Source organism: Callionymus lyra, chromosome 5 (genome assembly GCF_982586985.1).
Source record: "Callionymus lyra chromosome 5, fCalLyr1.hap1.1, whole genome shotgun sequence".
NCBI lineage: Eukaryota > Metazoa > Chordata > Actinopteri > Syngnathiformes > Callionymidae > Callionymus > Callionymus lyra.
In genome coordinates this window covers 30518015-30662193 of record NC_141822.1, presented here as the reverse complement: position 1 = coordinate 30662193, position 144179 = coordinate 30518015, and the positions used below count along the sequence as shown (strand labels likewise).

General features: G+C 40.3%; 5 protein-coding genes across 9 annotated transcripts in view; 1 reads left to right on the top strand and 4 right to left on the bottom strand.

The window, feature by feature from the left end:
* Positions 1-5680, bottom strand: part of otpa (orthopedia homeobox a) — a 5754-nt gene extending 74 nt beyond the window's left edge. Inside the window, exons 1-3 of one of the 2 annotated variants that reach the window (XM_087792642.1) lie at positions 5420-5680; positions 4760-5163; positions 1-1648 (exon numbers count right to left, since the gene is read on the bottom strand). The exon at positions 1-1648 is cut by the window's left edge and continues 74 nt beyond it. In XM_087792642.1, the coding sequence (XP_087648768.1) occupies positions 1133-1648; positions 4760-5163; positions 5420-5495 (996 nt within the window). In that variant the 5' untranslated portion in view covers positions 5496-5680 and the 3' untranslated portion in view covers positions 1-1132. The remainder of the gene's footprint in view (positions 1649-4759; positions 5164-5419) is intronic. The other variant, XM_087792643.1, reaches the window with a different exon arrangement.
* Positions 5681-11718: 6038 nt separating this feature from the next.
* tbca (tubulin cofactor a) lies at positions 11719-25822 on the bottom strand. The gene is made up of 5 exons (XM_087792640.1): positions 25483-25822; positions 22384-22567; positions 16643-16748; positions 13470-13556; positions 11719-12048 (listed from the first exon to the last, which is right to left on the bottom strand). The coding sequence occupies exons 2-5, from the start codon at positions 22434-22436 to the stop codon at positions 11968-11970; spliced, it is 327 nt and encodes a 108-aa protein (XP_087648766.1). The 5' UTR covers positions 22437-22567; positions 25483-25822; the 3' UTR covers positions 11719-11967.
* A 26356-nt stretch (positions 25823-52178) lies between these two features.
* ap3b1a (adaptor related protein complex 3 subunit beta 1a) lies at positions 52179-100888 on the bottom strand. Of its 2 annotated transcripts, none has more exons than XM_087791926.1 (27): positions 100633-100888; positions 92561-92636; positions 92421-92495; positions 89090-89185; positions 88411-88571; positions 87948-88014; positions 82587-82769; positions 82112-82267; positions 81240-81337; positions 81124-81178; positions 80260-80331; positions 80133-80195; positions 79942-80074; positions 79774-79883; positions 79338-79514; positions 78071-78257; positions 77325-77455; positions 76356-76509; positions 76113-76272; positions 73204-73327; positions 72410-72458; positions 71869-71972; positions 63806-64034; positions 61836-61920; positions 61427-61524; positions 59570-59705; positions 52179-52765 (listed from the first exon to the last, which is right to left on the bottom strand). In XM_087791926.1, exons 1-27 carry the CDS (start codon positions 100761-100763, stop codon positions 52612-52614), a joined length of 3264 nt encoding a protein of 1087 aa, XP_087648052.1. In that variant the 5' UTR covers positions 100764-100888; the 3' UTR covers positions 52179-52611. The 2 variants fall into 2 exon arrangements, with proteins under 2 accessions (XP_087648052.1, XP_087648053.1); XM_087791927.1 differs by lacking the exon at positions 100633-100888 and adding an exon at positions 96498-96699.
* A 2022-nt stretch (positions 100889-102910) lies between these two features.
* Positions 102911-113581, top strand: LOC148080293 (secretory carrier-associated membrane protein 1-like). Of its 2 annotated transcripts, none has more exons than XM_087791924.1 (9): positions 102911-103075; positions 106961-107038; positions 108038-108139; positions 108203-108314; positions 108497-108625; positions 110869-111028; positions 111093-111194; positions 111920-112037; positions 112108-113581. In XM_087791924.1, the coding sequence occupies exons 1-9, from the start codon at positions 103031-103033 to the stop codon at positions 112255-112257; spliced, it is 996 nt and encodes a 331-aa protein (XP_087648050.1). In that variant the 5' UTR covers positions 102911-103030; the 3' UTR covers positions 112258-113581. The 2 variants fall into 2 exon arrangements, with proteins under 2 accessions (XP_087648050.1, XP_087648051.1); XM_087791925.1 differs by lacking the exon at positions 102911-103075 and adding an exon at positions 105893-105989.
* Positions 113582-113830: 249 nt separating this feature from the next.
* Positions 113831-140976, bottom strand: lhfpl2a (LHFPL tetraspan subfamily member 2a). Of its 2 annotated transcripts, XM_087792638.1 has the most exons (4): positions 140824-140976; positions 128747-128801; positions 116993-117569; positions 113831-114434 (listed from the first exon to the last, which is right to left on the bottom strand). In XM_087792638.1, the coding sequence occupies exons 3-4, from the start codon at positions 117411-117413 to the stop codon at positions 114178-114180; spliced, it is 678 nt and encodes a 225-aa protein (XP_087648764.1). In that variant the 5' UTR covers positions 117414-117569; positions 128747-128801; positions 140824-140976; the 3' UTR covers positions 113831-114177. The 2 variants fall into 2 exon arrangements, with proteins under 2 accessions (XP_087648764.1, XP_087648765.1); XM_087792639.1 differs by lacking the exons at positions 128747-128801; positions 140824-140976 and adding an exon at positions 121400-121435.
* Between the last annotated feature and the right edge of the window lie 3203 nt (positions 140977-144179).

Here is a 144179-nt window from a genome sequence, read left to right as displayed (position 1 = left end):
TCAGGAAAGGACGAAAGGAAATTTAAGATTTTCGTTTTTTTTCACTATTCTTTGTCCTATCTGCAATTATAATTTGAGTGTATTTCCTGTCACTCAATTTCCATCAAACGTCTATTCATTTTATTGTCTTCAAATTTACAGAACAAACGCAACAACGATCGGAAAGTGTAACAACAATTGTGGTGCCACTCAAATCAAATTTAAGGTTTTTTACATCACGAAATAAATTGTCATGAAGTTCAAGAACAAGGGGAAAAGATTTATGAAAGAAGAAATGATGATGAGATATTGACTTATGAAGGCTGGAAAATATGTTTTGCGTCTATATCTCAGGTATTGTAGTACAGATGGTTTAACAATTCGAGACTTTGCTTTTATGTAATTAAGGTAAAACCTCACGTTATTAATGTCTGATGGATATAAAGGATACAGTTATGACAGGAGGAACCACGAAGACAGATTCATGAGAGCAATTTATGTCTTCATTTGTAGTCATGTGTGACATAACATTGGAAAATTTAAAATATTCTAACGACCTCTGGCTCATTAAAGTTCACATTTTAGCGTCACCAGAGATGTTCGTTCTCCCTGGAGATGATTATCTCAACCAAACCTCGCGAGCCCATCCTTGAGCTCCTTCGATTTAAAAAAGTCATTTTCTCGACAAAGTGTTTAAGACAAATGAAATAAATAAATGATAAAGAGAATGTGAGTTAGAGAATGTGAAAGTGCGTGGCGTCCATTTCCGTTTGAATTGAAAAGTATAATATAGTACAATATAAGAACAAAATTGTGAGAATGACGTCCAAACCGCTGGCTCAGTATAAATAAATACATTAGTGGACAATAAATAAATAGAAGAATAACATATAATTTTCATTAGAACTAAAATAGTAGATGAAAACGCAGGAGTGTAGGTTGACATATTGAAGGCATTCTAGCATCATTTCAGAACCGGTCCACTCTCAGCCAGCGGCGTGTTCCGAAAAAAATAAAAATAAATAATCAACAGACAGAATTACATGCGAACTCATGAATTACAATCGACTCAACGTGGCTCGATGAAAGTGTTAAATAGCGCCCCCTCTTGTCCGTGATTGAGTCTGTTTCGGGACTAGAATCCTGGTCCGGTTCAGGTGAAGCTCATGGACACTGTGTGCTCCAGAGCCTTGCGGCGCAGGGACGCGATGCTGGTCCCCCTCCACATGTCACTGTCCGGGGAGCTGCACAGCTGCGGGGAGCCGCTGACGCTGGTGGGCCCGGACAGGGACCCCATGCCCGGGAACGTAGGCTGGTACAGGTGCGACTGCAGACCCGAGCCGTTCGACGACATGTTGGACAGACCCATGGAGTTGGGCGGCGGTCCGGCACCGAGGCTGCACTGGGACAGGGACTGAGCCATGGCCTGCTGGCGGCCCAGAGACGGCGGCAGCTGCAGCTGCGACACGCCCGGCATGCCCGCCGTGGCCCAGCGGGTGTCGTTGGCGTGGAAGGAGCACAGGCTGTCACCCATGGCCGCCGCCGCCGCCGCCGCGGAGGGGAACTGCGAGAGGCCGTGGTGGGTGGGCAGCAGGGTCCCCGGAGACCGGAACACGTTGGTGGTCTTCTTGCGCTTCTTCCATTTAGCGCGTCTGTTCTGGAACCAAACCTGCGATAAAACATTAGTTTTTAGATCTTTACTCATGATGTGATGAACGAAAAAATATTATTTTCTTATATTAATTAAATGTTAATTGAAGCGCCATGGAATACATTTTTTTTAATTATAAATCTTTTTTGCCATTTTTTCATCAATATGGATAATTCATTAATCTCTATTTTTTAATTCTCGTCATTTGATGATTAAAATGATGCTCTTTTTCAAATTAAAACGTTTATAAAAGTTTTTTACCCATCCTGTAGTTTAAAAATACTCCCCGCACAACTTTCATATTTCATTCTGTTTTACAAAAACATTTTCTGTAGGTGTCTTCACTTAAACCCTTGCAGGAGACAAGGTCTCAGACAGAACAGTTCCCACACAGTTATAGGGTTGTTGTTGTTTTGGGAGTAAGATTGTAGTCAAATATGATAGTTAGAAAGTGTTAGAATAAAATGTGTTTTTAACTGTGATGTAAAATGTTTTAGTCATTTTTAAACTGAAGCTTAGTTCTTGGTTAACAGTGTAGCTGCAGTTAGTTGAAATGTGACAGTTGTGTACAGTGAAATAACAAAATATAACAAATTAAAATTTGACAGGAAAACATTGAATGTGGTGAAATACATTCATCAAATTGAGTCGATCTGTTAAGGTTTTAATGTACATTGAGATTAACACTAATAACACTAACTGTATTTTTTAATAACATTTATGAATTCTTGAAATGGGAAATATTTTTGCGGACTTACCCTTGTAATGTTTTCGTTCAAAGACGCTGTCTGAGCCGCATTACTTCAACAGCTTTAGCATAAATGCATTATTTTGTTTTGACTTATAATTGTAAGCAAAAGTCAGGTATAAAGACAACAAAACAAGTAAAACAAATAATTGTTCATTTTTATACAAAATGAATTACGACTCCTTATAGACTGTTGCTGCAGTTGCATCAATATTTAAGGCCTTAACACGTCAAAGCAACACAAACAAACTCAATTAAAATCATCATGTGTTGATGTCGCAGCGACATCACATGTTTGTTTAACTCAAGCAACGATGTCACGTTTTATCAACACAAAACTTCGCCTATACACACTCCATCAGGGCGTGAAATTATTTCTCGCGATTCTTTGTGATAAAAATATTACAAGTGATGAAACAGATTTCATTTTTTGAGCTATGAAAATATAAATCTGACAACTATTTTTGTATGTTTTTTTACAATTTACACAGAAACTAATTAGAAAATGTTGACAATTGAACTCTACATTTAAATTTAATAACAATGAAACAATAACAACAAAACATAACAATAAAAAAAATAACAAAGAAATAATAACAACGTTCAATTTACAAAAGTTTAGGTTGACTAAAAGGTTAAACATTTGTTTTTTAACCGATTTATCTCTAAGAAATATGAACTGTACGTGTTGAAATCCAGTGAAGCAAGATGTTAACTAGAATTATTCAATCTGGTAATTTCAGAGCAGATATCAAACTAATAAATCGGAAATAACGATGTGAAAATGATCAGCAGGATGTATTTGGATGATCTTTATTGATTCTTATAACTGAGACATAAACGTCCTTCTGTTGTTTCTCGTTGTGGTTCTTTTTATTGCCACATTCATCACCTGCGGCAGACGACGCTGCTGATGAAGACGATTCTCTGACCACCCGGTGATAAATGTAGGCCGGAGTGGACCAGAACCACCCGAGTGGAACCTCATGAATCATCGAGGACGTTTAGCTGTGCCGGATTCTGCGGCAGCAAAATTAATAAATCGTGATTCTATTTAAAATGTGAGAGTTTTCGTTTAGAAAAGGTTTTGTTCAGACTCGGATTTATTCAATAGATAGTTTTATTTTTAACGTCACGTAATGTAATTTAGCCGTGAAGCACGTATATATTTACTCAAATAAACACATTCGAGGAGTTTTCTATTTACGTTTTATTTACGTTTCACTTTTTATTTGCGACATGTTATTCAATTACGTCTGTAATGAGCTTGATGGAGATATTTTTATGTAACATTATAATTAATTATATGGTAAGAATGATATTTTAATTTTTATGTATTTATTGTATTTTATTCCTCGTAAAAATTGTAAAAAAAAACAAAACAACAACTATAATTTAGGTTAAACCTGTATCAACATTCTCAATTGAATTTATTGGGGGAGAAAATCGCTTTTAAATGTTTTATTTCCTATCGGTGAGTCTTTTACTGAATGTGAAAATGTAAATGTTCATACTAATGAGTTAATCAATTGATTAACTTATTTGCTATATATTAAGGTTTTACGTGTTATTTATTACTTGATTTCTTGTTATCAATAAATCGCTCGTTTTTGTTATTTAACGAATTTCCACGTCAAGGTTCAATATTTCCAGCCATCGTTTTCTAGTTGAGGCCATTAGAGGAAATGTTTCACATTATTTCAAATGAATCGTTAAAAAAGAAACGGTTTAATCGTTTATATAGTTGTTTTTTTTAAATTAAAATAAAGAAATAACCCTAGATTTTTGTAAAAAAAAAAAAGTCGAGTTTAGACAACAACAAATAGTTGATTAGTTTTGTCTTTTCTTGCTGTCAATGAATTTACGAAAAAAGATAAACATAATTACAATAATTGTACATTCTTACATTCAATATATTTATTATAAAGTTCAAATAATGTTAATCATTTCGATTTTATTTTTTTTATCTCTGTGAACTAAATCTCCGTTTTTCCTTAATCATTGTTTTAAAAAATAAAATCAGGTGACTTTATTTAAATCACCGGATTATCGAACACTAGATTATATCGACACATTTTACTTCACTATCAAGTTATATTTAAACATTAAAACTCTATATATCATCTATTAGCAAATGCCTAGTTGATTAAGTTTAATTTAGAACAATCAAAAAAGTATATGTATTTTTTTTCAGTTGACATCTGGTGAAATAATTTTCTTAATATGTTCTTAATGAAAAAAAAACTGTATTATTCTACGTTTTATTGTAAAAAAAAAAAAAAGTTTTGGTTTTTGATGTAATACTATATTTTCCTGGATGTAGTTTATTAATAAAATACACGTGTGTTTGGTTTGTCAGTGCGGCGGGTCCGGGCGGGTACCTGGACTCTGGACTCGGTGAGGCCGATCCTCAGCGCCAGCTCCTCGCGCATGAAGATGTCCGGGTAGTGGGTTTTGGCGAAGCTTCGCTCCAGCTCGTTGAGCTGCGCCGGAGTGAACCGAGTCCGGTGCCGCTTCTGTTTCTGGGAGCTTCCTCCTCCGGACTGGTTCTGGCTGCTGTTCTGCTGCTGTTTCTCCTGCTCCTTCACCTGGACCGGGTTCGAAGCCCCGCCGCCTCCCCCGGTTCCTCCCCCGGAGCTGATCTCCTCCCCGGGCAGCATGGTCGCTCCCTCCACTCCGTCCTGACCCGGTCCGAGCTCCGCGGAGTGACCCTGGTCCGGAGAACCGAGCCGACACTTGAGCGCCTCCCTGTGTCCGAGCAGCTCCGCGGCCGCGTCCTTCATCCCTGCGGAACCAGAACATCCGGTCACTTTTGCACCAAAATCACCTTTTTCAGGAGGAAACACTGTTAGATCCAGAACACAGTCACGTGACAGAATCTGCTCCTTCATCCTCTTAATTTGATATATTTTCAATCAAATTACGCGCTAATGTAATAACCTTAATAACGACTTCTCCACTTTGGAGCATTAAGAGAACACAGGAGCAGATCTGGGACATTTAAAAATTGAAAAGTGTAAGAAAAAGATCCTCCAGCTTACAGTAGAGTTGGAGACCGGAGTTTGGTGACGACAACTCACCGAGGCGAGCGTCCAGCAGGTCGGCGTGGGAGAGCATGGCGGCCCGCTCCCCCCGGCACCGACGGGCTACTGCGTTAACGAGTTTAGGAGCAAAATGACGCGCTAAATGAAAGCAAATTCGGTTTGTGCTTAAAAAGAGAAGCTGGTTCCATTATAATGTAGTTTAGAGGAACTGGGAGGCGCCAAGATGAACCCATGAGCTTCTGGATCCGAGGACCAATCACAGCCCAGACACCCCCTCCCTCCCTCACCCCTCACCCCTCACCCCCGCCCTCCACAAGTTCATCCCTGTAATTGTCTTTGATTTCTCCCCAAATTACAGCCAATAAAAATAAAACGCTGGGAGAGAAATTGCCGGATTACCACAATGTTTGTTTAATTGCGCACAGAGAAAGTGAATCAACTCATCAGTGACGCAATGAAAAGCCGATAATCTCCGTCCGAAGTGCGATAATAAGAGCTGAGCCACGAGGGATCAGGAGGATGAGGCAGAGGGAAGTGACAGGATGGCAGAGATTAAACGTCAAGTCAAGGAAAATATTCAACACAAAATGTAAAAGTGATGATGGATTGCGAAGAGGCGATACTAGAAACGACATGTTTATTTACATGTTTTATCTTTGTACACTGGATAATACAGTAAAATACAAGGTCAAACTAATCATCCTGTGTAAAAAGTATTATTTATTTTAACAAACAAAATGTGATTTTAAATCAAATTCAGTTATTTTATGATACAATAATAATACGACTGAGTCACAACACCATCAAATAACCAACTATATTATAAAACAATAAAAAAACTGCAACTATGGTGTATGAGGATAGAAACATACGAAAATTATTATTGATACTAAGATGGAGAAATCCGTGACATAAATGTATAACAAACACAAAATAAAGTTGAACTAACGCAAAACATACTAAGAAAAAACAAACGGTGATTCAATAATGCATTATAAAGAGAATATCATTTTTTTTAAATCATAATATTGAGAGTGTTTTATTATGAATAAATAAAATGTGTGAGATAATACAATTCATTTCAGGGTCAAATCATTAGGCGACCCCAGGTGTGGCGCTGCGCATATCATCCATTAAAAAAATCCCCCAAACAGTGTTGCACCCCCAAATTCTGCAAAGTTATCAATACAAGAAATACAAAATAAAAGTGATTCAGTCTTTAATCTTGTTGACTAATATCATTTCTCTTCATACAAGTAAATAAAAGGCGTATTATTGCCGCTGGATGATTTTAGTATTAGCTGAAACATTTCACTGCATGTACGTAACAAACGCAGAAGCGTGGACTATAGTTTGTGATCTGTTTGTTCATTTATTATTGAATTATTATTATGATGGTTATATTAAAAGCAGAGAGATGGTTAACAACACTCAAAGTAACGATGTATTAGATAACAGTATTAAACTGCCACCAATAATACTGAACGCGTTAAAAGTAGCAGTATTTTAAGTATATATGTTTTTGTCAATAATACAGGTGCAGTACGTGTTCATTTCTCTGGGTTTACTATTAGTTATTTAAAAAATAATTTTAGCAGTAAGATCACATTAATATTAATAATGTGATGTTGAATTGTATTACGCGATATAATTATAGTTCTAGTAATAAAAATGACGAAGAAAATAACCTTATTTAACAATAGTTATATGATTAAATTATTATTATTATCGAGTAATAACATTTTTTAATACATGGGTTGTTTAAAAAAAATGTGTTTTTTGATTTTGATACATTTTTAGAATAATGTTTGTTTCATAGCACCGCTTTGAATCGAAATAATGAATCTTCTCCCAGATGATATTTGTAAAAATGTAGTTGAGGATGAAATCATCGTTCGCGGCTGACATATGTGCCTCGTGCGGCTGCAACAATACAGTTCACGCGCGCAGGAGTGACGCGCGGATCCAACAATCACGAGCTCATTGAAATTAATTGACTGGATGTTCGGACCACGTGGAGGCGGACGAGGAGAGTCACTGTGACGGTCCAGTCCACGGAGATCAGGACCAGAACCGACCTGCGTCACGGACACGAGACAAGACTGGAGCGCCCTGAGCTCGAGCGGCTGCGACATTCGGAGACAAAGGATGAAACGCAGCTTCATATGTGTTTTGTTGTTAGTGTCTGACTGGAGATACTTTGGATCCCTCTCTGGACCAGATGATCTCAGGTCTTCCTTCTGAGATAATTGATCGTGTTTTGGTTTCGCGGTGATCGGTGTTTTTGTGTCCTCGCAGCTGAACGAGCCGCGGCTCATTTCCCGGTGATGGATCGTCTCCAGCTCCACGTCTTTGTCAACAGCTCACTGGTTTTATTGCACCAACACCAGAACCCAAACACCGCCGCCGTTTTTATGGTTCCACCCGCGGAGATAATGACAGGAGTCATGTCCAATAGAACCAGCCAACGTGACGCGAGGAAGGTGGCAGGAACGCAATTTATATTTAAGTGTAATAATTCATGTTTATTTTAATAAATTAAATATAATAAATCAATCAAATTGCCTTTTACGTTTTTTTTCCATTTAAATGTACTGGTATTATGCTCACAATGAATAGATTATGCACAAAATAAATAACAATTAAACGGTTGTATTTTGTTATTTCGTTGTAACAAATACAAGGATATATGAATCCAATTCGACTCATAAAAAAAGGTTAATTTCACTTAATCATGATAAAAACACAAACTTAAGTTGATTATATAATAATATTCTGGTCATTCTATCATGTAATGTAATATTTTATTGTATAATTATACATGCATTGGTATATGTATATATACAAATATATGCATTTGTATACATACATCCATTGTATGTGTGTGTGTGTGTGTGTGTGTGTGTATACATGTATATTTATATACAATTTTAGGATGTGTGTCAACAAACATGATTATAATTTTTGATAGAAAACAATAACTAGACGTGGAAAGCAGAGTAAGCAAATATATTGTGATGTAATATGTGAAGACATTAGTAATGATTGAAAAGCTGATTTAATCCAGCAGACTTTATATTTTCTTTCTTGCGCATTTACCTGCGTGTTCGTCACGTGCTGCTTCCCAGAGTGACGAGAAGCAGAAAGTCAATCAAATCTCTTGTTGGATCCAGTTCAGTGTGAGATGAAGTTCTGCTGACTCCAGCCTGTGATGACTGTACACACTCGGGCTGCACATCAATCTGCTGTGACAGAAACACAAACACACCAGCAACAAATCCACATCCAACAAGTTAACGCGGCGCATCTGAGCAGAAAGTCGACGCTTTCACAGCTAAGCAGAGAAACGTTGATGAAACTGCAGGGACGTCGAAATATTGAGACGCTTCTTGGAAGAACCTGAAGTCTGCTGGGACGTGGAGCTACAAACTCGCTGTTACAACGAAAACAGCATGTGATCTGGTGGATGAAGTCAAAATTTAGGGCTGCAAAAATCAAACGTTCGTTTTTTCATAAAAATAATCAATTACACATTTATTCAAATTGGACCACAACATTAAATAAAAGATGATCACATATACGTTTAATTGATCCTAGCAGGATGTCTGGTCACTCAGATTGTGAAAAAAAGTTGTACAATTTCAAAAACTTGAACAAAATTGCATTGAAATATTGACAAAATGGGTGAGACTCAAACTAATAACCAACACATCGTCCACGGTTAAATTAAGGTTCAGATAACCTGGTTATTGCCTCAGTCGTACTGAAGAATCTCTTAACATCTAGACTCAGATGAAGGGTTTGTTCACGTGTCCCGAAAACTTTTGAAACCAGGCTCTAGAGTTGTAACTTTGGCCGATAATACCAGTGTTGTTGTCAGGCATATGACAGGCATATACACCAACATCACCCATTTCTGTCCAAGACATGGTCTAACAAGGTTTAAATTCTTTCACGTCCAGTCATTTTGGTGTTGTGGTCATTTAAACCAGGCCTAATATCCGACTTTCATAATATGTGTTTTAAAAAATTCAACCTAGATAATCCCAGTAAACAGCAGATTAAAACCAGGATGTGACTGCTCTCTGAATGACAACAACAATAGCAACAATAAACAACAGGCACAACAATGAAACAGCGACAAAAACTTTGAACCAGGAAGAGACGAGAGAAATGGTGTGTCATCCTAAACTAGCAGTTAAAGCTTTTTCATTCTAGAAAAAGGTACATTTTGAGATGACCACAACCAGGCCAAAAAGCTAGAATTGAGCTGATGTTTGTTTACAATACAGAACAACATGTAATGGTGTTTCAGTCACAGGTTATACACGTACAGTTTTTACCAAAGAAAATCCAAAGTAGAGGTTATTCAAGCAAGCACTCATAAAATATGTCATAAAGGGGAACTCATGTGGCTCAAACACCACCTATAGTCGTCCTCTGAAAGACACATGAGGACTTCTTGTATGTCACAAGCAAATCTATTGTTTTCCAGTTGAAATAGTTTGAAAGTGTGTGTTGATATGAATAACATATTTTAAATAAAAAAAGGATTTCTGAAAAAATATTGGCTTTGTAATGACTTACTTACTTAGTTAATCATGAATAATTGAAAGTCAAGATTGTCATGTCACTACAGGTTGGTATTAAAGAAAATATCAGTTGTGGGATTAGACTTTAATTCATTACCCTCAATTCACAAGGTCTTGTAACCAACTTTCAACTGTAAGAATCTCTACGGCACAAGAGTCAAACTCAAGGCCAGGGGAGGATACACTATTATTTTCAGAGTGATTATAAATTAATAATAATTAATATTGCTTGCAATATTTACCCAGACTACTTACTGTTTGTGTAGCAGGTTATTGTTTAAACTTCTGCTAAAAACGAACTTAAAAATATAGAATCGTTTATTAAATTTCTCCTGTATCGGTGACACCAGGATGGACATTACAGACGAGCAGCGTGAGAGTAGTTGGTTAGTTTTAAGTGTCTTTTTGGAGGTGATTTTAAGCACCACACGATGCATTAAAATGAATTTACATGTTTACGTTATTACATGATTTCCACCTATTATGTTATTACATGATACCAAAGTATTACGTTCTTACATGATAGTAATATATGAAAGTAAAGTAATACTTTAGTATCATGTAATAACATAATAGTGAATTTTTGTTTTAGTATTTTTTTGAAATGTTTATTTGTTTTTAATTTATTTTACGTTGGCAGCTTCACGCTTCCGTAGGAAACAGAGACATTTACAGAATAAAAGCACATGATCTTAAAATGAGCAAAAAAATAATTCTTTTCAATGAGGATTTAATTGAAAAAACAAACGAGCCTCATGTTTGTCTCTGATATCATGAAGACTTAGATTCATCAGTAGATCTAAATGTGGCCTCACAAAGATAGTCTGGATCACATCTGTGCGAGGACAGTTCCATTCCCTCCAGAACCTCCTCGTCTCCTCCCCCTGCCCGCCGAGACGGTCCGGGTCCGCCGGTCACACGCGCGCAGGTGTCGCACCGGCAGCCGCATCTCATGCCTCTATTAGCGGCTCTGCCCTCGCCGTGGACTCCATTAGGGCCGTGATTTATCCGAAAAATATATAATTATACCTCAAATAAAATAATCAGCATTGAAAAGCGATTTCCTTAACGAGAGGGAGAGGCTAGGAGTCACGCGGCAGCAGCGCCTCATTAGGGCGCTAACGAGACTTCGGGGTGATCCCGATAATTATCAAATGTGTAAAATAAGGATCAAGTCAAATGTAACCTTAATTTGTCTGGCAATTGAATTCATTTATTATGACGATTTAGAAAGGAGTTCCCGAAGAAGCAGGTGGGAAGTGAAGCAGCTTCAGCTGAGACGATGGTTCTCCACGTTTTACCATCAGGAAATAATAATAATAATGTCTGATTTATTGAAACAACTCTTGAATTTAACTTTTTATGCTGATTTATCAGTTTATATACATCAAGTGAGCCTTGCAGAATTCAGATTTTTTTTTATCATCATTGTCATTATCCCTTTATTGTGAACCCAAATAAAATCACATCTTATTTCTGTGTTATAATTTATTTTTCTTTTGGCATGTGTGAATGTGAATGTTGACACTAGATCACGCAGGGAGTCAGAGTTCACTTAGTTTTGGAAAGACTTATAAAAACAAGAACATAAAAAAAAAAAATCACATTTCATGCATTTTCTTCTTTCTCAACAGGCGTTTGTATCCGGTATCTTGAACTCAAAACCTATTGCTTGTAAAGCAACAACCCAAATGACAACTTACACACAGTGACGATGTTTAATTTCTTTCAGTTCATAACAAGCAAATCATGAAATAATCAGTTTCTTCAGCGTGATTAATTTTTCAATAATGAACACCAGAAGAAACTTGATTCTGTATTTTCAGAGTTAAAGAAAAGTGTTGACTTGAACAAAATAGAAAAAACAAATGATGAAATGGACGACAGCTACAGCAGTGACAAGTGTTAGCCTTGATGATGGGAATGATCACAAGTGGATCTCACAGAGAAACTTCAAGCTTCCAGCTTCACAGAGTCCAACATTTTTCTTGCTTCTTTGTACTCCTCAGTTTCAGCCACATCCTCTTCCGACTCCTGTCAACACACAAACTCATTAGAAACATCTTGGGTCAGATCGTACGATCTTGGTCAGCATCCTGAAGAGAGAAATGACTAAACAAGCTAAAGTATATTTGTGAGTCCACAACAATCACTACTTGGCATCACCTGTTGCACTATTAGTACTTGATTGGTTGGTCTTAAGTCAGTGGAGAGTCAAAATATGTGGATCACAGTCAGAATTGTTCTGTGTGGGGTGTAAGGATGTAATGTGGAAGTATGAAAAGAAGGACTCAGACTCCTCTGGTCCATCAGATCCCTCACAGGATCCATTAGGTAGCTGGGTTTGATAGGTTTCATATGAACAGGTATGAATGAACGATTAGCTTAATGATGCTGATGCACCTAGAGCTGCTGCTAACCTTTTCACAGGCTTCACAGGCCTGAGCTCTTTTGTAAAACTCTACTCAAAACTGCCCAAAATGCCAAACAAACATCTGTTAACATGATCTGCGTAGTAATGATGCGATAGAAGACACTTAAGAGGTGCTTCAATAGAAGAAGCTATCATTTCACAGTGAGCTGCAGGTTGAGAGGAGATGTAGAAAAAGGACATTTCAATGAGATTTTAATGAGCTCAATGAAGTGTGTACATAAAAGAGGAGAAATACTGGAGTGAGAGAGTTAAATCATTCAGAATATCGTAACTAATATGAAGTGCATTATAATGACTGTGACTAATGACTGCTTGAGTGTGTGATGTAGAAAGGTGTGTGTGTGTGTGTAAGTTCATGTGCTGTGACAACACGGGGATAAGAGAAGTGAGAACGTGCTGCTGTGTGGATGAGTGATGACGCTAATTCTGGGTTAGCTTCCTCCACCATGAAGCTGTGGCGTGAGTCACCGTGGCAGCTGCCTGAATGTTGCCGCTCATTAATTGAGACGACCCCGACACACACATGCACCTGCATCTGTGAACATTACACACACGGGTCTGGTCGTCACAGGTGGAGTTAGAAAATAAAATCACACACAACTAGTGTTTCCACAGACATGTTTCTCTTGTGCTTGTGTTGAGCTACTAAATGAACACTAACTATAGCACCATTAACTGGAGAATCATGAAGTCATGAACATAATTCCTACAAAGATTCTTATTTTATGGTTTCTGAGAGAACACCACCGTGAGGAACACAAATGTCATTTATCAATTTTACCAAATTGCAACAAATGCAATACTAATACAAAATGCACCAAAACCCTAAACCCATTCAATGCATACATATAAACTAGTTATTGTAACTCAATGGGGAATTGGACTGTTTGCACTTCTAACGTTTTAAAGCAAAGTTGATGGTGAAAGTACAATTTAGAAAGTAAGTGCAGAGATAGATGCGTTAAAAACGCTTCACTCGGCTGTCATCATTCAAGTAAGCGACTGTAGGTTCTTTACTTACGAGCAACTGCTGCAGCTCTGCATGAGCATCAGTTAGACGCCTGCGGCAGTCTGGGATCATCATCTGGGACTCTCGCATAACCTCAATCTGTAAGAAATGGAAGAAAGGGTTATAAATAAAAATGAAGGATTTGTTACAACAATAACTATCCATTAAGAACCTTGGACTTTGTTAACCGGCTAACACTAGTGACTTTATTTTCACTTTATAAACGGCATGTTTTAAACTAAAAATGCATTACCAGAGAATATATGAGAGAATATAAAGATAGATAGAACTTTACAGAAATTACAAATGAAACAAGCTCACTTAGACCTTTTATTTTGTGCAAACACAGCAACGATGTTAAGTTTTGCTACATGCTAATGTAAACCGAGTTTCCATAAGACTTTTGAAATGCTCAAAATCTAAATTGGGTCATTAATGTAAATAAATGTCACAAATAATTGAAGAGTTTTTTTCTGATGTTTCCAGAGTAAAACATTGAGCAAAAGTGCAACTTTCCACAATGACATGTCGACACTTCGAGGGCAACTGTACAGGAATGTATCAACGTAACAGCCATGCTAGCAGAGAAGACAGCTTCCCTTGTTTTGGTGCGTTTGAAGCTTGTGGCATGACAAATGTTTTCATCGATCAGACAGAGAGCAGAAACCTGGAAGCACACGAGAGCCGAGGACGTGTGATCTGGCATAAAGATGTGCTACTGCATCTGAAGTAAAGTTTCACAGCTACGCATGAGGTGGTGTCGCCCCAGTGAGCCCCTGAAGAGCAGAGAAAGGTGGTTGGACACACTCGCTCCTGACAGATGCTCCTTCTGCAGAGCTGGCGAGTCAGAAACATGTTGACAGATCCACACCTGCCACCGAGAAAAGCAAGTCGTCTGAAGCTGATGGGTGACGAGGAGGAGAAAAGTCACGGTGCCCTCCCACTCTGTGGAATGATCCCATCAGTGCTGGATAAAGATGACACTTACAGGGTATTGATTCCATTAAAATAAAAACCTCTAATCCATCCCGGCTCAGACCTATCATCTCCAACCATAATCCATCTGGCCTCCCAATCTCCCTGTTTAACTCCAGCCAAGCCGCCGCTCAGCCCGGGTAGATGAACAAACACAACACACACTGAATTTTAATGTCGCCCGCAAACATGAGCTAAAATGATGACTCCACTTCCAAAAATGTGAATGATCTTGCAGTCGCTTCTCTGGTATGCTGCTCTCAGGTTAAGGATTTACTGTCATGATATAATATTGCTTCTTTATTTACTCAGCTTGGTCCTATTCAATTATAATATAATCATATTTAAACCCCAACAGTTGCATCATGTCACAGAAACAGGACATTGATGCTTGAACTTTGAAAAATGATCTCAATGGCCGGTCACTGGTGAGGTTCACAGCTCACGAAGAGGCCGAGATGAAAATAATCATCCCTTAAGACAGAGACCATAGTTCTTAGTTGGTACAAGGAAAGCCATTAGCCTGACAATGGTCACTTTTATTTATTGAGCACCTTTCAACGCAGCGCTTATGTAGTACTGGCAGCGAAGGACCTACCAGACCCACTGAAAGTCTGGATGAAGGGAAGCAAGAGTCAAGGAGGGAGATTGGAAGAGGAAACAGGCCAGTGAACTGTGGGCGACACTAAATCACCAGCATGTGTCAGTAATTATCGGACTGCTCTATAGTAACGTGATATAATTACATCAGCAACGGGCAAATTACGTAAATCATTAATGATTCTACTCTCAAAAGCTAATTCCTCATTATCAATGTGGACTGACCTCATTACATGAACGCGACGCGTCTGAAATCGTGGAGAAATAACCCACTTCTCGCTCCAGACCAGAGAGAAATTACATTGGCTGGTGACTCTGATCTCTAAGATCTTTAGGTTTGGTCGTTTGATTGTCAGACTGGACATGGTCAACTAAAGAGGACTGGAGGACAGAAGTCCCTAAATCATCGTGTCAATTATATTCTCCCACAAGCGTACAGGCCACGGTTTCAAAATGTTCTTTTCAAAAGAGCCAGATTGTTGAGGCAAATGTGTGGTAACCTCTGTCAGTATTGAAGACAGGCTGGATAAATTAGCAGGAAGGTAACACACATAATGTTCTTAAAGTTTAAAATTTAGTAGATCAACCGTTTTATTTGTTGTGAAAAGAAAAAAATAATTCTGTAGTTGACAGTGCTGGGCAGCACAAGTAAAAACTGGAACTGTTGCAGTAAACTATGGTGCTTATTTCTTGCACAACACTTGCCAACAGTCACCTGGATTAGCCAAAGCTAGCAGGTCAATGTGGAACTATAACACAGAAATTAAAATGGCAATAATTTACCATGTTATTTACCTGTGTATGTAAGTTGGAAATAAATCATGGCCAACAAATAAATCAAGACAAGAATACTCGTTCCATATTCAAGACCTCCTTAGAATGCCAGCTTAGCCTAGCTAGCTATTAAGCAAAAGCTATCAGGTGCAAAAACGAGCCAGCAATTTGCTTTTAGCTCTGCTTAGCAATAAATTGAAAAAACCTTATACAACATTGGAAAACCTGATGTTTTGACTTGTTAATGACCAACATATTAAAAAAAATAAACCTGCTGCTGCACTTGAAATGACTTAAAATACATTCTATTTTTTGTAGAATGTTTTATCTAAGTTGCTGGTTATTTTCATAAATGGCCACTCATCTGATGAATTACTTTTTAAGAAAGAAGTTCATTTCATATTTTATGGGCTACCTCGGTTTGTAGCTCACCATTTTAAAGTAAAACACTGTTTTATGCACAGACAGTTTTTAATAAATCAAAATGTAATCTGTAAAAGTGTATGCTGTCAATAATAATAATAAAAATAATTAAATAATAGGTAAAAATGGAGATATCAGAATGTCTTTTTTCTTTCTTTTTTTTTATTAATTCGCCAGAAAATAGCCCCTTTATACAATAGAACCATACATCTTTGTTATTCCCTAACAGTAATTTTTTTCAACCAAGAAAATATGAAATAAGAAAGTGATGAACGAAATAATTTTCTTTTCTCTTTTGCCGAAATGGCAAAGGAAATGGGCAACTACTACTTCAAGGAATACCTGGAGTCTTTACTCGAGTCAAATCTGGCTGAACACGAGTCATGAATATTTAAAGCAGTGGATCATCGTACCTGCTTTCTGATGACGTATTCGTCTTCTCCTTCTGCCTTGAGTCGCTCCACTCTCTCCTCCAGCTGCTTGGCTTCAGATATGTACATGGTCTCCTCCTTGGCTAGCCTGCGGGTGGACAAGAGGAGGAAGACGAGGCTCAGAGTGGAGGACTCGAGGCTGTGCCATCAAACATGTACTCCTCTCACAGACAGATAATATCGGCCCGAGTGAGAGAAAGGCGGGCTGCTGTGGTCATCGCTTACCGACGAGGCCATCAATCCTCATTCCTGTCAACATTTCACTGACTACAGGGGGACGCAGCGAGATCATCTCCCACGAGACCGAAAGATACACACCTCAAATACAAGTAGTTGGCACATCAGTCCTGCTTACTGCTGCAGGGCTGCTCTAAAACCCACAAGCAAGACCAACTCCCTCTATCCAAACTAATAAACAGAGGTTCGTGTTTAGCACAGGACTGTGAAGTCAATTCTTGATTTAAATAAGTGAAGATTCAGTCCCAACGTAACATTAGCATCCAAACCATGGTTTGAATGTGTCTGGACTGTCCATGAGATAGACAAAAGAAGGGCTGCCCAGAGTTAATCTTGACACAAATTATCCTTAAAAGAAGCTTCAGATACACCTGAAGACAAAATCTGACCTCAGTTTCACCGACACATTTCAATAGATACAGAAGGCAATTTGTCCAGTATATCATTTTTCAGAAGACCAAATTTTCAGAGTCAAATTCATGTGTTTCCTCTGTCTTCTTCTTCAATACACTGTGCTACAAACCACCACGTCATCCTTATCTGGTATTCTGCCATCATAGAATGGTAAACACTGTGAAAGATCAACTATTTCTTTAAAGAAGTGATGAACTATTGATTTCACCATGCTTCAAAAAGATTTATTTGTAAAGATTTGCTTGTAACCCCTAAATTTGACATATAATGGGCATATTATTGCCAATGATGTTGACACAAGATCATCTCCAAATCAACAGGGATCGAAATATTTTCAAAGTACTGTATGTGAACAATGATGGCAATTTATTCTTGAATTTACTTATGTCAGTATTTGGAAAAAACACCAAAGAAGAGAGAACCTTCTAGTTATTGGTTATTTTTGTCTTTAACTGCCTCACATACACGCAAAAGCACACACAAACACACACAAACACTCCCATTTAGAGATTAATTGATCATCAATTTAGAACCTAATTCGGACCAAGTCAGGTGGCAAATGGTCCTCTTTTCCTTGATTGTAAGTGAAAATGGGTCGGAGCAAGTAGATACATTTTGATTATTTATCAATTACGCCGTAAATGAAGGTAAATCTACTAAACAGATTCTTACTTGATTGGCATAATGGAGTTTGAAAATATGGCCATTGATGATGATTTCCGGCTAATAGTCTTTTTCCGCCGGCTCCAGCTCGTTGGCGTGACAACACAAATTTCATTTTTCATAAAATGGGCTGCGTGAGCGTAAGTGAGAGATCCTTCATTAATCAGAGCGGAGACCCGTCCCTCTGTGTTCGGGCGCTCCTCGTCGAGTCAACGACACTCCGTCATCTTTTACATCAATTACCGCTCATTCTTCTGAGGCGCTTTTAAGCAGCAGCATATGCAGACGCGCCGGCCGCCTCTCATTCTGGAGCCGAATGAGTGATGTCACCTGTTTTGGGTGGCAAAGAAGGAGGCTAAGACAGAGTAGAGGGAGCAGTAGTCATTTAAATAAAACTGAAGGACAGTCTAATAACAAAATGTCCATTCCTCCCCTTCCTGTCCCGATGTTAATTTCTTATTTCTCCCAGACTTGGAGCGCGGTGAATGAGGGGTGGGGTCGCGCCTGCTTTTAAATAGACCTGCCACCTCAGGCTTAATGGAAAAGGCAGCTCTCTGGAAAATAGAAAAAAAGGAATTAGAGCCAGTCGACACACACGCACATTCGGCCGCCTGCTTCGGCACTGTATTTTTGAGCCGCTGTGTAGTCTGCACCGAGCCCGGAATGACAAAGGCAAATTACTGTTGTCATTTTATTAAGGGCATCCGCCTCGCTAGGGCAGGAAGGCACTGACTGGAATGCGCGAAAGCTACTCAGAACAGGCCGAGCTAAGCATGGGCAGGATTCCTCAATACATTTAAAGATGGAGGGGGAGGAGCGGGGGAGGAGGAGGAGGGAGCGAGAGGGAAGGTGACATTATCAGGAGACACGATGTACGTTTAACCTCAAATATCTACTGCTTAAGCTGCAAAGACGAGCAGAGCAGATTAGCTATGATAACTTGAAGAAGCAGTTTAAGGAAACCTTTTCCTTTGAAAATTGGAAACTACATATAGCCGTTCAAATCAGAGTTCAAGGTGAACACTTGAATTAAGACCTTTTGTTACAAATTCATCCTGATTCAATCGATGAAAAGAATCATTAAAATTATATAACCTATATGCTTTACATCAAGACTGTCGAGAATTAGTTATAACAAAAACTGTATCCAACCATTGGAAGTAAGAAAAAAACTATACTGCACCATTGTTCTTATGAATACATAAATCAAAGTCTAACATTTATGTTTTAAACCTAGAGCAATACATTCAATAAAAAAATAATTTGTGGTCATAATTTTAGATTGTTAGGGACATTTTTTCACTATGTACGACCATTAAACAAGTCATGACCAGGTTAAAAACTGAGAAAATGGATCATAACACCGTATAATTTCACTGTTTCACGCTAGATATCAATAGTAGCATACCATTGGCTACACTTTGAAGTTATATGAATTTAGTATTGTCTTCTTCTAATAACGGACAAAGTCAATTATCGTTCACATCATCGAATGGACTACATTTTGATTATGGAGATGATAACGGTGATTATGATGATGAGAACCATCTGAATGAAAATAACTCATTTATATCAAAGATGTCATGCTTTTTTCGTCATACAGTTTTTCTTTACATACTTAAGAGTAATGGAAGATTTAATTTCGATGCCAGCATTTCCCCAGAAATCTAGTTTAAAACTACTGTACGTTTAAAGGCTTATGGCTTTGACACACACCATTTACATCAGACGTTTAACACAGACTCAGATCACCCTTTAGTCCTCTTCAAAGCAGCCGCTATTGTTTTTCTTCACATTGACATTCTCCTCTCTGGGAACTCCAGACTCCATCATTACCAGCTCGGGGGAGTCCGTTAGTAATCTGACCCACAGCGCAACACAATCGATAGTACATTACAGAAACAGCATTGACAGGCGGGAATTAGAGGTGCGGCTGATCGAACAGAGATACACAGATCATCGCACACTCTTCTGCGTGGATCTCATTATATCACCGCACCTAAATATGTCACACATTTTCTATTCCAGAGCAAACAAATATAGCTCTGGGTAAATGCCAACACTCCTGATAGAGAGGATGAGTTTGAGAAGTCAGAAAAAAAGGGCCACAAATCCAAAGTCAGTCTGGCTGTATAAAGCACATTTTATAACACTGTTTTAAAATTGCATGTTAAATCTCAACACCTGAGCCTGGCATTTATTTCTTGCTATAAAAGGTTTCCTCACTTAAATCATCTAACTCAGTCAAACGTTTTCTTTTCATGTACATGAATCTCACTTTTATCTCCAACGCCAACACTAATAAGGCCTTGTACCAAGACAGTCTTTTTATTTTCCTACCATTTCTCTCATTACCACTCTAATGTTGCAGTTGAAAACCCTATAATGAAAATAGTCAAACTCAAATTGTATTGTGGAACAGGGCTGCCACGGTTATTTATTGACGTCGACTATAAAAAGCATTGGCGAAAAAATTTCAGGTCGTTGTCAAGTTTTATTTTTCACTCAAAATTGCAGCTGAACATTCCACTTGTTCATCTTCCAGGTTGCACTTGATGCCCTTACACAGCCATCAGAGTCTGCCTGAATTACGTTTGTTGGTTATCACAACATAAAAGAGTACAATGGCGAGCAACAACCTACGGCGTGTGGAAGCATTTTATCAACATGAGGGAGAAGAGAGTGCAGTAGTGTTACAACTATGAAAGAAACCCACCCGAGTCCATTAAGCTTCTGATGAAATTTAAGCTATCGGTTAGTCGTTGAATTGAAAAAAATATAGATGATTAAATGTCAAAATAATCGCTACAATCTCTGTTAAGAGTTGCACATGCGCAATAGTGTCTCCACCAAGCGTTGCAGCAGCAACTCTCATAAAAAAATCCTAATGTTTGGGAAAATTCACCTTAGACGTATCAAATAAAATGATCAAGTAGAACTTGCATATCATGGCAGCATGTCTGTGATGCACAAACATTTAAAAAGAGAACATGTGGGACTACTGTTGAACGAGACTGTAAAAGACTAGCAGGTTGAGACACAAACAAAACGTTCCGACTTGAATGTACATTAAGTGTATTAAGGCTTTAAATAATGCTTTTATGTTAGGCCAGGCACAAGTGTCTTAAATTAAATGCAGTACGACGAAGAGATCCTGTTGAGGATTCAATTGCTGCAGACTGTCCAAGTACGTAAATAACATAAGCGCCGTTGACGGTTTTAAGTTAATTTGATATTGTGCGTGTCGTTGTCTACATCAGCTGTTGTTGTTATCCATGTATGTTTTGACGGCTGTAGAAACCACTTGAGTTCACTTCCACTGCAGTTACATAGATTACGTCTCTATACACGGTGATCAGTTAGGGTTGGAGTTGTTGGTGTAGTTTGATATGTTTAAGTGTAATTGATTATCAATAATGTTTATATAACCTGTTTATTTGTAATATTATCCTTATTTGATGACTAATGACAATTGCGACGTAAATACAAGGTAGATCTGATGTTGAGTCCTTATTTGATTCATTACAGAAACGTATAGATACTCTTACCTTTACTACACCATTATGTACTGCCTACAATACTGGATTAAACTTCTCAACTGAAAACAATGTTCTCTGAGCAGAACACTGAACATCCATAACAACCAGTCTAATCTGGTCTGTGTTATGACCGAAGAGTGGTTTATGATAAAGGTTTAGAGAAAAGTTAAGCATTTAGAATATGACGCATAATCACAACTGTTTTTAGTGACTTAATCCGTTCATTTTAGGATACATGTTGAGTTTCATATGTTCACAAATGTTTCCGTTTGTTGTTTAAAATGATAAGCCATGAGTTTTAGTCAATATTAATCTTTAGGACTTTAACACAGTTTCTGTTGACAGTTTTTTACTGCTTTTATTTAATAACTACATTCTTATTCCTCATGTATTTACATCAAGTGAGCTTGTAAAATATTAGAAAAACGAGGCACATAAGCTAGTGTTTGTTACTAAATTCACAGTAAAATAAAAAAGAAACATACTCATCATCAATCTGCTGATAACTGGAGTAAAGAAACGCGTCCACAGGATGACACTGCAGCAGCTAACTCAGGATGGGATACATGCTATCGAGGGAAAGTGCTAAACAATAAACAACACAAACTAAATTGTGTCGTCGGGTGCCATCGTAAATAGTCTAACACTCCATATACATGTTCTCAAGCCAGAAATTATGCGAAACCTCAACATGGTTGAGTTACTGCTCGTAGGCCTCAGCCACGCCTCGGAGTGAAGTCAATCTCATGCCTGGAGAGGAGCTCCCCTACGCAGCACAGCTGCTTTAGCTCGGCTAAGCTAACTAGCATGTCACTATAGCGTGTGTGGCTTATTTGTGTTCTCTTGGCCACGAAGAAAATGCGAACTCACCTTTTAACGACACCGGTTTTGATCTTAATTTGACGTATTCTTGGATCTGCCATCGTTGTTTTGGATGATTTAAAGTCTCTGACGCTGCCTAGTCGCCGGCTACTGTAGATGAGCGGGTGTTAGCAGGTGGACGGCAGGAGGAAGAGTCGATCCCAGAATCGTCGATTAGGAGCGTCGGCTCCGCCTGAACGATGGATTGAAACAGAACGAAATCATTTAAACCAGGGTAAAGTATGTCTTTATGATGAAAGTCCATTCTCAAATTATTTGCAATCCCGAGGTATAGTATAAAGCTCACCAGTGAACAATATAGTAAAATACAAAACGATTTATCCTTTTTAATACGTGAAGTCCTATTACAAAAGTACATAGGTAGATGTGTTTCTATATTATTCAATTAAAACTAACTTCAATCAAAAAACTGTTTTCAATAAAAAAATAAAAATATTTTAATAAAAAAAAAAAATAATAAAAAAAAATCAAAAACATTTTTTTGTTTGAAGTTGTGTGTTAAATATTGAATCCCCAAATAATCACTTTATTATATATTGAATAATAAGGAAACAATTCTAGCTCCATAAAATATCGACATTCTTCTACTTATAAAAACTTATTGTGGTGGAAAATACTACTTGAGCCAAAGTGAAAGTTATAGAATTATAACTTTAGTAATAGCAATGGAACAGAGGTCTGCAGTAAGTAATTAGTAGTAAATAATTTCTGTTGTACTGATTGTTACTGTCTAAAACTGTTTTGTATTAAGGAGATGAAAGATTTTATCTGAAGTAACACTAGTTGGTTTCTTTCATGTTTACTTTACCCTTGTGTTTTCTCACTGTCAGGTGACCCGGTGGACCAAAAACAATAGCAAAAGCAATAACCTCTACGAACAGTTCCAGTCAGGCTTCCATCCCCATCACGAAAACATCTCTGCTCAAACTCACTAACAACCTTTAGATGTCAGTGCACTCCAGACTCTTATCCAATCTTCTTCTTCTCAGCCGAACAGCAGCTGCAAACATTTAGCTTGCTGCCATCTCCCAGTTCCACCGGTGTTCCACTTGGTTCTTTCCTCAGTGTTACTCTCTTCACCATTTACCTCCTCCCCATTGGTCACATTTTCTTAGATCTAATATCAAATTCAATTGCTTTGCCAACGTCACCTTTCTCTGTGACCGCCTTTAAGAAATTAACTGCTGTTATTACTATTATTATATTTAAAATATGAACTCTATTTGGACAATAATGTTGATGAGAACTAGTCCTGGGGTCCCTCTGATTCCCGAATTTTGGTGGGATAAATATTTATCAGAATCAAAAACTTGTATTGCCAGTGTTGTGAACTCAACATAGGATTTTTTTTGCTGGTGACAGAACAGAATAAAATAATAAAATAAGATAACACACAAAATTAGCAATAGAAAAACCGAACCAAGCACCAAGGCAGCCATTCTGCAGCACCTATATGCACTTGAAGTTCATTTTCTTACTAGTAAGGCTATTTTTTTCTGCCACACCTTAAATGCTGTTCCTTAAAAGATTTAACTGGTCTGTGGGGCAAAAAAACAAGCCAATGCTGGGTTCTTTTTACCCAACGTTCTGGGTCAAAATTTTGACCCAGAAATTCACTCATTGGGTACAACAAAGAGTTATAACTACCCAGAAAGGTTATCAGTATATATTTGGTTTGAAAAAACAACAACTTTGGTTAAAAAAGTTTTTATTAATTCCTAAACAATGTCAACAGTTTGCAAACATTAATTTGTATCTGTAAGGATATAATTAATAGAACTGTGGAAATTTCCCTTTTTTAACAAAATCTATATATAGATAATATCTTAACCATTTAAACAGTCCTGCATCTTTAAAATAAGAACATTCAGAAAAATGAACATTCCATTCCTAAACAACAGACTGCATGAACTAACAAACCTAAGTGATGGCTGCTGTAAACCTGTCCCAGTTTTTAATCACAAAGTCTTGGGAATACTTGAGCTTCTCCTGTGTTTGTTTTATGTTGTCTTGGCCTTTTAAAGTATATATTTTAACAATGTTTTTGATTGTTAAAGGGCTTTGTGACCCTGGTCTGGAAAGGCACTTTACAAATAACCATTCTTACTTACTTACATGACAAAAAGTGTGCCAAAACAAAGATGCCATTTTACCTGATACTGAAACACATTTTCTGACCAAAGACATTATTATATTGATAATGCACACTGCACTGTTAGTCATCATGTAAACTTCACTCACTTTAATCTTTGACCCTTCGTCATATATTAGAGTCTTATTTGTTGTGGATCAATGCCTAAAACAACAGCTAACACTAGCTGTGTGTATTCCAATGCTAACTGTGTGTATGCTAATGATAGTTTTGTGTATGCTAACGCTAACTGTGTGTATGCTAATGCTAACTGTGTGTATGCTAATGATAGTTTTGTGTATGCTAACGCTAACTGTGTGTATGCTAATGCTAGCTGTGTTTATGCCAATGCTAACTGTATGTATGCTAATGATAGTTTTGTGTATGCTAACACTAGCTGCATGTATGCTAATGGTCAACCCTTACCAAACAGATTTCAAGTTGTTAATATTGTGACTTTTATAAGAATTATAATGTAAACTAACACACAAACGGTAAATTATAACACATGCTGTCATGTTTTAACTGTAATGACCATAGCTAACCACCAGCAAACAGAGGAAGAGCAAAATGGTGGAGTGACTGAGCCAGTGCAGAGCCTCTCCTTCCTCCTCCAGAAGTTTTCTGGTGTGTAATTTTAAATATTTTTGTTTACTGTTTGGGTTTTATCTAACTGTCTGTATTCTTGAATATTTTTATTTTTTAATGTTCAGTTGCAAAAATTGGCAACACACACCAGCACACAAGGCTACATCCCTCAACCCATTATGCTGGGTTAAATTAGTTGACCCAACCTTGGGTAGAAATAACCCAATCAGGTCAAAATCCACAGCAACCCAGCAAACGGGTTAGGGAAATAAACTAGCATCTTTAAGAGTGTATAAAAATTACTTGAATCTGTACAGTTTCTCTGTACAGCTCTGTCCACAAGCTCTATACAAATAAAAATTACTTACTTACTTACAACTGCCTCCAATGTGTTCCCGGGGCAACTAAGATACATTGTCAGTCTGCAATGGTTCAAGTTGGACATTTTAAATGAACATGAAAACATTCCTACAAAAAACGCTTAACCTCCTTAACATGCTTCTACTGGAGGAGCAAGGGTAAAAGTATCAATGGTTATTTAATATAAGGACATTGAATAACAATAATAAACAATAAAGATAATCTTAGGTGAGTATTCTCATCAAATTACATCACACCCAGTTATTCTTCAAACTTCATACATCTAATCTGCACAGTTGATGTTAAAGTGTGACTCCTAATCTGATTAAAATAACTGTAACTACTTCTACTAATGCAACAACTTTTAAGAAACAGGTGTGCAAAGTAATTTTCAAAGATGAACATTGTATAAAATAAAATGGTAACCAAGCAAAAAGTCAGAGGAAATAAAGAAAAGCATGTCATGACATTATAAAGACAAATTTGTGGTTGTTCTTTCAATTTATTCATTTCTTGTTCCTTTCTTCTTTATTTTGAGGTAAACACATACATGCCATATGACAACATGATTATTATTATATACTCTAACACAACTAATAATCCCAATACTTCTCTAAATAATTATTAATATTGCTATATAAAGTCAACAGAAATGTTGTTATACTGTTATTAATATGTGCAACTAAATATTCAAATCAATACAATGTATATTATATTTTAATCTTACCAAAAAAGAGATTTCGTAACAGCTTTTGCTGTGATTTAAACTCGCATTACTACAGACATCAGACTACATCAGAATACTCAACAAAGCACAACACTATGTTTACTATGGTACTTTTCACTGAATCACTCTGAGTCAATGCACGCGTCACCATAATGAGTGAATAAGCATCACAGCTACTGCAGAGGTTGATTTATTATTTTTAAAACCTTGTAAATGACTATGAAATAAGTTTCATATCACGGATCACGTAAATCAATATCTGATGTGAAAACAATCCCAACGATCTAAGTGTCTTCATGCACCTGCATGCGTCTGTTAAGAAGCTTAGATTTAAGAGAATTAAACACAGACGACGTGAGGGGCTTTTATGTTGTATTTTTAAATGTACTTTTTAAATGTTTCACGTGTTTAATTCAATTTTTACACTGATTACCTACAAATTAACTTTTTTTTTAAATAATGTTTTGTGAAACTTAATAATAATAATAATAATTATAATAATAATATAGCAATAACAATACCGTGATTTTAAGAATGACATATTTAATATTTGAAAATAAAAAACCTACATAATTAAGTATTGTTTCAAATATTGTAACATTTTCTCATAATGGGTAAAAACAATTCAATAAAACAATTTACATATTGCACTTTAAATATTCAGTAAATATAAATTGTGCTAATATATAACAAATCAAATTTTTTTCTTACGTAAAATGATGTATATTTTACAAAACAGTTTTAAAACAAAAGCGTAATAACATTTATATTATATAAATATTAGATGTATGAATATTTTAAATTATTCTTTGATTATAAATTAAATAAATGTGACAATGAAGCGTCGGACATACGAGCTTAAACACAATTGACGTGTGTGAGAACAGACGTGTAGAGAAATGTTCACGCGCACGTTTGTCAATGTGTTGAGAGGAATCCGCGCCTCGTCCGGAGGTCACGTGACCGAGCGTCGTGGGAAAACCCTCCTCTCAGCCGTTGATTATTGGTATTTTCCGAGTTTTCCAAACTAATAAGTGTAACTATCAGGCGCTGGAAGCTCCACGAGGCGCGCAGACGCTGCTCTTCTTAATTGATATTGAGCGCACGCGCGTCCGCGCCGACAGGGCCGCTGCTGCTAATTAGCAGTTTAATCAGCGTTTGTAATGAGAGCCGCTGATTAGCGCGGCTGGAAGTAAGAGAGAAGCTACAAGCAGCGTCTGTCAGAGTCCGCTGATAATTCCTGCTAATTGTAATGATTAGAGAAAACTGGATGACTTTGGAGTTTCCTGATCGCGGCGCGTGTCCCCGAGTGTGTGTGTTAAATACATTAAATCGTTGAAGCAGTAAAAAGGGAAGCTAATGGTCGCCCTCTTTCTTTTCATCTTTCATCGAACCGGGTTTGTCTGCACGGATGAAGGAGGTTGATCTTTTTTTACTCGTTTTAAAATCCCAAATTGTAATATTGAATTACTTTTTTTAAAAATCTTGATAAAACACACTGTATGTAACTTTTACAGCACGTGTAAACAGTAAGGCATTAAAAAACATCATTCTTTTAATTTGTGTTTGTCTGAATTTTGCAACAAAAATTATATATTGTTTCGAATTTTATAGAATAATGTTCAAAATACGGAGGTTTTCCTCATATCCAGTAAAACCGCGTTAACTCGTATCATAATCAAGAGGTGTAAATGTTTATGGGAGAAGAATCTCAAGAGCAATCCTCATTCCTCAAAATACTGCTGTACATCAAGTTGTATGCCTTCATGTTTTTCCTCTGTACGCCTGAAAAAAAATCTGATGATTGATTTTATTGTGAACATTTACTTTTCTTGCCGTCATATTTGCTGACATTTGTTTCATGGCTTGAAAATTCAAACACGGCAAGTGTAATAATTCATTCATTAAATCATATTTCTAAGAACTGCAGTGTCTGTGCACAGGATTATGTAGCATTTAAACAATAAAAAACAACATTTATTACCATTACGTATTGTTTTTTAGTAGAAGTAAAATGTATAAAATACCAAATATATACCACCATATATACAGTATATATATATATATATATATATGGAAGATGAATTATTGGATACAAAATGAAAAGAGACTTAACTGTGACCTAAACATTTGAATGGCCTGACACTGTCACATTTCCATGCCTGATTGTGGAGGACAGAAATATAGAAAAAAGGAATGAGAAGGAGGAAGAAAAAGTGGAGGAAGACAAAGAGGAGGAAAAAGATGAGGGCGACAGAGACAAAGAGGAGGAGGAGATAAGAGAAAACGATAAGGAGAAAGAGTAGGATGAGAAGGTGGAGGATGAACAGAAGGAAGAGATGGAAAAGGAGGTAGAGAAGGAAAAGGAGGAAGAGATGGAAGAGGTTGATGTTTTTCTCCTGACGTCCAGCAGCCTCAGCTGGAATAGAAAATGTGAAATTAGAAAGAAATGTGCGGATGAACGTCCTCCGTCAATTAGTGAGAGGAAGAGGAGGATGAGGAGGAAATCAGCTGCTGTTTTCTCTCTCTCACACACTCATGCAAACACACACACACACAAGATCAGATGTGATCGTCATGACGACACAGGCTGTTATATTCTATCGTCGAGGCCTTTATAGATTTCTGATCACCAATATTAGTGAATCCGGTCACATGACCAGAGCGGCGATCAATAACTCATTCAGAGCGATTGATGCACGTGAAGCTGATGAAAGGCTGGAGAAGATTCCAAGTTCATACGGTCGAACGTTTAGAGAAGTGGTGTTTATTGATGGAGTGATCTTTTATGACATTGACGATCAAAGTCATGATCTTTACGACTCGCTCGTCTTTGGTTCTATTCCTGGCAGCTTTAGATTGTCAGCAATCATAGAGATGACTCGGGTCAATAGATTATCTGTCCTGCAGTCAAGGTTTCCTTCCTCTCTGATGGGGAGGAAACATATTCAGACCAGACTGGATTTGTTCGTGGCGAGAACTTCTACTTCAACGTAAAGACGGAGATCAAAAATGATATATTCATCTCCAGAGGTTCCTGAAGGTGTCGCGTCACTTTAAGAGGCTCGGTTGGCTCAGGTGTGATAGGACTCTCTCTCTGCCTTTAACCTCTGAGGTCCTGACCTTTGCCCTCAGAACACATATTTATTTGATGATGCCTGCGAGAGATGACGGTGCTGTTGGACCAGTTCATGGAATCCCTTCTTGAGGCCCGGAGCAGAGCAGAGCTGATGAGGAGGAGATACAAGAGCTCAGGACCAGCAGGAGGTGACCTGTTCTTCAGTGGACCACTCTTGAATCCACCGTCCACCAGAAGGATCTAATAACCTGCGGCGGGTTTTACGGATGAGCGGCTCTGGCATCAGGTGTGATGTGCCACTGAAGTGACCTTCTCCGTCTGATCCCAGGACGAGGAGAGGAGAAGGAGCAGGACGGGACGATCGATTCTCCGGCGAGAGGTTATCTATATGTGGTATTTTAATGTCACGGAGTCAGCCTAAATTGATAGTGATAAATATTTGCCGGAAGATTAGGTGAGGGGAGTGTGTCGGGGCGCTCCATCTCAGACCCGGAGACCCCGGCAGAGCGGCTCCTCTCTGTGTCGGATTAGCCTCATCCATCCAGTGTCAATGGCTGTCGTGTCCGGAAAATCAGTGAGTAAACATGGCTGACAGCGAGGGAGGGAGGCGAGGGGGGAGACGCGCGGCTGATTACAAATAGACTCCTCTCCTCACCTCCTCTTCCATATTTACGCCCCCTGCTGTCTCCCAGGACCCGCCGCTCCTCCTGCCCTGCTGTTCCCACTTTGTCCCCCATCAATCACGACCCTATTGTGGCCCCGACTGCTGCAGAGAGACTTCATGTGTCGTCCGCTGTCACTCCGACTGAGGCACAACACGGGGCTCAGGGATGACGGCTCGGCGTCTGGCTCACGTGACGTCCGACCCAAACACTGTGAAGGTCGTCCCGGTGACCTTCGCAGGCCGCGGGACCTCAAGTCCTGTTAGTTGCCAAAATGTTTGGACTTAACCTTATGTTAAATCTTAAAAAAAATGATTCCAGGTGTTCAGGATGACTTCAGTGGAGTCAACCTCCTGAGTTGAATTCAGAAGCCAGAAAAATAAACAAGACTTATTTTAGGACAAAAGCAATCAACCAAAACAATTAATCTAAAACATATTTTAGATAATAAATCTATTTTTCTATTTCCTGAATGTTTCTATAATCTTGTTTAAAAAAAAAAAAAAGAATGTTTTCTTTACCAGAAATATTTATCTTTTAATAATTAAAATAATTAATTTTAATAATATGTATATATATATATATACCTATATATATATATATATATATATATATATATATATATATATATATATATATATATGAATCTGTATATTTTACACACTTTCTGTAAAGGTTCGTGAAATGTGCAAAAGTATAAATAAAACAATAATAATACTGAATAAAAAAACAACAATTAATATTATTTTAATCGGCTCTGAGTTCACTTTTTTGTTAATGTGAAATAAGTTGTGTATGTTCAAATGAATTATTTTTAATTATTGCAAATGCACAAAGTTACACAGACGTTGTGCGCACAACACTTATATTAAAGAACAGACGCATTTTGTTACTGTACATTTACACACCTTCCCACACACATTTACACAACTACACACATTATTATACAAAGGCAAACAATAACACAACACATACACACCCTGACGGCAGACATTTGAGCGTGAGCATTCAAGGACACACACTATCTTACTAATGGATGTTAGTAGCGCTGTTAATCACACACACATGAAAGCGATACACAAATATTGCTTAAAATCTTTAGATGTTTTAACCAACACACAATTACACAATAGTACACGAGTCCTTGAAGAAAATCTCAGAATTACACACATGCCTATTTAGATTCTGCAACACAAACGCACACAGATATTCTTACAATTCTTCTCCATTCATCTAAAGTGACGAACAAAAGTCTTACATAACTTAAACAAGACTCACAAACGAGACAAAAAAACTAATTTGTGAGAGAATTTGTTGTATCTGTCACAAATATTCACAATTAGCTTCAGTAATTATTTGATAGTTTCTGCAATTACGGCTTAAACGACTAAATTTGGAGCCGTGTGGAGCCTAATTGGCCTAAATGTGATATTTTGCATATTTGCATAATGAGCAAATTGCTAGAAAATTGTGTTCATTGGTTTGTGAAAGAGTCCGTGAATTCATGAATCCGAAAGGTCCTTTGACTTTGCCGCCGGCTCCCGAGGGCCCGCTGGAGAGAGCGGCAACAGTGGGGCCACGGGGAGGAGAAAAAAGTTTCTCTCTCGACACGACGGACGTGAATTGAATTTGGTTGTCATTACTGTGATGAGTTCTCACTGATGGCTTCACTTTTGTCTTGGAAGTGGCTGCAGATCTGGAACTGATGCTGACAATGCTCTCAAATTTACCCACGTCTCTCCTCCATTTACGCTCATATCACCAATTTAAGCTACTTTTTTTTACATATCCATTAGTCAAGTTTAACTAGGCAGAGTTGGACAAAAGGAAAAAAAGAATCAAGCTGAAGATGAATGAACAACTGCCATGATGTCATAATCCCACTAAAATAATGTGAAAAAAATACTACAGATATAGATAGATCTTTAACTCACACATTTGTAACTTATAGATTTGTAACTAACACATATATAACTGACACATTTGTAACTTATAGATCTGTAACTGACACATATATACAGTAACTCACACATTTGTAACTTATCGATTTGTAACTGACACATATATAACTCACACATTTGTAACTTATAGATTTGTAACTGACACATATATAACTCACACATTTGTAACTTATAGATTTGTAACTGACAGATATATAACTCACACATTTGTAACTTATAGATTTGTAACTGACACATATATAACTTACACATTCGTAACTTATAGATCTGTAACTGACACATTCGTAACTTATAGAACTGTAACTGACACATTCGTAAATTATAGATCTGTAACTGATACATATATAACTGACACATTTGTAACTTATAAACCTGTAACTGACACATATATAGCTGAAACATTTGTAACTTATAGCTCTGTAACTGACACATATATAACTGACACATGTGTAACTTATAGATCTGTAACTGACACATTTGTAACTTATAGCTCTGTAACTGACACATATATAACTGACACATTTGTAACTTATAGATCTGTAACTGACACATTTGTAACTTACACATTTGTTACTTATAGATCTGTAACTGACACATTTGTAACTTATAGCTCTGTAACTGACACATATATAACTGACACATTTGTAACCTATAGATCTGTAACTGACACATATATAACTGACAAATATGTAACTTATAGATCTGTAACTGACATATATATAACTGACACATTTGTAACTTATAGATCTGTGACTTTCACATTTGTAACTTATAGCTCTGTAACTGACACATATATAACTGACAAATATGTAACTTATAGATCTGTAACTGACACATATATAACTTACACATTTGTAACTTATAGATCTGTGACTTTCACATTTGTAACTTATAGATCTGTAACTGACACATATATAACTGACAAATATGTAACTTATAGATCTGTAACTGTTACATATATAACTGACACATTTGTAACTTATAGATCTGTAACTTTCACATTTGTAACTTATAGCTCTGTAACTGACACATATATAACTGACACATTTGTAACTTATACATCTGTAACTAACAATATGTTAACGATACAACTACAATTAACAACACAACTGTCATTTTAAACTGAAAATGTAGTAACACCAAACACCAACATTTTTATTCCATAACCAATGTCAAACTTGTTTTTGTCTCCAACTATGCTGCAAAGAGTGTATCAACATCTGAAAAATGATTTCAACAAAGAAAAAAAGAGCAATTACAATCTTCATTACTGCTCAACACACAGCACTGTTGTGTACCTCACGCAACACAGTAATGAGTTGTCAGTTCACTTCCTGCTAGTCCGGAAGAAGTCCATCTTAAATGAGAATCTGCTTGTTTTTATAGTGAGTTTTAGGATCAATTAGAATATGACAGATATAACTCTAGCCGCGAGGCCGCCACCGTCCACCAGGGGAGCCGCTTGAAAACAAACACAGGAAGTCAAAAGGTCAAAAGGTCACACCGTCGCCTCCGAAAGCCCCCCTTCGTCAAGCTCTGCGACGATAATGACGCCACCATCTTCAGTAATGATGCTGCCATTTCACGGGGTATTACACCGCGGTGATCATCCTCGCCAACATTTGCACATCCAGACATTAGCACGCCAGCCAGTGCCGCCATCTTTACCTGGTAATTTATGGAGCAGCTGGAATAACACAGTCACCACGGCCAACTGTGGAGATTAATCATCCAGCAGGAGACCCAGGAAGCAGAGACTCCACAGATCCCCTGTCAGACTGGAACCCCCTCCTCTCTGCTTCACCTGCGTCTCATCACCTTCAATCAGGACTCATCTGCCGCGGAAAACGCTGCTTCAGCTCTTCACTTTCCACCAGATCATCATTCTGCCCTCCAGGAGAAAACACTTTGCTGTTGTTGTTTAATAGTTCCGCCTGAAGCTCCTCGCCAGCGTCTGCTCGGCTCACAGGTTATGTTTCTGACCATCAGGATGTGGAGGTTCACACCAGATGAAACATTCTTTCAACGGTTTGAACTCTTGAATACTGCGTACATAACTCAAATAAAGTCAAATAAACAGAGGGAAATATTTTGTTACTTTTTTTAAAAATAAATCCTAAATAAAAGTGGAACTAAGCCATTCCTATATTTTACTAAGATTTGGAAAATAGAAGAAGTTAACCTTAGTTCAATAAGTGAATGGTAATGCTACAAATTGAGCTAAAATATATTTTTCATTTCAAGTATAAATGACAGTTAATAATAAATCGTATATGCACTTTGAGGAAGCAAAAGTACAAAACGCAGATGTAATAAAAGATTTAAAAAATATATAATAATGAAAAAACACCTATTTTAAATTAAAAAAAACATGTAAAAAGTAAAATGAAATGAAACTATATTTTAAAAAAAAGTATTGAAGTATGCACAAATAATAATAATGAAAAATGTAAATGAAATTGTGATATTTGAAAAAGAAAATTTTATGGAAATATTTAGATTTCTAAATTTCCGAAATAAATATTCAGTAAATAGTCTAAACCTAAAACAATGTCGAAATATAAACTAATGGACCAATAAATATATTTTTAAGATAATATTAACTTAACTTAAATATACAGATCTTGAGAATTGGGGCAAAAATTCAGCCGAAGAAAAACCTTAAATACAATAAAACAACAAAAATAATTTGCAGAATGAATCAAGTTTAGCTTGAAGTCACGATGATCGGGAGCCATCTTTGAACACACTTGAGAAGCGTGATGAAGACGTCACCGACTCTGGCGTTGACAGCGGGTGAAGGATGGCGGGGGGTGAGGCGGGTGAGGCCTGGGCGGGAGGAGGGTGTGGTCCCAGGACTTAATCTGTGCTGGAATCCTCGTGTTGACAAACACAGAGACGCAGTTTGAAGAAACAACAAGCCGACGGCGTCTTTTAGCGGCGGCGTTAATGGGAATAAAATACCTGGGTGGATGAGTGCAGATGTGTTTGATACAAATAGTCATTTTCCTATTTGCTGCCTCATTGAGCTTGATGAATGATGGGAGTCTGGGAGGCAGTGTGATGAATGGCAGCACCTTGGCTCCATTGCATGGCCTATTGATTCTCCTTCTTTATTACTCCTACGAGCCAGCTGGCTCCTGCTGCCCCTCGCCGAGGAGCGGGGGGGGGTCCTCTAGCCGCCAGAAGACATGCACTCACACCGACGTGTCCCGGGGTAACGTGTGTGTCGGACAGAAATATGACTTTTGTGATTGGGGAGTAAAAGGTCAGCACTTGTTAGTAAGAGCCGCTTCGTTTAGAGGAAAACTCTCCGGCGACACCCGGAGGAAGGAATCCAACTAATAGAGTCTTATGACCAATAATCCAACCCTGTCATGTCAAACCTCTGGAGCAGCAAACTTCTTTCTGAGGCTTGACGGCTGGTCGTGAAGCTTCTCACACTCTCACCGTGGTCGACAAGTCAGAGCTGTCACTTGTTGGTCGCTGACCTCAGCAACGTTAGCGATGTTAGCAACGTTAGCAACATTGACACGTCAACATAGGATTGCAAGGTTAAACAGCCATAAGTATATTAACAAATATACATTACAAAAATAAAAATAAATATTTCTAATAAAATAATATATAGAAAAAAATATAAAATAAAATAAAATGTAACTCCTTGGCTTCCAACACAAAGGATACCACAAACACATTTGTTTTCAGGCTACCTGGTTACCTTGACCCAGAGATAAGGTTGAAAGACACACACAAGTTCAAGACTAGAGAGAGACAAGAAAAGAAATCCAAGTCACAGAAATGAATAAAATAAATAAATTAAAGAAGAAAGAAAACAACCAAAAAAAACCCATAAATATCTATTCACAAAAATGTAAAAGAAAACTTAACAACAGTAACAAAGTATATATATATAAAAAAAATGGTTATTAATAATGTACTAAAAAAAAGCCTCCACAATAGAGAAAAGATATACCTGACATAAATACTTTACAAACCTATTATTCACAAAACTCAACAGAAAAGGGACGTGAGCAGTAAAAAAAAACAACCTGTTTATACCTTGTGTTGTCTCTGGGTGAAGGTGACTGACCTCCACCACTGCAGATGTATTTATGGAAGCCAGGGAGGTGGTTCACCTTCACCCAGAGACAACACAAGGGATACCACAAACATATTTTTTCATGCCTTTAGGTGACATTGACCCAATGAGATAACACAACGGTTAAATAGACAAACAAAACATGGGAAGTAGCTCCACGAATATTAGATCCCTGTTGATCCATCAGTAAATCTGTGCAACATGTTCACCTCAAACTGTGAGTGTCTCGTCTTTGTCTCTATGAGTGAGACCTTCAGAGACTTGAGAAACACTTGGTCCTCAGAGTCCACATCACATGGAGTCACGGACCCTCCTGAGCTGAAGTGTCACCGGTTTGATGCCATAGTTGGGCGTCAGTGTAGCGTAAAGTCAGTGAGACTGAAGAAGTGTTTCAGCTCAGAGGCCACTCAAGTCCAGAAACATAAAGTCCAGTGAAAGTAAAATAAAACTATATTTATATTATTTTCATTTAATATATTGTATTCATACTACAACGACCAATTTGTTTAACCTGAAAAGATGAAGAGAAATAATTCAAAGATCAAAAATCTGTTAGTAATAGGCATTTAAAAAATAATTTGCAGAATTGCATAGTGGAAAGAAAAGTACAGATTAACAGAAAACAAATATTTTGGGCCTTTAGGCAAAAGCAATAATAAAGTGGATTAAAAAGAGTATATTTATTAAATAAGGAAATAAAGAGTAAAAGAATATGGAATTTTTAAGATGTTTTTATAGTTTATATCAGTCAAAAAAGTCAAAAAAAAAAACATTTTAAAAACAGGACGATGTAACTGCTGATAAAACAAATAAACACTAACAAAACACACTCAAGCGTGAATGAAGCAGACCGGACCATAACTGAGCTCCAATCCTCACACTTGAGTTAAACAACATTTCTGAGCATCTCGGCCTCCTCTGGTTCCAGAAGTGAACCTCCAACCTCCAGGCGAGTCGGGACATAATGGAGCAGTGCAGCTCGCTGGGAGGAAATTACCCAGTTGCACTTGCGAGCTGAGAAGACGAATAGCCGAAGTCCAGGAGCACTGACCCCTCCTCGGAGCCCCCTCTGGGCTGGTTTTGGGGAGCTTGGAAGAGGTAATCATGGAGGGACAGTTTTGCTGGTTGATGAATGTGTGTGTGTCTCTGCGCTCACACACACACGCTCGTGTTTATGTGACCTGGAAGCAGCCGAGCGGCGCCGGAGATCTGGAGCGTACCGGGTCTTATTGAGTCGCCCTGGGTGGGGGCGAGGAGAGGTAAGAGTGGGCGACCCGGATCAACATTACCCTACAAACCAGTGCGCCATAACATTACGACCACCTATCTGATCACCTGTAGGTTTTCAGCCGCTCTGACCTCTGGGCGTCCATGAGGGGTCGCCACAGCAACTCCTTCATCTTCATCCGAACCTCATTCATCGTCTTCCTCACTCGGCTGCTACTCTAGCGTCACTTGCTGTACTCTCTTCTTCACCTCCTCCACTGTTTCAACCCCCCTCATCCTTTCTTTCATCACACACGTTCACTCTCTATTCCTGTCTTTTATTCTTCTCCTCTCCGCCTGTCAATCACTATATCATTTGCAAACAGCATGGTCCACGGAGACGCCTCTTTGGCTTTCTGCCATCATCGTGGTGAAGATATGCACAAAAAACAAAGGAAGAATGCAGCACCTGAAAACAAACAAACAAAAATCTGAGTCAGAATGTTTTAGTCTTATTTAAAAAAAAATCAACATTTAAAAAAAGGCAAGACAGAAAGATCACAACTTAAAAAAACAAAAAAAAACTCAAAATAATCAATGTTTATCACATAAAAGACAAAAATCAAAAAAATAATTCTTCACAAACAAGTGAATGAAATAATAAATTGAGACTAGGACAACATTTTAATTCAGAAAGAAGAAAAAGAAGGTCCAAACAATGGTCTTGGAAGAGAAAAATTGGGGCCTAAAAAAATTGTCACCCAAATAAAAGAATCAAAAAGTTAAAAAAAATCAAGGTCGAAAAACCTTTAAACAGTCAAATATAATCCAGATTGTATTTACCATGAAACATCTGTAAAAATAAATCAATCATGTCTTAGACTTGGAGGAGCTGATCCTCATCGCTGCTGCGTTTTGTCACACTAGTGAGCAGCAGCTTCACAAAACTCATCTGTGCTACGTTCAAGTGTGTGGAGCTCCCCAAAAAAAGGGGGAGGATGGGGAGCATCAGACAGTCGAGACAAGGAGCCGATCAATTCTCCCTCCCGACCATCAGTCACGTGTTCTGGATCTGTCCGTTTGTGCTGATGACACACTTTCTCCGAGTGTGTTTGTGTTCACACCTCTGGGAGGATCCTGTCCGACTTCCCTCGGCCCCTCAGGTGAGTCCGACTCCTCCAGGTGCCAGAGGAGGTGGCGACGTCCGAGCCGGCGGCATGAATAATGCAGAGGAGTTCTGGACTGACGCTCCCGCCGACGCTAATCAGAACCGACACGTGGCGATGTCCAGACTCACACAGAAAGGCACTAATCAAAAAGTGTATTTCCTGGAGGCCGACTCCCTCAGGAGTCCTGCCGGATGAAATTGGAATAATTTATTAGCTTACAAGTTTTGGTTGACAGTTAGCGCTGGGCTATTTATCCGGGTAATGGAGAACGTCTCCATGTGGCAAAACTCACCGAATCAAACAGCTTTGATCAGAAAATGAATCTGGCACGGCTGTCCGTCGGCGACGTTCCCCGAGGAGCTGGGAAACAAACAGAAACTGTAACGGAGTCGGAGCGAGCGCACCCAGGAAAAATATTATTAACACGCTGACAAACACGGAATAAGACGGAGAATAACAAATCCTTTTTATTGTAATAAGATTTCTACACATGATGTCGACTTATTTCTAGTGGTTTCATGAATCAACCGACTGATGATCTTTCATGGCTCAAGAGTGTGTATTTTACAGAGTTAAACCTGGTCAATAGTCTGAGTGACTCAGATGTGATGTACGGCTCAATGGTTCCATGAGTTAGGTTCACTTCCTGCCCAAAAACTCAAGGTTAATGTCGGCTATTCTGAGTCTCAATCATTCTTCAACACTTCCTGTATAGGATTTTGAGTCAAAGACTCATGATTTCTTGATCAAAGCATCAACATTCTCAGTACGAGTGTGTGCAAGCTAGTGAACCATTTCGTTCTTGTGTTCGTCTCAACATTTGATCGTCCGCCAGTCGTCGAGGGACTCGTCTATTGAGAAGTCTCGAAGTGTCGTTGGCTCTTCTGACACCGGCTCAATTATTCGCCACGGGTTTGAGTCCCTGCCAAGCAGTCGCTCTGTATTACATGTGTCAGTCCAGCAAACACGCGTGTGTCGCACATGACAAGGTCACGGGTTCAACGCTGACTACGAGTGACTCACCAGTAGGAAAATACACAGAGCTAGCTTACCGGCTAGCATGTGCCATGCTAGTGTCCATGTGTGTTTGAAAGGATCGCCCTCAAATCTCCCATTTTTTGATTCTGAAGCGGATCCCAGGGGGCGCTCTTTGTAAATCTGCTTTAATTGGTAAAAAAAACAACTATAAATGTGTCATCGACTATGTTTGATCCACCAAACCCCGCGTCCCCCCTCCTCTTCCTCTTCAATCTATCCCTGTAATGAACTTTTACCTGCACAGACTGTTCTGGGCTCCATTTGGACCCGAGCCTGCGATTACCTCCTCAGAGTCTCCCAAGTAGCGGCGCCCGCTCTAATTAGTATGCATTATCAATTAACAGACTTAATAGCCGGCAGATTGATCGCATCCGCGGGAGAAGGGGAGTGTAGGGGGGGATGAAGGGGGGATGAAGGGGGGATGAGGAGGGCAGGAATGAAAAATCATCTCCCATCGCTCCTCTCCTGTCCGTCTGAAGCAGCTTTTTGGTTGAAACTTGAAAAAACAAAACTTCATTTTCATGTGTGGTGATGTCGTGTCCTTGTTTATGATCTTATTTATTTTCTTTTTACAAAGAAGAAAAAGTAAAGCTACATATTATGTTTTCGTCAAAGGGTTTGAAAATGTTATACAGACGTACAAAGGAGTGCAGCTGAGTTGTGTTAAGCAACGTAATGCTGTGTTTATTCAATGCATTTATTAATAAAGTTGGTGTTTTTAGTCTTCTGTTGTTATTTGTCATTACAGTTGTTTGTTGTTTTGCTGAGAGGCATTTAGTTATTATATCTTGCTGTATTGAATCAGCTAGACCATGTTCTTTGTCACATTTTTTTTTTTTACTCTAACAAGAAATGTGTTTTTGTGCTAGTAAAAGTAACTAAACGTTGTGTATTAACTATGTATTTGGTCTTGTCTTGTTGTGTCATATGCTTTTTAAGTTTTACTTTTTTGCCCAATTTTCTCTTATTATGTTGTGTTTAGCCATCTGCTTGTGAGTTCATTGTATAGTAGCGTTGTTTTCATCTGTTTTGTTGTTGTTCACATTTAAAACATTGTTGTTTTTAGTTACATTATCGGTTCTTTTTGTTTTAAATTGTTAAATAATTTTTGCATCTTTTTTTTAGTGCTCTGTTGCTATTTGTTTGTTGGTTCTCATTGTTTTTGTCTGAAATTAGTCACTATTTTGGAAGCATGATTTGCCAAGTTAAGTCCAAGTTAAATTGTGTTTGCAGTAACTTGTGACTCTTGCTACATTTACATTTTTGTGTTTTGTAATTTATTATAATAATAAGTGTCCACCTCCAAGGGACTCGTTGTATAGACAAAGCAGGCGTGATTTCAGCTGGCTGGAGGAGGAGTGAAGCCAATTATTACATTATAATGGGCTTACTCTTGTAACCTCTCTTTCGCTGAGATTGTAGACAGGGGAGAACTTTATAAAGTAATACGTTCAAAACATGGTCATGATGAGGGACTTGCTGCATCTTGGAGAGGAAGACTTTAACATTTGAAACATGTGAGTGAGTCAGGAGAATTGTGTTTTCACATTAGTGGCTCTATCAATGTTTTTTTTCTGGTGTTTTATTGATTTTGTTAGCTTTTTGTTGCTACCATTGTTACTAAAATTATTTGTTTTTGAGACGTGGTTTCTCAGAGAAATAACTCTACATTTTGACGGGAAAACTAAAACTAGACTAGCTAAAATTCGGGTAAGATGTTGATGTGTCGTTGACCTCTGAGGTAAAACAATGTATCACGCTCAGGTTCAAAAACGCGTCTCAAGAACATGTTTGACAGCCGTTTTACATGCAAATGAGCCTGAACCTGCCTGTAAACAAGTCCACCTGCACTGCAACAGTCTGATTAAAGGTTCGGATTTACATAAATATCAATAAGAAGACATTAAGACAATTACTCGCCCTGTTGCCCACAAACTTTATAAGCTTGAAAATATAGTTTATTTTCATTAGCAGGCGTGAAATGCCGCCATTAGTGCCTCAATTAGAGTCCACTGTAAACAATTAGCTGCTTTAGCTTAGCGGTTAACGTCTAATGGGTCATTGTTGTGACGCCGGGACTAATTCTTACATAGAGACGGACAAATAGAATAACGTGTTCTTGGGGTGAGAGGGTGAGTGGGGGAGGAAGACGAGGAGAAATGGCGTCTCAGCACATCGGCGAAAGAGAAAACAGTCCATTACCTGCTGCCGCTCGTCCACGCGACGCAGAAATGTGCTGTAAATGCAGGGAAGCAGCGAGATTGAGGAGTCACATGTGATGAGCGTCACTCGAGGGGGAGCAGGAGGAGAGTGGGGGGGTCATGCTGCGGCAACTGTGAAGGAGATTCATCAACACTTCATCTTAGGAGGGTTTTGTCGTTTTTTTTCATCATCTTCTTGTTTTACTGTAGCCACTAGCTCTCGACATGAGTTTCCTTTTTTCGATTTTTTTAAATTCTTCACTTTAACCTTCTGCCCTGACTCCATCCTACACATCAAACCTCAGGGGCCTCTGGTTCTATTCATCTTTGTGCAACACAAGATGATCCACGACTGACCTTTTTTTGTTCATCCGAAATTCAGTTATCGTGTCATTTTTAAATGTTGTATAATTACAATAAAGACTCTTAAATCTTGAGTCCTCTCCTTCACTCAAGTTTCTACTCATGTCGATTTAGAGTTGGGATTATTTTCAGAGTAATCTGTTCCTTTATATGGACAAAATGTCCACGATAATCTGAATGCACTTGTCTTTCTTTTTCTTCATCTTTGTCCGAAAAGAGGCTTAAAAACATCCAAATACCTCCATGGTGCTCGTCTGTAATGCCCATCTTGTATTGAAGCTTCGACATGTCAAATTGTTTAGGAAAACATTAAAGTATATGTTTAAATTTGTTTGTGGCAGAAGATGATATGCCATCAGCCTGATTCTTGCACCGACACTTGCAATGTGTTTGAATGAGGAAAGATGTCCGACAGAAGCTGAGAGACTTCCACTACAAACAAACTTAAAATACTATTTGTGTTTAAAGATGGACATTACAGACAAGTATCATGAAGACGTAGACAACTGAGCTCCAGTCGTTACATTAAAATGAACGTACATTTTTGTCTATAACTCTAAAAAGTAACAGATTACTCTGAAAATAATCCCAACCCTTAGTCGACATGAGGGTTGAGTAGAAAATGAGTGAAGTTACTTTACGTTGTTGTCATGTTTAGATGTTTTTTATTCTCCGTGATCCTTTTGATTATTTTGTTGTCTGGTATTTGTATTTGTGTGTTATTTAGCATTCTTGTTTCTATATATTGTCAATATTTTACTTATTGGTTGCTTCGCTCTTCATGTTTTCTTTACTGATTCATTGTCAGCGTCACACTCAAGTGTTGAACCACTTGTTGTGTGACCTCAGGGCCTTCATCCGGGGCCCCTACCGTGTCCCCCGATCCATGTCTCCAGAGGAGAAAAAAAAGAAAAGTTGCGAAACTTATAAAGCGACGAAGCTGAAATGTGACGGTAAAAAAAAAAAACGAACTGTCAGCAGAGTCGCGAGCGAGTTTGAAAAATGTTCCCAAAACACACAAAAACACAATCTTGACGCGGGCCATAAAGATTGTGTTTTTGTGTGAGTTGACAAACAAACAAATGTGTCGCAGGAGAAAATATCAAGAAGCTGCTAATGTTGTTCAAAAATAATATCGCGAATAATTCATCAAACAGAACCAACTGATTCAGAGAAAATAAGTGTGTGTGTGTGTGTGTGTGTGTGTGTGTGTGAGTGTGTGCCTCCCTCGTTGTCACTTTTTCCCTCTCTTCTCCGCCCTGATGTATATTTCGTTGTCCGTCGGCTTAATTTTGATTTATAGTCCGTCCATAAATTAGAAGAATATGTTGGAGAATTCGTCCCGCGGAGGAGAGCACGGCGCGCTGTGATTGGCTGAGAGCGGCGGCGTCACAGATACATACAGCATTAGCGGCTTTGTTCCCCGGCAACAGCAGGTGTTTAATCACGGCTGATGGCTGAGCAGAAATGTGTTAGGACAGGCCCCCCGAAAAACTGGAGCCGAGGTCCCAACGCGATAAATCATAGAGCCGATGTTGTTACACACACACACTCACACACACACACCTTACACCTGCAGGTTAAATCAATTGATCACGCGCGTGATTGTAGCGATGTGTAGCGTTACGATGTGTTGACAGTAAATTGTGTTCGTTTAACGATAGATATTAAAAGTGTTTTTATTCCGGGTGTCAGTGAACGCAACACTGACACACTGCACTGGGAACATCGTCCATCACGTTTGGCAAAGTTATATATTAGATAAACATATACAGGTACATCTAAAAAAAATAGAAGATCATGAAAAAGTTATTTTTTGTTACTCATTTCAGAATGTGAAACCTATATATTATATAGAATCATGACACATAGAGTGAAACATTTCAAACATGTATTCCTTGAATTTTTTATAATTGTGGCTTATAGATGATGAAAACTTGGAAACTATATAATATTTGAAATTTGTGAAAAAGTTTTGGAAAGTCATGGTGTCACACCCTAAACAACAATTAACTCAAACCACCTGCAAAGGTATCCTGAGAAGATCATGGACCTCCACAAGGAGGGAGAGCTACAAAAGGTCATTGCTAAAGAAGCTGCTTGTTCACAGCTGTATCCAAGCATACAAATGAAAGGTTGAGTGGAAGCAAAGTGTGGTAGGATAAGGTGCAGCAGCTTAAGGGATAATAACCGCAACCTTGAGAGGATTGTCAAGCAACATCCATTCAAGAACTTGGTGGAGCTTCACAAGGAGTGGACTCAGCCCCATAGAGAATCTGTGGGGTATTGTCAAGAGGAAGATGAGAGACACCAGAACCAACAATGACCTGAAGGCTTCCATCACACCTGAGCACACCTGTGCCACATGCTGATCACTTCAATGCCACGACGCATTCATGCAGTCATTCATGCAAAAGGAGGCCCAATTCTACTTTTTTGAAATGTACCTATATATATATATATATATATATATATATATATATAGGTATATATATATATATATATATATATATATATATATATACTATTATATATGTATATATATATATACTGTATATTCTTAGTATATGTATATTCTTATTCTTCTTCTTGGTAATTGGTATACAAAACCTTCGGACTAAAATCATTGTTATTGTGGTAAATCAAAAGAAAAGCGTTGATATAAAAACTGTCTTCTTTCTTTTCAAAAGGAATCCAAACAATATTTTGCAAAGGAAAAAGGGGTTTAAACCTTTGACAGGCATCTGAAAAACGAGAAAACTTCAAAAAGTCGTTTTATTTTGTTTTTATTAACGAAAGGGGGAAAAAAATAATTTGAGATGAGTTTTGGCTATTGAAAAAACAATTGGAAATTAAAAACTAGCATTGAAGCCAAAAAATAGTGTTTTACATGTATTTTTTGTAATTCTTGAATTGAGAAAAAAAGTTTGAATTCAAAGAATCCAGATGAGATAAAAATATATTTTTCATTTTGATTTATATTAGTGTTAAGATTGAGTGCTGTTGTGTTGTCATGAAAGACACTTCTCACTCCTGCAGAAACACTTGATAACAACAACAGTCACACAACAACCACACAGAACCAAGAGTGTGAAGTTGTGATTTCAGTCTCATCCAAAAATACAACTTGGCTCAACATGTTAAACGTGACTCAGCAGAGCAGATTCATCTGATCCACAGTCGACAAATCATCTCCAGGAGCCTCCAGCCTCATTTCGGATTAGAATCTGTGGCATTATTGACTGACAGATTCCAGCGGTCTTCATTACCTGAGCCACAATTGAGTGTGAAATTATTAAACATCGTTGGGGTGTCAGTGAACGCAGCACGGCTCAGCAGCTCGGGACAAACTCAGCACGAGTCGTTTCACCGGATCAGAGCAGGTAAATGAATGTGATCCATCACAAACAACAACGGGAACGTGTCTCCGGAGCCGAGTGTTTTCATTGTCTAATTTGGGGGAGTGAGGGGGGAGAGAGAGGGAGGGTGGAGGAGGCGGGGGGGTCACTGGTTTATCTGTTTAAACGCATCAGATGGTCACCCATTGTGCATCTCTATGTTCTGGTGCTCTTCAGCTGGAGTGGAAGGATGGAAGGGGGTGAGGAGGGTGAGGAGGGTGAGGAGGGGTGAGGATGGCAAACATGCTCAAGGGCCGCCCGGTGGAGTGGAACCAGCGAGATTCATGAAGAAAATAGTTTGTTCTGACACCAGCGAGCGTTTGATTAAAAGACAAAGTAACGAGTTCAAACACGACGCCGGCGCCTCTTCTCACACCCGACTCACTCCGGCGCCGAGTCGTGGTCGTGACGTTCGCGGCTGAAACCAAAACTATAAATTCTTGTTTTACATTTCAAACAACAAATTAGTTCGGCTAATGAAGCCGCTCACTCCTGCGCGACCGGGAGGAGTCTCTGACAAACGTGGCGTCCGGCGTGCGTTTGAGTGGTCACTACAGTGTTGTCGTCGCTCCACCTGCACGGCAACTGTCAAAAGATGTCACATGTCTTTCTTCATAGGGGGAAACCTGTCGTGACCTTTGACCTTGACAAGATGATTTACCCTGTTTAAATTGACATTAGCATACACAATAATGGTTGTAGCCATTTGCTTCTGATATCAAAAGAATGGCTTGTTTGCTGTGCTATTCATTTGTAAATCAACACATTTTACACACAACCTCAACAATCATCAATAATTGAATGTGTAACAGAGAAGACCTTGAGCTACTGTGCTGCAACAATAATAATAATAATAATAATAATAATAATAATAATAATAATAATAAGCAACAATGGTCTCGTAAGTTTCAATTTCAAAAGTGGAAAACAAGTATTGATATTTTAAAGCTGTCTTGTGCTTAATCAAGTATTTTAATAAAAATATGAAAATATGAAAATAAATATTTGAAAAACGAATCCAGAATTCTTCATCAACTGAGCTTTTCTCATGTATCCTACAACAACTGTCAAGAATAGAATAGAATAGAAAAGCTTTATTCATCCGCAGAGGGGAAACACACTTTCACAACAGCGCAGTTTAAAAAAATAAAGTGCAAGGAAAAATAAATAATAAAAGAGATAATAAAAGAGATAATACAAAATAAAATAAAACGATCTTAAGAATATACAATTATTTACAAAATTAGAAATTTAACACTATTAACAAAAAAAAATAGAATAAAAATAAAATAAAAATAAAAACGGAGAAAAAAATAAAAAACACACAAGAAGAAAAACACACTACGGATTAGCATCAGGATATTTAAAGTAGAGAGTTAAATATCCTGACAACAGTTGGGATGAAGGACCTTCTATAACGCTCCGTCCTACACTGGGGGTGCCTGAGCCTGCCACTGAAGGAGCTGGCCAGCTCCTCCACGGTCAGGTGCAGTGGGTGAAGAGTGTTGTCCCTGATGGAGGATAGTCTAGAAAGTGTCCTCCTCTCTCCCACCTCCTCCACCGAGTCCAGCGAGCGGCCCAGGACAGAGCCGGCCCTCGTGACCAGCCTGTTCAGTCTCTTCCTGTCCCGGTCCGTGCTGCCTGCTCCCCAGCAGACCACAGCGTAGTGGATAGCAGAGGCTACCACGGAGTCATAAAAGGTCCTTAAAAGTGGTCTGCACACTCCGAAGGACCTCAGTCTCCCCAGGAGGTGGAGGCGACTTCGGCCCTTCTTGTACACGGCGTTGATGTGTGTGGACCAGTTCAGTTTATTGTTGAGGTGAACACCCAGGTATTTGAAGCTGTCCACTAGCACAATGTCCGAGCCCTGGATGCTCACCGGTTGATGTGGTGGGGACTTTTTCCTGAAGTCAATCACCATCTCCCTTGTCTTACCGGTGTGTCAAGATCAGCCCTGAGCCAATGATGGTAAAAAACACGTTCAATAAAATCAAATCTGGAGAAAATAAATGATGAAAAGAATATAACATTCGGAGGTTGATTGGGAACTTGGGGGAAATTGTACGTGGGTATGAGTGTGAATAGTTGTGTGTCTTTGTGTGACCTGCTGGCGTCCTGCCCAGGGTGTCCCCCGCCTCTCACCTAAAGAACTAGACTTCAGCCCCCAAGAATGAAAAACTTCAGGACATAGATAAAGAGATACAAATGATAAAATATTGATTTACAAACAGTGAATTAAAAATCATAAAATATGAAAGAAGTTCTATTAAAAAATAAAAATAAAATCAGAATAATCACCTGATAAACGGAAAAGCAGGATTATTTTAAAACAAACATCAGCTCGAATTACCTGCTGCAGACCTGGCACCCAAAAAACAACAGAGCGGTAACTGTTATCACAACAGTCACTCATAAAAAAACTCCCATCCATCACAAATCTTTAAAAATCCAAAACAGACCTCAATGATTTGTGTGTTACTAAGTAGTAAGTTAGTAAGTGAGTCTGAGTCAGCTTTTTACCTCTCGGTCATGTGACTTTGCTCAAAGTTCAGCAAATCACTTTAACTAAAAAGCCCGACGGATCACGGCACTTTATTTCCTCTGCTTAATTTAAACATTTGTTTCCACGGAGTCTCTCAGAGCTCTGGTGGTGCGTTCAGGTGCAATACCGCCTCAGGGAGGATGTGGGTTTGAATTCAATCGAAGTCAGAACGATTTAGGGGGTCGGACCTCGTCAATGTACCCAAATTTCAAACCTAAAATACAGTCCAAAAAAAACAAACATATTTTTAGTCAAATAAAAATATTGTACAAATACTACGTTTTCTTTTTACACACCTACAAGGTTGTTGAACAAATGCTGACAAACACAAAAAATATAATAAATACTGTAAATAATTTTAGCCGAAATACAAAAAAACAACAACAACAAAAAGAGTTTATAAAGAAAATGAATTACTGAAACCCTGAAAAAAATGTTTTTTTTTATCTTGTTTTAATAATTTAAACATTTTTACATTACTCAAAAAAATATCCATAAAAATATAAACATGATATTTTTTAGAACAACATAAAAAAGGACAACAGAGGGGACATATGTATTCCTGAATAGAACAACATTGAATGAAACCACATTTTAGGAAAAAAAAAAAAAACACCAAACAATACAGCAGTTCAGAGAAACATTATTGTTAAAAGAAAATACTTGTTAGTAGTTATAAGAAGTTGACATTGGACCAATCGTGAGTCAAACATAAAGTCACATGACACGACCTGGTCCACATGTTCACAGCCAGTATGTTACAGATGCTGTTGTAATCAAATTATCGGGGTGTGAAGGGCCCGGCTGTCGGGGCTGCTGCTGAATTATTGGAAAGGTCACCTGCTGTGACGCTCAGGTGAGCTGCTACGGCCAATGCACACAAAAACACACACACAAACTCACACACCAAGTGGCTGCAGCACTGTTGTCCAGTTGTGTATCTGCAGTTGTGCGTCTGAAGGCAAACCTAGCATTCTCTTTCTTCAGGGGGGTGTTCAGTTTGTCCAGAGTTTTGTTTTCAGAGAGTGGTTCATATTTGTATTGTTGTTATTATTGTTATTATTAAGGGGATGTCTATGGAGGACGTGTGTATTTGATCTTTTTCACTACCATGTACTACAAAATAAAATAAATACAACAAAACTAAAAATGATATTGTATACTAGGCAATAATTGTTAGTTTTCAGCTGAAAAATAAATACTTCCATATTTCAAGTTTATCTAAAGAAGTAGGTCAATATACTAGGGGTCAAAAGTTAGGGGAGAGTCAAAGTGGCGGATTATGTTTTTTAAATGTTCTATTTAGTAACTTGAAAATCTTGATTTTGTGACATAATTTGTAGATGTTTTACTTTTTAAAAATATCGAGTTAAGTGTTGTGTTAACATGTTTCAGTCAGCAAAGTCCAGGGACACTGCTGGTGAGTTTCTCAGGTTCTTGCTTGGGTGTTCCAGGACCTGATCTCCGGTTGACCCGGAGGCCTCATCTGAATGCTAATGTGGTGTTTAAAAATCCTCCCCGGAGCTGGAGCATGAGTCGGGGGGTTCCAGGACTCACAGATGTATCGCGTGGGCAGCAAACTGGTAATTAACCCCGCGCCAGCCGGACGGCTCGGATTTAAATGCACATCTCATTTCCACGGTGCTGAACACGCTCGGGCAGGGAAGAGAACTGGACCGGAGGAGGTGTCGAGGACCCCACTGCTCCTCCCAAATCCCTGCCGCTAATCCCCCGAGATGACCCCTGAGGGGGGCCGGCCCCGCTCGGGCACTTTTGCAGAGTTAAACGCTCTGGAGGGATCCTTTTGTGTGGACCACGAACGCCACACGGGCCTTCTCCAGGGAGAGCCAGAGACCCCGACACAGCACTCGTCATATGGAAATGTTTGAATAGACTCAGAGTCCGACACTTCACCCAAATCCACCCGCGGAGCTGGAGGGACTGAGGATTAGATAAATGGACTCAATCAGCCAATTAACACCGTGAGCTGCTGCAGGAAGGCAGCGGTTAACATGTGAAAAGATTCAATGTTCGTCAGCAGATGTGAGACTGGATTACTGGTAATCCTGTGGAGATTACAACACTAGACACTCAAGTAACAACATAAGTGAAACAATCAAACGATACAGAGTAAGGAGGGGGAAGAGGGGGAGAGGAAAGGGAGAAGGAAGAGAAGAGAAGCAGAGAAGGTGGAGGGGGGGGTTGGAAAAAGTAGAGGAGAAGAAGAAGAGATGAGGAGGAGAGGATGATGATTAGGGACTAGGAAGAAGACTTAAAAATGACAAAGAGAAGGGGACGATGAGGAGAGAGGAAGAAGGAGAGAGGAGGAAAAGAGAAATAGAAGAGAGAAGGAGATGACGATGAGCAGAGAGGGAGATGGAGTTAGGAGGAAAAGAGAAAGAGGAGAGAGGAGGAAAAGAGAAATAGAAGAGAGAAGGAAATGACAATGAGCAGAGAGGAAGGAGAGAGGAGGAAAAGAGAAAGAGGAGAGAAAAGGAGATGGAGTTAGGAGGAAAAGAGAAAGAGGAAAGAGGGGAAAATGACGATGAGGTAAGAGGAAGAAGGAGGAGAGAGGAGGAGATGATGAATAGGTAGAGGAGGAACTGAAGAAGAAGGGGAAAAGACAAGTGGAAGACAAAGAGGAGAAAGGAATAGAAGACGAGGAGAAACAAGAAGGAGAAAAAGGGAGAAACACAAGGAGAAGGAAGAGAGGAGCAAGGAAGAAGATAAGCCAAAGAGGAGGGATAAAAGGAGGGATGAGAGAAGGAAAAAACAAAGGAGAGGAAGAAGAGGAGGAAGGAAAAAGGGGAGAAGACAAAAAGAGGAGGAGAAGTACGGATGTGGAAGATAAACTTTCTCTCATTAAAAATGTTTTGTATAAAAGGTGATGAAAGATTTCAACCATCGATAAAATGACATTAAAAAACTCATTTATTTCCTGGTCCTTCATCATCTACGTCGACGTTCACGTGTGGAGACGAGTCAACAAATCTTGTCGGAAAATATTCTGCTGCTGAAGACACTTTTATCTACACAAAAGACTGACACAAGTGTGTGTGTGTGTGTGTGTGTCACTACGAGCTGCTTTTACGACACACACTTCTTCATTAGGCGCCTGCGGAGACGAGCCGAGGGGCTTTTGTGCGTGAATCACGGCGGTTCTGTCGTCTGCTTAAGAACGAAGCTTTTTACCACGACAAATGGTGGAGTGAAAGAAGGACGGAGCACTTTAGTGGCACTCACTGCCCCCCCCACCGCTTTTAACTTATTAGCTTCTATTAACTCGTTTCATCCCAGTCATCCGTCAACAGCGTCACAAATACATCACAGCTGTGTGTGTGTGTGTGTGTTTACCTGCCTGTGAACACACACTTTCACTTCGCTCTCTCCATTTTCACTGATCAGGATTTAATGCACGTCAGTGTTTTTTAAAGTGCAATCACAAGTTAATTAAATGTGCTTTCTTGAGGCCCCGCCCCCTTACAAACACACTTTTGTGTCTTAAATTGTGATGACAAAACAACACACCTATAAACGTGGAGGAAACCCTGCTGGGCTCCATCCTTCTGATCACTAGCTTGTGTGCTAACGTTATGCTAGCCCCGACCTGTGACCTCTCCAGCAGCTGAAGAACACATTGATCCACAAAGTGATTATCGGCCTCCGAGAAGAGTCTGAGCATCGGACTCGGACGTCCACAGCAGCAGATCGTGGGCCCGGAGCTCATTGATCAGTGCGACGAGGGAAAGTGAAAAACCAAATCGGCGAAGCTAAGTGTGTCTGTCGTCTAATGAGCGGCTGATTGAACGTTTGAGAAGAGAAACATGCAGTCGTTAGTCCAGCGCCTCACAGAAGCGCTTCAGAGAAACTTGAGCGCCGCCAGCAGAAGAAGAATCTCATTATGATCCGGGCGACGTCCCGGTCGCTCGATGAGGAAGTAATGACCGGCAGCAGAACCCCGTCTGTGACTCTGTCAGTACCTCCAGCGTTCTGGGCGTCTGTGTTTGACTATTTATGTGTGTGTCAGTATTTGTTCAACAGTCACGTATTCAAGTATTTACAAACCAAACATTGTATTTGTACAACGTTTTAGAATGTATACATTAAAGTGTCAGTTTTTCTACAATGTGTACATTTTTCTACAACTATGTGTGGATTATTCTATGAGAACATATCAACAGTATCAACAACAGCATCAAGGTCTGAGTGTGTCTGTGGATCTAGATCTAGAGGACGCAGAAGGACGGACGACACTCTCAGGATTCATCTTTTATTGTTGAGGAGGAACTTACAAAAGTGATTCAGCAGCAAAGGCACTTTCTTCTCAGCACGATGGTCAATGACACACATCAGCTTCTACCTTCCATACATGGGCCTTTACATTATGACCGGCATGCTAACCGAGAGGAGCATCGGACAAATCAAACTTTGACTTTTGAGCAGACGTCTGTGTTTCAGATATTCAATGACAAGAATGAACTGTCTTGAAATGATAAAAACAGATGTTTTATGCGTGAAGTCCATCTTCGCACTGGTACTGACCACTGCGGAGACACAAGAGCTGCGGTCGTGGTCTCATGTGTTGATGGAGTGGATGTTCTCAGCATGGATGTGTTGTGGGATGACAGGTACTGTGTTGCTCTCCAGTACCTGCTCTACAGGTGGGCGGGGTCAGGAGGGGGCGGGGCCTCAGGCAGAGGCGAGCGCCTTCTTCAGGTCACGCAGCAACATGGAGGCCAACACGCTCTTCTCCGTGTGCAGCGTCAGCAGAGCAGATCCCGAGTCCTTCAGCTCCAGCAGGACCAGAACCAACGCGCCACTGCTCACCGTTCGGCCCGCGAACCTGCAGAGAGACCAGATCCATAGAAGAATCAGGAACTATTTAGATTTCCTCTCAGCTGTGCTGGTCTAGTTGATACAGGAGGTCTAGTTGATACAGGAGGTCTAGTTGATACAGGAGGTCTAGTTGATACAGGAGGTCCAGTTGATACAAGGAGGTCCAGTTGATACAGGAGGTCTAGTTGATACAGGAGGTCTAGTTGATACAGGAGGTCTAGTTGATACAGGAGGTCCAGTTGATACAGGAGGTCTAGTTGATACAGGAGGTCTAGTTGATACAGGAGGTCTAGTTGATACAGGAGGTCTAGTTGATACAGGAGGTCTAGTTGATACAGGAGGTCCAGTTGATACAAGGAGGTCCAGTTGATACAGGAGGTCTAGTTGATACAGGAGGTCTAGTTGATACAGGAGGTCTAGTTGATACAGGAGGTCTAGTTGATACAGGAGGTCCAGTTGATACAAGGAGGTCCAGTTGATACAGGAGGTCTAGTTGATACAGGAGGTCTAGTTGATACAGGAGGTCTAGTTGATACAGGAGGTCCAGTTGATACAAGGAGGTCCAGTTGATACAAGGAGGTCCAGTTGATACAGGAGGTCCAGTTGATACAGGAGGTCTAGTTGATACAGGAGGTCTAGTTGATACAGGAGGTCTAGTTGATACAGGAGGTCTAGTTGATACAAGGAGGTCCAGTTGATACAGGAGGTCTAGTTGATACAGGAGGTCTAGTTGATACAGGAGGTCCAGTTGATACAAGGAGGTCCAGTTGATACAGGAGGTCTAGGAACAATGAACCTGACTAGTGACTATTTTTAATACAAATCATCTACATTCCTCCAATTTAAAATACTTTGCATACATTTTTCAAAAAGGTGTTCAAAAAAGTTCTTCCAGAAAAAATTAATTGTTGATTAAAAAAACAACATTTAGAACAAAAAAGTAAACTAATTATTTAAGACAACAAAGCCAATAAAAATGACGTAGAATTGAGACACACGTGAATAGAAAACAACAACAACCAATTAAGAAAAAGCAAAACATTGTTGTTTGTGAAAAACAGAAGAATATTTAAGATGAAGAAAATGATGTGTTAAAATGTATATTATTCTTGGAATATAACAACATTATGGTGTACGTTTATTGTTTATAGTCTAACTATTTGTTTAATTACATTCAATCTAAAACTTTACCATTTAAAAAAAAATCGTCAGATGAGAAACAAACAAAAATAATTAGCAATATTGGCTTAAAATAACCTCGATGAAAACAGAATTTTCAATATAGATTAAAAAAAGAATAATCTAGGAAATCAACCTGGTGAAAAAATGAAATGATAAAAAGAACTGAAATGTAAAAGTAAAAAAATATAAAATAAAACGGCGGGAATCATCTCCATGCTGAAGCTTAAAGACGCAGTATTTGACCAAATAAGGTAACGAGTCAGAGTTGAACTTGTCAGTGTTAACAGTAACACATGTTGGGCTGATTCCCCTCCGTCGCAGCCTTTGAGCAATACATCCTCGCCAGGTAATGAGGCCAAATGAGTGTCGGGACAAAGCAGAGGAACCATGTGACGCGAAATACAGCGAGCGGATCAACAGACAGTCTATTATCCGGGAGGTGAAGACCCATTAGGGCGGACACGCCCACTCCTGACGCTTCACTCGGGGTTTATAGACTCTGGGTGTCTATGAAAGTGTGGGAGCCCCCGTCCCACCAGCTCCTCTGCTCCACTGGGAGAACCCGGGGTCTGGCATCTCCTTGGCGACTGGCCCGACAGACTAAGGTCCAATCTGGACTCACATGGTCTCCATTGAGCGCGCTAACTGGAGGCAGACAGGGGCTGTGACCCGCAGTGACCCCTTTTGAGGGCGACCCTGCTGAGCAAGGCCCCCTTTTCTCCTGGCGGCCTCACGTGCGCTGCTCCAGACCATCTGCCTCCATTTAGCACGACATTCCGGCAACAAAGACCCCCCGCCACCGCCCGCTTAGAGCTGACAAACAGACCCCCACTCAGGCCTGTGAAGAGCCCCCAGAACACGCCGCTGTCATGGATCCCCGTGATGATGTGGCCAATTAGCATGCACACGCTCAAGAAGAAGAGGAAGAAGTGCTGGCTCGGGTGGTGGTCTCTGAAGGGGGGGGGGGGGGTCCACATAATTACCATCAACATTGGAGAGTCCTCATCCGCTTAATTAAAATATGAGTCGCATCTGCAGAACCAGAACCAGATCCGAGAATCATGGAAACACATTATTTGAGAACCCAGAGTACACCAACATATACACACAATAATATAATAATAATAATAATAATAATAATAATATAACACACACACTCACACAAATTCCAAATGAAATCAGCGCAAAATTATTTTCCACTCAACACATAGAAAACACAACTTTTCTCAACATCTCACACATGCAAAATACTTACACTTAAACACACACACACTTCAACACATGTGAGTTCAGTCAAAACTACACATCTTTACACAATAAGACACTTTTTAAAAACACAACTCAAAATCTTACATACAATAAAAAATAAAAAAGTTTACACACCTACAAAGTCTTGAAAACACACTATGAACCTTAACAGGACAGGACACACAACGAAAGGGGCAAACACACACACATTAACATACATAAAGTCATTTGAAACACACAATACAAAAAAACCCTGACAACCTAACAGGACCCACATACACAACCTTCTCAATCAGTAAAAATAATCCTTCACACTAAACACAACATACATTTTTAACACACTACCAAAACAAACACCTACACAACAAAATACACCTTTCTAGCAAACACAGAGTAAGAGACACAGACATTTAAACACAAACAGTTCGACACTCGAAGAAATAAATACTTGTTCACGGCACTCTTATAAACACCAAAAGTACGCACACAATTGACTCCTACACAAACGTGCACATCACCCCACACAAACCCTGAAACATACATTTTTGAACAAAAGGACACAAAATATAGACACAAAGACACAAACTGAATAAAATACCCGACACGTGCAAACGACACACAACAAATACACACAAACACTTCTACACGCTGCATTGACAAACACACTCTTCCCATAAACAGTCCATTACCAGGTGATGACATTAACACAACACTTACAAAGACGTTGTGTGATGATAACATTGATGGACTGGGACTAATCCCTCTGATCCTGGTCCCCGGGCACCGGGTCCCCCTGGTGTCATCAGCCTGAGGGTCCGGGAGCCCCTCGTGATCCCGATAATGGATTTGGGACATAAATCTTTTACTGACTCGACTTGTTAACAGCCGACTTCCTCTCGCGGCGGCCACATGTAGATTAAGCTCTCCGGATTAGCGGTCATTGGTATTCCCGGGCTCTCGGCACACACACGGCCGTTTAATTGCGAGAAGAAAAGCAGAACCTCTGGACTCGGAGCGGCCAGATTGGCATCGATCGTGGAGCCGCGGCTCAGAATCGCTCTAATTATCTGTGATTCTCCTCAGTTTAGACGCCGCTCGGCCACCTGAAGACTCACAACCTCCACCTCTAATCTCAAGATAATCCAGGGAGCACCGAATACAACTTTGTTTAATCGCCGACCTTCATGACGGGGTCGGGATGAGGACCAGTACCGCCGAGTTTCAACATTTATTAAACGTTCCTCTAGAGGACTTGGTCTTGAGTTCAGAGCCAGTCTTGCTCTCCACGGAAGATCTCAGGCCATGACTGTTGTCAGAACACACAACCATCGATGGAGTTGTGCGAAAGGCAAGCTATTGCTGAAACTATTGTTTAACAAACCAAATTTATATATATGTATATATTTACATATATACAAAGCAAAAACTAAAGTTAACACAATGGAAAACGACGCACAATGGAAGCAGAAAGAGTTGTTGTCCAACTCTGTTGTCGTCAGTGTGAAGAGTTACACACAAAAACTAAATAAATATAATTTTCCAAATATTGGTTTTTGAAAGTGAAAATGTGAAAGTGAAGTGAAAAACCCACAAAAAAACATTGACATACATGCAAGGCACACAAACACACACCAAATTGTTGAAGCACACTTGCCAGAACCAACTCCCTTAAACACCACAAACAAATGCTGTGATTATACAACACAACAAACATGTCGCTAAATCATATATTTGGACAGGAAACACACACTTATTGATGCTTTACACACAACAGTAGCCAAATCAAACACACACCAATGTTATGACCCGGGACAACCCTACACTTGACAACTTTCTACGCTCCAAGTTCAAAGTTGTGATTTTGATTTAGTATGAATTCAAATATGCTTTAAAGACATGGAATCTAAAAATTGGGGAAGAAATATTGGTTGGGAACGAACGTAGCCACCACATCTGGACGCTATTGTTCCTGCTGGTGCTCGGCCAGGTGGACAAGTGGAGTCCTTCAAGCGAGTGGTCAACGTGTCCAGACCCGGGCCCGGAGCAGGCAGATGGCCAAAGCCATTAGTGAGGAGCAGAAAGCTCTCCAGCAGGACGAGTGGACGTCAGGAAGTCGCCAATGAAAATGTAAATGAGGCTACATTGTTGGCAGACAGATGACTTTAATCAGTTATAAAGATCCAAACCAGGAAAGTGCAGAGCACAGAGAAGCCCGGCTTATAAATCAAATCCCCTCCTGGACCGGGACTGGGGGATTTTTGGCGACGCAGGCAGGATGGGATCAGATTTCAAACGGACTGAAAAATGCAGCACATTTATTCTATTCCGCTTGTTTAGACATAAACAAGAAACAGCGTTTTCTACATTTGCTTTCCTGCTTGATTTATTGCCATCCTACTTTCTAGCAATCAATTTCTCTGTTTCACTGGAGGCACCCCCAAAACTCTCACCGCCCCCCAAACCCCCATCCATCGCTGCGCTGTCAGCTGTTTGGGAAAAGCAGTGCTGCGCCCTGCTGGTGCTCACCGGCACTGCAGGACGAGATCTCACTCAAATCCATCTATTATGAGTTCATCACGGAGCGTTAGAGGGGTTCGGATGGAGGCTTACCTAAAGAGGGAGGGGTACAGGATGGAGGTCACCCCGCATATCCTGTTAAGTGCAGAGTGACCTCTACAATAATCTCTCAGTTCGATCGGATCGATCCTTTATTCTGATGCTGGAACTGAACAAAGAGGTGAGTGACGGACCGACAATGTAATGAAATGAAAGAAATCAGGAGTGTGAAAAGTGTGAACCATCTGGATACAGGCGACATCAAACCACAATAACGATTTTAAAGTACACGCTGTACATGGTAGATGTTGCATATTGATGGTGCAAATCCCATATAGCAACGACGCTGAGTTCACTGAGAGGAGTGGGGTGTACAGTTGATGAAAACATTGGAAAGAGAGACAAAAATACTAACAGTGAGCTGTAAAATCTAAATAAATCACCTAAGTGTCATTTATAAAAGGGTTTATAATCAGCTTTTTTAGCTTTGTAAAGAAAAGTAATGAGCTTGTTCATTAACGTTCTTCTTTCTGGGTTAGAAAGAAGACCCTCATCCTGCTCTTGGTGCTCGACAGCTAGTCCTTCTTCTGACCAGCGCTCTGTGGATGCATTACTCATTACTCATCAATTGTTTCTGCTGATGCTCATATATTTGTTGTCTAAACTGCTTTAAAAGCTCCATTATTAAAGGTTAATTTATTAAAAAAAAAAACATTTTATAGAATTTGCACCACCTTTATAAGACAATCAACAATTTGTTTTACGGACTGAAATTCTTGAAAGTAGCGTTACGTAGTTGAATAATAATTAAATCTATCTTAATAAAGGATTTTTGCAATTTTTAGTCAACATTTTACTTAATTATTTAAAGTGGATAAAATGTTTTCTCTCTCCAAGGACGTTAAAGAGCTATTTTATTACGACTTTGTCCATGTTTTGTATTGAACAAAAAAACCTTGAACAATTATCGATTGCTCAGGTCTGATCTGGTTGTTTGGCTTCTACACGCCCTGCAGCGAGTTCCCTTCTTCCAGCAGCTCCTGGCTGTCACGCTGTCGGACGTTATGGAAACAAGCGTGTCCATTAAAAGGCCGCGGGTCAGCAGGAGGAGCGGGAGATTGATGGCGGCGAGTCTCTTATTCTCAACCAACTATCGGATTATTGGACCCGGGCTTCTCCCACAGCCTCCCATTGATTTCCACTCACTCGTGCTCGTCTCCCTGCCCTTGTGCTAGTGTCTCCCCCTGTCCCCTGCTCATCCGGCTCCCTCTTCCAGAGATGGATCCACCAAGAAATCATCAGCGGCGGCGAGAAGCGACAGGAAGAGGAGGGACAGATGGGAAACGGCGGAGAAGTGTAATTATCTATCAGGTGTTGGGGTGTGCGTGACAGAAGAGGAAGCTCATTAGCAGACTCTGTGTTCACCAATTACAGCGGGCGGCAGCTCGGGGCAGTCCCCCGGCACACTGGGAGGACATGGGGACAGTTCGACAAACGCTCACGGATGCACAAGAACTAGAGATGCAGATCTGAGAGAGAAGCCTGGAGATGACCCGACTGGTGCAGATGAACATATTTGAACACACACAGAACTAGAGATGCAGATCTGAGAGAGAAGCCTGGAGATGACCCGACTGGTGCAGATGAACATATTTGAACACACACAGAACTAGAGATGCAGATCTGAGAGAGAAGCCTGGAGATGACCCGACTGGTGCAGATGAACATATTTGAATACACACAGTGAGACGCATGAACGTGACAGAGAACGTTCTTCATCTGATGAGTGGACGGTTCGCTCTACTGCACAGAATCAATGTCTCACCTGCACATGTTCTGACCGGACGACACCACTCCCACGTTGGCCACAGACAGAACCTGCTTGTTGATGCTCGGGCTGGAAGCGTTAGCCGTTGCCATGGTGATGGTCGCCGATGTCTCATTCATTCCCAGGAGTTTGCCTGCAGAGGTACAGAAATAAAATCAAAAGACTGAATTTGAATCATAAAAGGAGAAGGTTCAGAGGGACAGTTGAGGAGAAGTTAATGCTTCAGTGTGACAATGACCAGGATATATAGAAGAACTGCTTAAAATGTGCCATTGAAGATATCATGTGCCTGATGTACAAATTAAAAGAGGGCCGTTTCTTTATCAGCTTGTTTTATTCCAGCTGGTTGGTCTCCCTTCTGTAACACTACAACCCTCTTTTCACACACACAACCACCACAGTAGCACAAATTAGCACAGAATGTCCAGCTAGTTGTGTCGACTGTGAAAATAAATACAAAGCATGATAACTAAAGGTAAAAATACACATACAAGTGCAAGTACTGTTGCACATAAAAGTAGCCACGTTTATGCTAACATATTCACAGGCAGATCAGGGGTGTCAAACCGGTCCAGAAAAGGGCCGAGACGGTGCAGTTTTTTCTTCCAACCAGTCAAGTCACACGAATCAGGTGTCGGCTTAAACAAGCAACACCTGACTGACAATTAATTGATTACTGTCTTCAGACGCCTGATTGGTTCAACTATATGTGCTTGACTGGTTGGATCCAAAACCTGCACCGTCTCGGCCCTTTTCTGGACCAGTTTGACACCTGTGGCGCTACGTCATAATCAAAAAATGTAACGCCAGTGTTGTAAACACAACATAGGATTGTTTTGTGGCAGCAGTAAAGAATAAAATAATGAAATCATACAACACACAAAAGTGCAATAGAAAAACAGTACCAAGCACAAAGACAGCCATCTGTAGCGCCAAACCATAATGCTAGCATGAACACTAACCACTAGTGTAAGATTCATTCAAATGTTTTTGAGGTGCTGATGGTGTTTAATTTCTTCACCGTGGTTCGTCTAAATATCTAAAGTCTGTTGTGATTGTGTTTTCTTGTAATTGAAAAAAGGATTGAATATTTTGGACTTAGATTTAAGGTATTTGGAATACACAAACAAATATTATTGTATTGAATATAAAAGAGTATTGATGTCACAATAATTACAGTCAAGGAAAAATATTAGCAGCCTTGTGTTCTATACAATTGTTATCAAAATTCCAACTTGTAACATGTGACTAATGGAAAGAAAAACATGACAAGCCTAAAAGCGCCGCTGACCGTACAATGTCATAGCTATTGATGTAAGAACTGAAGTTATTTTGGTTATCAATAAACTAGGGAAAATATTTAGAAATCAGTTCTTAAATGAAACTATTATGAGGTATTTTTAGAAACAAAACGAAGACATTTCAACCAACAATTCATTGAAGAGTTAAAAGTCTGAGTGAGTCAGAGTTCCTGGTGGGTTGAGGGAGTGAGTTCCAGAGTGTGACGGCGGCAGAAAAAAGGGTTTGAGGACATTATAATGTCATTTATTTGGTAAAGAAACACAACAAACAAAAACTGTTCATACATATCTAGCACCTGTGTGATTTCTAAATACTGTAATCTTTAAATAAAGGTCTTCTATAATTTTTTTAAAACTATTATTTTTAATTTAGTATTCATTCTTCAACAGGGTGAGTCTGTTAGTTTTTGGGTGGGACTTTGATCTTTATAGAAAGGAGATATAACAACGTTGCTTAAGAATTATATGAAGGTGATGTTCTTTTGGTATTTCAATAGAAAAGACGAGACGAGAAATGTCGATGACAGCAACAGTTTGGGTCTCTTGGTCTCACCTTGCTCCTTACAGAAGTCCTGCTCCGTCAGTGAGGTGGGCATCAGCAGCTCGCCCACTGCTGGCTGGATGGACACACTGAACTGGTCCTCCTTGGTGCTGAGAGAGACAAGAGGTTTAGTACTAATCAGTGAATCCACCGATGCACATTTAAACGGGTGTCTCCTCTGATCGTTGCTCCGTTGACTGGAGTTTTGGGCCAGATTGATTCCCCCTCACCCCTCCCTGAACAGATTTTCTGATAAGCTTATCGATCGACGGAGCAGCAGTGCCCATGGCGTGGATTCAGGCCGGCTCTGATTAGTGGCGGAATAATTGTTATTGCAGAGAAGTCGGATCAATCGTTGCCGACGTCTCATCTGGGAGGAAAACCAAAGCGAGAAAGAAGAAGGAACATCAGCTCGTCTTACCACAACTGGAAGTTTGCTGCTTGTGTGGAGTCACTGAAGTCGATACCAATGGAGACCGTCACCGAGGCCTCGGGCTCCAGCCGCTCTGAGGGGAGGAGGGGGAGAGAGTGAGTGACGGAGGAGTGATTCTTGGAGGGAAGGAAGCGAAGAAGAGAAGCGGCAGCAGGGTGGAACAGACAGCAGCATTTGTGTTTTGTAGTCGACAGAGCAAGGCCACCATGTGTGAGCGATCCATCCTTCACTCTCACATGATGAGAAGCACGTGAAGGACTTGCATGGATCAGAACAACAAGCTTGTCAGCCAGAGTTGAGCAGAAGGAGGAGGGAGAGGAAGGAGGATAGAAACAGTCGGCCTCGGAGGAGCAGAGCTGTTTTACTGTCCAACTGCTTCTGCAGACTAAAGACACGAGAAGACACAAGGAATACATCATGGCTTCCTCTCCTGCTTTAATCTCACATGGACAATCCTCACATCCCTCTTCGTTGGATGGCTCTACAATAAGACTTTAGATGTCGACTGACAGTCTACATGTGGTCTGATGTTCCAGAGAGGAGAAATACAAGCAAGGAGCAATGACTGAAGAGAGAAATCATAATTGACTTGAGCTGACTTAATGTGTTCTAGGTCTGTCCCATGCTCTCTACTCAGTTGCCCGGGATTTTCTACTCATCCTCATGGTAGCTAAGGGTTGAGTAATTATAACTCCAAAAAGAAAAATGACACTGAAAATACCTTAATCAACATGAGGGTCAGTAGAAAATGAGTAGAATTGAACAAACCCTTTATCCTATGACCTGTGAGAGTTTATAGAGTTAGAAAGTGATTTTATTTTAGTTGGAAAATAAAGTTAAAATCAAATGTTTTTTTTGTTTGATTTACTTTTAAAACTGTTGAATATAAAACACTTCTTTGCACGTTAGTAAACAGCCACGGAATCCAAACCAACCCAATGTGTACAACTGGAGTCATTCAAAGGTTTTATAAATGTTGTTATAGGAGAAAGGATTTGTGTTCAGTGTAAGAAGGCAGCAAGTGTCACAATTCAACACACACACACTCAGTCTGCATTAATCCTCCTCCACCTCCAGTCCTGATCTCACTGCAGCCCAAGCTGCATCGATCTAAATTACCCACCGCTTGGCTGCTGGAGTTCCTTCAATACCATGATCGATCCGCAGCAATTGACAGTTTTAATGCGCTTCTGTTTGTGTGCGTTTATGTGTGTGTGTGAGATAAAAAGGCTGCAGTTGTCGGGATTCCAGTCCTCGTAGATCAGATCATTGTGATGGGATTGATGCTCCACAATTCTTCTTATCACAGTATATTTTTATTGTATGAGGGAGTTCAGAGGGTTTAGGTACACAGCAAAGATTATTGTGCTTCCACCCTCCCTGCACTGTTTCATTCACCATCTTTTTCTCTACCACACACCTCCACATCCTCCCTACTTTCAACTCACTCCATCATCAGCAAACATCATCGTCTATGCAAAGTCCTCCCTAACCTCAAGGTGACTCATGTCAGCTTGTTCAATGAATCAAAATTACTTTTAGATGAAAGACTATCCTGAAGTTTCATACAGTTCTGATGGTCCCTGAATGCACCACCTCTGATTTAATCTGAGCGTGTGATTTGACAAATGGGAGCAAAAACTTTTCAGAGCAGGGAAGATAAACCTTTATTCTAAATATTGGTTGGCTTTGTACTTATTGTAGCTACACAGAAAAATATCATTTTAAAATAAAGGAAGATAAGTGCATTGGAATTAAATCGGGAAAATGTTATAAAAGAGATTACAAAATAATCTGATAATATATGAGAATCTAAAAAAATAGGTTTCAACCTGAAAGATAAGATCATAATGACATAAAAAGCTCATAAAATGACAAGAATGGAAAGAGGAAATTAAGTAAAACCGTTCAATAAAGTTCATAAGGTCACAGCAAAGAGCAAAGAAGGTTTTACTCACCGATGGTGTTAAAGCAGTGGATGTTGAGGCTAGCCGGGCTCCGATCTCCCACGTGGATCTTCTCCAGCACGTGATCCGAGCTGTTCTTCAGTATCAGCTGCACGGCCACCATGCTGGGCTCGTACAAGCACGGCTGCCGAGGGAAGTGGTACCTGGCCGACAGACCCTTGCCCGTCATGTGGTGGAGTAGCTCGTGGGTGTTTAGAGGGCCGAAGGATGGAGAGGTAATCTAAAGGAGAAGAAACACGGCGTCAAAGTGGAGATCACAACAACTCAGCGCTGATCAAGGGCTTTGCTGGAGTCGTCTACTCTTCTATATGGTTAAAATGCTGCCCAGATAGAAGAGTGGGCGCCCATCTGTGTTTGACATTGTGTTTGAATAAATGTTTTAAAAATAAAATGAAACCTCTAATCTTTAATAATTTGTGTCAGTATTCCTAGCCCTAGTCGAGGTCTATACCAAGAGAAGACTACTCTACTATGAGTCACTTCCAGATGAGAATATGAATCCATTATTAATGGAGAGCTTATTAGCTCAACTCTTTGTATATCACGACACACCAGTAAAAGTACCTCATGACATTCGTCGGTCCCTCACCCAAGATACGTAAACTCCTCTGTTGGATGAAGGATCTTATCAACATTGTACATTCAGCTGTGAACCTTTTCAGTGAGAAAGTTTGGAAGGTAAATCTGAGAACGTATGAAGGTCCCTTCATCAGGAGCAGCATTTGAACGACCGCAACAACGCTCGAGACCGCCAATCAAAAAATCCCTGTAGCTCCGATGGTCGCCTCCATTTAACCACATCCAGTTGGATGGAAATAATAAGACTGCGGGGAGAAGAGGGTCGGATGCGAGCGCTGAATAAAAGCTAATGAATAGAAACACGCTCCGACTGAAGAGTCTTTTTGAAAGAGCTTTTAGCTTTTCAGAGGCAGGAAATTGTGTTACGGGTGAACGAAGGGTGGAAAGAAAAGAAGAGATCTTTTTTGTGACAGTAAATTAACAGGTTGTTACTGGGATGAACACACAGAAGGTTTTACTTAGGCAGACGAGGAGGGAGGGTCAACACTGTCCTCACTGTCGGGAACTGGAAGCAGCAACATCTGACAAATTGCCAACAAATCTTGCAAAGACATGTTCATGACGCAAAATAAACACAGTAAAGGTGGAAGAAAGCGCAGAGTGACAGGTGTTATGCTAATTAAACCAATATAAAACTACTAAAAATAAATAAAAAGTGGAGGAGTTATTGAGAAGCTGCCAGGACACACTGACAATTACAAGTTAAACTTTTAGCCTTGATTTGTCTGAAATTAACAGAAAACATGTTGTTTTTCCGACCAATAAACACCTTGGTATGTATTTACGGCTACTTAAAATAAACTGTGTTGTGGAAGAGCCTGACCGTGTAGCTCTGCAATTATTTACAACAACGCTATACAAAATCTTCTCAGGAGTGTAAATTAAAAAACGCCAGATTTCAGAACTAAAAGGTTGAACCTCATCTTGAAAGTTACAAGCATGTTGTCACCCATCAACAAAGCCATGTTTCTTTGACGACAGAGGAACAACTTCTGATTGACTGAACCTCGTACATGATTATTTTAATTTAATGCAAAAGGAAAATAATTATCGACTCCTTTATGTCTCAGAACAAAATGTGAATCATGCTGTAAGAAAAAGTAGCATGTCAACTTTAGAGAAGTAGCAGAGTAAAAGATGGCAGTCAGTGTAAGTAAGTAAGTAATTAGTATTTATAGAGCGCTTTTCTAGACCATGGTCACAAAGCGCTTCAAAAAACAACAAAAAAAAACCCCAATAAAATAAATACTTAAAAGATCAAGACAACACAGAGACAAACACAAGAGTCTCAGGAAATCAAGGAAAAGCCTGCACGAATAAAAGTGTCTTAAACCGGTTTCTTGAAGGAGTCAGTAGATCATCAAACACAGAGAGAGAGGAAGATCGTTCCAAAGCTTAGGAGTAACAGCCTGGAAGGATTTTCTCCTCTGGTCCAGAACCGTGTAAGAGGAACCATCAGTAGATTCTGATCCACAGACCTCAGAGCCCGAGCTGGGGTATAAGGCTGGATCAGATCAGTAATGTAAGGAGGAGCCTGACCATGAATAGCTCTGAAAGCAAGAACCAGCCAAAAGGGAAGTATCCAAGTCCTGCCGGAACAGACTGTTACCCAGTTTTTCCGAGTATCCCAAAAAGCAGGAAGGATGAACGTTGCCTTGACGACGAGTATACACATTATACTCGATACTATACTAGTTGCCGATTGTTGCAAGAGCAGGAAGTACATCAGACTTAAATAACGCCCTTTTTAACAGTAATGTATCAGTATTCAACAACACTGTATGTATTTTTTCATTTACAATTAACTTTCAAGATGCATTAAAACTCTTGATTACATCCTCTGTGCCAAATTGACATTTAAATCCCCTGAGCCGACTGAGAATGAGAGGATACAGTCGACTCGAAAACTTTTAAAGCTGATATTTGGTCATATTTGATTTCAAAACAAATGAAGGCAGTTACGAATTAGCCAAGAGTCATACAGTCTGTAAATTCTGCAATGCTAGAGTCAAGTAGTCGGACAATACTACAAATATATCCTTGTTCCTACAGTATTACACTATATCGAATTATTGCCCCTGAATGGGGTATGTAGAGTTACTAGTTAATGTCATGAAACAACCCATTACTAATAATTTCAGCTCTAAAGAAAACTATTTGTATTCAAATTGCACGTAGGCCTCAGAAAAGCGGCTTGGATATGGCCCCTGGGCCTGGAGTTAGACAGAACTCTGTCTCTGGACGGCCCTAATAAAATCAATGATCTACAACACAATCTGCTCATCGGTGGTCCGGGACAGAGCTGCTCCTGTAACGGAGGTCAAACAAACATTTGTCGCCTGGGTTGCGACATCCTCCGGAGCGCCCGTCACGCTGCCGGCGGCTCGCAAAAAAATTTACTGGGCCACTTTCGGATGTGTCAGAGCAGCCGGCGTCGATAAAGCCGGGCCGTAATGTTTGTCACCCCATCACGGCAGAGATTTACCTCCCTGACAGACAGCTCAAGGTCCAACACGCCGTCGACGAGAGAGGAGCGGCACCTGAAACTGATTATGATCACCAATTTTACACGCCGGACAGTTTACGGTGCCCTGCGTGCTTCCGGACGGCGTTACCACAGTAACGCCTGAAGTGTAAATAAGACGAGAGGCGGCGTGTAACCTTGACTTCTCTGTTGTCGAAGACGGTCGGTGACAACCAGGGGGGAAGTTGATTGAGAGGCTCTATTACGCATCAACTTAAAGGAAGCTGCGGTGATGGATGACACAGACGCCAGTCACCTTCAGCGCCCGGACGCTCCCAGAATCCTCTCTGGCAAATGACCTGAAAATCCCGCTGACATATTCAAAAAGGGGCTAACGGGCAGCCTTGTGCACACCATGGCCAATTTAGGGATGTTCCAGAGACGTATGGGCCGTATATTGAAAATCCATTTCTGATTTTCACACACAAAAGCCGGATTCATTACGGAGGCTGGCGAGCATTGAGGTGGGGAACATGACTTTAGTCGCCTAATTTTTCCCTTCAAGTTGGGAGATGACAATTAATGGAGGACGTTGCGGAGTCCTTGACTGCAAATTGAATTAAAGAAATGTTAGTTGGTGACGAGAGTACAAACAGAGGTTCATTCATTCCTGCCTGTTCGTCTAGAGACCAGTTGGTTGGTTATTAATGTGGAAAATATCCATTAAAGCTACAACACTGCCAGCGGCGTCCTTCAGAGAGTGCTGACGACAAACATGTCTTGAGTTCCCTTTATCATGGAGGTGAAGCATCACTTGTTAACAATGTGGGTCATCAGGAAGACTTGTGCCGTGTCTCAAATCGCATACTTGCGTACTCAAAGTTAGTTTTTTTAGTGCGTAAGTGCGTCTCAATTCTTAGTATGGGAAATTTAGTGCGCCATGCACACTAAATTGGCGTACTAAAATGCCCACAAAACTGAGTATGGTTCGATGGACATTATCTACGCTAAACAGCCGCCATCTCAGTGACGTTGTAAACGGAAGTTACGTCATATATATATATGCATATATATGTATATACTTACAGGTGCATTTTCAGCAGCAGTAGAAGGATGACACGTCTTTAGTGCTGATACCAGCTTAAATATCTCGCGAATATTTTGATTCTCATATTTTTTCTTTATTTCTTCTTCCAAACTTGCAAAACGTGCTGCCAACAGGTGGCGATAGCGTTCAAACAGTTGGTTGCAACCATCGTTAAATAGTAGTAGAAGAAGAAGCTGTCACGTCATTTCCGGTTAGTGTGTAGCAGCAGTGTTTGATTTGAGACATACTATCTGTGGAGAATTTGCGTACTAGTTAGTACGTACACTATCCTGATGTATACTGACTTCTAGTATACTAAGAGAAGTATGCGATTTGAGACACAGCACTTACTAACGTCACCAAATCAAGAGCCTGAATGAACTCGTTTTCAGGTTTGAGTTAACCTAAACCTCCCAGAGAGACTGAGAAAAGACAGATTTATTGATCCAATATATTGGAAAAATAGTGAGTGATAAGTGAGTGAGTGGGTGATGATGGTTTCTGCAGTTTCATATCTAAAAACAGTGCTGTTAAAACTATTTTGATAAGGGAAGAACGTGAATGTGATACATTTTGTGATGAACTGGTTGAAAATAATAAAGATTTATTTTGGAAAGACATAAATAGTATTTACGAATTAGAATAAACAATTCACTTTTTTTTAAATAACTGGTTTGATAAAATCATTTCTAATGTACAGTTCATAAAAGCTACTGAAGGGCCACAAATGGCCAGACTTGGGACACGTAGGAACTAACCATTTTATTTTATATTTATTTTCAAAATGTATTACTAGTCTCTAATTATTACTTTACTGCATGTGTAATATATTAGAGTATGCATAGCCTACTCCATATTTAAGATGATTTTTGGAAAAGAAAGTGTTTGTATTGGTTATTTTTTCTATTGCTTCGTTTGTGTGTTATCTTATCTTATTTCATTCTTTTATTCTGAACCGACACCACAAATAAATCCTACGTTGTGTTTACCACACTGGCAATAGAAGTTTCTGATTCTGACATCAGGTTTAAATATTTTCAGCATTATTAGCTTTTTCTTTCTTGATTTTATAGTTCTCAATTCAACAGGTGAATGAGTGAGAAGCTGGTTTTCCGTCTAAGAAATGGCGACTGAGTGAGTGAGCTATACAAAGCTTCGTAAGCAGAAGCGTGTTGTGAGTGAGTGAATCCAGAATCTGTGCGGGTCATTTTGACTGAGAGCGTTGACACATGAGCTTCAGTCCCATCTGAGCGCGGGTTTGAGTGGCAGCGAGAGGTTGGGAGGGCAGCACTGATGTATTCTGGAGACCCGAGTCCTCCTGCAGATCCATAATTAGACCTGAACTCCGAGCGCCCGAATCGAGGGGGTCGAGTTGAGGACGGTGCCAGCACAGGAGGAGGGGGGAAGGAGGGGTGAGCTGGCGCCCGCCTGATGGACACCAAATGAACAAATTATGATGGCCCTCTCTGGGCGTGATGGGGTCAAACGCCCCGCGCCCCGTCACTGACAGTTCAATTTCCCCCCCAGCGCAGCGCCACTCGCCGGACGCTAATTATGAATGAAAAGTTATCAGCCTGGCCGCCCGCACGGAAGAGGTTTGAGGGGCGGTGGGTTTAAGAAGCATTTGTGAGAGATCCTAATGTCAAAATGTTATTAGAGAGCATGCAGAAGGGGGTGAGGAGGAGGGGGGAGGCGGGTCAGAGACGGTGACCGGGTTAATCTAAATGCCTTTGATAAGCGTGCAGTAATTCTCTAAAAGGGCCGAGCGCTCAGCTGAGACAGACTTGCTGCCTCTGCGGGCAGATTGCTGAGAAATAGAAATGACACTGAGGCCAACGTGCGGGTGTGCAGGTGTGTGCGTGAGAGAGGCACCGGGGGGGAGGCGGGGGAGGGAGGTTATTTACCTCGTCTGCGAATCCGTCATGTATTTATGCATAGAATTGACTCCGAATCAGATGTTGATGTGAGAAAAGTTCCCGCTCTCATCTGCATTTCTGTTTTGCATCACTGCGCGGCCTTCACCCGAGGAGGCGAGCGCCGGCCTGAGATCGGCCGTCACTCAGACTGACTGACGGGTGGGGAGGAGGGATTGATGGTGGACTCAGACGGCGGGGTCAAGAGGTCGCACGTCCAGAATCACGGCTCTGACAGGTTCAGTCGAGGCAGAAAAGCCGTTATTGATATTAGCTGCAGAGCTTTTCATCTACAATCGCTTACATGTAACCAGGTTTGATCTGATCCGACAGATTTATGAAGAAGATCCACAGTTTAGTTTTACCTCATCAAACCACCATAGATTGCTAATCAGGCCAACATTTAACAGTTCCGCCTAAATCAGACCAGAGCAGACGATAACAATTATCTGTACGTAAAAAAAAAAAAAGGAAGACAGTGAAATAAACCAGAGCCAGTATAAATCGTGCTTCATGACAAGCAGAGAACACACACCAACATCCATTCAGACCTTGTTCACACCAGTGGGGTTAAACTACATCTGCGTCCACAACAGCAGGTCCTGGAAGCTAAGAACTTGGACCACCTGTAGAGTCAGGGAGTGATCTTGGTCAGTTTGTGGATTTTAAATACGTTAGACCGAAAACGTGGTGTCCTTGTATTAACAGCAACAAGACACTGGGCTGTTCAGATATATTGTTGTTCCTTGTAGCACATTCTGCGAAAAGAGGAAACGTTTTCTAATACGCACAAATGTTAACTATGACACGGCTACATTGAATGAATTTCAATTAATCATGATAAAATATAATTGATTTTCAAAGTAACCGTGTTTATTAATTAAAACCCAGCTTTTCTAAATTAATCTGATTAGGATTTTTTGTTTCTTAGGTCTTTTTCACAAGTGAGGGAAAGATGACATGAGAGGAGGATCAGTGCAGTGTCCTCAATCATGAGGCGTCTGTATGGTCTGTCGCAGTGAAGAAAGAGCTGAGCCAAAAGACAAAGCTCTCATTTACCAGTCCATTTATGGTCACCAACTTCTTGACCCGAAGAACAAGATAGTGGATACAAGCAGCCTAAATGACTTTTCTCTGTCTGGACCTTAAGAGATAAGGAGAGTAACTTATTTATTAAGAAGAGAATCAAAGCGGAATCCCATTAAGAATGTCTTCTGGGCGCCTGCTTTAGTAGGCGTTTTTGGGCAGGTTTAACTAGGAGGAGACTTCAGGGAAGACCAAAGCCAGGATGAAGAGAGTATGTTTCTTCCTTGTGATCTCCCAGATAAGATTAAAGACCTCTTTACTGCTGCTGTCGCCCCCACAACCTGCATAAGTAGTAGTTGAGGGATGTATTTAGTAAAATTAAAATAAAAACAGTGTGTGGGGATTCATTCAAGTACTTGGGTTCGCGGATCCAAAATCTTTCTGATAGCAAACGTGTGCTTCACAGACGTTTTAGACACATTTAGAAAATCATGAAACTATATCATTGCTTGTTCTTTTGTCTGCTGCAGGTCCAGGGACCCAAAACAGACACAGCAGCAGATTTGAAGAATGATCTGGACACTCCCTCCCACCCCCCGAGAGCCCAAAACACACAGAGAGAAAGAGGCCGTCACCACAGGAAAGGTCAACCATCAGATATACACAACAGGGGGACGCCGGGGACGCCGGTGGTGACAGAGAGCGATGGAAGGTGACACAGAGATAAGAGAGAGAAGCTCAGAGATGAGACACAGAAATAGAGTTCAAGGGTGTGAAGGAGAGCGAGACAGCCCGGGAGAGGGAGACGGACCGGTGGAGACGCAGGAAACGGCCGGACCGCCGATAAATATAAGGCGGCAGAAAAGGTCAACAGTTGGATCAGAAATGTTCCACCAGGGAGAGGAGCTCATTTCGGGCTGCTGCTCGGATGCTCGCTCAGTGTCAGAGGACTCTCACGGCGGCGGCAGGAAATGTTCACACAAACCTGCACGGTGGAGGGAACGTTGGAGAGCGACAGGCCCTCCAGGTCCGACAGCAGGCTGGAGGAGACCGCTGAAGGCATGGGAGCATTTGTACTCGCAGGAGCAACTAAAGAAAGGGAACAGGGTGGTTAGAGGTTTTGGATTACAAACAAATTTTACGACGAGTAATGTGGTCAACCCTCTTTAAAAAAAAAAAAATCAAAACATTTTGAAAATTCTCTTAGAACTCTTTTTTCCTGTTGCTTTCCTAATATAAGCCAAACAATAATAAGGGAAATTTGCATTTTCTTTTTTTTGCATATTATTCATGGATTATGGTTAATGATAATTCTTTAAATTGATGTAGATGAGGAGCTACAGCAAGTGGCTCCCCTTTTAGAGGAATTTCCAACAAGAGAACAACTACTTCAAAAGAGATTTGATATTGACTCTGACTTGGGAATATTTCTGAATCCCAGAAACAGGGAAATGTGGCGGATCAGAATTAGTCTTTATAGTTCATTCAATAAAATAATATTAAAACAAGGAGTCAGATCTACTCACAGTCATCCAGATCCAGCAGGGAAACTTCTTTCTTGGACTTGACTTGGACCTGCAAGACGGCAGGAACAGCGTAAAACGATTGTTTGTGGGTTCGTTTGTTTTTTACAAAAAAGGCTTCGACTGCGACTCTACATCACGACAAATGCCAACACACAACAAGGCTGTCAGGTGTCGGCCTGCGTTGTGAGCCGGTTGTAATTCCCACAGCAATCCCGGAGAAAACAAACACACCAGCGTTTCATCCCTCCCTCCCTCCTCCCCCTCCTTACCCTGCTCCCATAAAGAACCATAAAATCTCACTCAGCGAGTCGAAGTGGCGGAAAACAAGTGAGCGAGGCGGCGAGTGAGGAGCGATAATGAAAACAAACAATAAAGTTAGAGGCCGTATCTTATCTGATATTCTCTGATGGACGCTCTGCTGCTGCTGCTGATAGAGACGGAAGCTGGAGCAGAGGGAGAGAGGAAGACTCTGGAGGATGAGGCGAGGACTGAGACTCACAAACATTTGTGTTTGTCAGGCTGCCTCAGACCAGACACAAAGACGAAGTGATACCAGAAACAATCGCGAACGACTTCTCATACGATCGGCTTTAAAGACCTTAAATTAATAAAAAAAGAAAGAAAGTAATCATGTATGTATGAGTGTCCATGTATGAGTGTCCAGAGGAATTAGACACAGAGGAAACAACTGCACGTGAAGGACCATCACCTCTCTCAAACCAGAACTGACCAAAACCGTAAGTAATAACTAATTGTAATGTTCACCATCAGCAGCAGGATGCAAAATAATCTACCTTAGCTTTGACTTGATTCTTTTTCTTCTTGGAATTGAGGTCAGAGTCTTCTTCAGACTCGCTCCCTGAAGATGAAGAACTTTCTGATGAGCTGGTGCCTGCAGGTCCGTTCTCCTCTGACTCACTGGAACACAGAAAAACATTTTATTTATTTCGTTTTATTCCGTTTTTCATGGAACATGGAAAATGTACACAAAAAAAAAAACAATCCATGGACAGATGGGTTCAATGGATGGACGGATGAATAGACAAGTGGTTAGCTGGGTAGTTGTGGGTGGATAGATTAGTGGATAGATGGACTGGTGGGTTTATGGACTGCTTGATGGAAGGGCTGGTGGGTGAGTGAGTAAGTAAGTAATTTTTATTTGTATAGCGCTTTTGGATGGAATGGTAGATGAGTGGATGGATGGAATGGTGAATGAGTGGGTGGATGGATGGATGAATGTATGGAATGGTGGTTTAGTGGTTGGATGGATGGATGGACTGGTGGGTAAGTGAATGGATGGATGGATGAAATGGTGGGTGAGTGTGTGGATGAATAAATGGACAAGATAATGAGTAGAAGGATGGCAGCTATATTCAGAAAAATATGTGACGTACAGAATAGATTATTTCTGGAGCAACACAATAGTGAGAACGAGATAAAAAAAAATATGGTCAGAGATCGCGTCGTATAAAGTTTGAGTGAAGCTTGTCGTCAGGAAAGAAAGATCAATCTGTTTTTGTTTGCCAAGTTAATTCAATGCTGCGTTCACTCGACTCCATCCTTCTCTTCTGCTCCGTCCCTCTTCAATTTGTTCCCATAATGAGTGTTTACTCCGCCTGCCTGGGATTTTCAGCTGTTAAATTAATGAGGGGAATTGTGACGGTAACTGGCTCCTTAACTCGGGCGATGATGAAAAGCCAGTATTAATTTGGCCTACAGATTTCATTTGCTGCGAACAGGAAAAAGTGATATAAATCACTGCGGGCCTGATTAGCGGGCCTGCCGGCGCCGACTGGGCCGTAATGAGGGCATTATGGCGTGTTTGTTGTGGAAGCGCCGGGGTGAGCTGCTCTAATTAAGGCGTGTGCGTGAGAGCACGCGTGTGCGTGAGAGCACGCGCGCCGGGGTGAGCTGCTCTAATTATCCCGTCTAATGGAGAGAGAACAGGGTCACGCCGCAGGTACGATCCGTGTGTCCGTCAGCCGGAGAGGAAGCCCAAGACTCCCCCGACTGTGTGCGAGACACATTCAGCAGTAATGACTCAGATCTCATTTAGCGGGAACACCGGGCAGCTAAATGACCAATCAGAAGTCATTATCCATTATCCATGTAAATGTGGGTTCCACTACTGGAGCCCTGATGGACTCGGTAATGGAAGACGCGCTAACGATACTCTTAAGACTCGGACATTCTGAGAGTGTAAGTGTGCGAGTCCAGGGTGTGTGCGGGTCAAACGGCACTGGTTCAGCAGCTTTCTAGTTTTCAGAGGTGAGGACAAAGAGATCATGGACAGAATCGCAAAATTGGAAAAAAAGAAGCTTATTTAATACTATTTGAAAAAATTAAAACATGAGATATGTGACATGCTGTTTTCATAGAAGAAAGATATGCTTTTCTGGGGAATGCTGAACGAAGGGAAGCACAAGAGAGGCCCAACCCACAGGCTAACCCCTCCCTCTTTAGAAGACTGAAACTAAACTGAAAAACGTAGCTGTGAAGTCTTCCAATTTTACCACTTATTCCCACCGTACTACCATAATTAGTATTGTCCTGTAAATCTCCTGTATTATATCATAATCAAGCATGCTATTTGCTGAGTTCCATTCATAACACATATTTCATTGTTGATATCCATGTATTGATTCACACGATACAACTTCTATCCAATTATTTGTAAAGTAGCTTTCACAGACCATGGTCACAAAGCACTTAAACAAAAAAACATTACTCTGTTAAAAATGCATACAAATTAAAAAACTTAAAAAGACAACACAGAAACACACACAATCAGACCAAATATAATAAATAAAAAGCCTTCACAAATAAAAATGTCTTCAGATGTTTCTTAAAGGAGTCAGTAGACTCCATTAAACACAGAGAGAGAGGAAGATCGTTCCAAAGCTTAGGAGCAACAGCCTGAAAAGATTTCTCTCCTCTGGTCCTGAACCGTGTGCGTGGAACCATCAGTAGATTCTGATCCACAGACCTCAGAGCCTGAGCTGGGGTGTAAGTTTGGATCAGATCACTGATGTACGTTGATGTAGTTTCTCTGAATTCAACATTTTCATGATGTTCTAACCCTTGTGTTGTCTCAGGGTCAAGGTGGCCCGAAGGTCTGAAAACAAATGCGTTTGTGGTATCCCTTGTGTTTACCTATGGGTCACCTTGAGCCTGAGATAACACCAGGGTTAAATGAAAAAAGTCCATTAAATAAAGCTACCTTTCTTCTAAATGTAAACGGCCAATTTGATCCACTTCAAAAAATGTAACTTGCTGAATGGTGGGAAGTCATTCGGAGTGAACGCACTGTAACAACGACAACTGTTGACTTTTATCTGAACCTCGATAGACAAAGCAGAAAAGTTTTGAATACAGGATTATCCCTGGAAAGCAGGTCAAGTCTTGGAGCAAACATTTTGTATTTTTTTAAACTTGGTATGAGGAAAACAGTTATATTTTCCCGAGCGTATGAGCGGCGGCTGCTCTTGGGGATGATATGAGCGAGCAGCGAGCGCAGGCGGCAGCCTGTCAGGTAGATTATAAAAAGTCGTGAGCAGATGGCGGCGAAGCGACTTTCCCGCTGCAGACGTTCACAAACACACACCTGTCTAATTAACGAGGCGAGGAGGATGAGGAGGCAACATCTGGACACGCAGAAGAAAAATGATGCTCTCAGAGTCTGACAGCATAGAGTTAACTGTACCTGTCAGCGGCAACAGGAGGCGACTTGTTTTTCTTCTTGGGAGCTTTCTTCTTCGACTCAGAGTCGCTGGAGTCCTCAGACTCTCCCGAACTCTTTCCAGAATCACTGGAGCTCTTGTCCGACTCACTGCTGCTCTCTTCCTCGCTCTCGCTGCCCGACCCTGCAGACCAACCCCGCGGTCAATCGATTTTAACAAAGTGAAGATTTAACCTGAAAGAGTTGCACAGAGACGAACATACGAACCTTCACTGCTGCTACTGCTGCTGCTGCTGTCTTCCTCGCTGCTACTGCTGCTGCTGCTGGACTCGCCTTCCTCCTTCTCATTCTCCTCGTCAGAGTAGAACTTGTCAGATTTTGGGGTCTTGCTCTTCCCCACCAGTGGGGCCCACTCTTTCACCTTAACATATGAGGGGGTAGCACTAATCACACATGTGACACCTTCAATGACCTTTTATCTACAGTCCAGAATTTCACATGAAGCTAACTTTCTTATTTCACTTTTCTTATTTTATTGACTATGGCAATTTTTTTTTCAAGGGAATTAATGGATTGATTGATTTTGTTAATTCATTACTTTTTCCCCCAAGTTAATATATCCATTTAACCTCACCTCCATGTTCGTTTTCGTGGGTTTACATTTCTACAGGTTATCTTAGCATTATATCGTTATTTGTTTTTATTGTAATGAGCCATGGCAAATTCAATTCTTCTCACGGCTGCTTGTTTAAAATTTATATTTTATTCACGGCTCAAAATTGAGTTAGACCAATTGGAATATTTCGTCACCGTTTTTAGAGCAAAACATATATTTTTTGCAATTGCCTTTTCTATCTATCATTAAAAAAAAGTGAATTTCCTTAATTATAAAAAAACGTAATCAACTTTTTTCTTTGCATCTTTAAACAACATGAGGAATAATTATCATTTTATTGACTTGAAACTTTTATGGTGTTAAGGTTTATTTCTCAAAATGTAATTTTCAAAAGCCAAAGGTTTTTTTTATAGATTCATCACTGATTGTTTTATTCTGGTCTTTTTTGTTTTACAATTTATCATCATCTTTTTATTTCATTGTCTTTTTTCTTTTATTTCCTCCATTGGTCTTTGTTTCTAATTCTGTTTTTGTGGTTTCAAGCGTCCAAGTTTTTGTGAACGATGGACTTTATTATTCGTTTTTATTTCTTTTGAAGTTTAAACAAATCAAAAACTCACTGGTTCAATGACCTCCACGTTTCTCACAGACTGGTCAGGAGCGACGGCCGGCCAATCAGAAAGCTCCTGGTAGCCGGAGGTTTTGGTGTTGAGACTGTGAGAGAGTGTGCCCAGCTGGAAACGGTCTCGATCTGTGATGAAGAAAGTAAATGTCACTGCATTGTAGTTGCTATTACCGGTACTCAAATGTTGGGCAGCTAGCCTTAAATAAAACAGTGAAAATGATTCCTGCCGATTCTAAATGACTGATCTGCATGAATATAATGGTTGAAAATTCTTCATCTCATTCTGACACTAGACTCTCCTTACAAAGAATAATTTAAAAAAAGAAAAAAGAAAAAAATATATATACGGTATATATATATAAAGCTCCGGTATATGTAGAAAAAGCGAGAGAAAAAAACAAATGAAGAATCAGAGGAACAGTTAACACTTCCTGTGAGTGAGAACGACATGGAATATTAACACTTTTATTTCTGGCGGTGGAAAATGGTTCCAGATGCCTCAGCGCTCAGAGTGTGAGAGTCAACATTAGCTCGGTGATTTAGCCGTCTCATTAGCCTGAGCTAAAGGCGTCTGACCTTGTTGCCCTTGAGAGTCGGACGCTGCGGAATAATAAAGCCAACTTTACATGCGACCGGCAGCAGAAGGTCATTAGCATAGTCTCTCGGGTATTAGTGGAGGCTTTATGTGAGATCTCATGTATTAGCGGAGATCGAGGGGAAGTTTTCGAGCAGGTGAAGCACCTTTGAAGGCCGACTCCAGCAACGGGGCGGGTTTGGGTGCCAGCAGGATGCGGCGTGCATATTTGTTGAGAGCGCCGCCCTTCTCGCTTGGCACGATCAGCTGTCGGATGAAGCGGGTTCTGTCTCTGATGTCGTAGTTCTGGTCGTACTTGCCGAGGTTCAGGATGTACTGGGTCAGCAGTTTGGTCTGGAAGTGAAGACAGAGGACAATGAAGCATCAGTAGAAAAATATAAGCGAAGACGAGAAACAACTGAACATAAATGCACTGATTAGCCAAAACATTAAGACATCCAATAAAACAAAAATATAACTTAGTTGTGAGTTACACTATGACAAACAAAGTAGTAAATAAAACCAGTTATTGCATTGAATTAATTAAAATCCACATTGTTTAAATTGTATTTTTAGAACCGCCTTTAATGTTATTGTTCCATTTGATAATTAGTTTGTTACTTAAACTCTCTCTCTCAGATATTTATTAGTGTTGATTTACATATTACATTTAAAATAATACTTAATGTCTGCATTGGGAAAATGCATTTTCACCCAATATGACAAATGCAGTTCATTATTATTTAACAATTGTGTTTTCTCAGGTTTAACGTGACCCAATAGTGTGATAACAAATGTCTTGGTAGTTAACCCTGTGTTGGCTCAAGTTCATCTTGACCCTGAGATAACAAAAGGATTAAATTGTTAAAATAGAATGTTTGTTTTTTTTCCTTGTTGTTGAAATAATGCTTTTACACTTTCATTCTAAATGTTATACTTTTATTACAATCAAATCTAGTAATTTTCAATATATTTCTAACATTAAATATTGAGTTAAAATAAATGTTTTACAATTATTCTTTTAATTGAATTATAGATGTATTATTAATCCTGTAATTTCTAATAATTCATTATGAGAAACAATTTCCAAAGCGAAAATTAGATTTGACAATTTTCAAATATTCTATACTTGAAATAACATTTTTCAAAAAACCTACTAATACTATATTCCTTCTGCCAGGGAAAATATTCTCTACAGAGCATCAGTGAAGCATGTCACTCGTGCTCCTCACAAAACATTTTGTGAAAATGTCTAAATGCAGGTTTAAGTGTGAAGCTCATGACGCAGGAATGTAATGAGGTGTCCTCAGGCTGGCGGTGTTTCTCAGGTTTATGAACCCAGAACTGAACCATCTGAGGTGATCATTACGCCTTGAGCCGCACTAATGTCTCTGGCAGGCAGTGAGGAGTCCATCTCAGCAACTGAGTTCATACCTGCTTAGAGTTGGTCAGGTAGAGTTTGGCTGCCAGGTTAACCGTCTGCAGTTTGACGATGTCCTCCTCTGATGTGAACGATTTGGCCATTTTACGAAGGACGTCAGGAGCTATCTTGGGAACTCTGTCGCAGTATTCTCCCATCAGCCACAAGATGCTGGCGCGAGCCATGGGTACCTGCAGGAGGACAAATGTCTGATGGTCACTTGCACATACAGTGGTTTAGGGAAAGAAGAAGGAAGAGAAGAAATAAAAACAGAAATTAATATAAAACCACGAATAAGACTTTAGGGATTCAGATAACATTCTGAACAATGCAGCTTTTTTAAAGAACACCTACTAATACGTTTAGAATACATTTTAGTCTCAAATGCAACAAAAGGTTTGACTCTTTATCTTGAGCAGCGACTGACGCTAACGTGACCCTGAGATGTACCGTGATGTTGTCGAAGAGCTTGGCCATGTGCTTGATGATATCGCTGTGCTGCGTGGGCTGCGTCTGCAGCAGTTTCTTGATCACCACCACGCTCTCGGCCACCACCGTCTCTGCAAGACCAGACCAGTCAAAGACTCGTCTTCACTCACCACCGAGGAGTCGTCTCACCGTCTCTGTTGGACAGCAGCAGCACCAGCCCACTCAGACACGTGTCCGTCACCTCAGAGATGTTGGTGGCACAACGGCCGATGGCTTGGATGGTGGCAGCTGCGAACGCCTTGTCCTGACTCTTCACGTAGGTCTGCGGGAGAAGAGAGGTGACGTGGTGAAGGGAAAAAAACAACATTTTGAAGACAAACCTGGAACTCTCTGAGGATGGTGGAGATGTTGGCCTCGTTGGCCAGGTTAGTCAGGATCTCCAGCTGTGATCACCAAACCTGGTTAATTCTGAGTCTTGATCTGAGAGAACAATTTTCACTCACTCACCTTTAGAGTCTTGATGTGTGTGGTGTCAGTAGATCTGACGTAGAAGCTCTTCATGTAGGGCTCAAACATTCCCTGCACAGAAACCAAAGCCTTGTTCATTATTGTGAGTCTAATCTGCACTTCATAATCTCAGTTAAAGACATTTATTTTAACTTAACTTATTATTTATTCAAAGAGAAGAACACGATTATTATTGTTGTATCTTATTCAAACCTCTCCTTTTCACCAAACAAATTATTCAATTTGATTATTAATTCCGTTTTTCATTAAAAAAAGCTATTTATATTTTATTGTATTTTCTGTGATATCACTTGATTGTACATTATGTCAATGGTCTCCAACCCCAGGTCTGGGAACTTGTACCGGTCCATGTAGCTTGTGTTCACGCATTGAGAATTTTTTAAATATAATTTCTGTTCTATTGATTATTAATTATAATAATAATTATAAGTTATTATAAGTAAAATACTTTTTGTTTTGAAAAAAGATATTCTCCGAAGTAACATCATCTTGGGACTATTTCAGTGAAATTTAAGGTGGGTCCATGAATAAAAATTCTATCATTAAACCAGTCAATGGTGCGAAAGGGAAGTTTATCACCGTGTTATGCCATAATTACTGCCAACTTTGGTTTTGATTAATATTATTATTTATTACCTTTTTTAAATATCTACACAAGCCAACAGAATTCCATAAAGAACTGCTCAATTTGCGTTGGGAGTCGACCCGTGTCTTGCTTACAGAAATACAGTATATAACATGTGCAGAGAAACAATCCTCACAAATAGACAGATAATTGCACTAATATTAACCATTACACTGCAGGTAGAAGATTATGTAGTAGATTATGTTTGCGTTTGTTACCTTCCTCTGGATAGACATGGTGGCAATGTTCTGCAGCACGATGAACTGGACTTCTCTGCAACAACACCAGAGTCAGAAACAGCAGAGATGCTAGAGGTCAAGTTTCGAGGCGTCACCTGTGGCTTCTCAGGAGTCGCACCAGCGACTTGGTGACAATGTTCACTTCATGTTTGGGGGCCAGATGCCAATACAGCTGAGCCACTGCCATCACCACCTGAGGTCACATGATCAACCATTGATGCTTTACAATGGAAAGTATAAAACATGTACAGGCAACATGAAATGGTGTTCCACAAGGCTTGACCCTTGGGCCTTTTATGATACCTAGGATCCAGGGATTTTTTTCTTGTAGAAGCAGTGGTTGTACTCCAAGTCTCTCCTGAATGATTAAGCTTCTATCTTCTAACTCTTGTATCTGTCACTTCTTTTTTAAGTCATTACAAAGATGGTGACCACAGTGAGAGTAGAAATCCAACACATGCTCTTGTCAGTTGAACACTTGATGTAGGACTTTCCAGACATTAAAAATGTGTATTTTCTAGCTAGAGTCTGTTCACCTTGTTTACCCTGGTGATGTCTGAATGTTACCGCAGCAGTCGTTACTTTGTAACTGTAAAAACTCCACAAAGGTTGAACAAAGTTAATTTTTTAGCATAGCTTTAGCGAGTCAGAGGTGTCTATCATTGCAGGGAGAAGACGAGCTGCAGGGGTGTGGATGAAGATGGAGGATGTCACCAATTGTTTGCCGGAAGACGCAGCACGTCACATTTTAATCAACACTTTCATTTGGGGGCATTTATCGTGGCGCTGACATGTAAGTAAGTAAGTAAGTAAATATAATAATATAATAAGTACATGTGGCGACAGAGACCTTGAGAATCCGCAGTGATTGAGATTTGCACTTTCTTTCCAATCAACTCAGCGGCAGCCAGGCGGGTTCATTTCCCTGCAAATTAAACACTGAATATTCTCCACAAGAAAAACTCACTGCTGTGTTCCGGCTCTGCAGGAGCGGTTTAGTGTTCCTTAGCAGGAGTCTGTGATCCGGATCCATGATGTAGGGCTTCTCCTCCACTGGACCTCTCTTCTCCTCAGAGTCGGAGTCGTAGAATGCCTTTTCGTTGTTCTCATCAAACTCGGCTCCCTGGGGTGAAAAAACCTGAAGTCTCAATCTGGTTTTACTTTCCAAGTCATGAGCGTGAATCTGGCATTTAAACATGGATGTCTGCGCATGCAGCCGTAAACCAATAATTATCGCTGAAGAGACAGACAAAATAAGTATATAAAGGGAATAACTAGGTAAGAATATTAACAAGAATGGTCAAAATAATAGTAACAATAATAATAGTAAAATAAATGTATTGTATTCACGTTTCCTTGCAGGAAGATCCAAGTATAGATAAAGAAACAACATAAGTCATAGAAATATTCCAGAATGATGTGGATCTGCTAATTTTAATCACCTCCTTCCATGGGCTGACGAACTGAGTCCTGGCGTAGCGGGTCAGCATGGAGATAATGACCACCTGGCCCCACTCCTCCACGTCCACCAGCAGGTTACACAACTTCCTGTAGTTCTTGTGGATCAGGTCGATGCGATCGGGGCAAACCTCTTCGAACGCCATGACCACACTACCGGCCACGAGCTGAAAGGAGAACTCACTTTTCATTCTTTTTTCTTCGGTGTCAGGTGCTGTTGTGCTGCCTGAACTTGTGTTTTTCCTCTTTCCATTTACCAAGATTTACTTTTTCTTGGACTTTTTTCTCATTTTTTGTATTTTTCATACTTAGATTAGTTTCTATTTTAGTCCATTTTCCATTTCCTGTGGTATTATCAAAGTGTTATGTTTTTTAACTACTTTTATGATCATGGTGAATTTTTATTCAAGCCATTTATTCTAATGCCTAGGTGGTATATATATTTCAACTGCATACTTTTTTAATAGGACAACGTTGACTTTCACTCCTTCAAAGTTCTGCTGGCTTCCCACGAATAGATACTGGAAATGATCTCAGTGTAGTTATCGCTACATATCCATACAAACACAGCTCTTTATAATATTCTGGAGTACACCAAAAGGTTTTGACAAATATCTCATATGTGTGAAGTCCCAAAAAATTCTAAAATAAACAGACAAAAAATTGGAGGAATAATAAACAATAATGTTCATGGCTTAACACTAATGGCACCGATATACATACATTTGTGGTCCTTAACGCTGTATGTTATACACAGTAAATATATATATATATATATATAGATATATATGATATATTTAATGTGATGAAGCGAAACAAAGGATGCCTGTGTGTAACATACAGTGACATGTTAAGGACCACAGACAGCTTGAATCTCCACCAGAGGCAGCGTGTGCCAATACTTTAACAATACTTTAATAGGACTTATGATGCATTAGGGGTGTTGAGAATTCCTCTTGCCTCAGGATATATTACCTTCAGGATATTCAAAGTTAACATACGGTAAGTTCTATATTTAGATCTGTATAACCACATATATTTGTCTGTCACAACAAATTATATTAAAAAGCACCAACATTTTTTATATATATCAAATAATTCTAAATATAAATTAAGATTTAAATGTAACGTTCATTAAAGACCCTTATTTCACACCAGTCATTTAGTTCATATAAGAAACATAACTGAATTGAGCCACAAAAAGGATCAAGTAAATGTCAAATTAAAACGGTTAAGAGCGTAAAGATAGTTTAACGACTTTGGCTGTGACATACGGAGCCTGGTGATCTGCTGCTCGAGTGTGTTCCCTTCCTAAATAATTGCATGCAGTCTTCCACTTAAATCCGCGCTGATGAAAACGATCTATTTGTGGACAGGAAACTCATTTGAGAGGAAAACTCCGGGGGAGCGAGCAGAAGGACGAGGCAGCAGCGGAGACACGAAATAATCAACCGTCGTCAATGCTGGAAGAAACAAACTCATTTAGCGGCCAAATGGGTTTCCACCCGGACAGAGCGACATGCCGGTGCATTAATATACCGAAAGCGAGTGAGGGAGCAGGAGAGGAGGAGAGGGCGATGTGGTCTTTCTCAATTAAAGCCTCCGGAGGGCAGCACACAATCTTCTCTCTTACTCCATGATAAACAGACTTTTACAGGATTAATGAGCATCTTATTACAGCAATTTAAGATTTTCTCTACACGAAAAATGACTGACAGGACTGATCAAACACCATGTTAGTTATCATTTTCAAATATAAAAAAAAAGGTTGAGACATCTAAGAGAATCACAGTGACTCAAAATAACCACCACAATGACCCTGACTCTACATACCTGAGCACCCAAGCACAAAGCTTGTATGTCATGGCAAGAATGAGTCACTCAGATTGTTAGCCAGGTTTAACTTACCCCCATAGTAGAACCATCTCAGAAACATTAATAAGTAAAATCTTCAGCTTAGATTGATATTGGTCCTCTATTGTACTCATCAATATGTGTCTGTTTGACTCTTTGAAATATTTATATTTCATCATAATGGACTTCACTCTCGTAACCTCTCGTTTGCTGAGATTTCAGATGGTGGATAACTTAATAAAGTACTAACTTTATACCCTAATCCTAACCCTTACTGCATCTTGAAGAGGAAGTAACTTAACAAAATGAAGATGAGGAGAACAATACTTTCTTTCAAACAAAATAGACAGTAAAAAGTTTTTTTCCCACAGAATTTAAATCATCTTTGGTTGACATTGAAATGATGAACATGTCCTTCAGAAAGGGGTGTCCCACCTGTCCTTGTATGCAACTATAATTCTTATTCTGGATACAGATTGAAGTTAATATGCATTTGCATTTGTGGATTATCAAGAACATCACAGCAACATCACATGACCACAGCAGGAGCGTGAGGTGGTTCAGATGTTTCTGTAAATGAGGAAGCGAAGACGAGAGCGTCTCACCAGCCGCCTCGGAGGATATTACGGTGGGATCCTGCCTGTGAGGCTTCTGTGGATCCTAAGGCAACTTCCTCCATTAGAAGCTCCCCCAAGGTAAACTACATGTGCCATCAACAAAACTGACACCCCAATCTAGGCGGGTCCCCCCCAGCCCTCCCCCTCCACATTATCCAGCCGCTGTGACAAGCCGGTAATGGAAAAATCACACTAAGCAAATGGTTCTTCTAATAACAATAAATTTCCTATAAAATTATGAAACCGTTTCCTCGCATCTATTTGGCTATGAATTCTAATTAGGGACCCGGAGAGGCGGCGTGTGCTGGGTCATCACGCCAGAGACAACACGGCTCTGTGATTGATGGCCCAGTGCAGGGTCGGTCCATCCTCTCCTCTCCTGCTTCCTCCTTCTTCCCTTAAATTAATGGCCATCTCACCTTCCCCTTCTCAGAGCCCCCCCTCATCCTCTCTTCTCATTTCAATTCTGACGATGGGAGGGATCGATCATTTATCTTGTAATGGCGGCATAATAGATCCATCACAGTAAAACAGCTGCACAAACTCCCGTGTTGTCGGTGTCATCACAGCGGCCCTCTTCAACGTGCCGTCCTGGAGAAGAGCCCCTAAAACATCCAGCCCCCCTCTGGTGAGTCACAGCCATTTAACCAAGCGCCTGTTGAGGTCGAATCTCACAAGGAGGAGGAAGAGACCCCCCTTTTTAACAAGCACTAGTGACTTTAAAAAGTGCGGCATGATTTCAACATTTTACAATATTGCTTAAAACCCATTCACACCCTGATGGCAGACAATAAATAAGAAATAAAAATAAAAAACAAAACGAATTGGCTGCACAGATGTAAAAATGTAATTAAACTGTTTGCTTACCACACTTCATAGAGGCTTGGAGCACTACGTATGTAAACAAAAATTGCACCAAAGATCAAGGAACTGAAACTAAGAAATTGAAACGTGAAAGCAGAGCAAGACTAAATTGGAGAAGAGAAACTGCTGAAAAATTATGCCATAGTGAGTATTATGGAAAAAGTATGGATCTTAAGCCAATAACATTGTTGCCGTTTTTATCAGTTACTAGAGGAAGAGTATAAATCCCATTCTACGCCAGCAAAACACAGTTTAAAAAACCCCTGATATATATCATAGCATGTTTTCGGGCATTCAGCGCCTCAGAGGTTATTCTGCAGAACCTTCTGGACAGTATCTGTTATATAGGCATTTGTTGGCCTCTTTTATATTTATAGAATTTGCACTATTAATTTAGGTTAGATTTAAAACAGATATAAAAAGTAAGAATCACTAATTAAATGCTATCAATTTTGAGATAACGATGATATTACATATCTATTGAAAGCCAAAAGTAAATAGATGAAACCAGAAAAAATATATAATAGACAATAATAGAGAGATGCTCTGATTTTAAAATGATTAGATTTTTTCAACCATTTATATTTTTTATTTTGACAGGTAAAACATTTCCAATTAAAGGTGAAAAGCACTGCTTGTTTAACAAAAAATGAAATGTAGATTTAAAGATTTAAATGTAGATTTATCGTTAAAAGGGCTTTTGTTAAGCTGTTATGAACATTTCTATACAAGTTTAATACTTTCACTCCGACCTTGTGAGGACTGTATTGTTACACGTCACCGTTCAGCTCTGCGATCACTGCAGCTCCATGTCCACAATTACACATACACACAGGCTGACCTACATTCTAGACTGTTCAACACAGTCACAGTTCTCCTCTATTTCAAAAACAGTATACGTAAAAGGAAAAACTGAATTGATCAGACATTTTGACCTTTGAAAGAGTCAAAGGTTTGAGTGCTGGCTTGATCAATCACGAATGAGTTCACATGTGATTTAGTTACACAAACATTTCCCAAATCTATAGTCCTATACAACTTAAGTGCTGCCAAACATCCACGCAGGTTACAGTACTCACAGTCTCACAAAATAAAACAGTGTCAGATGAGCTGCATCACCATAAAACTGCACCTTATCGAGTGTCCACCATGTTATTCACAGTTTATCACCCACTGATGGTGTGTATGTGCGTGTGTGTCCGTCCCCAGACTCTCAATGTGACCAGAAGTCATCCGTCTTTGTTAGTGACTGCAGCTAAATATGCTCTGCATCTGGTCCCGGGTTCTCCGCCCCCCACTTTAGGCCTGAACACCCCTGTTTGAGTTGGTGTGACGATCAGTGTTGACAACACACACACACACTCGGCATGACCTGAGGAACATTAACTGGTCGACTCGTGGCCTTGGTGTCTGCCACTTCAGGAACATTCCCGATTTAAATATGAAATAAAGAGAATCAAGTGATACGAGAAGGAGAGAGAAAAGTGGAGCTCTAACCAGCAGCATCTGAAGAAGTGCAGGTTTAAGTGGCTGTTAACAAAGCGTGGCATTGCTGAATGAGCTGCACGTAGAGGGAAAGAGTCACACGATCGCTTGCCTGCAGCGCCACCCAATGGCCAAAAAGCGTTTGACATGTTTAACATTTTCTTTTAACAACCTATTCATTGATCTAAAAATGTAGTTTCAAGACTTTGTTTTTACACATTTTTAAAACTCACATTTCCCAGTGATGCCAAAATATATAAAAGAAATAAAAAATTAATATATAGAAAATACATATATATTATTTTCACTCTACTTACTTTCACTCAGTCTCGGTAACATGATGCTTGTTTTTTTGTTTCGGCTGTTCAGCCCGTTTTCATATAAGTGCATCCTTAGATACACTCAAATATATTTGATTTATTTTTTTACAGTAATTAAATGTTGAATAAAGAGTAGTGACGGTGAACTAAAGCGAGTATGTGTTACCTTTAGAAAATCCACACATGCTGTTCTCTCTCTACTCACCGTGCTTTTGTCTTTCAGCAGTTTCTCAATCACTTCGATCAGCTGCTCCTTCTGCTCCGGATCAAGACTGAAGACAGACATTAACAATTGTTAATTCATTTTGTCTAATGTCCAGTATAAAGTAGACAACAACGTAAACTCGCCATCTGAAATAATCACCAACCTGCCATTGATTTTTCCGATTCACTCTCGACTTAAATCATTGATTTTTATCCAACACATGTAGGCCGAATAAGTTAAATCTGCTTGATAATTTGAGCTTTTGTTCGACCAAAAGAAATGGCCATAAGCTTGTTCAAGACTCCTCGAAGACAGACTAACATACCGACATGTTTGGTGAATCTTTACTGCACTAGTCTCGCAGCAGTTCCTCAAATACGTTCAAACATTCACGACTCGAGGGTTAACGGCTGACAGAATAACCTAGAGTTTGTGGCTGGTACATTACATCCTCGGGACTCACCTGTAGAGCTTCTGGATGGCATGTGCCGAGGTCTTCCGGACATACGGAGACAGGTCAGCCGCCGCCTCTTTAATGGCGAGCATCATGATGGGGACGATGATGGGGACGCGGATGCTGGACAGGACCCTCAGAGCACTGGCCCGGATCAGCTGGTTGGGGTCCTGAAACAGAGAGCATGTGAGGGTTGCACAACAGGATCCTAGTACTTCAAGAAACAGTCCAACCAAGGTGTTAGCCGGGGTAAAGTAAAAATCCAAATACTTCACACTTAAAGTTTAACCAGACACTTTGAGACAAACACGGAGTAGGAACCCTCTCGTCTGGTGACAACACAAATAGCCATTTTGTTCAATTATTTTTTTAAATGATTATTTTTGTTGTTCGTTAGTTTGGAACTCTTTATTTCCTCTTTATTATTTTTGGCTTACTTGTTTGCTACAAAAATCCCCCCCTGTGGCTTTTCTGTTTCTTGAGGATTTATAATGTAACATTTATTTCACTACTTAATAACTTTCACTTGAGGACATTGGAAGACCTATATGTTTAATCCATAGAAGATCTATAGTGTACAATAACCATACAAATTAAATAAGGGATATTTACAGTGTTTTTTGGTGTCAGCAAATACTGACACTGGCATGCTGGTTCGATCAGTATCCTATGTGTTAAAAACATTTACCTTAAGTGCTCGCTGGAAGGTGCTGATGGAGAGCAAGGCGAGATCCTGCTGCTCCTCCGCGTACCTGACCAGGTAGACGTACACCAGCTTCTTCAGCTGCAGTTGACAAAAATATTCATAAACATGGAATTGAATGATCTCAACATTTCAACAAAACGTTTAACACTTAGTCACACGCGACTCCACAAATAGAATCAGAGTCAATGTTCCACTTGAAAAATAAGTGTTAGTGCGATTAATGTGACAGAGTGATTGAAGGAGATTGTTAGCGCTTGTTTGTTTGCTAATTCACTATCGACCCGCGCTAGAGTTCAGGAGTTCTCACTCATCATTAGCACTTAGCATCTACCGTTTGGAATTTACAACAATTAGTGATGACAGAAACTTTCAGACTCAGAAGAAGAGACTGCGAGAATGAGGCTCATATCACGTTTGGACCTTAACTAAGGAAATATTCCTGCAGGTAAATGAATCAGGGTTAGCTTATGTGATTTTTAATCATTCATTTAGAGTAAAAAATAGGCTTTTTTTGCAAACCAGGGAAGCACAGAGGTATCCTCTGTGACGCATGTGTCTTTGTTCAGTTTTTTTTACTATAAAAAGAATCATGGCACGATAACTTAAAAACTTTTTCTTTGCTTTAATTTGATCTCTTCCCTGCTTTGCTTGAAAGTTGTTTTACTTGTCGGAATGAACACTACGATAAATGAAGCAGTTAAAAAAACAGTTTCTTTTAGTCATTTTTATACTATAAAATCATCTCGCAGGCCAGGATAAACCTTCTCATGGGCCTTAATTGGCCCAATGGGCCATATGTTTGAAAAAATAAAACACTGAAAAGACATGTCAATATGAGACCCTATGAAGGTCTCACAAAAAACGGAGAATAACATAAAATAATACTGTACACAGCAGAAACAAAGTGTAAACATGGCGTGTGGAGCAGGTTGAGCTATTAAGACACACGAGACCCCGGCATATGAGAATGTTTTCATTAAATAAAATGTTTTCAATATAATTATATGTAAAACTGATGTCAAATTGTGAGGTTGAATATTTCAATGTCGAAGTTCAACACTGCACTGATAAAGCGCACAATTTCAGAGATGAAAAGCGCACAGAGACAAGAACAAATATTTATATTTTGAAAATATTCCTATGTTTCATTGCAAAAGAACACAAACAACAGTCAGAGCAGGATCTTCAAGTCTCTGAAGTCTGGGAAGTGGAAACTATCAAAAATGTTGTCCTCGTAACAGGAAACATTTGCGTGGAAGAACTGCTGAACATTTCAAGTGGACAGGACCTCTTTCATCCCTAGTTCATCATGGAACAGTTCTAGTGCAAACCAAACCAAGATCTACACCCTACAGTGTCATAATACAAGTTAAAGCAAATGCTTCTTAGGTGGGCAGGTGAGGACCAAACTGTCTCGGTTTAAGAGGACTTTCAACCGAAAATTGAATAAGAGTTTAAAAATCTTATCGTGTAAGGAACGAGTGAGGGAACAATTGGTGATACCTTAGAGACAAAAAATTAAATTCTTAATAAAAATTTGGCAAAAGTTCGAACTACATTAGTTTTAATGTTTTGGATGTATCAAAACTGTTTTAAGACTCTGTCCTTTCTTTTTTGTAGTTTGCCCTAAACATATACACTGTATATAATGCTGCCCTGCAGAAAATTGACTTTTCCATCCCTGCTTTAAGAATATTCCTAACTTTAAGTCAGAACAACATCAGAACATTTTTAAGTAATAAATCACTCCAGGCCACAGTCGATGATTCTTTATGATATGATAAACTGAAGAATATCAGTGTGATGTTCATCAACAGCAGCTCATACATAAGGAGGAGAAGACAAGCTCGGGATGAGTGGAAACAGGAGGAGTATTTCTGGGGAGAAATTCTGAAGGAACAGAAGCCAGAAGCAGAAAGCGGCTCCTGAGCAGCTGGTGTGTACGAGCTGGAAGAGCGGAGACGTGACCGTGGCCACTCTGCTGTCAATTACGTCCACCCACCTGCTCCACCGCCCCTGCCATGAGCCGCTTCGGCCCAGAGGCCGCCGCACAGCACCGGCCCTCGCTCAGAACCACCGCCTCGCGTGCTGCTGATTATTCCGAGGCGGCTAATCAATATTCACAATACGTGGACATGAGAGATCCTTTTCGCACGCCCGTTCATTTGCTGGAGCTGGCATGAGCGGCTGAGACCTCACATGAATTAGTGGAGCAAAAACAGGAGCCCCACCATCTCAGAGCACATCCTTCTCTGCAGGCTTTAAAGGCCATCGTCAAGATGGTCAACTAATATATAACCACACATTCATGGCTTACAATGACGCCGTTTACGTTAGAATCTGCAACCAAATAAGATTGTATTGCCGTCTTTCACTCACTGACAAATAATCAAGATTATAGTGGTACATTTCTTTTTGTTTAAATTATTTTATTCAATGCAACTTGAAATCTTAAATATATTCAAGCTAGTTTTTAGCTGCTGTGGTAGGACTTGAAACATTTCTGAAAAGAAACTAAACTTGTGTTAAAATAGTATTCTAGCCATAATAACATCTCTTTTACCTGGCTCCAAACTTGTTTCACAATACCTCTCTCTTCATCTCACTCCCTCACAGTGAATTAATTATTTATGTCATAAAAGATTTGAAAGCTCTTAGTTTCCTGCTTTTAAAAACCCTTTGAATTTTTACCGCAAAAACGTTTAGGATTGATTGTACTAAGAAGTAACTCCTGACTCAAGTGCAGGTGAATCATTCTTGTGTTCAAGTGTCCTTTTGCTGAGGGCTACAAAGGGAAGGCTCTGGTTCAATATGTTTGAATTGTGTAGATTGCATTAACTTCCAAAGAGTTACAGTCACTTAAGTTCACATGTCGAACGTCAACAAAATCATTAATAAAGGGGTTTGAGGTTGACTGCAAACTCATCTTCTCTGCTTTCAGATCTAAGTGAACAACCAAGTCACTGCAGGGTGTGTGTGAGCAGGGGTAGCCGCCGAGTCTAGAGTATATATCAGCGAAAAATACTCATATCACTAGGTATTTTGTTAAAAGAGTGATTTTCAGCAAGGAGTCCAACTGACTTCAAGTTTCAACAGAAAGATTCTTGCTACAACTACAAATTAATTCATCTCCATTTATGTCATGGAGACACGATGAAACCAGAAGAATCCCAAATGTTATTTAACAAGTCTATGAGGTAGTACGTTGGGCCTAGAAAGGGTGTATAAGGGTTAAGGTAATCTTGACTGAAAACATCTTAGAGAGAAGAGGGGAAGTCCAGAAACCATGCCCTATAATGCTAGAACGTCATACCTCAATGTTCTTGCTGGCAACGTTCTTCACAACAGCTGGAAACAACTCTGAGGAGTTCTTCCCTTTGGCGATGAGCTGCACACAAGGTCAAACATTAGATTTGAATTCATAGCTATGGCCCATTTTTCTCGCTTACTCACCCCAACGACTCTTTTCATGGCCTCCAACTTCATGGACTCTTTGCTGCTCTCCAACATCTCCTTCAAGTCTTCGTTTCTGTCGTAAGGGAACAAAGTTAGCATCTCTACCTTTAGCTCGCACAGCAATGTCAGAATGAACCCTGTAATGCTCATGGAAGAATTATTAGAGAAGAGTCATCATTGATGTTTGTTTTTGGTCTGGAGGAACTGGAACAACTTACTCCAGAAAGGTCACGGTGAATTACACTGAGGGTTAAAAGCTAGAGCACCAACTGATCGCCAGTAAGAACCACTTTCAGGGTCAAATGGTTCTTTGTGAGCCGAGAAAGCCTTGTGTTTACATCATCTGTGTGACAGAGCAAACTCACAGGTTTACAAGATAAAGAGGTTGATGCAGGTTAAAAGGTCATTCCCAGTGTTGCTTTAAAGGTCTTTCAACAACCCTAAAGCAAATGAATGCAATAATGTCGAACCCCTTTAAAGACTACTTTGATAGATAGAAAGATAGAACTTTATTTTCTAATCTCCTGCTTGATACTCAAGTCAGGGTCACATCACTTCAATATTTACAGTTTTGCTTTGAGGTTTTTGAAGTATTTAATTACAAAATGAAACGTCAAATGAACATTTACAATCTCTTTTTTTTACACAAGAAACGTCCTAAGAAACAGACTAAACATGTGATGTTTTTATGGCTCCAGCTCCAGGAGAAACAAAACCTGATTCGCTAAACGACATTTTTATTTGTAAACCTCATTGAAGAACTATCCGTGTGAACTAGAAAATAAAGACAGAGTTGTACCACAGGAGCATTTGTAGAAGGAATGTTTAGTAGGTCTGAATCGATTTCACTAAGAAATAAAACGTGATTCTCACATCCAAATTCTTCCGGCACATATTTCTTAATCAGTTCTTTTTGTTGTTCAAATTAATTGAAGAATACTTGATGTACAGCTACATTTACACAAAAATGTTTGATTATTAACCTCCATTAGTCTGATGTGAGAGTCAAGTTAAGAACTTATTTAAATGAAATTCTTATAAACATGCGAGTATCTTTGATACAAGTGAAAGTATCATCAATAAAACGTTGATGTCTGACTATAAGCTGAACATCCACAACATAACGTAACAAACAATTGTAGCAACATCTACCCTTAGTAAATTTTATTTTCATATTCCACAAATAAATCTTATTGTTGATTTTTAATCGCACAACAAGTTGACTCATAGTGCAAATCCAGCGTTATACTGATTTCATATTGTTTTCTACTCATTTGACGTCACAGTATTAGTAGCAGCTGTAGAGAGAATGTTTGTTTTAATTAAAGTTTTCACAACAACAAGATGTAACTGACATACACTGACTTTTCTTGAAGAGCAGGAACCCAGTATTAAAATAACAACAAGAAGAAGATTGTTTAACCATGATTATTATTCAAATACTAAGCTAAAGTTCAATAAGCAATTACTATTTAACAAACTTTCATGAACTGTGGGGAAATGAAAGTCCACTGGAGTATAAACATGGAATACAAACATAAAACTATATGTAGACACACAGGGCCCGGCATATACATTATATTTCCAGGGATAAGTATCAAGTGTAGAAAGTTACACAGGTTAGTGCGACTATTCATGAGTCAAGCGCCCAAGTCTGATGTCATCAACAGCTAACAGTCGCACTTTGAAAACCTCAGCTTTGACCATGAAAGGATTATGTTGCCCGACATTGTAATTTTGATCAGAAAATGGTAAATCTTTAAGACCAACTTTGTAAGTAAGTAGTAAGTAACAGTTGTTTGTAAAGAGTATTTCAAAACACAGTTAAAATACGTACAGATTTAAAAACTCATGGTCAAGACAACTTAGATACAAACACAGTAGTCCCAGAAAATTAGGAAAATCCTGCACAAATAAAAAGGTCTTTTGTTCTGTTTCTTGAAGGAGTCAGTAGATCCATCAAACACACAGAGAGAGGAAGATCGTTCCAAAGCTTATGAGTAACAGCCTGGAAGGATTTCTCTCCTCTGGTCCTGAAGCGTGTTCAGGAACCATCATTAGATTCTGATCCACAGACCTCAGAGCCCGAGCTGGGGTTTAAGGGTTACTGTAACCGTTTTTGTGCCTAAACAAGAACGAGCTGTCTCGCCTGCAGTTTATATAAAACTCTGCTGCTCTAGTAGAAGAACTCACATGTCCCCGATTATTAAAACTCTGCATCGTGTTGTGACACAATTTGACTAAGTTTAGAGATTTTTCTCAGTTGAAACAGTTTTTTGGTCAGTTTTTTGCAGTGTTGAACTAGACACATTTCTGTCAAATACAACACCCAGGTTTCTCAGGCTCAGTTTGACAGACTGGCTAAAGTCACCCAAGTACTGACTCAACCCTGGAACCTTATCATCAGGAGCAATAACCAGAGTTTCAGTTTTGTCCACATTTAGCTGTAAGTGTTTTCACTCAGCCACATTTATTAGTAAAAATTGCTTTCAAAAACTATTATTTCACCAATGAAAACTTAAAAGAAATCCCAAGAGTAACTGCATATTGTGACTTCATTGGCAAAATGTAATATATATTGATCTTAGTCTTAATGCATTTGTTATCCATGGGTCAGTGACCCTGTGGCCCTGAAAACAAACGTGTTTGAGGTATCCTTTTGTTGTCTCTGTGTACCTTGACCCACGGGTAACACTATAGTTTAAAGCACTTATTTGAAGTTTTATTGCATAATTATTTTTTTTTACATTTATTTAAAAAATGAGTAATTTACAACAACCAGGTAGTTATACAATTAATGACACATTGTCACAGGCACATGGATTAAGTTGAAGAAAATGTCAACATCATCCTTCAATTATATACACAATCATGACTTGTGTCGTCTCATAATTGCAGAAGCGACATATGTTCTCTGTACTTCTTTCTGTTTAACTTGAATGAAAATGCAAAATTTTATGTGGCCACATCCCATTTTTCGTAGTCAGCTCAATTGTGTTCACACTCACATGACATCATTCCACAGCCAACACTGACACATAATGTCAAACAGTGTGTGGTTTGTTCCACTTGTTTTTTCTAAACAGCAATGACTGCACAAATACAGAGGAATTAGGGAAACTTCATAACACGGTATCGTTTTACTGGTTTAACTGTGTTTTCATTGTTTCATTGGGTCATGAAGTGAAATCCACATGACCTGCTCCATGTCGGAGAGAAGTTCCAGATTTGAGAGGGAAGGAGAAGACAAGACAAGGAGGTGGAGAAAATTAGATTAAACAGTATCTGATTCTGTGCTTCCTTAATGATCAAGAGATCTGATCGGAGTCATTATAGTTGAGTAGATCTGTGAGATTACAATTGCAAGCTAATCAAAAATACTGGTCAACCAGCCAAGAGAGTCCGTCAGTGTGTCCGTGTGACAACCTTGTGACAACCAAACTACTTTACAACCGATATTTTTTACACTTACCAGGGAGATAAGACCAGAAACAGACACAACAATAGACTTTACCCTATTTTGTAAACAAATGCACAGTATGTGGCCACGGAGGCTCCATAACATTGAGTCAGGGGTCCCCAACTTTTTTTAAGACCGCAGACGTTTTCCACTAGTTTACAGGTTTACTTTTCTAGTAAACTTGACTGAAACCAATAAGAGTAATGATGTTACTTCAGAAAAAATACCTACTTTTACACAAAATAAAACGGTAATAATCAATAAAACAGAAATTATATTTTAAAAATCTGTGCCGCCCGATAAAAGACCGGTCCCAGTAACCGGACAGGGGGTTTGGGACCACCGCTCTAAGTGATTCTCAACAATACTTTTAAGTCCCTAACTGTCTGGAATCTCAAGGCTCTATGCTTGGAATCCAAGTGGTCTAGTGCACATGCTCAGTTAGTTCACAGAAACCTCCTGCGTCTACAGTACCCGGCTTTGTGCGTGTCCTCCGGGCCCCCGTTGGCACGAGTGAGGGCCCATTCTTCTTGACTGATCCCCGTCTTCAGAGAGAGCTGCAAGTTGTCCGCCGACACCAGAGCCGTCTTCATCGCGCCCACGGCCTCCGAGCGCAGCGAGCAGAAGCTGACTTCCATGGCGAGGACGAGAGTGAAGGTGAACGTTCTCCCTCCAGGCTGTGTGCCGCCTCTGTTTGCACGTCGTCTTTTGCGCAACCGTCATAAGTGGAAGCTCCAGCTGTGTTCCTCCAGAGTCACAAGATGTCAGCTCACTGATGACAAGTCACTCTTATGACTCAGGACTGCCCACTGGACCCGCCACTTCTCCCCCCTGTGGTCACTGCTCCGGGATAGGTGGTCTTATCTCGGCTGCTCCGCTTTGGTCACCTGGTGTTTGCTCGGTTGAATGGGAGGAAACCGAGTTGATATTGTGGTGGTTGGATTGTGGAAAGATTGTCATCATGGCCGAGGAAGTGGAGGACGAGCCTGATAGCCGGTCCACCGGGTCAGTGTCAGAGCTTGATACAGATTTAAGTCACAGGCGCTTGAGTTGTGTTGTTTTAGAAGTCTGGCGTTTCACTTCTCACTATTGTGTGTGTGTTTGTGTGTGTTAGCCCCATTGTTTATTATTGTGTTTCACAGTTGGGTTTTGTGTGTACGTTATGAAATAATCACCACGGCCAATCATCAAAGTCAAGCCCAAGAGCGTTTGTTTCATTCTTATTGTGTGTTCTCTTGTTGTTTCAGGGTTTGTATGCAAGTCCAGATTGTGACTCTGAGCAAGATCTGAAAAAGCTGCTGGGTCAGCAAGAATCAACCCAGCTGGTCAGATGTTTGGCTAACTTGATAAAGAGTGGACTGCAGCTGCAGTGTTTAACAATCATGTGCTAACACGAGAATCTTTCATTCACACTCTCCTGCAGTGAACATGTGACATGGTCATGTGACACTTAACACTCAATTATTACTTCTCATCTTGGGCATTTAATTATATGATTTCTATATATAGCGGGTATCAAAGAAAATTTTGACTCAGTAGTTGTTGAGAATCACACCAAAAAAGTTTTGGTGTGATTCTTAAAGTGTCCACTAGAGAGCAGGGGAGTCATAAAGAAAAGCTTCTTAACTGTGCAAACAGTTTAACTTCAATTAAAAACAAACACACACCTTTAACAAACACATTAATGCTTGATAATAATGCAGATTAATATTATTTACAATTTTTCATATTCGTCGAGAAAATCATTTGGATTAAAAACCTATAATATTAGATAACCTGAAGAGTTATCTAATATTATATTTTATAGTTTTTATATATTCATGTTTTCATACGTACTTGTCATTGTCACAATAAACAGGCTTATTTATTGAAAGATGATCGCGTTCTTTAGCAATATATCTGGAGTGACAATAAAACCATAAATGATCATCACTACCCTCTAGTGACAATTTCAGTAACAAATGTAAAAATTAGAAGAATAAATCTACACCGCGACAAAATATGAACACAATCTATAAATAAACATACCAACATATGTGTAAATGCAGTTTATATTATTTAAGAATAAATGCCTTTTATAATGATATTTTTCGTACACAAATCATTTTATCTTGTCATACTGTAGTACACCAACACATCTATTTAAAATACATATACATTTTTATTTTTAGGCAAAGGTTTTATTTCAAATAATACATTCGTTTATAATTTATTACACTCCTATTTTTGTTTTATTGTTTAATATACATTTTTATATATACTTTATTTCCACATGTTTTTTTGTTATTGCTTTGTCCTGTTTGTCTCATTTGTTTCCTTCCTGTCCACTGTTGTCAGGTTATACATTAAAAATAAGTAATGGGACTTGGTGGGTCTTAACCTTCTGTCCTTCTCATGAAGGCATTAGTCTTCATTTACTCCCTTCATCTCACCTTCTACTTTGCTTCTGTGAGCATATTTTTCAGTGCACTGTATTGAGCATACTTTTGTATATTGTCATTTCCACAGGATTATTTACACATATTTTCCAGAGTGGGGTGAATAAAGATTTATCTTATCTTATATAGAATCGAGTCAGAAGGGTGATAATGCTTGAGGTTTTACCGCTACTAGTCATGCTGTCTCTCAGCAGCATACGGGACAGCACAAGATAAACCAACTACAATAGCCTTCTACCAGACGATTGTGATTTATCATGATTATTGTAATATCATTTATTCAAGTTTTTTATAAGGTCTTCCTCTTTAAATATTATATTTCACTCTTCACATTAATTTTCCTTTACTATTTAAATTGAAAACATATATTTTTCTCTACTAAATGCAGCATAAAAACCCTTAATTGTTACTACATTTTGAATAACTTTTATACTATATCAGACTTGCCCAGAGTTGCCATGACAACATGAATTAGGTAGGGACCAGGATAAATCCAAGATTGTACCAATGTCGGCCCCAGCAATAAAGATCGGAGATTGGCAGGTAATTTCTAAATCACTGCTGGACTTGCTAGACAACTCTTATATGGGTGGTCTTTAGTTAGTGGAGAGTCAAAATTGTGATTCAGAGACTCAGAATGGTACCTTTGAAGTATGACACAAACACAGATTTGGATGCATCTGGTTCAACAGATCCTTCAGAGGATCTATCAGCTCTCTGAGTTTCATTCTTCTAGTCCTTGAATTTTTTTTTTGAGTTGAGACATCATGTATGTTTGTGTTCAATTAATTAAATAAAAATGCTGCTGTTCGGTAGCAAGTAGCACAGCTGAAAATGTTCAGTTCATTCCGACAACACATCATCAGTATGGTAAAACAAACCTGTCTCATGACGGTCTAATCCCAGCTCACATTCCCTATGAGTTTGTAAATAATCCTAGGCTGGGTGAATTCTCAAGCAGTTAACATATCAGAAAATTTTTAAAAAAAAAAGGAGGATATAGCTTGTTGCAAAGAAAATAAACAACACAGGAGCTGCTATCTTGTAATATTGACGTTTCAGTTTCACAGGAAAGGGACAACAAGTATCTGTAAAATGAGTCATTGTCTCATAAGGTCAGAGTAAAACAAATATTTCCCACCATTTTTTTTTTTAAATGGCACATAATAACTAATGTAAATGCCCTTTTAATTAGCAAGTACTTAAATGTCTCTGCTCTAAGTTGTGTAAATAAAGGCTAAACACACTGAGCTCATGATATCCACTACCCTGAAGTATCAATTTAAAAGGGAGTTTTAAAAAACAAAAGTTACGTTTCATGGTTCGATACTGTCAATGAGATACTTGATATATTTAATTTGTCTGTGTTTTGCTAAAATGAAGAGTTGCTCTGTGTTGCTGGAATGGGACTAAGATGTGACTATATTTAGTCTGTAGTTTCATCTGGACTTACATTCATTTCATTGCATATCATCAAACTGCTGTTGCTTTAAGCGAGGCCATAAGCATCAGAAAGTAGAACACTTGGATTCAAAACTACCATCCAAAAGTTTAAAAAATGTTGGTCAAAATACATGTTGTTGTACATTAGACATTGCTTCATGACACTTAAGCAGAACTATGAGAAGTGCAGAATACAGTTAAGCCATCAACCGCTGAAGTTATATGCACGTCAAACTTAGTTTTCACAAAATCGAGTGACATGAGACCCTTAGCGGGGGTATGTGCTTGTGTCCAGTGATGGCTTCCTTCGTGTCAATTCAAGCTTTGGAGTGTCTTGGGAGGCATCAGGTAAAGTTATTCTTCCATGAATAACGAATAATAAATATGATAAATATATATGGATACATGCGGTTTAAAGAATGATTATAACAAAAACTTTTCGATTCAGTTTTGAAGCCAGCGTAACAAACAAACACTCTTAAGTCAACTGATGCCATGTGACAATATTTAAAAGTTGTATTCATTCCTTTTACTGTACAAAAGCGTTAAATGTCAAAAATGTTGGTGCTGACCGTCGCCATCACTCTTGATGCTTCAGGCTACTGTTAGCTTTGCATAAAAGCTACGGTAAAACTGGCCGAGGAAAGTTTAAAATCTCACCAAAGCGTGAAATAATATGTATAACTGTTTGTGAAGGTACAAGCAGGACTGTTTAAAGGTTGTCTTACTTTTTAAAGTCGGCGCTGAAGAGTCCAAAGGCAGCCCCGGCGCCGGAGGAGGAGGTCAGGGTATTTTCCTGCCCAGCCTCCACTGCAGCCTCCGCTCCTCCGTGGTCATTGTACAACGCGGTTGTCGACATGTTAATCTTTTGGAAATCCAAATGAGAGACGTGTACAGTTGCTTTTCGGGTATTTAAACCCAGAAAACAGTCATTTAAGGAGGCAATACGGGGAGCAAGTTGAAGTTCTCTGAGATTCCACCAAGTTTCACACGCAGTAGCGGAAGTGTGAGTTGGCTGTCACATGACATGAAGACATAGATCTAAAAGACCCAGAGGCACAACTCAAAGGCTATACAGTGGAAGGCAGCTCTCTAAACTATAGATCTATGGCATCACTGTTGACAAGGCAACGCTGACGTCGAAGTTACTGTCAGTCTCTTTATTGTTGACAATATTATGTACAGTCAATAAAACGTAAGTCGTGGATTAAAAATATCGACCTTTATTCGCCTGATTCCGTCCCAATTAGAAATTTGTATACATGACTCAAACTTCGCGCGTGCAATAAATATAACTATAACTATAACTATAACTATAAATATAAATATAAATATGTTAAATTAAGGTATTCTGGAAAGAGGAAATATAAAAATGTTTTCTGCATATACAGTAATACAGTACAGTATTAATAATAATTCATAATTAAGTATTTTAAGATATACGGCTATGAAAGCATATTTATTTGTATTGATTCTTATCGTTTCTTTTTAAGTTGCCAAATTTGAAGAAGCTTCTCGGATTAAAGCGAAACTTTGACTGCCATCACGTGAGCCCGCAGTCAGCGAACGACCGTCAAGTCAGCCCGCACTGAATAAATCTTGCGCGTTTATTGCTAAGCTTACGGTAAAGAAGCTGAAAGCTACCAGATCGTTTGAGACAACTTGAAAATTGTTTTTGTCAACTGTAATAATGTTTTATGTTGTATTTATTCAACCTGATGCAATTCTGTTCCATTTTCTTTGGACTAAATGAGTATATCATTTATTTATATTTATATATAATGACTATATTTAAGGATCATTTATTTCAAATTTCTACAGTAAAATCTCTCCAAATTGACCATGATAGTAGTCAAGGTCATCATGAATCATAATACAGTGAAATTTTTCACTAAGCTTTTAATGAATTTTTTTTAATTCAATTTTGAAAATGTCTGCATTAACATATACTGACTATATTTAAGGATCATTTATTTCAAATTTCTACAGTAAAATCTCTCCAAATTTACAATGATAGTAGTCAAGGTCATCATGAATCATAATCCAGTGGAATTTTTCACTAAGCTTTTAAGAGTTTCATTCTATGATATTTAAAATAAATGTGTAGTAATTGACAGATTATAATGATATAACTTTGAATTTACCCCATAGAAGTTTAAGATTGATTTCCGCTATAGCGCTATAAACACAATTCAAATTAGTTAATTCGTATTGTTGGTTAAAATAAATAAATGGAAACATAATAAATATAAATAAATGATATAATCATTTAGTCCAAAGAAAATGGAACAGAATTGCATCAGGTTGAATAAATACAACATAAACATTATTACAGTTGACAAAAACAATTTTCAAGTTGTCTCAAACTATCTGGTAGCGTTCAGCTTCTTTACCGTAAGCTTAGCAATAGACGCGCAAGATTTATTCAGTGCGGGCTGACTTGACGGTCGTTCGCTGACTGCGGGCTCACGTGATGGCAGTAAACTTTGTCCTAGAACTCTTCACAGTGCGGTTGACTCGCTTCGACAATCCTTCGACCCTCATCCATCATCTTCATGTCCTCTTCATTGGTTGTCCTGTGTCTCTGTCTCTCCAATTGATCCTCCATAACACTTTCTTTCAAAATTCTCCTAATGTTCTCTGAAACACTTTTATCTAGTCCCTGCTGATGACTTTAACTATCAACATCCGCCGCAATGTATCTAACAGATATTCAACATAGTTTACACTATTCAAACCTTGAGTTAATATCAACTTAAGTTTTTACGAAATTTTTCTTTTGCCCCTTTATGTGTGTCAAAATAAATCCAATAAAATGTAAACACTTTTTTCAATAAAATGCAGCTTAATATCCATTCAAAATTTTGACAGACCCAGATCTTTTTTTTTTTACATAAAACGTGTAATTATTATTGAAACAAAACTTAAAATCTGTAAAAATATTGGCGTCGCCTGTCGTGACGTCACAGACTACGACAACGTCCTGTTGAGTCGCTGCACATCCGGTGTGAAGCTCCGTGGACACGCTCAGCTGACTTAACACCTGACAGACCTCACAGCTGTGACGCTTCTTGTTATGAACTGAAGCTTCTAACCTTTTCAAACAACCAGAGAAAAGACTCCAGAATGTCGGGCGTCGACAGTAACCCATTCGCGGACAACCCTTTCCAGGTAACGAATGCTAGCAGAGTTAGCTACTTTAGCTTCAACATCTGATACATGGCTAACATGTAGCGTTTAAGATGTTATCATAATGCGCGTGAGATTGATCTACTAGTTAGTTAGCAGGAGAACAAGTGTGAGCGTTTGGTAACTTGTGGGAGTTATCTTAAGAGACATGAGTTAGCTAGCTAGTTATTAGCACTGCAGAACTAACAAATGGTGGAATATTGTCATTAATAATGGTTGACATTTATCAGTTTCTTTGCACCATGTCGATGTATCTAGTTTTAAAAGTGTAGTTATTGTAGGAACTAACCATAGTTATTAAATGCCACGGTGGAAGTTGACTAGTTAAAAGGATGTACTGTAAAAATGACCACACCTGAACTGTTTGTGTTCACACATCAAACCGTCTTTAATGTACTTTTTCTCCGTGAATCAGCATTTCTGTTAAGGTTAAAAACAGGAACATGGAAAACACATTGCTAATGTTTTTTAATTGTCTTTTAATGCAATGCAGTTCACTTTATTAAAGATTTAACCATATATATATGTATTTACTATCTTAAACTTTGCATGTTACACAAATAAACAAGTCGCTGAAACGATGATATCCTTAACTTATATTATTTTTATAAATTAAACACAGGATGACTCATGTGAATTGGAGTGCACATCTTTTATCTGTTTCAACATGAAGAACTTATGAAACCACTAAACAAGCAAAGAAGCACATGATCCGTTAGAGCATGAATATTTTTCCGGATGTTTGGGTGAAAGCCTAATAAGGCTAAAATGTATGAGATTGAAATCTACAATTATAAGTGACTTAAATTGTCTTTAAAATATACATTTCAGGTGAAATCGTTTTCACATTTCTAATAATTTGTGGACCCATAGTTTGAGACCTAACTGTCAATTTAAAACAACAGAAAGATTAGTGTAATACAATTCTTTATCACCATGAGCCATACATCCTACACTAGTATTAAGGTTGGTTCCTTGCCACACTCTTATCAATAACAGTTGTTCTGAGGCCAAGATCTCAACTCAAGTTCTTAAGAATTATCAACTAAAACAACTGAACTGACTTCACCTGTTTAACATCACCACAAGAAGACTGTCGACCGGAAATGGAGGTTAAGAAATGTTAATATATCTGATGTATACTATTCAATCTTTTGCCAAAGAACAATAAGTACCAAAAAGTCAGCTCTTCTGGGTTTATGAAGACAAATCTGTGGTGGTTAAGATGGCTTGAGAACAAGGATAATTGACAGTATTAAAGTATCTCTGTTTCAGAGTAAATTATTCACAGGGTCTTAATAACATACGTGACATGACGAGCTACTCCCTGCTGTCCTGACATTTCCTGTTGCATGTTGGCTTGCATTTACTGCCTGAGGACCATTCGAGCTGCTCTCTTCGGCTTGTGAAAACATATGGTTTCTTCAGAGCGACATTTGGTATCAGAATCCCCCTGCAGGCGGTAACTCAGCGACCCACTTTTAAAAGCCATAAGCTTTTGAAACAGACTGGCTCAGTAGTTCTTTCATTCAACTATAAGATACCTAAACACCTGGCTACTAGCTATATGTTGTATTCAAAGTCTCTGATAGTTGACTGAACTGCTCACCTTCCCGAGTCCTGCTTTAACTGCTCTGAGCCTTGATATTATCCATTCAGTCTTGATTAGTTATTGAGCTATCATTAGTTTTTTATTTTTTATTTTTTATTATCAGTCTTCAACCCTTTAAGAGTACTGGCTTTTTTTTTTTTTTTCATCTCATTGAAGATTATATAACGCCATCATAAACATTAAAATTAGTAATAATTAAATAGTGTGTCTAACCAGCAGGACTCTTCATCCGTCCAACAGAGAAGGAATATATGCATTAACTAGTCTTTTTACTAAGTAAAGAATGTAAGGTAGGGTAAGGAAAGTCCAAAAAATTACTCAAAAATGCTCTCTTTCCGTCTCACTCTCTCTCAATGTACATTCAACAGTTTGAATCCTTTTCATCAACCGAACTGTGCTTCATCCTGCTTTATGTGACCTAATGGAACCTGTAATGAGTCTCTCCATTGTTGTAAGTAATTTTTATTTGTATAGCGCTTTTCTAGACCAGGGTCACAAAGCGCTTAAACAATCAAAACAATATTCAATGGCTTAACCTGGCGAGCTGAGTATAGTTGGAGCAAACTGGTCTGGGGTAAAAGGGTCCTTAGAGGATCTGCTCCTCCTCCCTGCCTCTTAACAGAGATGTTGCACTGACTTCCTATCACGAAGGAAACCAGATCCTAAAAGAGGACCCGTGTCTACTTCCACCCTTGTTGCATTGCATCTACACCTATAAGGTTATAAAGATGTGCACTATGTGACCCACTTTTCGAGGTGATCCTGTGTTCACTCGTCCTCGTGTCGTGGTGAGAAAGTAAGGAGTTATGGTCTCTCATATGTGGCAAACCTGCCTTTCCGTGGATGGAAATGTGTGTCGGTCTGTTTAACAGGCCAGTATTAAACTTTTAAAGCTCCATCCTGTAAAATATTCATGACAGCGGTCTGGTGACAAGTTGCACAAGGCCTTATGGTTGGAGTGTGTGTCCTAATGCATGTTTGTGTAGTATATTCTTTGTTCATTCTAATGTGATGAATAATCCTTTTTAATTTAGTTTTCTAATCAACTCTTTCAGAAGCTTTCAAATGCATCTATATTTCACACAGGACACAGGGGCACATTTCCGTGTGCAATGAATGAATGTGTGTGTGCTGTCGTGTGTTTGTGTCGGTTAATGCTGGTACAAGTTAAAGAGCCAGAGAGAAGCTGGCAGCAGCTCAGAGGCTGGTTGATCGTTGACAAGCGCACATACGGTGTCCAACTGGAATTTGAATGTAGCTAGTTTGTTGCAGACGACACTGATGGTGAGTCGTCATTTCGTTTATGTCTCGTTGGAAATCTTTTGTTATTGTTTATATTCTAATCTTATCTGTAAACATTGATTTACTGTTTAAATTACTTCATTTTATATTTCTTAACCAGCTCAAGCCTGCTAAGTCCAAAGGTTGATTTGCAGAGTATCTTATTACTTGTTACTTATTTCACCAAGGTCGCTTTATTTTTCATATGGAAGTCTTTCCTGGTAATTGATACAACTTTATCTTGACCTTGTAGATTATATCTTCGTGTGCAACCCTTGGCTGTCCTGTTGCAATGATGACTGAAGCAAAACATTTTGTCTTGTGTATGTCACCCGTTAAGAGTTTTTGTTTCCTCCGATTTTTTAATGTTTGTTCCTGAAAACCTTCCTTTCATGCTGTTGAATATTCTGTCTTAGGACAGCAATGTTTAATTCTGGTGGAGTGTTTTAAAGTTTACCAAATTTTGATAGCTGGAAATGTAGGTCCCATTTTTAAATGTCTGACATGTACCACTTAAACTCAGATATTTGATCTGTGGCGCACTTCACCTGTCAGAGCCACAATCTAAAAGGTGAACTGAGCTCTAGTGAACTGCAGCTTTGCATGAAGAAACTCTGGTTATAGTGTAAAGAGTTTGGTAATGAGTGACCTGTTTAATTTGTGTATTTAATAGGTGGACTCCGGCTTGTTTAGACAAAGTGCTGCAGTTTAACTCTAAAATCAACAGTGAGGATTGGAAGTGTTTGCTAGAAAGATCTGTGCTGGTTTCCTGGTATATTTAACCTCCCAGCCGCCTCTAGCGCTCCGCTGCTCTGCGCTTTGTTATTTATAGACGTGTTGCCTCAAATTATTGGAATCATCTCGTCTTTGCAAGGCAGAAATTACAGGCCTGTCGTGCTCCCACTTTTTATCCAGCAGAATGTGGGGAGGCACCTGATTTATCAGCTGTTACAAGTTCCTGTCTGTGCTTCCAGGATCCATCAGTGACACAAGCGAGGCTGGCGGCTCCTCCCGGCATGGAGGACTACAACCCATTCACGGATGACAAACCCGTGAGTCAGTCCTCCTGTTAATGATCGTGAAAAACACCAACAAAGAAGAATCAGACAGTGCAGAACCAAATAGTCTTTTGTGTTCATATTACAAATGAGGGTACACTTTTTTATTGATTATGATTCAATTTAACTTCAGCTTTAGTTTGAAATGCGACCAAAATGTCTGTCATCCCTCTGCTGCTGCGTATGTGAGGTTAAATCACAAATATATTTATATATTTTTAACCAGGCCATAATCTCTTAAAGATTAAAAACCTAATTTATTGGAGTGACATGGCCAAGACTGCAGCACAAACATAAAAAAAACAGTGCAGTTACATGCACAAAAAAAGCTTAAATATGGCTAAACACAACATTTAATATACAGTGTCATTTTAAAGTCTCCCAGTTTATGCAATAAGTAATTCCGTCACAAAGTAATTACTGCTGAACAGCAAAGTTAATTCAAAAGTGGATCTGACTTGAGGGACCTGCATCTGTATGATGTCCTGAGTGGTGGTCACGTTGCAGGTTTGTGATCATGTGATGACACGGTTGAGTTGGTAAGACACCAAGCATAGATCGATGTGCAAAAGCATAACGGACCAAATATGTTCACGATAGCTACGATAGTTACAGTACATCATAACCTCATAGATAGTTCAAACCATCCGTCTTTGGATACTAGACTTGCAGAAGTGGTCAATTTAAGTCTTGCAGTGAGTTTATATCGACTTCAAGCAATAGAAAAAAAGCAAAGAAAGAAAATTTGAAATAAAATGACTAAAAATACTTTTGCTGACAGAGTTTTACTCTGGTCTTATAGGGGCCAAATAGATACAGTTAACTGGCTAATTCTATCAAGCTAATACCTGGGAACAGAACCAAGATCCTTCTGTTTTTTCACATGCAGACTCGTTAATATATTTTAGATCGTTTCTAATCCCAAAAACAGTACTACCGGAAGTGATGTCATCGTCTCTGCCTCCTCCCCTGTAAAGTACTTATTGTCCATAGACCAGCACAATGCCGAAGACGACAGCTCCGGCCGTCAGCACACAGCCTGCCATCATGAAGCCCACAGAGGAGCCTCCGGCCTACACGCAGCACAGAGTTCAGGTGGGATGGATGCGAGAATCGAGTGAAGATAAAAGTTGTCTGACATCTGTCGCGTGTCATCAGGAGTCATCAGCAGCTGCTGCAGAACTTCTGAGGCGACAGGAGGAGCTGGAGAAGAAAGCTGCAGAGCTGGACCGGCGGGAGAGAGAGATGCAGTCGATGAGTGCTTCAGGAGGTTTGTACGACTCGCAGGGATTCTCCAGACAACTTTTTATTGAAGGCAAGCTACGGCCTGAACATGATCACCGATGTCTTTAGAGGAAAGAAGCCACAGAAGATTTGAATTGTGTTTTTAGCCAATTAAGACCGATGTCTGACATAACTGGCAGTTCTTCTGATCCCAGTCTTGTGTTTCAGGTAAGAAGAACAACTGGCCCCCGCTGCCGGAGAAGTTTCCTGTGGGTCCTTGTTTCTACCACGACATCACAGTGGACATCCCAGTGGAGTTTCAGAAGACGGTGAAGATCATGTACTACCTCTGGATGTGTGAGTTCCCCCTTTTATCACTGAATCTACGTAGTGCTTGTATGAAGTCCCTCGGATGTCATGTTTATGTACTGTAGGTGGAAAAAAGGTAATGAAAGGTTGTTTTTTTTTTTTTTCTTAACATTCCCCGTTTGACACTGTGGACTACAAGATGAACAACACTTGGTCATGTCAAAATGTATTTAAATCAATTAGATACAATTGAATTGTCATTCGCAACGTTCTTTAATACATTTTTCATGAGATTAATTCAACATTTGTTCATCATTTATTTTCATTAAATGATTAGAGTATGTTTTTCAAAATAAACATTTAGTTCTTAAATAAAAAACATCATCTATGTATTTCCTGCCCTTTTATAAACCACCTTGTAACTGTTATATGTTATGTTAGACACTTTTATTTTAGAAAGTGACATCAGAGACGGATAAAATGTTTACAATGTGTATGTTTAAGTTTGGATGAGATTCACAAGTTCATGCGTTCAAATAGTTCCCTGCTTCAAATCTTATCTATTCAGGATTGTACTGAAAGATGTGACCTTGTGGTTAGAAACATCTACTTTAACGAGAACAAGAGTTCTGATCTCTTATGGTGACAAGAATTCTGAATTCTCAATAGGACTGGTTGTTAAAGATCCCAAAAACACAAACAAAATGGCACAACAGTTGGAGCTTTCCTCTTAGGTAGGGTGGGATTAAGCACTGGGTTTGTGCAGTGCTACAAGTACAACACATCCTCGGTTGTGTGCCCCGACGTCATTGGGTGTTTCGGCCAGCAATGTTTAAGTGGGTTGATGTCGGACTAAGGTCACGTGACATGAGAAGGCAGGATTTAGTGGAAGATGAGATATCGTTAAAAAACATCTCATATATTCAAGCTCTCACAAGATTCATCTGATACTGGATTTAATCGCCTCCTCCATGTTATTGAACACACTCTTGTGATTTGGGGAGTGAAACGCTTCCATTGTATTCATCCTCGTGATGAGGTCATGCAAGTCAGCTGATGGTGTCTCTGCCTCTTAAGAACATGTGGAGACCCCCTCCACATAACCCCCTCCCCCCACTCCTCTTTAGCTCCAGCGTAGATCTGTCAACCACAGATTTCTGGAATGTTCCGCAGCAGGATTGTGTCACAATTCTCACCGTGGTGTCGAGACAGTTGAGTAGTGTGGTTTCAAACGATCCATTTTTCGCCCAAATCCCACCAGAGCAATGGCGGTTTCAAAGTCGGCTTATGGAAAACTTTGTGGCAGCTGAGACAAAAGCGTTCATCCATTATAAAAGAGTTGTCTTTGTTTGTGGGGCCTGACCTCGTCCTGGCTGTCCTCCTTTCCGTCCTCCTTACCTTTCTATATTTCCTAACATCTACTTCTCACTACCCCAAGTTAATTGGGGGTAACACAATAAGTCACTATGGGTCGTGTGATCTGTACCTAGAGCCCCCTGGTGGACACAATTGTCACATCTTTCTTCACTTGATAGTCTTAACATCTGACTACTCTGACGCAAAAAATGAAAAATTTTAACCAATCCATCAACATTACTCGGTAATGATATGTCATTGAAATTGTCTTTTGTCCCACCCACTCTGCTTTTTTTCAGTCTCACTTGTAAGCCACAATCACAGATCGACCACTAAATAAACAGAGAAAAGTCTAATTTCTAAGTGAATATAAATCTTGGAAAAAATCTTTATTTGTGATTGTTTTATTTTTTTTAACTTGAATTTTATTTAATTTGTTTCACGTTAAAGCAAATAATCACGTATAAATGAATACACATAAAAAACAAAAATAATATGAATAAAACTAATAAAGATTTCTCCTACATTTTGCGCACATCTTTCAAAACACACTCTTATCTTAATGCATGCCGTTGTTGTGTAAACAACGGCATTTTCTCCATTTGTATAATGCATTTCTCTTCTTATATCCTTATCTTATGAGTCAACAGTTCAGTTTCAAACACTTATCATATGATTACAAAGTGAATCGGAGTAGAAATGTGTTGTTTTCTGATATGCTTTTTACAGGCAGTGGTCCTCACGTGGCCCCCTTTGTAATTTTTTAGAAGGTTCTTGAGTAGGGTGGATGAACATGAAGCTCTAGTCTCCAGGCAATTACATTATGTTTGTGTGCTGGAAAGTCACTGAGTTTATCTTATTTCTGTGGCATAAAAGTGTGATATGTAGGGCTCAGTGTTCCCGACTCGCCTCGTTGATTGTCTCTAATGCTTCAGTCCACAGTGGGACGCTGCTGGCCAACATGGTGGGATGCTTGTCTTGGTTCTGCGTGGACCTGAGTCGAGGAGTGGACCTAGGTCTGTCCATCCTCTGGTTCATCCTCTTCACGCCCTGCTCCTTCGTTTGCTGGTACCGGCCTGTTTACAGAGCCTTCAGGTAACCACGGAAAAGGAAAACAAAAGTGTATTTTCCTGCCTCACGACATCCTTTCTCCTCTCAGGATCGACAGTTCCTTCAGTTTCTTCATCTTCTTCTTCACCTACATCTGCCAGTTTGGAGTCTACATCATGCAGAGTATTGGAATTGCTGGCTGGGGAACCTGGTGAGTGTACAATGACATCACTGGCAAAGTGTTCGGTGGTCAAATAACGGTAACAGTTCTGGATAATGGATGGATGAGGTCATAATGTTCTGGACGATGGATGTATAGATAGATGGACGGATGTTCTGGACGATGGATGGGTGGATAGATAGATAGATGGATGGATAGATGAGGTCATAATGTTTTGGACGATGGATGGATGGATGAGGTCATAATGTTCTGGACGATAGATAGATGAGGTCATAATGTTCTGGACCATGGATGGATGAGGTCATAATGTTCTGGACGATGGATGGATGGATGGATGGATGGATGGATAGATAGATGGATGGATGAGGTCATTATGTTCTGGATGATAGATAGATGAGGTCATAATGTTCTGGACCATGGATGGATGAGGTCATAACGTTCTGGACCATGGATGGATGGATAGATAGATGGATGGATGAGGTCATTATGTTCTGGATGATAGATAGATGAGGTCATAATGTTCTGGACCATGGATGGATGAGGTCATTATGTTCTGGACAATGGATGGATGGATGGATAGATAGATAGATGGATGAGGTCATAATGTTTTGGACGATGGATGGATGGATGGATGAGGTCATAATGTTCTGGACGATTGATGGATGAGGTCATAATGAAGACACAATTGTCACATCTCTCCTAACTTCCTGGTATAACATCTGACTCCTCCTCCCTCACGTGTCGTGTGGCGTCAGCGGCTGGATCTCTGCTCTTATGGGTCTGAACACGAGCGTGCCGGTGGGCGTCATCATGATCCTGGTGGCGGCGCTGTTCACCTCACTCACGGTCATGTCTCTCATCATGTTCAAGAAGGTGAAGCTCCTCCCCTCTCTTTCTCTCGCCCCCTCCACCTGCCTGTGGTTAACTCCTCCCTCCCCCACAGGTCCACGCCATGTACCGGACCACAGACGCCAGCTTCGAGAAGGCCCAGCAGGAGTTCGCTACAGGCGTCATGGCCAACAAGACGGTCCAGACGGCCGCCGCCAATGCAGCCTCCAGGGCTGCACAAGGCGCCTTCAAGGAGCAGGCCTGAGGACCACCTGTTGACCCCCCCGCCCCTCCCCCGCACCCGGACATGACCCCCCGCAGTCCAACGCTCAAGTCACCGCCCGGCTCTCAACCATCATCTCTTATCGCTGAGTCTTACACTACTGCCCCCTGGTGGAGTGACTGAACATGAATGCTGTGCATTCCACCTCCCTGCCTTACTCCCCCCTCCTTCCACTGCCCCCTCCCCCCACTACATCTACATCCCACTCCTGCTGCCCCGTCCACGCTCATCCATCTGTTGGACTCACTGAGCAGCCGAGCGGTTTCTCTGCTGAAACTTCTCTGTCACTTTACTTCCTACCTTTTGAGTTTTTAACGTGTTTCTTTTAGACTTTTTTGACTTCCTGTGTCCACATGTCTCTGCTCCGCAGATCCCAGCTTCAATGTCATGTTGAGTTAGACACTACAGTACGACTCTGTGACTCAACTGAGTCAAAGTGGTCCAGTACTGCAACAAACACTAAAAGAAGAAATTAGATTTAGTCTATTTGGAAATTAACTCCAGACTCACTACATAAGGGAGACCGAGTCAAACCTTCTGGACTCGGATTCATAATGCAGCCATTCTGAGTCGACCTCATTTATCGTTGACTTTTTGAGTCGGAGCTTTGTTTTGCTGTGACTCGTTTTAGTTTTGATTCAGAAAACGTATATTTTAAATCGTTAGCATGAGCTCTCTTCAAACCTTTCAGACGACGATTTCCAACTGATTCAGTTGAAATTCTGAGCCACATTTTCACGTCAACCTTCCCTGTGTGTCTCTGGGCCAGTGGAGCGAGTCTCCGGTGCTTCCCTGACTGGAGTCCCTCGAGTCACATTGTGAGTCTGTTAAACAATGAAGGAAAAAAGTTCGAGTTGAAGGTCATGGACTGGAGTTATGAAGGTTTCCGAGCTGGTGAGGAACTTGTCGATGAAGTTAAATTCCCGCCGCAAAACACTCGAGTCGCCGAAGACGTGTTTGTATATTTTGTGACATTGAATCGTGAGCTGACGTCGCTTCTGTTTATTTATTGTTGAACTGAATAAATTCTTCCGGTTGTAATTTCTACCCGAGAGTCACGTGACGCCTGTGGTGACGCAGCTGCTGTCCGTTGATTATTGTTTTCGTTGTAGTGATGAGACCCGCGCGGTTCCCTGAAGACTTGTTTGACAGTGAATTCTATTGCATCTAACGGAACGTGTAGTACATGCGGCGGCCACATGAGGGCAGCACGCGCCCATAAGTGCCGTTTTAAAGGTTTCGGTCAACAGAAAAAACGTACGAGGAAAAAAATCAAACAATAAATTATTTTTAAATACAATACAAATATCTGCTTTGTGTTACTTTTACAAGATGCATGTATATAGTGTGGCTCCACTATTTTCTAGAATACAATCCGAAAACAATTGTTTTGTGTATACAGTATATATATATATATATATATATATATATATATATATATATATATATATATACACACACACACACACACGTTATTTTAGCATTATCAATAATGTGTTATCAGTTTTAATTAATGTATTTCTGGATGTAACACAAGAATAGACAACTTTTTTTTCTCCCTTTTTCTTTATTAGTTTAGCAAAAACAAATGGACCTTTGATGTCATCACAACACCGGTGACATCAGTCCAAACTCCTTCAAGACAAGTCTTCCTGTCGCCTCGGAAAAAGTCCACAGATGTCCAAAGTACATTCTAGAGTGTGTTCTGCCCCCTAGTGGTTCCTGGAGCTCAGAGACAGTGTTTTTAATTAAAGTGTGACATCATCATCGTTGGTCCTGCGACACAGTACATGAAACAACGTCACGTTTATTTACAGACAGACTCGGACGAAGTCTCGGGCGTCTCTCGTGGACGTCAGGCAGTCTTAGTGGTAAGGTGGGGGTGTCCGGGCCGGTTCTGGTTCAGAGGAGGCAGATGAGGCTCTTCCCTTCCTCGATCTCCTCCTGGACTTTGTCGCTGGACGTGGCGATCTCGGCCTGAGCCGAGAAGACGGCGCAGACGAAGGTGAGCACGGTGCAGCCCATGGCCGTGTAGAAGGCCCAACCCATGGAGCAGAGCCCGGCCCGGTACGGAGCCGCATCCGGGCCGCAGTAGAGCTCAGCCTTGTCAGAACCCCAGCCAGCAGGGTACAACATGAGCCCCAGGATCAGGAACAGACCTGCAGAGAGACCAAACGTGAGCCACAGAAACACTAACGAAATTCCAAATCTAACAATTGACCAGAACATTATGACTACTGAGCTGACAGCTGCTGACCACTGCGGATGTACTTTGACAGGCGGTCATAATATAATGGCCACAGTGAAAAATCATGTTTCTGCCCTAAAATATTTGACCTGTGTTTCTGTACTGTAGTCTGACACACATGACCCAAACGGTCACCTGGTCAGCTCACGCCGACAACAGGAACCAGGCGGATGGAGCTACTTCCTATGACCCACTTCCAAATGGACGTGGTACCTCACATGGTTCTGGAAGGAAGTGAAACCTTTAATCTACAGCGGCCGGCTGGTTCTGGAGGTGCAGATCGGTTCTGCAGCTCAGAGGAAATTAGATGAAACGTGGAAATGAAAACTGGGTCAAGAATTCTTTCCACATGTGGTTCCGCCCAAAGTCCAGAGCAGAACCCTGATAGAGGTTCACCAGCACCCCACCCTCTAATGTTCTTCCCTGGTCTAGCACCACCCGCTTCTGGATCCACTTTCCATACTTTTCATTTTCGTTCACAATTCTGGCCCCAGACCTCTGACCTTTGACCCCTGACATCTGACCCTCCCCTCATGTGACCAGAGCTGAAGACAAAAAGGACCAACATTGAATGACTTCAGTCAGTGTAAGAACACGCACACTAACTACACATTCCCCCTCCTGCTCAAACAACACAACTGAGCGGACTCACAAATGCACAAGCCTAGTGTTTGTCACAACCTCACAACCTTCATCAAGACACAAAGCAGCATCAACATCTCCACCAGCGACCGACAACACCGTCGCAGACTAACTTCACTGTGTGTCAAAGTTTGTTGTTGTGGGTCAACAATAGTCGTTTCAACATTATAATTTTTTTCCTCACATGAAGTCGAGGGTTGTTATCAAAAACATAATCTTGTAGATACACTTTAAATTGGTACTAAACCAGAGACAACATAACATAAATCATTTAACTTCATTTACCTTCATTTGTTGCACACTGAAAATCCTTTAATTTTCTCAAAAATCAACCTTATAAGCCTTATGTACTGTTCTGGTTTAGTTACTGACCTTGAGCCAATTTTATGTGGAACACGATATTTAAATATTGCTGCACTATTATTACTGTTATTAATCTGCGAGTCAACGTAGCATTACTCTGCGAGTCAACCTAGCATTACTCTGCGAGTCAACCTAGCATTATTCTACGAGTCAACATAGCATTACTCTGCGAGTCAACACAGCATTACTCTGCGAGTCAACCTAGCATTACTCTGCGAGTCAACCTAGCATTACTCTGCGAGTCAACCTAGCATTACTCTGCGTGTCAACCTAGCATTACTCTGCGAGTCAACCTAGCATTACTCTGCGAGTCAACGTAGCATTACTCTGCGAGTCAACGTAGCATTACTCTGCGAGTCAACGTAGCATTACTCTGCGAGTCAACCTAGCATTACTCTGCGAGTCAACCTAGCATTACTCTGCGAGTCGACCTAGCATTACTCTGCGAGTCAACCTAGCATTACTCTGCGAGTCAACGTAGCATTACTCTGCGAGTCAACGTAGCATTACTCTGCGAGTCAACCTAGCATTACTCTGCGAGTCAACGTAGCATTACTCTGCGAGTCAACGTAGCATTACTCTGCGAGTCAACGTAGCATTACTCTGCGAGTCAACGTAGCATTACTCTGTGAGTCAACCTAGCATTATTCTGCGAGTCAACATGGCATTACTCTGCGAGTCAACCTAGCATTACTCTGTGAGTCAACCTAGCATTACTCTGCGAGTCAACCTAGTCAACCTAGCATTACTCTGCGAGTCAACCTAGCATTACTCTGCGAGTCAACCTAGCATTACTCTGCGAGTCAACATAGCATTACTCTGCGAGTCAACATAGCATTACTCTGCGAGTCAACCTAGTCAACCTAGCATTACTCTGCGAGTCAACCTAGCATTACTCTGCGAGTCAACCTAGCATTACTCTGCGAGTCAACCTAGCATTACCCTGTGAGTCAACCTAGCATTACTCTGCGAGTCAACCTAGCATTACCCTGCGAGTCAACCTAGCATTACCCTGCGAGTCAACCTAGCATTACCCTGCGAGTCAACCTAGCATTACTCTGCGAGTCAACATAGCATTACTCTGCGAGTCAACCTAGCATTACCCTGCGAGTCAACCTAGCATTACTCTGCGAGTCAACCTAGCATTACTCTGCGAGTCAACCTAGCATTACTCTGCGAGTCAACCTAGCATTACCCTGCGAGTCAACCTAGCATTACTCTGCGAGTCAACATAGCATTACTCTGCGAGTCAACCTAGAATTATTCTACGAGGCAACATAGCATTTCTCTGCGAGTCAACCTAGCATTATTCTACGTAGTATTACTCTGTAAGTCAACGTAGCATCACTCATTTTCCAGCTATAAACCCTTATGTATGAACACATACGTGAATATCACACATCACAGCAGCTACAAACCTTGAGTCTTTGAGTCATGAAGCAGAGAATCAAGAAGGGCTCTCACCTGCGATGCCTTGCAGCAGGCCACACACGTTGAAGATGCTCTTCTTCATGATGCTCTGGAAGCACATGGTGAACACGGAGATGAAGGCCACTGCGCACAGCAGCAGGATCCCGGCTGCCAGGAAGATGGAGGTGGCCTGCCAGAACCCGCTGGCAATCTCCCCGAAGTGCACGGCGTACGGTCCGCACAGTATTCCTCTCTGCAGGTGAGGCAGTTTGATGCAGCGGCCGTAGATGCCCAGCGTGGGTCTGTAGGCCTCGCCGGCCGCGGTGGCTCCGTGGTGTCCGAACACGGCGTCGGGGGTGCGCGGGTACCCCACCAGCCAGTCCGTGCTCATGAAGGCGATGAGCTCTCCGAAGGCCGCCACGATGCTGAGCAAAGTCCAGAGCATGGAGCGGCAGGTGACAATGACATGGCACATGCTGACGGTGGCGCTCTTTCAGGTCCCAGACGAAGGTGTAGCTGGAGTTCCAAACCTCTGGCCCTCGACCCTGCTGTCTGTCGGTGTGTGTGCAGGCCGCCGTCTACATCGTACACAAGCCCCTCAGCCAGCCCGCTGGCTTCACATTAGACACACCTGCAGACACACAACACACACGTCACATTGTGATACACACCCCTGAGGAAGAGGAAGAGGGCTGAAGAAGAAGAGATAAGTAAGGAGTGAAGAAGAAGAAGAAATGAAAAGTCGTAAAGAAGAGTGTGTGAGTGTGTGAGTCAGTCTGGTTGTCGTGAAGATTAAACGAAAGTATGTGTTCGTGTCTCTGCTTTAATGATGTGTGTGTGTTGTGGTCGTGGCCTGTTTGCTTGTGCTTTGCTTGGGTGTGTTTGTGTGTCACATATGCAAATTTGTGTGTGTGTGGCCCCTGCATGTTTGTGGCACTTGTCATGATGTGTTGTGTGAGTCATATTGTCTTGTTAAACATTCTTGTGTAGGTGGTACAATGATTTTTCCAATTGTGCTATTGTGCGTGTGTCTTGTGTTGTTTGGATTTTCCTTGTGTGTCAGTTTACACAGAAATGCATATTCTGGGTTCATTACGGTAATGTGTCGCATGTTTTGTTCACTTAATGTTGTGTTCATACATGCATATTGTAGTTGTGTGTGTCGGTGTGTGTATTAAGGGGGGGCAGAAGAACAGAAAGGGGAAAACATTCTAGCTAAGCGTGCACAACACTGACCTCAGGTCAGTCCACAGCAGATAACAAGACTCATGACCACTGATAACTTTGTCCAGTTCACAACAACACGTCTCTCTATCTTCAGTCTTTCACATGTTCACTCCATCATTAAGAGCCGGCACATTTTCAATCTCATAAGTTCAATGATGATCGTATTTCTCATTAGCAGAAACACATCAAAGGCTCCTGGGGGCCACATCAAATTAATTATCAGGCCTCATGGAACAACTGTGTTGAATCTCAGACAAACATGTATTTAAAATCACCTCAAATTTGGCCCCTGTGTCTGGAGTGCGACCACAAAGCTGTGAGTTTGACGGTGGGTCCAGACTCTTGAAAGCTACCATTGAAACCAACACTCTGTGGTGGAAGAGGTTCACGGCTCCAGGTCGGGAGCATCAAAGACTGAAGAAGGAAAACTGAGAGGAGCCAGGATGCTCCACGTCTTCCCGTCTTTGTGCTCTGGACATAAACACACAAGTCATTCCTCCTCCCGGACCTCTTCCTGCCTCCTCTGGGAGTCTGTTTTTTGGTGGGGCAGCAGAAGGCCCGAGGGCAGCTGTTGACACGTGTGCCGCCCGCAACGTGAGGTTTCCATCAGCCGGGCGGTACCATGGTCCCCATGTGGTCAGTGTGTGAGCGCACCACACACACTTTGATCTCGGAGGTCCTGCTGGGATATCAACAGCAGACCTCCTTTTTTTTCTCCTTCTGCTTCTTCCTTCTGTAGGAAAATGACCTAGATCCGCGTTGTGCTGTGTGTGTGTGTGTGTGTGTGTGTGTGTGTGTGTGTGTGTGTGTGTGTGTGTGTGTGTGTGTGTGTGTGTGTGTGTGTGTGTGTGTGTGTGTGTGTGTGTGTGTGTGTCTGTGTGTGTGTCTGTGTGTGTGTGTGTGTGCGCGCGCCTGTGTGTGGGTGTGTTTGTGTGTGTATGGTGTGGACTGTGTCAAATCGATGAGGTCATAAGACTCTGTGGAGTTGGACCAGCATTAAGTCTGTGAATCACAAATTGCCTCACCATGACCAGACCCTCCAAAAAAAGGGGGTGACCCCCCCTCACGTACACCTCCCTTCTCTCCCAGCGGCCCTTTGACGAGGCCAGTGTTTGACATGACGACTGAAGACAAACTTCTCCGGCTCCTCGTGCTGCTCTGGCAGTTTGAAGTATTCGGGTCAAACGTTTGCCTGCTCAGTCGTGCCTCCTTGTTCTTCTCCGACGTCGAAAACACACTTTAGCAATTCAAACCAGCTGGGCACCAAACTAAGTAGGCCAAGACCTGGACACTTGAACTTTGACCCTTGAACGATCACATGGTACAAACAGATAACTGCTCAGTCAGAGTCTGAATCTAATGAACTTTCACAAGATTGTCTGGATTTATGTGTCTTCACTCCCTGAAGCAGCAGCAGGGATTACTGGAAGGTCGGTTTACACACACACACACACACACACACACACACACACACACACACACACACACACACACACACACACACACACACACACACACACACACACACACACACACACACACACACACACACACACAGTTTACGGCCTTCAGTCTGCGCCCCCGACTCTTATCCACGCACACGAGACACCCTGCCATCTGACGCACACGCTCGACAGCTTGAGCAGGAGGGAGTGTCTCCACAGATCAGGTTTCTTCTTAATTAAATTCCCTTTTACGACCTCCACGCCGGTGGAGCTGGAACTGGCCGTGGCAAAAGTGGACAGCAGGACAATAGAGGTGGTCAAACAGTCTTTAGGGGGGTCTGCCGTTAGCTTTGAGTAAACAGCAGAATAACAGAATAAATATAGTTTTCCAATTAGGATTTTAAAAGATAACTCTTTAACTACATATCATGCAGTTGTATCTTCTTCTTGAAATCAATTTTGATTTTTGATTTTAATGTAAGAACTCGCACATAAGTTTCTGGTGACGAAACAACTTCCTTCCATTTCTCAAGTTCAAAACCAGCAGCTCAATCTACTGGAGGGTCTAAAGTTAGTGGTGAGTCAAAATGGTGGATCAGAGAGTCCGTTTTTTACTTATTTAACATGGACGTCTCTGATTCTAGATGATCCTTTAGTGAGATTCGATACTAGAGATGTGGCTGGAAACACATTGAAACGCCTGTCGTTCCTGATGTGTCACATGCTCCGCCCCCGTACTTAAGTGCAACAGTTTGTATACAACCTCTACATTGACTTTACATCAGAATCAGTTGCTTTCTTAGCAAATGCCAATTTTGAATGAATTAAGTTGAGAAAAAACCTTGAGTCATATCTGGATCTTCTCTTAATATTTTTACTCTAAGCATAGAAAGATAACTATTGCTACGATTAGCAATAATAGCTTGGTCAGGCTAGTGATAATAAGCATCGTACAATATCGGCACTAAATGAAACCAACAATTAGAAAACACATCTTGTTAAAGGTAAGTTTCAAAAGTACTGGTTTAGCACCTGCATCACACAAAATCAAATGATACCCACCTGTATACAGAGTGTACCCCTACATCTGAGCTTAATTATTTAATTATTATTTATAATAAAATTTTCAGTTGCTTCTCATTTCAATAAAACCAGACGATGTTGTGACTCAGGTGACAGTTCTTCAAAGCATGTTTGCTAGCCTGGAACAGGTGCCACAAAGAGAGTGTCATCAAACGTTTGAGACTCAGAGTAGAGCTGCAGGTAAGATGAGGAAACATAAACGGTAATTGCCTTTCTGAAGATGTTTTTTCCTCAACTGTGAGGAGATCATTGGTCAGACCAAAGCCAAAGAGAGTGTTCCTTAGAATGCTTCCTTTCAAAACCACCAGACGACCAAGATCTTTCAATACAAGTCAAAGAATTATTCTTCAAAGACCTCGTGACGCTTGTGTTTCCTAAACAACTTTTGTCCACCCAGCCTTTTGTGCTCCAGGACAAAACATCTATCTACATACGAATGCACGCCACAAACACGTCGCCATGGAAACTGTTTGTTTGAATGAAGAGTTCCTAAACACAGGACCAAGTCTTCTCCGGCGACAACAGATGGATTTGAACTTGCGTCTCTCATCTGCACTTTTGTTTGGGGAAAATGTAATCACAGTCCATCCCGGCAGAGATGCCAGAGTCAGCGTTTCCAGCACACACATCTAAACATCTGCTCTGCCCCAAAAACATAATATTTAGACCAGAATCCCACATGTGGAGGCAACAGAAGAAAACAAACCTGTCTCCATCGGGTCGTGGAGAAGACCAGCGCTCCAGGAGATGTGGCTTCTGTGCCCCCACTCTCCTCCTCTGCTCGGCTTTATCGCCTCGCTGACCCTCCCCCCCGCCTAGCCCCTCCTCTTAGACACGATCGTCTTCCTCCGATTGGCTGAATCTGCAGCCTCACTTCTTCAGAGGAGCCACACGGTGGCTTCAGAATCTGGGTTAAAACAACAGAGTTTCTCCTCTCTAGCATTTTCAAACCATTTTCTCATTAACCTCCGTCTGTGTGATCCACACCCACTCTAGTGCTCCTCTCTAGATGCTCCCATCTGATGGACTGGCTTCTCCTACAGTTCGCCAGGACAAAGGGCGCTCAGGAAGTCCAAATAAGTTCCATATGAGACGGGGCAAGGTCAAACAGGAAGAAAAGCCGATAGCTGCAGAGGAAGCGGACGTTTATCAGCTCTGAGCTGGCGGATGGTTACGCAGCTTGTTTGTACCTCGGACCTCATAAAGACGCTTCTCGACCTATGAACAGCTGTGACTCATCTAGACACTGTGGTTCTGGACTGGGTGGGAGTTAATGGAGCGCTCCGAGGTGAAAAGGTCTACAGCGTCACACGAGTGATACTTCGTTTCCATGAGATAAGATAAACATTTGAGACCAAGATGGAACTTTAAATAATGAAATCTATGTGACAATGGCTCCTCAAAGAGGTATCCTATCTAGAAACGCAGAGAGAAACCAAATGTGTTCATGATGGATGGCATATTAAAAATCCACAAAACACAAGCAACTACAGAGTTCTCTGAGAGGGAGTGAGACGAAGAAATGACGGTGATATAAAAACAAGTGAGGAGTGATTTTATTAAATAACTTCTGTTAGTGGTTCAGTGTTGTTTCACATGTTTGAGTCTCACTCAAAACCATAATAGAGTAATATCAGTTTAGTTTCAATTCAGGAATGTTTCAAGTCCTACCGCAGCAGCTAATAACATCTGGACACTGACAATTCTACAGTCATGAAATTTAAAATAAACCACCTGTGCACAATGGTATTAATAAAAGGTTTCAAACAATAGAAACATTACACCCCAATTGTTAAACACAACTGTGAAGAAAAACACTACTCTACTCTACTTTTACTTTCCACTGTTGTTCTTGTCATTCATCTCTACCGTCCAGCACCTATATTTGTTACTTTTACAAAATGTATTTCGACTTCTTAGAGTTCACAACTTCTACTCATTCTGTTACGGTGAAGGTGAGGTCGCTACATGGACCAGATGGATGAAGGATTGATGGTCTTCATAAACTGCATCCACATCTTGTCTGAGTTGGATCTGTTATCAGTTTCCACTCAGCCGTGTTTGATCGTTCTTCTTCAGATCTACATGATCTGGCTCAGCAGATGGCGAGAGATGGACGACCTGCTGTCCAGCGCCAGACCCAGTCCAGCTTTGCTGTGTTCGTGACTTCAACTACTGCAGGACTGCCGAGGATCTTTCTGATCCTCGGCTGTTTGATGTGAGGGTCTGCATTGCGTCAGCGGCGCCAGAGTCTTTACTACAGCGGTTTGTGTTTGGAAAAACTCAGAAACAATAATATAAAAAATAGAGAGAGAATTAGTTATTGCAACCTAAGATCTAAGAGTTAATAGAAATAAAATAATTAACCCTCTGTTCAATTTAGTGTTGTACGGTTGTACACCCTTTTTGCGCAGGATACAAGCAATCCTTAACTAGTGTTACAACTTGTATTTTGATGGTTGACTTATCATTGAACTCTCCTAAAGATAAGACGACTAATCAGATTACAAAGTGACCATATAATCACCCATCATTTTTTAGATGCATCTTATTTATGTTTCAAGAAAGAAAAAAAAATGTGAATTGTACCTGGGATAATCTTCGTGCAGCAAAATGCAATAATATCAAATACAAAAGTCAATCAGGAAAAAAGTAGAATTTATCCTTTTAAACTCGAATACCCAATTAGATAATTCTTTTTCCAAGCAAAGGTATGTTCGTTTTGTTGGCAGGTTTTGCTGTGAGCATCTCCCCAAAATCCTGCCACACTGGCCAGTAAGTGACTTTCACAGTAAAAAGTTCACAAACTGGAGGTTTTTCCTCAGTTTCTTTGCAGCCATTTTCTTTTTCTTTAGTAACACTAACTTGCACAAGTTTGTTTTCAGTTGAAGAAACAGATTGATATGGTGTTAAAATAATATACAGTATATTATTTCACAATAAGATTCACCCACATGGTGCCTCAAATCATTGATGTACAGCCTTGTTGCACATGACTGTGTTGAACCACAACGACCAAGAAAGAAACAGAACCCTTCAGGAAGCCACTGGAGCTTCATCCAACACTGATAGATGTTTCGACCTCGGCTCAGGCACAAGATGGTCGTTACAGTCTTCCATGCGCACACTCCTGGAATTAGCATTGATCCGAATCTTCTGAGGTTCTGCAGGGACCCAAGGTAACAACATGTTGGTTTAAGGGTTTTGTTTGACCCCGGGATCGACTAGAATGTGACACATCTTTCAAGTTGCTTTAATTGGATGAGAGGTTTTCTCTGGTCAAGTTCATAATAGTGTCCTGTGGTCATAATATGTACTGCAGATCACAACCTGATTGGCCATTTGTGGAGCTGTACTCACAGATGTGTATTCCAGTTGAAAATATACCTTCATCATCTGAGAGAGTTCACAGAAAGGTTCGTCCACAGTCTGATCCGTGGCTCAGTCACGACTCAGCAGGTTTGGCTCCACCTGAGGCCCGGACATTTCCACGGCGCCTAAAAGCCTCCGAGAGCGTGTCAGGAAGGATCTGATTCATGTTACCAAAACCAAATGTTTGATTTTGGCTCAGCAAACCTGCTTCAGATATCTGAATGACTTTTTTTTTCCTCCACGTGTTTCCAATCGCAGCCGTGAACGTTACGTCAGCGAGGAGAGGGAGAGCGGGGGGATGTGGAAAAGAGATGGAAGATAGATGGGAGGAAGCTGACGGAGTTTCCGCTCCAGGAACATCAGGTTGAAGTCTGGGCCTGTATCTGATCGTAAACCTGCAGGTGGTGTGACGGAACGCTGGCGAGAGAGCATTCATAAGAAGTGTGTTTCATCTTCACTTATCTGTTGCCAAGGTCCGGGGTTGAAGCTCAGTCACTCCGACTGACAAAGGAAACCATCTCAACTTTAATTCTGAATTACTCCCCACATGTGTCACTGATCAAATATCAATTTACAAGAGTGATGTTGGGTTGCTAGGCGATGCTTTAGTGAAGCCACAGGCAACATTCTAACTGTATTTAATGTGAAACTGTTTGTGTTGACTATAATAGTCCATCAGTGAATAATGTTTTGTTATTGATGATTGATCTATAGACAATTTTCTTCTACCCCACATATATACAGTATATATATATATATATATATATATATATATATATATATATATATTTTTTCATCCTATGAACCATATTAACCAAAAATATATTCATATTTTATATTTTTCATACGATGAAAAACTGCAAAAAATGACTCAGAAGCTGCAAGGGCAAAGAGGAGGACAAAAATCTTTTTGCAACTTTCAAAAGACAGTATGTCCATATACAGTAGATGAATAGGGCCTTTATAGCTATAACGGGCACTAGAGTCAGTTTGGTTACCCTCTCGGGAGCGCTACAGGGGTCCTACAGAGCTGTTCTTGGGCTCAAATCATCACCATGAACTTTTCTGTGCCTGGAATCTGAACTAAGACTTCATATTTAATTTTAATGCCAAAAAGGCCAAAACAGCCAAGCGCCAACTACTCCCTTATTATAAGTGCTACAACACCAGCTTATTTTCTTTGTCCCATTCCAAGAAAGGTTGAATATTAAACAAGTAATACCTTTTTAAAAGTCGAAGGTCCTTCAACTTACAGCCCACCTTTTATCCCTCAACAGACTGCAGACCAACACTATCTACCACATCCTTCAGACGACAATGGAGGTAAGGAGTTTGCTACAACTCCGAACATTAAGACAACTGAGGCGTTTCACTGCGTTAACAAGGCTGTGGAGGTGAAGATCACCTCAGCACTCGTAAAGAAGCACTCTCTGCCGTCATAGTGAGTGTGGGGGTGTGATGTTTGGGATCGCTGGAGCATAAATACGAGGGGGCTGCAGGAGAGGAAATCCCATCAGCGAGGTCTGGAGGACGGAGGGCGGGAGCGTGGGAAAGAGGAGGAGAAAGTAGCCACGCTGTAAGTTCCTGCACAGGAAGGACACCTGTGAGAGGTGTGGAGGGGGTCTGAGGTACTGACAGGCCGGGCAGCAGGGACGCCCGACACCTTCACCCGGGAACAAATGGTGTGAGAGGGAAAAGAAAAACAAATTCCATCCTTCTCAGGACGCTGTTTCTCTTCATTTCCAGGCAGCTTTATTTTATCTGACCACAGGTTTCTCCTGGAAACATGTGTTCAGAGGTGGACGGGACGGTTGATCGGTTCTGCATCTGGTCCACCACTCGCCTGCTCACGTTGACCGTCACACTCGACCAGCTCATGGTTAAGAGGCTGACGGCAAACACAGTCCATCTGACGCGTCAAAGTGGGTGGCCTCAGTGGACCGCCGAGGCCAGGGCGGGGTCCAGTCGGTGCATTTTTTTTCCTGGTTTGTCTACGCCGGGTTAGTGGTTAAACATCAGCCCGAGCTGTTTGAGTTTGGGATTAAAGCAGCCGGGGGACAACGGTAGAGAGCGATAAGATCCAGTTGGGCGGAGCAACGACACAACGAATGCTGCTTCTCTCCCTCATCGTGTTTGTGTGGAAATCAAAAAGTTTTGTGAATCATCTTTCCCCATCTTTTCATTTTTTTTATTAAGAAATCTACGAAATACTGTGAACAATAAACTTTTATTGTATGACTTAAAATAACAATCCAACTAGTTTCCTGTCAATAACAACCTCTACATGTTTTTGTGAGTACGTCCTAAACAGAACTAGTGCACTACAGCTTTCCTTTGAAATGGATAAGACAGGGAAAGGATTTTTTTCCATCATTTCATAATGTCCTCCAGCTCTTTTGTGTGGGTCAATCTCATTGGTAGACGTCACACAGACAATCTGGCCATTATGTCGACTTCCTGCTAGTTAAAGCACCGTGACTGCTTTCGGGTTGATAAAGTTCCTTCTCCAGACATAAAACCCCATGTGATGGACACTTCTTCTTCTTCTCTGTGTTTATTTTGGAGTTCTAAATCAATGTTCTACATCGTGAATCCAAGGGTGAAATATGACTTGTAGAAAGTAGGGGCTACATTCTTCACACCTATTTCCTGACGGAGCCTCAGCTCTTCTCTGGTTCCCACTGTGGGAGCTCCACATCTGAGGCCCTCCGGCGCAACACTGTCTCCATTATGCTTAACCATTTCCAGCCCCACCTTGCAAATAGCCCGGGGATCCATAAACGCAGGGGGCTGCAGGAGAAAAGTCACTTTTAAACCCAGACAGTTCTCTGGGCAGGAAATGGTCCACAGAGCTCGGCGGACGGCATTTGTCAAAGCTCCGGAGGGTTTTGGGAGCATTGTTCAGGAGATGAGCAAGGTTTAATCGTACCTGACCCGCTGCTCCGAGACCTACTTTCCCACATAACAACCCCTGCAAACGGAAACTCTCAGAGCCCCCGAGCCATCGCTGTTGTGGGCGCCCACAGCTTAACCTGATACTTTGCTGAAAATCAAAAGTAAGCACCGAGCTGGCACGGACCCAGTTTCAAATAACACAACTGATATCATCTCAGCGGCTCTCTAGCTATTGGCAAAACATGTCAACTGGAGCACGAGAGTCCAGAGACAGGACAAACAAAAGGAGACAGACAACGGGAGGAGGCAGGAGTGTGATGGTGTTGTCATGCTGGCTGCAGGCGAGGAAGATGACACTTAAGAGTGTTGCCAGACAAAGATGGTGATAGAGGGAAGAACCTGCTCAAATATGTCCAACAATTGTGTTTCCTGGGAGCACAGATGAAGACAATCTGTCCCTGAAAGAGCTGACACGATGCTTCTATCAGAAAAAAGAGCTGAGCTGTGAGTCTGTTTTCTTTCTGGTCTGAGCAGAAAATCTAACTGCAACAGATTAAAGTATCAAAACAGATTTCTAATTTATATATTTTGGAATAGTCTTGGTATATTTTTTCAATTTATCTTCATCAGAAAATATTTTCTAAATTTTAGGTTAATGTTTTCATTGAAATAGTTGATTATTGAAGCATAATATATCCTCATTCATAGTCAAACTCAAGTCTCTAGAACCACGGCTGATTACGACTCGCGCAACAAAGCTAGCCAGCAACATCAGTCAGTGGTCATAATGTCATGTCAGATTGCTGACCAGAACCGACACCTTCACCTCATGGCCTTGTTTTCAGGCTGGAAATCAGCCGGTCGGTGTATTTATCTGGACGTAGGAGGAAGTCGGGGGCGTATGGAGACGACTGGGGGGTTCTGTTTTTCCAATATGAGTGCAAACAATGGAGCGAGAGATACGGAGCCGGGACCACCTGGAAAGGTCATTTGAAAGTGGAAAGCCCCCCGAAAACACAATAAACAGAACCATCCTTTGTCACTTTGCTCCGAAAATAATGGACCTTCACATCAGCTGCCGCTTCCTGTTGACTTCAACGTCGGCCACATCAGAGAGAAGAACGGCACAAATCGAAAGCTGCACTGGTCACGAAAACATGGTGGTACACAAATAACAGTAAACTCCTCCAGGACCCTCAGTACTATAACTACTGAACCATCAGTGACGGAAAAATTCCAGCTGTTAAACCGTTAAAAGTAGGAAACTTTTTGAATCTCATATTACATCGTAAAAAACGTTAAGACCGTAAAAGATGCGGCTGCAGCAATGAGTTCACTGAGAGGGATTGAGAAGAGAGTTGTAAACAAGTAAGGAGAGAGTTTTTTTAGTTACAAAGTGAGCGTCTAAGTGATTTTATATTAGTTATATATTGTTTCACATTTCTTCCTGTACCCAGATTTACCTTTTTCCCATCTCGACTATATAAGTTTTATTTTAAGACCCAACACAAGACTAAGTGCTAACAGAAGAAATCCATGTTCAGTTAGTTTAGTTATGAGCCGTAACTTGGACACAAACAAACCTGACATCATTCCAAACATCAACTTCCCAATGAAGGTGGACCGCAGAGTTAATCCCGCCGGACTGAGTTAAGGAAGTGATGTCATCAACACCTGCGGGTCTACTAACAGCTAGCAGGTGGCCAATAACATGTTAACAAGCGAAGCAGGAAACCTTCAGTTCTCAACACATGCTTCGGACAGGAATGAAAGAAAGATGTCTAACCTGTGAGTCTTCTTTTAGAGTCCTTGGAGATGCAGTCCGGGCGAGTCTTTAGTCCCTGCAGAGAAACAACCATGAGTTCCAACCACTAAAATGAGTAGCAGAGATTTTCCAGCCTCGAGACCGAGCAGCACCTGAGGACCCTCTAAGTGCTTTCACATGTTCGTAAAATGAGAAGAGACGCTGATGTTTGCAGATGTTATTGGACGTGACGCAGCCACCGCCCCCTCCTGGTGGAGCTGTTGGTCACTTCAGTTATGTAACCAAACTGACTCTGTGGCGACAGACCTGAAGTTAGGATGACCTCGAACACCTCAGGAAGGACAAGTTAGTTGGGATTTTAGCTCATCAGTCATTGAAGGTGTTAATATATATATTTTTGACCATCAATCTGTTACAAAATATATTTTTTTGTTCATTGTATACATCATTATCATGGTATACATCTTACCTTTCTTCAACTTTCAATGATTATTTTTTTCACAAAGTAAAAGTATTAAAAATGTATAAAAAGTAAGCAACAGGCAAATGTCTTTTCTTTATCATCTAATTAAGTCGTTTAAGACTCTTGTCTCGCTTTCTCCAACTCTAACCAGTGGATGGTAACAAACATTTAGCTTCACAAAATTATTTTGCTAATGGCTTCATTCAAGAAACACTGCTCTGCTCCGGGAGTCGCTAACTTAAACACAAATGATTCGCTCAACTCACAGACGCCATGTCATTTACAAGCTTTAAGTACAAGTGGAATGCAGCGTGACGTCAGTACTTGCTAACTTAGTTACACGTTTCTATAAATATTCAGATCAGGTGACATTTAAGCGACAGGAAAGTTTATTGTGCGAAAGATTTGACAGTAAAATCATGTTCATGTCTTCGTCAATGGAAAGCTTAGGTAGTTGTTAACACTCTAAAAATGCCAATGAAGTCAGGAAAATATGGAGATTGTGTGATGAAAATAAAAAGCTGGGACATGTGTTATTCAGCTTGTTTGTAGATCATATCTGGGCTCAGGCTTCTAGCTACTTGCAGAAGATTCCACTACAGAAGTTCAAGAAGTCTGATAGAAATACATGTCGATTTTCAGTCATGACCCAAAATGGAAGTTTAAACAAACCTGTTACTCAAGCTCTGATTACATGACTTTCCTGAAGACGACTCAAATATAACTCCATAATTTAAACCAGCTAAATTAAAGACGAGCTGAACCATGACCTCAGTGTGTTTCTCTCAACCCGTAATTCCTGAGAAGCGCCACGACCTCCAGATCAATAGCTTGGATGATTGAACAGCAGAGCATCAATAAACACCACCTGACATGAGTTTTCAGCACGTAGATGATTAACTAATGGACGACTCTTCACCCTGCAGTATAATGGACTGACGGGAGCAGCACTTGGCTAATGGCGGCTGCATTAGCAGGATTAGCAAACCTTGAGTGCTAAATTCACTGGAACACTCCTGCTGACTGACAGTCTTGAATCATTTTAGTAAGAACAACAATGTAAAAAATATGTTGCTGATACTTGGAGGGTCTAGTCGCCAGCTGCTCCTGCTAGCATCACGTGGACATGGAAGGATCTTCCCTTTTTTAGACCTGCAGTCCACACTGAGTGTCCTGTCCCATTAGGATAGGGTCTAGTAACTTGGGTTGTTGTTTAAGAGTGGGGCATAGATGGAACGTAAGATGGACAGGAGCGTCATAACAGCCAAAAGACGAAGCCCCCAACTATGTTCCAACTCTCATATGTGGTCACAAACTTTGTGACCTAAAGAACAAGAAAGTATATTTGCAGTGTTAACCTTTAGACCAGAATTTAAATGTTAATTACAATTTCAGATCGTTTTTTGGATGACTTTTCTCTGTGTTGGTTTGATTATTTATTTATTTTTATGTTGAATCTTTATACGGTTAACTTTTTTATTCCACAGTTGCCCGTTGTTGCAACATAGGAAATGCAAAAAGGCTCACTACAGTAGGTGTATCTCAGATAAAATAACTAAAAGAGTACAATGTCTTCCAGACTTCCTCCAGGATCATTCCTAAAACAATTGGTTCTCATGAAATGTTTGATTTGGTATCAATGTGGTGTTTGATAAGCTCCATGGTAATGACACAACAATGACCTCATCGTGTGTGTGTGTGTCTGCATGTGTGTGAGGGAGAAAGACAGAGAAACTGGAACACTGGGTAGGAAACTATTGCTGCATCAGCTCTATAAAACCTCGACAGCAGCTCCGGTGTCACACCAAAAGTTTTCCGACTGTTACATCAGACACTGACACGTACGACAAAAGACGTTACACAAAATCGATAAACACAAAGTGGACCGTGGAGCTTCAGGACTGACAGCTGTGTTGCATTTATCACACATTATATTTAGGAGCTGGGTTCAGACAGACGGGCTTTGAGAAGCTTTAGCTGCAGCTCTTCAAAGTTTAGAGGGAGACCGCCTGGTTCTGGTGCCGCTTCAGCTTCCAGATCAGATGGACCCACGTTATACCCCGACACACCAAAGTGCTGAACAACGGGAGGGTTACATTTCAGATGAAAGTGAGAATACAATCAAAATATTGGTACTGACGGACTCAATTATCCTCCCATCCTCACACTTTCATCTATTTACTGTTAAATTCGATTTTCAAATAAGAGAAAAAAATGAACGGTCTGTTCTTGCCTTTTTTGGTCCAAACATGGAAGAACTACAACGTGACAAGGGATTTGTAATCCACTTGCCGATGTAGTCATAATTAAACCCTTGTTTTTTTTCTCCTAAATATCTTTTGGAAAAAGGTGTTTAACTCCAATCTGCCCTCGTTACTAATGTCATTATCAACTCTGTCCAATTTCCTCCCCTGTGTCCTGTGAGTGTGTGTGTGTGTGTTTGTGTGTGTGGACCACAGACCGCACGTACAGATGACATCACCTTGCTGTGATTATTCTGATGTGCAGCTTAACAGATGGCTGCATCCGTCAGCGGGCGGATTATTATTGAGAGATGAAGTGAAAGGGAAGGAGGAGGAAGAGAACACAAGTACGAGGATAGGTGCCGTTTTCATTTGAGAAATAATTAACTCGTTTATGTCTGGTCTTAGTAGACAGCTGGCAAGACTTGCCAAGTCTCTGCCAGACATGATGACAGAAATGTTGGGTACAGACACACACAATGTGTGCAATGTGTGTGTGTGTAAAAGTACACTCATCAAGACTTAAAATCCCTCACAAAAACATATTCATTGCCTTAACATGCTGGAAACTTAGCAAACCTTCTACGCTATGCTGAATTGTGTTTCATCAACAGTCACACTTGCACTTCTATGATCAGAGATTGATAGTTCTGGATGGTCTGAAGAGAGTTGTGTACACGATTCCCACACTTGGTGAAAGGAAAAACCTCTTGTGCATAGAGAGATCTAGGTCGCCAAAATCACGAAATCGTAGAAAGGTTTCTGAAATTCTTATCACACTCAAGTTTTCAACACAGAAGCTATTTGTCTCAAAATATGAGATATGTGTGGGTCTCTTTGTTTCTCTCTGTGTTGAAGTTGACCCTGCCCTGCCCTTTGAGCAAACACAAACACAGATTTGAAGACAGAGATTTGAAGAAACGGAAAAAAACGTTTTTTTTCTGTTGTCCACTTGATCCCCTAAAAATTTCAGATAGAGTCTTCTTTAAATGTCTATGACACGATGAATTAACTATGCATAAATAATTTGTATGACAATATTGATTTAAATTTTAATTTACTGGAAAAAAACAGCCATAATTGTACAGTCTTGAATTAAAAGTTATTGATTTTCTTTTACTGAACCGTTTTTTTGTGTATTATTATGGTTGTTTTATAAATGATCTTTGTTGGGGTTCACAAGATTGAATCTGGTGGGGCGGGGCTAAAGCACATTTTCTAATGTAAATATTTAAATTACAAGAGAGCTTTGAACAAACAGACACATACTGATGAATACAATAGAGGTCTAAGATCTATTCAAGACACACATAAATCTGCACATTAGTTGCTCTCTAACACTTGAGTGACAAGGCAAATAGAAAAACACTGTTATTTCATGAAGAACTATATACAGTATAAATCAGAAGATAACTATGGACAACACATGTGAATATTGGCAACACCTTCTTTGATCAGAGAAAAGAAACAATTACAAGAAAATAAAGAAAAATAAGCAGACTAGACCTGGACAAAGACCTGGGCTCCACATCCAACCTCTAAAAAACAAAAAGAGATATTTGTGTATCATGAGCGAAACTCTTGAGATGAACAATATCGAACGTCGACCTCTGTGGCGACTATAATCACCTGTTTCTCTCCAAACTATCCACAAACCAACAAACACACGCTGATGTGACACAAGAGACCTGCGCGTGACCGAGGCAAGTCTGGTGGAGGGCGAGGAGGTCCGGCAGACGCCAGCCCTCTGGGAGATGGATCACAGATGTCTGACCCTGAGCTGCTCCAGATAATTGTGAAACTAAAAGCTTCACCTTCTTTTGTCTCATGTTTTCCTCTGAAGCTGCCAGACTCCACCTCTTGCTCTGTCTCCTCCATAAACCAGCGCTGCACTCAGGAACCCGCCGACGGAGCTCAGTACCAATCTTTGAAGCTCCGGTCGCTTATAAACTTCATTAAGATCAGACGTAGAGGAGATTAGCACAAAGTGGCACTGGGATCAAACCAGCGTCTAACATCAGATCACAAAACTCCAAAATCTGATTTACTTTTTCACAGAAATCCTGGTACAGATATCAGTTTCCCGCTCAACTGAATTGAGCAAAGTGTGGTGTGAGGGCCTAACTGGGTCCTCTGGCAGTATTTATTTGACCACTGAATGTAATGATGTGTGAAGCCGACCTAAGACTTTCCCCTGGTTCATCCTTGGGCTACAAATCAATCCTCAGTTGTACGGATCATTAAACGCGTGACTCGAAGCCCTTTAACAGCTAAAAGAAACGTGTTAGACTTGAGTGTCACATAGCAACAGTAACCATAAGCGTTCAACAGCTTTAGTGATTTGACAACAGTCTTACTTAGAGGAACACTTAATTTGCATGAAAGTCAAATAATTAGTGTAAACTATACGAATATTTTTAATGTCTAAAACACATCGGAAGAGTTTTAAAAATATATAAATCAATCAACATAATTTTGGCATTTCTTCCAATAAATATACAGGTAATAACACAAAAAGCAATTATTTTGATACAAAAGATAAATGAAAACAAAATGAATTCATACAATTGGATGTGTTGACATAAAGAGGATATAACAGTGACTGAGGAGGACGAAAAAGAAAGAGGTGGACACAGTTCAATTGCTGTCTGGAAACTATTGTTTTTATTATAATTATGGTTGAGGAAACTGTTTAATATTCTGTATAATTTGTGGCCAAAAAACCAAACAACCCAAGATAAACACATTTTAAAGATCCAAAAAAGACAAACAAAAAACATTTACTGACACAAATAAAGATGTGTTACTTGACATAATCTCTCAATTTGATTTCTATTTTGTATTAATTAGTATATTTTTTAGTTTATGTAGAAGAAACATCAGATAATTGGAATTTATTTGAAGTTATTTATACAAAAATTGATATAAATACGTTTCAACATAACTTCAATAGAACATAAATCTGGAGGTCAGCAAGAAAACAAACTGTCGCCCTGACAGGTGACATCTAACTGATGAGACGAGATGAATAAAGCGCTGGTAAAAGCAGAGAAGCTTCTTTCTCCAGAACTGTGAAAACCAGAACTTGGCACCAGTGAGCGTCTCTCTCAACACCACAAAGCTGTGACATCAGCTGGAGGAATCACGTGACTTTCTTATCACCACAAACCTTTCCGTGTTAGCATACAGCTGCTGCAGAGCGGCTCAAGAAAGATTTAAAACACTACAGCTACAGAAAATAAATGACAAGATAAAGGAGGGGGAGGACGGGAGGATGGGGGGCTTGACTTAAGCTGAATTTTAAAGAACCAGTCAGGTTTAATGAGCCAGTGGGACCCAGGGGGGCAGAGAAAGTGCTGGAGGCCATGCAGCTGCAAAGCCACCCTCTGTCTGCCGCACATTCCCAGGAGACGGACCCCCGGTTGCCACAAAAACCCAGATTCTTTCTCCTTATTTCACCCGACAGACGGCCCCCGCCCAGCCCCCCGCACCACAAGTCATTCTGTCTTAAAAGAAGCAGTGAAAAGTGCAGGGCGAGGCTTTGTCAGAGTCAAGAACCCACCCTGCTGGTTCACCGAGGCAGGGCGGAGGGCCGCTGGTGGTCAATGGACCCCCGAGTGAGGCTTAACGCAAGAGAAGGGGGGGTGAACTGGGGAGCGGAGAACAGCAGGGGGAGTGGGGTGATTACCTCCAGAGCTGCCTAATCTAATCAGTGTGCGTGACCGCCCCCCGGTGCAGCCCAGAGGGAAGAGACCCTGGAGGAGCAGGACGGTTCAGAGGAGTCTGGAGTCAGCCGTAGGAGGGGCCATAGGGTAGAACAAAGTGCAGTTCGAGGGCCACAAGCTGCCCAAGGCTATCTGGCCCAGCGTCAAACATCACATTTTATATAGTACTATTGTACTTTTCCATTTTTATTTAAAAGTTAAACTATATCCGAGCTTTTATTTTAACGACGCTCTATACTTAGACGACCCACCTGGAGGGTCTGAGTGTTTATGTGACCACCAGGCTGCTGCACGACAGTGGGTTGGAGACAGTGCCTACAGAATCTTCTTCTTGGTTTTCTTCCTTTCTGATCATTTCATTTCCTCTTCAGAATGTCCGCCAATATTAAGAACTGTGAGACAACCTTTTGCTTTGACGGCTAAGGAAAATTCACGAGAACCTCCATTTGAGTCAGTTTGATCAAAGGTTTTCACTGTGATTGTCAATCCAAATGTATCGGACAGAACGATATTTAAGGGCCCTCGAGTTTAACATTTATTGAACAGCCAAATTATTTATTAGCCAGATAGTATAGGCGTGCGAACGGCTAGTCAGGTCCACGCATCTTATGTGGTTCTTCTAGTGAAGAATAAAAAGGGGGGCGGGAAATAAAAGTCATAAATAAGAAGAAAAAAAACTTCAATTTTATTGGTAAAAAAAATGTACCTTGGTAAAAAACATTGCTAAATCTTGGTGTAAAATACATTTTTTAATTAACGAAAATGGAGGACAGATGTAAACAAAGGTATTTTCATTTATTGAATCCAAAAGGAACACATTTTCGGTTGCAGCATATATGTCCAAGTCCAATGTTGCCACGTTATTAAAAGGTAAACATTTAATGATTTTCTTTTGCTAAATTTAAGCTCTTGCAAACATCTAGTTGTCTGTACAGAAAACACAAGAGGATCTATGATAAAAATGGATTGTATTCATTTCAGCGGTTTGTATTTAGGTCACTATCACACTTTTTGACCACTAGGGGGAGTCTTCAAGCTTGCAGAACCTCCAGATGCTTCTTTCCTATCAACCTAACACCCCAGTTGTCCCTCAGAAGGTCTCCACGCACAACAGGAGAGTGGGAAACTCCTTCACTCTACTTTCATTAACCAAGTTTTTTCTGGGGCTCTGTGAAGATCTGAAATCTAAAAACCCTCCAACACAATAAAACAAATCTTCTGCTGAGACAAAGGTTTCTCTGGCTGAAGCGCCGTGTCTCTGAAGAGAAACACCCCTCGGACACACGGCTGTTTTTAATTTCACTGCACAAAAAGCTTGGAATGGAAAAACTCATAACGCAATGTGACCCAGTTTAAATTGTCCTGAATCTTTCCTGCATGCATTACGTCAATTTTACAGCCAAATAAACAATGTCGGGGTAACAAGAGCCTCATTCAGAACAAAACCTTTGTGACGAGATGCTTCTAGAGCGCGTCTCCCTCAGATGCAGGTTTTATTGGTTACAGTTCTGTGGGGGGAAATAAGCAGCCGGACCAGGTTCTGTTTGGGAGAAGCAGATGTAGACTTTTCCACCTACAAGTGCAACACTTTACAGTAGTCAAAGAAAAGGCAAATAAACGTATCAAGGTTATTGTGGCGTAACCAGAACTTCTGCAACAATCTCTATTCCAGATGTGGTTCGCAGACGCAAAGCTGCCCTTAGACCCGAGATCCGACACTCAATCAGCAGATTTCACGCTGAAGTCTGAGTGACGCACAACTCCTGGTTCTGGTTTCAGACACAGATTGATAGAGACCGGCTCATGTTTCCGTAGGAGCGCAGCTGAGCCAGAGAGAACCGTCTAGATCTTACATTCGATTTGAACGGCACATTCTACCTCTTTCCAACCGAGAGATTGGATTTAGAGGAGCTGATCCTCATCCCAGCTTTTGGAAAGTGGTTTCTCAAGTGAGAATCAAGTATAAGCTGGTATAAAACAGATGGTATAAAACAAGTCCCTGACATCTTTCAAGTTGATTGGTTAATCTGCTTGTGGGGTCTAAAGTTTCAGAATCAAAATGGTGGATTAGATTAAGAATTGTATGAAAATATTAAGTATTTGGATGTCTCTGATCATCAAATAATTTACAGCTTGCCGACATTAGCAGTCCCTTGTTTGATCAGTTGTTAAACTACTTTAAACACTCGTTTATTTCCACTTGCCATTAGTCCTTTGTTTGCATCTGTTAATTTATTACCCAGCTGTCTGCCATCAACCATGAGTCTGCTCCATCTTTGGGAAGTTTTGCCTCACTTAGAAGTGGAGTGACAGATTTGCAGGCGGAAGATTACAGGCCAAGAGCAGAAGAAACTGATTGATTACATAAAAGTGTCCAGCATGAATGTCGGTGAAGAGGCATTAGAAATAATTCCAGACCGAAAAAAACAGGCTGGTTACATTTCTTCTTTCCATGCTTTGAAATCTTTCATTCCAAGAACTTTTCCAAAGCATCTGTGCGACCAGGCTACCCGAGAAAAACATATATCATTTTGTTTTTCTTGTGGCCAGTGAGAAGGAAAGAAGCCTTCTGCAGGGTCGTAATAAATGAACCAGAGGGTTTCTTCACTTTTTTCTCTGCTTCTCTAAACGGGCCAAACACCCAGCCCTGAGGAACCACGTGCACTGGAGCGGCTTCAAACCGCCAGCGACGGGTTCCAATTCCCCGATGACCTCAGCAGCATTACACATCTGATGAAGAAAAAAAGTTGACAGAGAAATCGTTTGGGTTAATCACGGGATACAAAGTCATGACACCGACCGCACAGTGGTTGTGCCGCCGCTGCAGCTGTTAATAAACAATATGCTGCAAATTAGACCAAATCAGAGCTTATAACAGCAGGAGCTAGTGTGACATCGGTGGAGTGAGCGAGAGCTCCTCATGGAAAGTGTGCGGTTTGGAAGTGAACCCTACAACTATAAAAACTCTGCAACAGTAGAGTCGTGTGGAAACAAAGTGAGTTATTGTTGGAAATGCAGAGAGAACGTAGGACAGAGGAAACGTGTAAACGCTTCCTGACTTCGGGCTTTAATGTATATTACGGACGTCGCAACAAACTGTTAAAGTAGTGTTTTTCTAGAGCCGTTTTTTGAATTACTTCGCTTGTCTGAGGTCAGGTCATGGGGACAGACAGCCGTCAGTTATGCTAGCCCTTAAAGCTAGCCTGTTGGTACACTAGTTATTCCCTCCACGGCAGAGTAGAATGAGATGTATTTTTTGTTTAAATATACACTCAAATATCATTTAGTCCTGGTAATTAGCATGCACTTAATGTCATAAGGCCAGTACAGTCAATTTGCTTTGCGAAAGAAAAAGTAAATGATTAACAACTTTAGAAGGAAGATAAAAGCTATTTGACAGCAAACACACAATACCCATTGACTTTTATGACATCCAGGGTGTGACTTGTACAAAATATTTCCCCCGAGGAGATGGTTTTATGACCCTCTCACACAAACTCTTGCTTTACAGGTGGAACGACCTGTTCTCAGGTTTACTATTGAAACATGAATCTGTGTCACTCTCTCGAGGCAAGGTTACAACTCGAGAGCATCAATGCGACCTCGAGCGCCACAACACGTCCGAGGTTAACGATGACGGATTGTTCTCCTGTCGGGAATCCTTTCCAGTTGTTCTCACAGGCCAGAAGTAACATATCCGATTTCCTTGTGTCATTTGTCAGGATTTGTTTCTTTTTTTTCTGCCAGGAAAGTCAATCAATAGTATCAGTGTGTTTTCATAACAAAGTTGATCATCAAAGGATTGGACACAGATGTGCTTTTTTTTTTTACAATAATATGAATAAAAAATGTCAAATTAGATACATTAGAGTCTACCATGTTTCAAACTAAATTATCGTTATTGAATTATCGTCTGTGGAAATTAGCAAACATGGAAGTTGTGAAGGCATTTAATAATACAAACTAGGCATTCTGGAACTCCTGTGTTGTTCTCAGTGTTATCTTGACCTTTAAAGTATATACTTAATAGAATATTGTTTTGATTGTTTAAGCGCTTTGTGACCCTGGACCCTACAATACAAATTACTTACTTACTTACCATTTTTCTATATGTGATTTCTTAGTAATAATGAAACATTTCAGTCCAGAGAAAATCAGTTAAAGCGCAGCAGTCATAGAAACATTCATAAATTGACATTGTGAACTCCAGTTAGCACCCAAGAAATGTACTGCTCTCAACGTCTCAGCGTTCAAAAGAATCTGCCCCTTATCTTATCTTTTTTAAACTTAGCTACTGCACTGAGCCAATCAGCACCTAGGATACTGAAACGTGTCATACAAGTGTCACATTTCATCAATTGGTGACTAGTGTGCTTAAATAAAACAAATAAAAAACAAACGTTGAATCCTTCGTTACAATGAAAGATACAATTTTTTTCCTGTAGTCTTGGGAAATTTCAGTCACATTTCAGTACATGTTGCATTTGATGAATATCAGCAAAACAACAAACATGTTGTCAACCACAATCAGTTATAGTTCAATAACTACTTTGAGATCTGTTTTATCACTACCATCATTCCATTTAGAACCTGGAAAAAGCACTGAGGCAGTGCATACCTGCGCCCTGGACCAGGAACAATGCTGCTTGTAAAATAAAAGTGCAATTCTGTAACTACTATGCCAATAGAGCCTTTTTTTGATCAAGCCGGTTTCATGACAGCACATTTACAACCTCCACAAATCTTTGGCTGAACTATGAGACAACTTAGTTTCAGCACAATAATCTTTCACAATTTTATTGTACCACGTAGACCAATATCAAAAGAGAAACACTCTTCAAATACTTAACAGTTATGTTGTATTTACTCAAAACTGAAAGCATTTGATTATTATAAGACAAAGGTGGAGTTTCAATAGGGAAGGTGAAAAGATCACAGAAAGAAGTAGGAAATCCTCAAAAAAGAGCAGTTTAGTACCTCACTGTGACCTTAATGATAGTGAGTTTTATATATATTTTTTACGTGTTTTTAGTGTTTCTTACCTGTAAAACAAACTTCACATTAGCTTCAGGGCTGGATTAGCTTGATTGCTAACTGCTAGCTCAAAGCAGGGGTGAGATAATCTTAGTTTAAAGTTTAAACGCTAACATAATCGCAGAGCAAAATCTATCTTCTTGGACATTTATACAGTAAGTTTTGTAACAAATGTAACCACATAAAGTAAAAATAAAATCTTAAATTATTTGAGGTGGAAAATTGGACAGATTGCTAATTAGCACAAGCTATATACTGTTAATGTTGATTAGCAGGTGATTTTCTATTTGAATAACTGTAAAATATGTTCTTTAAAGAATGATACTCAAACGTTAACAACATGAGAATAAAAAAATATTTTAATGAACATTACTTCTTTTATTAAATGTCTACTTTGAATGAGTATTATTCGCAATGACGTGAGTCTTTTTCATCCCGTAAAAGAAAGACTGGATGTGATTCCCAGTCTTGGAAAATCTCTCATTCCTCGTACAGATGTTAGTCGCCGACAGACGAGTCTGAGCTGAAGTTCTGAGGCTGAGCTCATCCGTTGACTTTGAGAACAGATGTTAAAATGTATTTTCTGTGAACGACCGAGAGAAGAAACGAGGTCTGCTGAGGAGGCGGACTTACGTGGAATCTCTGGACTTCCAGACAAAGTTGAGGGAAGAAAGCGCCGGATGTTTCTTGTCCTAAAAATCGAGGAAGAAGGAGTAGTCGAGATGATTCCTGGCTCCTTCAAAGTGTCCTCATCCTCCACGTTCCACCTCCGGAGCTCGGAAGAATGAATGGTCGCTGCCGCCGCTGCAGACGGCACTGCTGGAGGGGCGGGGTTTGTGGCAGTGGCCACGCCCCCAACGCACCCCGGCAACTCAGACACACGTCCGCTATATTCTTAAACTTTAGTTAAAAATTAACAATGACATGTTTTCTATAACAAACTTCAACAATGAAAATATTTTGATAATGACAGCAAAGTATCAGATGATTTGTGTTAAAACACACGAAACACACTGTATTTAGGAAGTCTATTCACACTCAATAATCCCAAAACTAAAATACAAACGTAAACACAAACAAGGCTCATAAAACACTAATCCTTCAAACAGCACACATTCCTATCAACAAACATATCCTCTCATACATCAGCACAAAAATACAGAAACAAAGATCCATGTAAAATGCATACTAAACACAGAGTAAACTAAAATTCACTAAAAAAAATCATCAAACATACAGAATGGAACAACAAGACTCTTAAAATCACAAACTCTTTCACACAATCCAAACGTCCTGATAAACTAATGCCAAAATATACATGCATCTGAGCCCACAATCCACACAACAATCCCATACACTTGGAACCCTAACTTATTCACTTAAACTAACACTAAAAACACACATGAAGCTCTTGCTGAAACACACACCAAAAATCTATTTGATCCACAAGGAAGATTTGGATGTGAGCGAGAATAGTGGAACAGTAGAATGAAAGTGTAGAAATACCACAGATCACAGATAGCTCATATCACGCCAACTCAAACAACGTAAATACACAAAAACACCTATTTCTTTTCACACAGACCTAAAAGGCCAAGGGTCCCCAAATCTAACCAGAAACTTATGATGCTTTATAAAAATCAAAGATCTTCAATCAATCCTACACACTCGAAAGTCTGGCATGTAGTCAGCTAATACACCAATGATTTGGCCACACAAATAATGAGCTCAGGTTAAAGTTGGGAACAAAGAGTCATTTCGAGCGACTCATTTGAGAAAACTGACTGATGAGTGTAAAATGTGAGTCTCGTGGTTCTGGATCTCTTTCTGTTTCCACTCAGAGGTGATTCACGGCTCGTTGACAGTGATTCAGGTTGATGTTTGCTCTCAAACATGTCCTTTAGTTTGTCCCACAGAACATTTGAAAAAACAAGAATGATAGATGGAATCTAAACAAGTTCTTTTCTTCGGCCTGAGTCATCATTAGCACGTAGCGTTGTGTGCTAACGAGAGCCTGTGTTTACAGAAGTGCTGAGCTGTCAGGACCGTGGACTGTGATTACTGACCGAGCTGCTGCCTTGTTTATCCACAGACTCCAGACCATCTTCAGGAGATTCACTCGGGCTGGTTCCACTCAACGAACGACCCGCCCAGCTCAGGGCGACCCATTGACATTCAAGAAGCGGGTCAATAAAAGTGTTTTTCATCATTAGTATCAGGAGCAGGTGGACTTCAGAACACAAGTCTGGACTCGTCTGGACATGAGATAGAGTCTGACTCAGAATGTGAGGCATCTGTAAGGACCAGAACTGGACGCGGGTCAGCTGTCGGGCTCTTATTAAAGGTTAAGCTATGGATTTAGACAGAATGTGACGTCTAGACACGCAAATGTCTCCGACACACAATCAGAGCTCAAATATCTCCAAGCTGCTGCACAACACATACGTTCATTTTAACACACAAGAAACCAGGTTTCTCTGCTCTGAAGCGTCTTAGCTTAAGTACTTTAAAGCTTCTCTATATTGGAAGGATGACTAACATATTCAGATTGGATGCATTAATATCTTTCATACCTGCTTCTCAACCTATTTTTCAATCAAACTAAAGTACACAACAAAGTTGACACAAATTAACTTAAACAGTCGGACATGAAGGAGTCAAATATTTTAAGAACATTAAAAAATATATATATTTATTGCCTCAGTGGAGGTTGAAATTAGGGTTAGTTTGTTTCAAGTTTTAAAGCAGAAATTTTGTCAACTTGTCTGACACTTATTTGTCCCTTGCTGAGACACTTCTTGGCTGCCTTCCCACATTCTTTCCTTCCTTAGCTCCATGTCTGTGGCCTTTTAACTGCATTTATGTGGCCCCCAGGAGGTTTTTTACACAGTCATTTCATTATTTATATTCAGTAAAATTAAATAATATACACCATAACAACTTTACCTTTGTCGTACCCTCTTGTTTATTTTAGTTTTTCCATCATGTTAAACTTCTATTTATTTTTTGGGGTCGACGGCTCCTCATAACAGAGCTAATATATAATGTTTTACCTTAATGTAATTACACATCCATGACCTACATAGCACAGCTGTAACCTGTTAGCTCCATAAAGATCTGGTGATCTACACCTGCGTCAGCTTCTGTGGTGCCTTGTAAGTACACTGAATCGCATCCTTGGTGATGTACGCAGGGCCGGGTCTAGGCAGGGGCAAGAGGGGGCCTGGCCCCCTCAAATAAATGTTGTGCCCCCTCAAACTTACATGTAAGTAAGTAAGTAACAGCACAATGCCCCCTCAAGATTTGTGGCTGCCCCCTCATACATGCCTGTCTAGGCCCATCCCCAGGTTGTGAATGTAACCTTGAAATCAATCATAACAGAGATGATGATCACGTTAGTAGCTCTTACATATTTATTTTTTTGTCGTTTGCTAACATAGATTGACATGTTTTTTATACATTCTTAAGTTAATTTGTTACTGAATCCTGTGCACGTGAACTAGAAATGAATTCCAGCTTTTCATTAGCCGCTAAAACCAGCAAATTCCATGAAATTAAACAGCAGGTGATATTTCAGCCAACACCAGGGCCGCCGTCTATCTCTGAGGGGCATCGCCACTGTGGGGCCCGACACGGATCCGCTCACAGCTGACAAAACAAAGACGACGTCACAGCCGGAGGCTCGCTGACTCAGCAGAGAAGCCGAGCTGTCACTCCGAGAGGCGACAAGTCCAAGAGACGGATTAAAGAGTGAAAGAGGGATGAGTGGAAACACCCGGACGAGAGGAAGGTCGGGATTGCTGACCGGACTTGATGGACTTTAGAGGCCTCTAGCCCAGTCTAGTGTCTACTTGAGTAGAATGACAACACAATACATTTCTACAATAAGGATCAAATGTTCAATGTTAATTTGGGAAAATAGAAAAGAAGACATTGGCAGCCATTTTGACTGGACTAAAGTCCTTTGACTACATTTTTTGATTTAAACG

Bases quoted from the DNA above. Each gene is read 5' to 3' on its own strand.
- tbca (XM_087792640.1), bottom strand. From the start codon at position 22,436: ATGGCAGATCCAAGAATACGTCAAATTAAGATCAAAACCGGTGTCGTT. The intron at 16,749-22,383 runs GTGAGTTCGCAT...GTCCACCCGCAG, and splicing joins AAAACCGGTGTCGTTAAAAG to GCTAGCCAAGGAGGAGACCA. The intron at 12,049-13,469 runs GTAAGTAAAGAA...GTGTGTTGACAG, and splicing joins CAGAGCTGCAGCAGTTGCTC to GAGTCGGAAGAGGATGTGGC.
- lhfpl2a (XM_087792638.1), bottom strand. From the start codon at position 117,413: ATGTGCCATGTCATTGTCACCTGCCGCTCCATGCTCTGGACTTTGCTC. The intron at 114,435-116,992 runs GTGAGAGCCCTT...GTCTCTCTGCAG, and splicing joins CCTGCTGCAAGGCATCGCAG to GTCTGTTCCTGATCCTGGGG.
- ap3b1a (XM_087791927.1), bottom strand. From the start codon at position 96,661: ATGGAAGTCAGCTTCTGCTCGCTGCGCTCGGAGGCCGTGGGCGCGATG. The intron at 80,332-81,123 runs GTAACAAACGCA...GTTTCTGTGCAG, and splicing joins CCATGTCTATCCAGAGGAAG to GGAATGTTTGAGCCCTACAT. The intron at 59,706-61,426 runs GTGAGACCAAGA...GTACCTCTGCAG, and splicing joins GGACTTCTGTAAGGAGCAAG to GCAAACTCCTGGGAATGAAT.
- LOC148080293 (XM_087791924.1), top strand. From the start codon at position 103,031: ATGTCGGGCGTCGACAGTAACCCATTCGCGGACAACCCTTTCCAG. The intron at 103,076-106,960 runs GTAACGAATGCT...CTGTGCTTCCAG, and splicing joins TCGCGGACAACCCTTTCCAG to GATCCATCAGTGACACAAGC. The intron at 108,315-108,496 runs GTTTGTACGACT...CTTGTGTTTCAG, and splicing joins GTCGATGAGTGCTTCAGGAG to GTAAGAAGAACAACTGGCCC.